This window comes from Megalobrama amblycephala, linkage group LG9, assembly GCF_018812025.1.
Source record: "Megalobrama amblycephala isolate DHTTF-2021 linkage group LG9, ASM1881202v1, whole genome shotgun sequence".
NCBI classification, from domain to species: Eukaryota; Metazoa; Chordata; class Actinopteri; order Cypriniformes; family Xenocyprididae; genus Megalobrama; species Megalobrama amblycephala.
In genome coordinates, this window is record NC_063052.1 from 6,510,963 (window position 1) to 6,626,191 (window position 115,229).

At 37.3% G+C, this 115,229-nt stretch overlaps 5 protein-coding genes across 10 annotated transcripts; 3 read left to right on the plus strand and 2 right to left on the minus strand.

Annotated features, from left to right (window-relative positions):
- Positions 1-8,459: 8,459 nt before the first annotated feature.
- On the minus strand, positions 8,460-28,961 carry klhl38a (kelch-like family member 38a). Of its 6 annotated transcripts, XM_048201397.1 has the most exons (6): positions 25,374-26,625; positions 23,232-24,588; positions 23,043-23,148; positions 11,718-11,752; positions 10,513-10,530; positions 8,460-8,696 (listed from the first exon to the last, which is right to left on the minus strand). In XM_048201397.1, the coding sequence occupies exons 2-6, from the start codon at positions 24,585-24,587 to the stop codon at positions 8,613-8,615; spliced, it is 1,599 nt and encodes a 532-aa protein (XP_048057354.1). In that variant the 5' UTR covers position 24,588; positions 25,374-26,625; the 3' UTR covers positions 8,460-8,612. The 6 variants fall into 6 exon arrangements, with proteins under 6 accessions (XP_048057354.1, XP_048057355.1, XP_048057353.1 ...); XM_048201398.1 differs by lacking the exon at positions 10,513-10,530; XM_048201395.1 differs by lacking the exons at positions 8,460-8,696; positions 10,513-10,530; positions 11,718-11,752 and adding exons at positions 20,594-21,705; positions 28,877-28,961 and having other exon boundaries at positions 25,374-25,858.
- Positions 10,543-16,206, plus strand: LOC125274881 (4-galactosyl-N-acetylglucosaminide 3-alpha-L-fucosyltransferase 9-like). Its single transcript, XM_048201400.1, has 2 exons — positions 10,543-10,964; positions 14,335-16,206. The coding sequence occupies exon 2, from the start codon at positions 14,347-14,349 to the stop codon at positions 15,499-15,501; it is 1,155 nt and encodes a 384-aa protein (XP_048057357.1). The 5' UTR covers positions 10,543-10,964; positions 14,335-14,346; the 3' UTR covers positions 15,502-16,206.
- On the plus strand, positions 28,067-55,260 carry fam91a1 (family with sequence similarity 91 member A1). The gene is made up of 24 exons (XM_048201393.1): positions 28,067-28,810; positions 29,935-30,019; positions 30,239-30,390; positions 35,668-35,725; positions 39,651-39,718; positions 39,943-40,056; positions 40,435-40,525; positions 42,751-42,813; positions 43,090-43,196; positions 43,309-43,347; positions 44,824-44,936; positions 46,499-46,608; positions 46,774-46,883; positions 47,656-47,742; positions 48,063-48,192; positions 49,261-49,409; positions 49,820-49,954; positions 50,426-50,539; positions 50,647-50,719; positions 50,933-51,070; positions 51,347-51,454; positions 51,622-51,745; positions 52,444-52,513; positions 53,735-55,260. The coding sequence occupies exons 1-24, from the start codon at positions 28,739-28,741 to the stop codon at positions 53,918-53,920; spliced, it is 2,496 nt and encodes an 831-aa protein (XP_048057350.1). The 5' UTR covers positions 28,067-28,738; the 3' UTR covers positions 53,921-55,260.
- Positions 55,261-56,767: 1,507 nt separating this feature from the next.
- Positions 56,768-59,240, plus strand: lratd2a (LRAT domain containing 2a). The gene has a single exon (XM_048201401.1). The coding sequence runs from the start codon at positions 57,450-57,452 to the stop codon at positions 58,254-58,256; it is 807 nt and encodes a 268-aa protein (XP_048057358.1). The 5' UTR covers positions 56,768-57,449; the 3' UTR covers positions 58,257-59,240.
- Positions 59,241-90,338: 31,098 nt separating this feature from the next.
- On the minus strand, positions 90,339-99,024 carry trib1 (tribbles pseudokinase 1). The gene is made up of 3 exons (XM_048201402.1): positions 98,410-99,024; positions 97,527-97,819; positions 90,339-92,685 (listed from the first exon to the last, which is right to left on the minus strand). Exons 1-3 carry the CDS (start codon positions 98,692-98,694, stop codon positions 92,220-92,222), a joined length of 1,044 nt encoding a protein of 347 aa, XP_048057359.1. The 5' UTR covers positions 98,695-99,024; the 3' UTR covers positions 90,339-92,219.
- Positions 99,025-115,229: the final 16,205 nt, after the last annotated feature.

Here is a 115,229-nt window from a genome sequence, read left to right on the forward strand (position 1 = left end):
AAACGTCTCCGTTTAGCTTCAAAGGACGTTTTCAAAGATGGTTTTCTTTAAAAATTAAGACTATATTTTTAGCATTCCGATTCCAACATCCAGAGGCACAACAAAACATTTTTCTCTTATTCTGTGGATTTTGCACATTTTCCTCCAATTGCTACCGCTATTTTCTGCAACCACTATGCACGCGCAGCTGCAAGTGACGTAATTGTGACATCTGCTCCAAAGGGTTCTATAGACCTTATGTAGCCCCGCCCCTTTTCAGCATTGCGCTCATTGTCTTTTGACTTCCGGTTTGTATTTCCACAGCGATATTACATTTATGAATGAACTGCTCGTTTTAAACTCTTCCCGATCTACTGACATTTGTTAAGACATCTGCTTTAAACATAACAATGCTCATGATAACTTTCATTAACTCTACAACAAGTAAATCCACTTAACCAACTAATTACTCTTTGACAGCGATGCCATAGAAATGTACAGAGCTACCGCAAAACGGAAGTTCAAAGACAATTTTATAAAGATGGCGGCGCGCTTGTTTCTCTGGTAAATAAGGTCTATAGAAACCGGTGATTCTAACGGCCGCTGAATTGACGCGATGACTTTACCAGTCGGCGATTGGCTCTTATTTAGAAGGCGGGACTTATTCCACCATATTGCGCCTTACACTTTCTCCCATTCAAAACAATATGAGTGACATGTCTTGTGTTATTCTATAGTCTTTGGTCGAACATAATGAATCCACTAACACGACACAGCGAATGCCGGTGGTAAACACTCGTGTTCCAATATTCGTGCACGACTTTTGGGAGGCGTTCCCTCGAAATGAGCTGTGAAGGAGGGGGGTTGTTCTTACGCATGCGCTCATTTCAAAAACTCACTAACAGTCTTTGGTTTCTCAGTCGACGAAAAGATCCTCTTTAGCACCTTTAACTTCAATTTCTAGTATTGCATTAGTATTGCATAACTTTTCATTGGCATTTAATAATTTGACTTTTCAGTCTGAGTTAAATATCTGTAAAAGAAAACGTACCTAATAATTATGCACACCTGAATATAAGTCGTTTTTAATTTCCTGCCTTCCATGAACAATTATATATCACTTATAAATGATTAAATACAAAATTAATAGTAGTTATTAAGATTAATGTGGTTTGGAATTGGTAAGATGTGCCTGGAAAAAAATATGATGAGAAAATCAATGTGTCTAATAATTCTGCACGCACTGTAGTCCAATTCAGTAGAAAAACTGATATTTCTTATTTACCTCTTTTCATCAAAGGTAAGGTCACCACTAGTTTTCTAGCACCATCAGGGTTGGAAATTGGGGGTAACGGAAAGGGAAATTAAGTGATTTCTGTATTTAAGTCTCTCAACAGCCTTCGAAAATGACACGAATTCAGCACAAAAATATATTGCAATAAAATTGCATGAATAATCATTAAAAGATCACGATCTGGATTCAAGCACCTAAGCGATCTTACTCAGTGCTTGAAGTGGGCCGGAGTACGTTACAGTTAATCTGTAACGTACCTTCCCTTTTTCTTGCGAACAGGTGAATTTCAACCCCTTGCCAAATTATTACCCCCCTCACTGAAGTCGCTACCTGATTGCCTAATGTTAACCCCACCCCTAATTCTAACCCCTCCCCCACACCTACTCCTAAACCTACCAATACTAGGGGGGTAATAATCTGGCAGGGGGTCGAAATTTACCTGTCCTTCTCAAATGTTGCTAGTACTGTATCCCCCACACCGAAACATAGGATCAGGCTATTTATTAATTGTATACTTCATGCTAGGGCTGCACAATTAATCGAATTTCTAATTGCGATTACGATTATAGATGCCACGATTTAGTAATCGTTCAAAGGCGCAATTACAAGGAAAATCCACTTACATTATTCTGCGTGTTTAAGAGGTGTGTTTAGAGCATGTTACGTTGCGAGAGATGAATCACGACTACTTTATAATGTAAAATGTCTAACCTAGCACAAAAGGAGCTACCAGTGACGTAAGTGTACGCTGATATGTCGAATGCACGCGAAACACCAGCACCCGCCATTTTTAAAAAGCTATGTATACTCCACGAGCTAACTCTACAAACATGAAAAACAATGATAGGACCTCTCATCCTTATGCTAAGGAGAAATCCAAAATGAATTTGAGCAGACCAAGCAAAACATGATTATGTATTTCTACTAAGCTAGTGACATTGGACATCAACCAACCACACGGCAAAAGCTAATACTGTTTCATATACTGTCTGCTTTCTTTGTATAACAGTTCTATCTAATGGCGTATTAGACAGGGCTGTTAAACAGATCGTAAACTAATGAAGACAGAGAATGCAAGCACTGTATGCTCAGGATCTGTCTGAACCATTCTCAGCACCATCAACATACACTATATTGCCAAAGGTTTTGGGACACCTGCCTTTACGTGCACATGAACATTAATGACATCCCATTTTTGATCCGTAGGGTTTAATATGGAGTTGGCCCACCCTTTACAGCTATAACAGCTTCAACTCTTTGGGAAGACTTTCCACAAGGTTTAGCAGTTTATGGGGATTTTTGACCATTCTTCTAGAAGCGCATTTGTGAGGTCAGGCAGTGATGTTGGACGAGAAGGCCTGGCTCACAGTCTCCACTCTAATTCATCCCAAAGGTGTTCTATCAGGTTGAGGTCAGGACTCTGTGCAGGCCAGTCAAGTTCCTCCACACCAAACTCTCTCATCCATGTCTTTATGGACCTGTGCGCTGGTGCGCAGTGTCGTATTTTTTACTTCCTTCGATTAATAATCAACTAGGAAATAACACATTCCCCAATAAAAGCTGATCAATAAACAGCCCTTACCTGCAGAATGTCCGGGGTAGATGATAAAACCAGCTGATCAGTAATGCCCAAGGAAGGTCCAGCCACACTCAGTTGGGATTCGAAGTTGGAACTCGTAAGGAATCAATATATATTATTGTATATATATCTTATATACGATATATATTTATATTCAGGTTTAAGTTAATAGGTTTATATAAAAATAATTCACTCCGAGACTTGTTTAAAAGAGTTTACAAATTACCAATTATACTGGTATCTTTTAATGACAAAGTTCAGAATAAAAAATCTTCATACAAAACAGAGGAGTGGAGTCTTCACCAATCGGCAAACTTCTGATACAGGTTTCACATTTTATAATCATCAGAAAGAGGAGGACCTTAATCGTCTCCTTATTTGGTAAAACAAGAGAAAACATACATTGTAAAAAGAGAAAACAAAAACTAGGCTATAGTATAAGTACACACCTATGCCCCCCAGTTTCCTGTTAACCTTCAAAATCCTATACTAAGCATAAGCGAGAAGGTATAGATAACACCTTTCAACCGTTGGCGGTTTTCACACCTTCTCAATCTTCAAAGCATGGAATACATATTGGCTGCAACAGGTGCAACGCATAGCATAGCAAAAGCGAGTAACCTTTATTCTACTAAACTAATAACCTTTTTCAACATAAGCATGGCCCCCAATTTCCAAAACCACAACAGGAAAACATTTGTTCACTCAGTCAGACACAGGAGAATTTGCAGGCGCCTTGTTCGTCAAAAGCGTTGCAAGTCCTCCTGTGATGCAAGTTAGATCAGCATGAAAGTTATTCAAAGCAAAAGACTTTTTAATCAATGAAATCAATTTAACATTAATTCTCTGTTGTTGTCTAAGCAACTTAATTATTTCCTTGGCTGTAGGGCTGATACGATGTTGTCCAAGGGTAGCAGCTCTTCGCTTGTGACGCCTTTTTCTCCATCTTGCGGCAGAGCTTGATTTGTTGTCGTTGGATTCCTTGTTGAACCAAAGCATTCATATCAATTCTAAGTTCAGTTGGTCTGCATAAGGGTCTGTCAGCAGAACACACTCTACTCGGATTTGGGCTATCAGGATTTTGATCCTGATAGGCCGAATGCAAAACAGCAGTCATGTTGGAACAGGAAGGGGCCATCCCCAAACTGTTCCCACAAAGTTGGGAGTATGAAATTGTCCAAAATGTATTGGTATGCTAAAGCATTAAGAGTTCCTTTCACTGGAACTAAGGGGCCAAGCCCAACCCCTGAAAAACAACCCCACACCATAGTCCCCCCTCCACCAAACTTTACACATGGCACAATGCAGTCAGGCAAGTACCGTTCTTCTGGCAGCTGCCAAACACAGACTCGTCCATCGGATTGCCAGACAGAGAAATGTGATTCATCACTCCAGAGAACACGTCTCCACTGCTCTAATATAGTCCAGTGGCGGCGTGCTTTACACCACTGCATCCGACGCTTTGCATTGCACCTGGTGATGTAAGGCTTGGATGCAGCTGCTCGGCCATGGAAACCCATTCCATGAAGCTCTCTACGCACTGTTCTTGACCTAATCTGAAGGCCACACAAAGTTTGGAGGTCTGTAGCTATTGACTCCGCAGAAAGTTGGTGACTTCTGTGCACTGTGCGCCACTCTGTGATTTTACGTGGCCTACCATTTCGTGGCTGAGTTGCTGTTATTCCCAATTGCTTCTACTTTATGATACCACTAACAGTTGACCGTTAAATATTTAGTAGTGAGGAAATTTCACAAATGGTCTGCACAGGTGGCAACCTATCACGGTACCACGCTTGAATTCACTGAGCTCCTAAGAGCGACCCATTCTTTCACAAATGTTTGTAGAAGCAGTCTGCATGCCAGGTGCTTGATTTTATACACCTGTGGCCATGGAAGTGACTGGAACCTGAATTCAATGATTTGGAGGGGTGTCCCAATACTTTTGGCAATATATTGTGTGTGTGTGTGTGTGTGTGTATATATATATATATATATATATATATATATATATATATATATATATATATATATATCACTACCAGTCAAAAGTTTGGAATCGGTAAGATTTTTTATGTTTATAAAAAAGTTTCAACATAATGATTTGAAGGATCATGTGACACTGAAGACTGTAGTAATGATGCTGAAAATTCAGCTTTGCCATCACAGGAATAAATTACTTTATAAAATATATTCAAACAGAAAACAGTTATTTTAAATTGTAATAATATTTCACAATATTACTGTTTTTACTGTATTTTAAATTAAATAAATGCAGCCTTGGTGAGCAGATGAAACTTCTTTTAAAAACATTCCAAACTTTTGACTGGTAGTATATATATATATATATATATATATATATATATATAGCACTGTCAAAATAAAAGTAATAAAAACAAGCACAGGCCCTAGGGGAACATTAGTTCTTGGGGAACCACACTGGTGGCTAGTTCCTATATCTATGTTCCAAGAACAACCTGATGCAAAAGACCCTATTATACCATGCGTATGTTGACTTTTTATTATTATTTAAAGAAGAAACCAAACCAATGTATAGTTGACATTTGAGGTTTAATGCTATATATTGCTTAACATTAATATTTAACTGTTTTACGAGAGGAATGTTACGAGAGGAACGTTAATTTACATTTGACTCATGTAACTCATAACTGAAAGAAACGTTTTGTATTTTCAACATAGATATCAGTAAGTGTCAGGGTTATACATGTTTTGGTTTTGTTTTTGATCTGTTTCCATGTTCTGTTCATGTATTAGTTGGTTTGTCTTAAGTCACATGTTCTCTTTTGTTCAGTTTCCCGCCATTCCTAGGTTTCTATGGTTACCATCATTAGTTCAGCCCACTCCAGCCCACAAGCCCGCTAATCCTACCAAAGGGGGGGCATATAATTGTGGCCGACCCGCCATGGTGCCCCGAGGCTCCCGACCTGCCATGGCCCGAACTGCCGGTGCCACCTTGTAGGTCTCAACCTGCCTCGATGAAGTATGTTATAGCCTACCCCAAGTACATTTTTTTGTTGTATTTATGTTTTGTTTGTGTAGTGATTTTGGATTAGCCTCACATGAGGGCACCACAAATTTAGTAATTTTTGGTCTTAAATATTAATATTAATATTTTGTATTAATAGTAATATTGAGTCAGATGATTCCTTCCAATATTTTGGGGCACCAGTCAGGATTCTTACCTTGACAATAAAGAACAATCATGAAAGATTGTTAACTGAATTAATATTTTATAAATTGGAGGAAGTTTATCATCTGACCAATCTGAAGGATTTAGTGAGATTCGTTCGAGCTTGTAGAGCCTCTGATTATCAACACAAGAATGACACAGTTTGCAATAAAATGAATTTATTAACAAAAAGATATACAAGAGTAAAATATCACACTCACTAAATACTACGAAGGAAAATGACTAAACTACTAAGGAAAAATGACTAAACTACTAAGAAAATTTAATCAATAATCAAACAGAAACTACAAACTACAACAGAAATGGATGTTAACAAAACTGAATGCAAAGTAGATGAGCAACGGATTGGACGAAGCAATGAATGGATAATTAGCAGTCTATGAGGGAGTCTTGTGGTCTTTCTGGATGCTGGTATTAAAAATCAGTAAATAAGCATTTACTGAATACAGATAACGTGTCTAATATATATATCTGTGTACGCTGATCCTATAAACAGTCTCTACACAAATAGCAATCTCATTCAGCAACAACCTAATGCCAAGGCTTTTGGAAAAGGTTTGGTTAGCTTATATTTACGTTTCACTTGGTCGGGTGATCAGTCCAGGAATGGGAAACGCTGTCCACTAGTATCCTTCCGTGTGCGGTGGGAGACTGGATTGCTTTCCAACAGCTGCAGAGCTACACTGAGTGCTGGAGGTCTTTTTGTAATCCAGAGAACTGTAGGTCAGATGGTGGTCGGTCCGTAGGATCTTCTGTAGGTTGGAGGTACTTGAGTTATGCAGGTCAGGAGTCAAAGTCCTCTGCAGAAGCACTTTGGCTGCTTGATCCGTGCGGTGAAAGGTTTACTCGCAAGAGTCTCACCTTGGTCGTGCTGTTGTTCTTCCCTCGTCAGGTCAGAAACTCAGAACAAGGGTCTGTTCACTTGGGACAACTTTTATTCCTTCTCGTTGGGGAGGGGATTACTAATCGCCATCTTTCCTGATGTGGTGATGTGATTGGGTCACAGCATTCCAGGTGTCCGTCCCTTAACACGCCCACCTTTCATCCTGTGAAACTTGTTGTATTGTTCCAAAATACACAGTTAAATAAGACAATGTCTTTAGGACCTTGGAAATGCTTTATTTCTTTTTCAAACCTTTCTCAAAGTCCTTGTGGCAGTGTTCTGAACTCGTAGAGTCCAAACTTGATGTGAATTGGTTGAGGTATCACACTTCTGTCTCAGTGGGTGTAGTTGCATTGGCTTTTATTCCAAGTGTGGTTTCTACTGTGTGTGCACAGTTTCCTGAATGAGTACAAGGACACATAGGGCATGTTCCTTACAGTATTCCTGTCCATTTTTTGGTGATTTCAAGCCAATATGTTTAGAAAATGTCTTTTTTTCTGAGCATTTCTTTGTTCTTGCTGTGCTCTAGCCAGAACCGGTTTGGCAGCCCTAGGCATCCATGGTCATGTGAACAAAGGTGAACAAAGGCAACTCATGATGAGATTAGCCTATCGTCAATGGGCCGTTGATGTCACCTTTCCTGTCTTCCACCTTTGGCAGTCCTGATTACAATAGTCATTTACTTGTTGTTGAGGGTCCTATCACATTCTTTTGATTAATCAAAGTGGGACAAAAGAATGTCTGTTGTGAAGCTCTGGTACCATCACGTCTGTTGTTCACTACATTTGTTTTTTTTTATTTCAGTATGCCTAGGTCAGGGGTATCCAAACTCAGTCCTGGAGGGCCACAGTCCAGCAAAGTTTAGCTCCAACTTGCCTCAACACACCTGACTGGAATTTTCTAGTATGTATAGTAGACATTGATGAACTGGTTCAGGCAGGCGGCGGAGAATCGTACACGGGTAACAGACGGGATTGATAACAGACAGGATATAAATGCTCAGAATTGCAACACAGGTTAAACAAGACTTGGCCATGAGGTGGTGTGTGAGTGAGTCTTAAATAGTTCAGATAATAAGCTACAGCTGTATGTGGCAAATGATGATTGGTGTGGAGTGTGCATGTGACTGGCAGGGAGGATTATGGGAAGTGTAGTCCAGGAACTGACAGGAATCGTGACACCTGTAAAACCCAAATATAGAAAAAAATGTGCAAAATTTTTTTTTACTTCTCAGATATTGTTTTAGGAAGCCTCTGATGTAGAAATTAAAGATTTTTCAAATTTTTTACGTTTTAGTAAGTTTTTAGGGAAATGTTTTAATATTGCAACGTTGGGCCTAGTTAGGAGCAGAATTTCTGTATTTGTACTCACTTTGCATGAAAAGATATATAGAGCATTTAAGCATTCATTTGCAGGGTTGATTGCTTACTTAGGCCCATAACAGTATATATCATGAGTAATAATCACACAACAATCATATTTTTTATGACTAAGCATTTATTAATAAAAATATTGAAAATATTTGTATTTATAAAACTTTTTCTTCTATCACTTTCCGTGTGGTTTGAATGAAGTCTGTGTTTTGCAGTAATAGTCCCTAAGACAGATCTTTTCATCTGAGAAGCACAGGCAAACATTGCACTTGCTACATAGTGTATTTGTGTATCCATCATTGCAGTGTCTTTACTGGGAAATGTGCAATCATGTATTTGCATACATCCAGTGGGGGGTGGTCCGATGACATCTTGGCATTCTGAAATGGAAAAAGTAAAAAAATAAATAAGTGAATAATACATATGGGTCTTATATTGTAGATAAACTAAAAGAATAGACAGGGTGGTAGACCATGTGTCGAGGGTAGAGATCTAAGTATTATCCATCAAAGTACAAACCCGATTCCAAAAAAGTTAGGACACTGTACAAATTGTGAATAAAAACCGAATGCAATAATTTACAAATCTCATAAACTTATATTTTATTCACAATAGAATATAGATAACATATCAAATGTTGAAAGTGAGATATTTTTAAATGTCATGCCAAATATTGGCTCATTTTGGATTTCATGAGAGCTACACATTCCTAAAAAGTGGGGACAGGTAGCAATAAGAGGCCGGAAAAGTTAAATGTACATATAAGGAACAGCTGGAGGACCAATTTGCAACTTATTAGGTCAATTGGCAACATGATTGGGTATAAAAAGTGGCAGTGTCTCTCAGAAGTCAAGATGGGCAGAGGATCACCAATTCCCCCAATGCTGCGGTGAAAAATAATGGAGCAATATCAGAAAGGAGTTTCTCAGAGAAAAATTGCAAAGAGTTTGAAGTTATCATCATCTACAGTGCATAATATCATCCAAAGATTCAGAGAATCTGGAACAATCTCTGTGCATAAGGGTCAAGGCCGGAAAACCATACTGGATGCCCGTGATCTTCGGGCCCTTAGACGGCACTGCATCACATACAGGAATGCTACTGTAATATAAATCACAACATGGGCTCAGGAATACTTCCAGAAAACATTGTCGGTGAACACAATCTACCGTGACATTTGCCGTTGCCGGCTAAAACTCTATAGGTCAAAAAAGAAGCCATATCTAAACATGATCCAGAAGCGCATATGTTTTCTCTGGGCCAAAGCTCATTTAAAATGGACTGTGGCAAAGTGGAAAACTGTTCTGTGGTCAGACTAATCAAAATTTGAAGTTCTTTTTGGAAAACTGGGATGCCATGTCATCTGGACTAAAGAGGACAACCCAAGTTGTTATCAGCGCTCAGTTCAGAAGCCTGCATCTCTGATGGTATGGGGTTGCATGAGTGCATGTGGCATGGGCAGCTTACACATCTGGAAAGGCACCATCAATGCTGAAAGGTATATCCAAGTTCTAGAACAACATATGCTCCCATCCAGACGTCGTCTCATTCAGGAAAGACCTTGCATTTTCCAACATGACAATGATGCGATAAAGAAGACCTAAGACAGTTGAGCAACTAGAAGCCTGTATTAGACAAGAATGGGACAACATTCCTGTTCCTAAACTTGAGCAACTTGTCTCCTCATAAAAATAAAAAGAAGAGGGGATGCCACACAGTGGTAAACATTGCCGTGTCCCAACTTTTTTGAGATGTGTTGATGCCATGAAATTTAAAATAAACTTATTTTTCCCTTAAAATGATACATTTTCTCAGTTTAAACATTTGATATGTCATCTATGTTGTTTTCTGAATAAAATATTGAAATTTGAAACTTCTACATCATTGCTATTCACAATTTGTACAGTGTCCCAACTTTTTTGCAATCGGGTTTGTATTATAATTTCAATGCAAATGCAAATCAAAATTCCACTACTACATTCAAACAATACTGTCTGGCTGCAGTGTCCTTATGTAATGTGTAAGGAGCACAGACTATTTTGACTACCACTCTGGCCCAACGTTGTAGAATTACAACATGGACTTAACAAGCTCTAAATCAAATTTGATGAATGTTTTCCAAAATAACTAAATATGTATGTGTTCTAGACATTGTAATAAACACACACAAAAAAATTTGTAAGGAATTTTACTTACTTGAATCTTGATGACATCCTGTCATGCAAAAAAAGGAGATAAGCTCAACACAAAGTTTGCAATTAGAGTGAGTTCATGGCCCGATGACCGGACTTATAAACACTTCTTCTATCCAATAGCATTGTGAGGACAAACAATAGAACCCATTAAGAATGTAAATGTGGTCTTGAGAAAAAAAAAAAAAAACATTTGCAGGCATTTTTTTTTTTTTTTTGAAAGTGATGTTGTAATTCTGCAACAGTGGGCTTTACAGGGTTAATAGCTGACACTTATAACTAGTTTTTATCACATTAATCACAAAAAATGTGGCACATCCAGTTTTTCTGATGTACATCAAGATTTGCAAAAGTTTCATTCACCATCATCATCTCACCTGACTAGTTCGTCAAATTATTCTCAGAGAGAACCTAACATCACAGATCACTTCGATACTCTCGACTTTTTTAATACAGGTAAGTCAACGTATTTTTTCAGCTAATACTGATTTATATATATAATCACTAGCCTACTGTATATAGATAGCCAGAGATGGGCACAAATACATCAAAAAGTATTTAATTACAAATTGCAAATACTTGCTCATCAAATGTGTTTAATTAAAATACAAAATACTGCTGTGAAAAAAATTATTTAATTAAAATACAAGCAATTTGTAATTTGAAAATACAAACAAAATGTACAAGCAATCATTTGAAGTGTGGGAGTAACTGGAGTTAGATACATGTACGAGTAGGGTGAAGTCAGCTAAAAAGAGCCAAATAATTGTGGCCAACGTGTTTTGGAGAAAAACATTTATTTCATAATGTGATTTTCCCCACACTTTCAATTCATTTTCTTCAATGAAAGGTTAGATTTTTGCTAATTTTATGAATTAAAGGATAAACAATGCAGATTTACTTTTATAGTCATCTTTGATCAAATTTATCAAGGGTACCAACAATTTTGTCCACGTCTCTATGTACATGTTTAAATTAGGTTGTGTGAAAAGGGGAAAAATGGACCAACTCTGGGCAATGGTCAATCATCTTGGAAAAGATTTTACAATCGTCAAGGGAGTTTAAAGCCCTTATGCAAATGGATCAGGAGAGGGATGAAGACGTGCGTAAAGACTGTAAAAGATCATGATGATGCAGACTGTAATCCAGACCCTGCAAACAAACACAAACAGGCCAGACACATTCAGCACACCTCACAATTTCACTCACTTCAACTATCCAATCCCTCCTCCCTTCACGCAATCCTGCAAAGATGAAAGAAAAATTACTCTCAGTTGCTGTCCTGTGGCTAAACATGCTGACAATTGCGTTTTAGACCACACGATTTTGAGTAGGATGGATGAGCAACTTTTGGAAAATGCTTCTCAATACTCATATTGATGCTTCCTCGTTTCCTCACTCTGTCCTCCAGCCCATGACCCGGAAACCAATCGAACACAGCCATCTTGAAGGGCATCTCAATCATAGATATTTCACAGATGAGAATGTGTTGAGATGTTTTTTAAATGTATTAACTCAATATTACAGGTTTTAAACTATGATAACCTTTTAGTGTCGTGTTAGCTTCGTCTTGTATTGTGTTAGTTTAGCACAATCATCTGCTGAAATCTATTGCAGATACATGTGTCAAACTATGGTTGCAGACGCACAGTCAACTTGCTCTCAAATGTTCACGGACTGGCTTTGACCATTCCATTATGGCGGATGACTTGCATATCGCGGCCCATCGAAACAGTTGATAATGAGGAATCTACACATATACTGATCTCAAGGTGAGGAGTGAGGAAGCTTCCTAAGGAGACTTGATCGAGGATGCACAGGTGTATCCTTCCCTCGCATCCTAAGGGGATGGAGACGCAAGGAAAGGAAATGAGGATGCACAAATAAGAAATGGGAAGCACCCCTCATTTTTTTATTTGTGCCACCTCGTTTCCTTTCCTCGCTTCCTTTCCTTGCGTGTTAGGCTCTGTCCCAAATGGCACACTTAATATGCACTTTCGGTGGACTTGCAAAGGCTGCGATCTGGGGAATGCTAAAGTTAGCCTGCTAGCATTAAAAGCATACGATTCCACTCTCTCTGCAAATCATCATCCAAAACACATGAAGGCACACAAAGGCTGAATCCCAAATGGCACCCTAAATCCTCACGGTCTTCCTCTGAGTCCGCACTTTCACGACGTAATGCCGGGTAAAGTCCTCTGTGTAGCTCACAGACTTCCGGGCTCAGCTGAAATGCGCATCGAGGGCGCATAGCGGCCGCAAAGGGAGTGCTCACGAGCACCCATCTGAAACCTAAAATGATGAATGTGACACCCTATGGTCTTGGACCGAAAGTGCATAGAAGTGTGCCATTTGGGATTCAGTCTGTAGCACTGCAGCAGACTTCTTCCCGACAGTCAAAGCGGCATTACGTCACGAAAGTGCGGACTGCAAGTGTTTAGGGTGCCATTTGGGACAGGGCCTTAGCTCCACCCCCTTAGGATGTGAGGGAAGAACACGCCTGTGTGTCCTAGCTCATGACTCCTCGCCTCTTCACGGAGCAATTAGAGGCTGCATCCGAAAACTGAAAAATTCTGCCTTCAGAGGACGCATTCCAAGGTAGAAAGGCATCAAGGCACATCCAAATCCAGTGTTACCTTCACTTCTTGTCTCATTAGATGCCTTCATCTGAAGCATAGATGTATCCTTCGCTGCATTTGATATCCCACAATCCTGTGCTTTCCATTCTGTGACAGATGAGATAAAGATGGTGTCTGAAAGTTGCAGTTGGTGGTTTGTGTGTAAATGTACATTTTTTTTTTTTTACCATTTATTATTACCACTAGTAATTTCTAGTGAGAATTTTGCTTAGTTATTACCAAAGCTTGCACTATTTTGCTGTAGATCATTAAACTGTTACACTTCCTCAGAAGTCTGTCCAAAATCAGTTTCGTGAGGTATCTTTGTCTGCAAACGCTGCCTGCTAATTTGCCTGATAAGGCGGCGAAGCAACAAGTCAGCTGCCTGTGAGTTTTCGAATGCAGCCAGAGAATTAAGATGTCCTTCAAGATGGTTAAGTTCGATTGGTTTCTGGGTCATGGGCTGGAGGATAGAGGAGTGAGGAAACAAGGAACCATCAACTTGAGTATTGAGAAGCACCCATGAAGTCAGACACTTTCTGCTTCCTGTGGTGATACTGGTGTTTGCGCACTTTTCACAACAAAGTGAATTACATTTAAAATACCAAGTGGAAACTATGTTTTTCATCAATTAGTGCTCGAAGTGGACACTTCTATATTTTAACCTGTAGCAAACCATCACTTTTTCTTGCGTACTGGCACTTCTCACATGTTGCCGGATTTCTGTTATGTTAAAGTTTCGTAGGGTTACCATAGTTCCTGCGGTTATGGTAAAGAATGGGCATGCAAAACCTAAAGGCTATACTGCATGTTGATTAGCAATGTACGTGCAAGTATATAGTGATAAGCAGCGTCCGAAATCGCGTACTGTTGAGTAGGTACTACATTTGAATTTAAATTTACTTCATGACCGTTGAAAAAGTATGTTCTATATAGTACGATTGCGTGTAGTAGTAGTAACTTAATCTAAATGTTTTAAGGTTATCAGTTTCCACAAACATTGAGTTTTCTGAACAGTGTAGCCCATCATTTAATAAAACACAAGAAGGATCTTACACTTATTTTGTCTTTAAATATACATTGTACTTGCAGACAGACTGGAACATTTTCCCATTCAAATCTAGATGACCATTTATGTATTTTAAAGGCAATTTTATAATATTTTAAGCCAATTATTGATGCATTCTCTTTCTTCTCCCCTGCATTAGTGAAGGATAAAAATGTCAGATTCTTGGAAAACTGCTGTAAAGGCAGTAATTGCCATGTTTTTGTTGGAATGTTTTATACTTTCTGCATACCACCTCCTACCACTTGGATATTTTAACCAACAAGTCCAGATAAAAAACAACAGCAAAGAATCTTGCCTCCATGTTCTTAAGATGCAGAACTACATATGCACTGTGAACAACTCCATGGAGGAACTCCTGATGACAACATCTGTACCAAAGCCCTTGACCTCCACTGAGAAAGAAGAACCAGACACCATTGTGTTGATCTGGATGTGGCCTTTTGGTTCAAGATTTGGCCTTGGACTCTGCAGTTCAGCTTTCAATATCCATGGCTGTCATTTAACAGATGACAGAGGTCTTTTTAATCAAGCACATGGGGTTATGTTTCATCATAGAGATATCAGTTGGGATTTATCTAACATGCCGAAACTTCCACGGCCTGCTTTCCAGAAGTGGATATGGTGGAATATGGAGTCTCCAACTCATTCAGGTCAAAATCCCTTGCTAAAAGATCTGTTCAATCTGACTTCAGGTTACCGCCGGGATTCAGATATTCCAGTACCGTACGGTTGGCTCTCAGATGCCACGGAGGTAGAGAAAAACTATACTATCCCAAAGAAGGAAAAATTAGTTTGCTGGGTTGTAAGTAACTATAATCCAAATCATAAGCGTTCACAGTACTTTAATGAGTTAGTGAAACACATTAACGTGGAAGCCCATGGAAGACACTTCAACAGTCCAATTAACAATAATGAATATTTAAATTTGGTGTCCAGTTGCAAATTCTACCTGTCCTTTGAGAATTCTATTCACAGAGACTACATGACTGAGAAGCTGTTCAACTCTCTAGCACTTGGTACCGTTCCAGTTGTTCTTGGCCCATCGAGAGAAAACTATGAGCAGTTCATACCAAGTGAAGCCTTCATCCATGTGGATGACTTCCCATCCCCAAAAGAACTGGCTGATCATCTAAAACTCTTGGACCAAAACGAGGATCTGTACAGGCAGCACTTTACCTGGAGAAAACATTTTGTTTCAAAGGGAGCAAAATTCGGTCTTGAGCATGCCTGTCGGATTTGTGAACATGTTAGAAAGAATAAGCACTACAGAGTGGTCAAAGATCTCAACAGCTGGTACTGGGGTTAAGGGGGGATTTTAAGACAATGCTGACTGACCAGGGGTGGTAAGTCATGAGTAAATAAAATTTACATCTCATTTAACCACATGTCCTGCTCCAGCTTTGCGCTGCAAGATGGGTCAAGTTATATTCCAAATGGGGTTTGTCGCAAATTCAATGATACATTTTTGTTTAATTCTTCAAAATTAATCTCACATTTGAACAATTACCATTATAAATTTATGGAAAATTATGTTCTTTTATATATTTGGGGCAGGGATTAAAATGGTTCAAAAAACAAACACAACATTTTTGAATGTTTTTTTTTTTTTTGCAGAATGTAATAAATAATATAAATAAATATAAATATGTGATAAATATTATACTACGGTTATCATACCTCAAGACATTGTTTTATTTCAAGACATTTGTCAGGTTTTTGTCCTTAAAATGCTCTTGTGTTGTACAAAAGGACCTCAATGAGTCAAGCATGTATAGTTAAATGGAAAGTGTTACCTATTACGTCCAATAGGTGGCAGTATCCTTGGTCAGATTTGGACTGTTAGCATTGATAGAGGCTAAAGTGAAAGTTGATTTGAAGTTGCCATTTGAAGCTTCTGCCTTTCAAACGTGACACAGACCTAATTTAAAGGGTTAGTTCACCCAAAAATGAAAATAATGTCATTTATTACTCACCCTCATGCCGTTCTACACCCGTAAAACCTTTGTTCATCTTAAAAATGCAAATTAAGATATTTTTGTTGAAATCCGATGGCTCAGTAAGGCCTGCATAGCCAGCAATGACATTTCCTCTCAAGATCCATAAATGTACTAAAAACATATTTAAATCAGTTCATGTGAGTACAGTGGTTCAATATTAATATTATAAAGCGACGAGAATATTTTTGGTCGTTATTTTGTTTTTTTGGTGCACCAAAAATATTCTCGTCGCTTTATAATAGGAAAACGCTATATAGTTGAAATAGTTTTGCATTTCATCTCAGATGATGTCATTTTAAAAATTGAGAATTTAATGGAAATAAGTTAATGCAGCCTCTTATTTACAGTACATGAGGTAAGCATGAAGCTGATTGGTTTATATTTTTAATGTAATTTTATATAATAGGCTACATGTTTTAAAAACTGTATTGCACACCTGTTGCTGCCAGAGTAACTGCCCATTTTTGTTCTTAACATCTTCCCGCCGCTGTGGTGGAACGGTGATGAAATATTGTTCTTGTAAATACTTTCCAACATTTCCGAAATAAACGTATCTTTAAAAGATTAATTCACTTTCAAATTAAAATTTCCTGATAATTTACTCACCCCCATGTCATCCAAGATGTTCATGTCTTTCTTTCTTCAGTCGAAAAGAAATTAAGGTTTTGATGAAAACATTCCAAAACATTTTCTCCTTATAGTGGACTTCAATGGAGCCCAAACGGTTGAGGGTCAAAATGACAGTTTCAGTGCAGCTTCAAAACGTTCTACACGATCCCAGACAAGGAATAAGGGTCTTATCTAGAGAAACCATTGCACATTTTCTAAAAAAAAAAAAAAAAAAATTATATAAGTTTTAACAATAAATGCTCATCTTGAACTAGCTCTCTTCTTCTCTATTAGAATTCTGGCAGTGTAGACACTGCTAAGTGTATTACTGCCCTCCACAGGTTAAAGTTTGAACTAATTGTTATATACTTGCACTAGAATATTGTATATGACAATTTAGTTCTAACTTTGACCTGAGGAGGGCAGTAATACACTTAGCAGTGTCTACACTGCTGGAATTCAAATAGAGAAGAAGAAGAGAGCTAGTTCAAGATGAGCATTTATGGTTAAAATGTATAATTTAAAAAAAATTAGAAAATGAGCAATGGTTTCTCTAGATAAGACCCTTATTTCTCATCTGGGATCACTGTAAACTGTAATTTTGACCTTCAAAATCCTGGAATGTTTTCATCAAAAACCTTATTTTTTTTCAACTGAAGAAAGAAAGACATCTTGGATGACATGGGGGTGAGTAAATTATCAGGAAATTTTAATTTGAAAGTGAACTAATCCTTTAATAATGCGTGCAAAATACAGCAAAGCTCAAAACATATACAGTACTCCGCAGTGGCCAAAAAGGATTTAAATGGTGTATTTTGTATTGATATCTTCTTGTAAAGTCAGAGATGTGGATTCGGATGGCAATTAAATTACCACACGACAAGGACAAGGAAACAAGGACATGGTTTTTACTTTAAACAACATCTTACGAGACGCAACTGCATGCATTGGCTAGCGCTGTCATGGGAATGTCTTAAATGTTAAAAGGACAAAGACAAAGATATCGCTTTCCTCAGCGGACATTCAAACTGATTTTGTTATTATGAATATAAGATTGACCTGAAGAATATCAGATGCAGGTACTAAACTTGCTCAGGTGATCTCTCTCATAATACTCTATGTATTACAATGACTTTCAATGAAGCGACTCAACTTTCCTTCATTATAAGTTCTAAAGTAACGTTTTAGAATTAGAAATGGTTGCTAGGGCTCAACTGTTAAACTGTCAACTTGAGATTTGAATCCATGGCAGAAGGAAGTATTGCCTCACAAAAGAGGGTTTTCAAAGACAATTCGTTCTTGTTTCTTATTCATTTACACACTTGTGCCTTCGACCTGTTGTATAAACACAATATCACACTCGTAGCTGTGTGATATGGCTGTATATCAGCACGCTGTAATTGCCTATGGCCGAATCACAGCCGTGCTGATATATATTACATGGCTACTTGTGTGATATTGCACACACACCACACACACACACACACATATATATATATATATATATATATATATATATATATATATATATATATATATATATATATATATATATATATATATGTGTATATATATATATATATATATATATATATATATATATATATATATATATATATATATATATACAGTGGGTACGGAAAGTATTCAGACCCCCTTAAATTTTTTACTCTTTGTTATATTGCAGCCATTTGTTAAAATCATTTAAGTTCATTTTTTCCCCTCATTAATGTACACACAGCACCCCATATTGACAGAAAAACACAGAATGGTTGACATTTTTGCAGATTTATTAAAAAAGAAAAACTGAAATAACACACGGTCCTAAGTATTCAGACCCTTTGCTCAGTATTTAGTAGAAGCACCCTTTTGATCTAATACAGCCATGAGTCTTTTTGGGAAAGATGCAACAAGTTTTTCACACCTGGATTTGGGGATCCTCTGCCATTCCTTCTTGCAGATCCTCTCCAGTTCTGTCAGGTTGGATGGTAAACGTTGGTGGACAGCCATTTTTAGGTCTCTCCAGAGATGCTCAATTGGGTTTAAGTCAGGGCTCTGGCTGGGCCATTCAAGAACAGTCACAGAGTTGTTGTGAAGCCACTCCTTCGTTATTTTAGCTGTGTGCCTAGGGTCATTGTCTTGTTGGAAGGTAAACCTTTGGCCCAGTCTGAGGTCCTGAGCACTCTGGAGAAGGTTTTCATCCAGGATATCCCTGTACTTGGCCGCATTCATCTTTCCCTCGATTGCAACCAGTCGTCCTGTCCCTGCAGCTGAAAAACACCCCCACAGCATGATGCTGCCACCACCATGCTTCACTGTTGGGACTGTATTGGACAGGTGATGAGCAGTGCCTGGTTTTCTCCACACATACCACTTAGAATTAAGGCCAAAAAGTTCTATCTTGGTCTCATCAGACCAGAGAATCTTATTTCTCACCATCTTGGAGTCCTTCAGGTGTTTTTTAGCAAACTCCATGTGGGCTTTCATGTGTCTTGCACTGAGGAGAGGCTTCCGTCGGGCCACTCTGCCATAAAGCCCCGACTGGTGGAGGGCTGCAGTGATGGATGACTTTCTACAACTTTCTCCCATCTCCCGACTGCATCTCTGGAGCTCAGCCACAGTGATCTTTGGGTTCTTCTTTACCTCTCTCACCAAGGCTCTTCTCCCCCGATAGCTCAGTTTGGCCGGACGGCCAGCTCTAGGAAGGGCTCTGGTCATCCCAAACGTCTTTCATTTAAGGATTATGGAGGCCACTGTGCTCTTAGGAACCTTAAGTGCAGCAGAAATTTTTTTGTAACCTTGGCCAGATCTGTGCCTTGCCACAATTCTGTCTCTGAGCTCTTCAGGCAGTTCCTTTGACCTCATGATTCTCATTTGCTCTGACATGCACTGTGAGCTGTAAGGTCTTATATAGACAGGTGTGTGGCTTTCCTAATCAAGTCCAATCAGTATAATCAAACACAGCTGGACTCAAATGAAGGTGCAGAACCATCTCAAGGATGATCAGAAGAAATGGACAGCACCCGAGTTAAATATGTGTGTCACAGCAAATTGCTTAGTACCATGTGGTCCATGTGATATTTCAGTTTTTCTTTATTAATAAATCTCCAAAAATGTTCAACAATTCTGTGTTTTTCTGTCAATATGGGGTGCAGTGTGTACATTAATGAGGGAAAAAATGAACTTAAATGATTTTAGCAAATGGCTGAAATATAACAAAGAGTGAAAAATTTAAGGGGGTCTGAATACTTTCCGTACCCACTGTATATATATATATTTATATATACATACATATACATACATACATATATGGTCACACTTTAGATTAGGGTCCAATTCTCACTATCTCATGGCACGCTAGTTCTCCTTGATGCAAATTTTGTACATATAGACCTTTTTGTCATCAGAAGAAAATTTAATTAGGTCTAAATCAAGAAATATATTCAGGTCACGGAAATGGTTCAGGATAGCAAATGACAACTAGCATCAGCTAAAAATCTAATCTTAATTATTTCCCTTAAACCTAACATATTAAAGTCTTATTTCAATGGATTTATTATTCATAATAAATTAATTTACTAATTCAAAATACTGCTATTTTTGTGATGCACATAATTGGATCGCATGGATTTTCAGTTTGAAAGTTGTTGAAATGCAGTGGTTACCCAGAAGAGCCTGGGCAAACTTCCATGGCCCCCCTTCCCCCCAATAAGTATTAAAATTATTTATATTTGGTTAGATCAAATTAACCAATTAAAATGCTAAAAAAAAACATACAAACTTAAGATGTTATTAATTAAAATGACATCATATTTTTTAATTTAGTTGATTCATTACAACAGGTAAGGTGCTGTCACTGTCACATTATCCTGCTGGAAAAGAAACAGGCCCCATGCTGAAAATGTTCATCTTAGCAGATTGCATGGCTGTATACTTGATTTTATGCTTCTATTAATAATGTGTGTAGCAGAAACAGTAAACTCTGTTAATTACAAGCAGGTGTCCACATACTTTTAGCGTACATGGTACATCAAGCATTTCATGATCCATTAGGTTTGTTTTTGGCCTTTGTTAATTACATAGAACTGACCACACACCATAGCTCTGAGGGAATGTTCTCTTCACTTCACCAATTACTTCATCACAGGCATGTCCTTATGCTTGTAGATTTTACACTAGCTAAAAAGATCATCACATCTCCTGCATTCCAATTAAATTCAGGCTAACAAGGCACTATTGACTAAAATTTGGCTGCCCAAGCTGTTCTGATGAGAAACATCTGTCTGAAGATTTTTTGGGTCACAGTTCTGCAGGGACAGCTGTGCATTGCATAAGTCTGCCGTTTTGCTCTGAGGTCCTGGGCTCACTCCCTGAGGTCCACTGTGACACTTGCAATTGCCAGCTCAAATCTCTTTTGATTTAAGACGGCACAGATGCTGGCGAGCACCAGCAGCATACCATCAAAGCCACAGCTGAGATCTACTCAATCCACAAACGAATGCATCCTTCCTCAGATGGTTTCCAGTCTCAGCTGTGGCCCCATATTTTCATTTCCCTTAATGAGCAGGGGAGCGAACTGGACGCCCAAGCAGAGATGTTGCACCCTCTAAGCAATCATGGTGGGTTGGGGCGGTTGGAGACGCAGATCAGCGATAGTGAACCGTGATCAAACAGCTTGTACGGTAAAGATCCTTTAGAAGTCCACACGTCTGTTTTAGGGTCATAGCACTCAAAGCAGTCGGAGTCCTCGATGACATCATGAGTGTTGAGGAAGCGTCCTCCGGTCACGTAGAGTTTGTTATTGATGACTGTGGCTGCATGGTGCATCCTTCTCTCCTTCATGTTCGCACACTTCACAAACTTATTAGCTTTGGTGTCGTAGGCAATCACTCTTCTTGTGTATCCTAAAATGATTGTCAACACACAGCAGTTTAATTAATGCCTAAACTCATCAAATGATGCATAATGTTTCAAGGTTGGAATATTGTATGATCCTAGGAAGGGGCAAGAATTTTCATCTTGACTGATTTCATCTCAACATTTATTGAATGTTGCTCTATTAATTATGACATGAGTTCAGTTTTGAGGCTAAATTATACAAGTTTTGTCATTGTATAATAGTAATCTGTGAATTTATTTTATGTTCTATAGACTATTAAAAGGTTTTTATGACTATTTGTTAATGCCATTTAGATTTGTAGGGTAAAAATTTAGATTTTTTTTTTTTTGACATAATTGTTCTATTATTATTATAACAATTATATAGTGTAATTCAGATATATGTCCATGATTCTGTTGTATGTTTTGCCTGTCATTGTTCAGTTATTCAACTAAATCAGTGGTTCTCAACCAAGGGTCTCGGGCCCACTAGGGGGCCTCAAGATCATTTAAAAATCAAAATATTTCTTATTTTAAAACAGTTCATGTGACTACAGCGGTTCAACCTTAATGTTATGAAGAGAAGAGAATACTTATTGTGCACCAAAAAAAAAAAAAAAATAGCGACTTCATTCAACAATATCTAGTGAAGGGCGATTTCAAAACAATGCTTTATGAGGTTTTGAAGCTTTACGAATCTTTTGTTTCGAATCAGTGGTTCGGAGCACGTATCAAACTGCCAAAGTCACGCCCCCCAGTGGTGAAACATTGAAATTTCAAAACACTTATCACGTAATAAAGCCTCGTTTACTGAAATCACGTGACTTTGGCAGTTTGATACATGCTCCGAACCACTGATTCGAAACAAAAGATTCGTAAAGCTTCGAAGCTTCATTAAGCAGTGTTTTGAAATTGTCCATCACTAGATATTGTTGCATAAAGTTATTTTGCTTTTGTGGTGCACAAAAAGTATTCTCATTGCTTCATAACATTAAGGTTGAACCATTGTAATCAGATGATCTGTTTTAAATACGTCTTTAGTAGCGTTCTGGGCATCTGAAAGTGTTAATTGTCTTGCTGGCAATGCAGACCTCACTGAGCCATCGGATTTTATGAAAAATATCTTAATTTGTGTTCCGAAGATGAACGAAGGTCTTACGGGTGTGGAACGACATGAGGGTGAGTAATTAATGACAGAATTTTCATTTTTGGGTGAACTAACCCTTTAAATATTGTTGTGAGCAATGGGAGGTCAAAGTCAAAAATTTTGAGAATCCCTGAACTAAATTGTCTTTTTTATATATATAAATGACAAAAATTGATATTTGTATTTTACATATTTTTTCTTACAATATTTACTCACCTCCAACAATATAAATCTTGTCTTCTATCACAGCAGCAGGTGCGCAGACGTTCTTCACTGTCCTCGTTTCCAGTCTAGACCACAAGTTGCGGGAGATGTGATAAACCTTGGAAAGATGAGTGGCGTTTGTCATGAGGGATCACACCTTGAGCGAAGCACAGATTATCTTTTCTGAATGACTTTTGTTACCTGTATTAGTCTCACTGGGTTCTGCAAGGCATCCTCGCCTCCAAACACATAAATCCTCTGGTCGTTGGCCGCCACTGCAGGGTGCAAGACTGCTGTGGGCATAGGTGCCATGGCCTCCCATTGATTGAACATGCTGTTGTAGCGCTCTACCATATTTGAGATCTGCTTATTCGGCCCTATTCCACCAAGAGCAAAGATAAAGTGAAGGTAGGAGACGCATTGATGGGCGTACCGTGGCACCAGCATGGGTTCGGCGGTCCTCCACTGGTTTGTCTTCAATGAGAGAGTGTACACTGTGGCACTAACCGCACTGTCTCCAGATACCAGACTAAGACTGAGGCCACCCACCACATACAGAATGCTGTGAATACAGACATACGCCGCCTTGTAGAGCCGCAAAGGTAGTTTAGCGAGCCACTGCCAACGCTGTGTCCTTTCGTCGTAGAGAAGTGCCTCCCGAGATGTCTGTTCGTTGTTTTTGCGGCCTCCAACCACCACCAGAGTCTCCCGGCACGTGTAGCGACGCGGTGTGGTCCAGAGAGGCTTCAGCTCTCGAGTGCATTTGGCGCTTACGGAAAACATCAGACGTCGCACAGACTCGATGATCTCCGTGCACAGCGTAGATGACTGGACGAGCGGATCATTGGCGATAAACTGGAAGAGGTACGTCGGATGGATGTACCGCAACCGGACCTTCTTGAAGAGGTCGTGAATGGCTCCTCGACGGGAGAAGGGGTCATGGTGGATCCAAGCAAGTAACGTCTCAAAAACCTGCTCCTCCTCCGCGCACAGTCGGTCGTCCTCCAGGTAGCACATTAGCTCGGGAAGGGAAAGTTCGCAGAAGTCCTCAGAAGCAGCTACATCCGAGAAACACCGCACGGCCATCTCTTTGGCTCTCTCCTTGAGGCTTTCACAGTGAAGGATCTCTGAGAGCCGGATCATGCTCAGGCAGTTTTCCGGATTGAGCTGTTCCTGTAGGAAGGTGGAGCAGGCCTCAAAGAGCCTCCCGTACTGCAGCATGGAGGCCGCCTGCATCAGGGGCAGCACAAGCTCCATGGTGATGGTGATGGTACCAGTATAGATGTAATCCACGACACATTCAATGACTTCCGATGTGATCCCTTTCAGGTCCACTCTAGCCTGGCTACTCTCCCGAAAGCTGCTGCAGAACATGGCTCGGAAGTATGGGCTGCTGGAAACCAAGACGTTCCTGTGGCACGGGATCTCCTTGTCTTCGGTGCACAAGATCACATCGGTAAAGATCTGCTCCTGTCTCAGTATGTTCAACTGAAACAGGAGGTGAGCAGGGAGCTCTTGGTCCTTGAACGGAAAGACCTCTGTTGATGTACTAGCCATGCTGCAGAGGGGAAGGATTGAGAGTTTAATGGCAAATAAACATTACCGTTCAGTCACAGTGAGTAAGAAGTTACGGGTTGCTGTTGTCATGAGCATCACACAACCCATCCTCCCTCCCTTTAAGCTCTCTTTCTCTGTTACTTTATCACCCAGGATGTTCCGCTCCACTGTGTTCTATTCCAGTGTCCCTTAAATCATTTTAATGCATTCATGTGTAGCGCTTGGCTACATTTCCCTATCAAAGCTAAGTTTATCAACGTCGTTGTATCACTTGCCAGCTGTTTCTGATCCCCTTGGTAGGTTTGCCCTTGACAGCCTAACCTATTTAGACGAGGACATTTCATGGGGCTATTATCAACACTAAGTCGTCTAATCACCCCAGAGACAGCTACTGATTTTATTTCACTCCAGATCACATGGGCCTGTCTGACCTCTATTTTGGGATGCTAATTGTTTTTTTCTTCTTATTAATCACCATTCTGAGACACCACAACAAGGCTGAAAGTATTCCCCAAAGAAAAAAAGATACCATATCATATTTCAGTGGCACTCGTTTAAAAAGACAGCTTCAAAATAGACAGTAAACTATCGGTTGTGAAAATGGGTGAGTGACAATAACTACCGTAAGAGAACCTTAATAAATAAGGATTCAAACTAGAGACTTGAACTATTTAACATTATAAACGAGCAGGACAATTCTGGAAAAGCAAATGCCCTATATCAGAATCTGCAATTTGTACATTAATTCAATCTTGTTTATATTTTTAAAGTAGCTCTTGAACTCACCTGTTAGTTCTTCACACTCAAGTTCCAATGAGAATCAGACAGTTCAGCGGGATAAAAGCAAATACATTTCTCCCAAATTTCTCTCTCAAAGACGACAGTCAAAAGTGTCATGGAGAAAGACATGAGGTCTCAAGTTTGGAGTTTGCCATGAGGTCGCTGTGTACATTCCAGTTACCTAGAATAGTCTAGAGGGCTGCTGTCCTCGGGGTCTCACATGTGACCCTCCCCTTGTTTGTTCCCACAGTGGTGGGCCGTGCACCATGCTTTTTGAGTGTTTACTATGGCAGTGACAGAGAACTCGGCTTATCCGGAGGACAGAGGAAGGGGTCGAGGGCTTGTGCACACCCCTTGGCAGGCTTGTGTAACCCAGGAAGCTGGTAAATATAGTGCAGTGCTGATGGCTAGGATGAATGCGGTGAACAGCTGAACCGTTACCTTGATTTGCCTCTTCTTTGAGAAGACCACAACAGGTGGCTATTTACCTGCTTGTTAAGACGGACATTCATATAAGCCTTTTGGCATTTCCAACATGCTCTTTATCTTGTTTTTATGTTCATGTCTTTTTATTTTGATATGACAATTTTGTATTTTATTTTGAAGTATCCTGGGGGTCTTGTTTCATCATTGGGTCTTGTTAAGTTAATCAGTGTATTTTAACCCCTCATGTTTGCTGTTTCTTGTTGTATATCAGATGTTTTCAAGACAGATTATTGTAAAGCTTGCATTATTTTGTTCAAGTCAAGTTCATGGTTTTTGGTTTCTTGGATATATAGTTTTATTGTTTGTTACTTATTTTGGTTATCAGTATATCTAGTTTCACAGGCTTTCCCCCGGTTTCACAGACAAGGCTTAAGCAAGTCCCAGACTAAAATGCATGTTTGAGCTGTCTTAACCGAAAGCAACTTGCACTAACATATCTTAAAATATGTCAGTTCCATTGTTTTGTCTCAAGATGCACACCAGTAATGTTTTTTTTTTCTAGTGGACATTTTATAAATGCTACATAAATGTCCTAATTGAACTATAAGGCCTAATTCTGGCTTAAGCTAAGCCCTGTCTGTGAAATTGGGCATAATGTAACAGTCAAGGAGACCTACGAAAACATCAAAATTAAATATGCAGAGGGAATTGCATATCTCAACCTGTTTTTTATATTCTGTAAGTTGCATACATCTAACTGGAAGTGCTATACTGACAGATTAAAGGATTAGTTCACTTTCAATTAAAAATTAGCCCAAGCTTTACTCACCCTCAAGCCATCCTAGGTGTATATTACTTTCTTCTTTCTGATGAACACAATCAGAGAAATATTAATAAATATCCTGACACATCCGAGCTTTATAATTGCAGTGAACAGGGGTCACGAGTATGAGCTGAAAAAAGTACTTCCTTCCACATCCAACCATCATAAACGTACTCCACACAGCTTCGGGTGGTTAGTAAAGGCCTTCTGAAGTAAAGCGATGCATTTATGTAAAAAAAAAAAATCTTTATTTAACAAGTTATGAAGTAAAATATCTAGCTTCCGCCAGACTCCCTTCTGTATTCAAGTTGCAAAGAAAGTGTAAACTGGCGTCACGTCAGTTAAACCTTTTCTGTAAATTGAATAGGGAAGGCGTAGGACGTAGCGTAAGACTGCAAAGTTTTACACTTTCTTCACACGTTGAATACGGAAGGGAGTCTGGCGGAAGCTAGATATTTTACTTCATAACTTGTTAAATATGGATATTTTTTTTACACAAATGCATCGATTTGCTTTAGAAGGCCTTTATTAATCCCCCGGAGCCGTGTGGAGTACGTTCATGATGGATGGATGTGGATAGAAGCACTTTCATCAGCTCATACTCGTGAAACCTGTTAACTGCCATTATAAAGCTCGGATGCATCAGGATATTTATTAATCTCCGATTGTGTTCATCAGAATGAGGAAAGTCATATACACCTAGGATGGCTTGAGGGTGAGTAAAGCTTGGGCTAATTTTCATTTGAAAGTGAACTAATCCTTTTGCAAATAATTACTTTTTATGAAATTGAATAAAATCAGTATACAAGCAAATTATAAAGACGACAAAGAAAGCAAATTAAAAAAATACATCTCAGATGAACTGAATGCTAGATACTGGTGCGGATACTCCTTATAGCCCTATCATCGTGTTGGGAGAAGATGAATTACTGTCATGTTTAGATTGCTGGAGAGGGAAAGAAAAACAAACATGCATCTAGGCAGATTATATGACAGTCCTTGAATGCCATGGATTCTGGAATGTCAGCGAGGGAGCAGCATCTTTAGCAATGCCACCTCTTCCCTGGAATGAACACAGCTGTGTTTGCTTTGCCTACTGCATGTTTTCTAACCTAGTGGCATTACCATGCTGCTCATAGGTGCAGTTAATACATTTGTCAACACAAACAGTCCCATTGAAGATATCTCTAGTTTTTAGGGAACATTTTGTCTTTAAAGATGAATAATATGAATTCAGAAATTTGCAGTTCTTCTTACAACCAGTAAAAGACAAAGTTTGAACCTGCCCTGACAGCAACATAGTGACGGCACAGATCTGGCCCACATCTGATCCGCGTATAAACCACATGTACCAGATGTGGGCCGGATCTGGGCCAGACTATGTTGCTGTCTGGGTGTGAACATCAAAAACTTTAAAGATTTAGTGTAATGTGTTTCATTTTAAGCTATCGGATTTTATTTTGGTCACACCCCTACTACATTTCATGTAATGAGTATTAATGTTTGTTCTGCAATGATGTCTGATTTGTGGAAGAATTGTTGATTTGAGTCGGATCTTTTCCATGAATCAGTTGAACCCACTTAAAAAACGGTCTAACAATTATTTCACGAATCGGACTAAATAAGTCCCAGCAGTCCGAACGTATAGCCTATTTAGGTTCTGAAAGACTATAAACCGAATCATGACTGCAATAACTGAACTGGCATACATAAAATTACAGTAGAACCCTGATTATTAAAACATAACATGACACCCGCCGGGATGTCAGAGAGATCACGCAAAGAACCGCCGAATTAGTTTGTCGAACTGAAAAGAACCGTTTGAAAGAAAGATACGCAAAAATGAGTCAGACTTCACATCACTACCGCACTTCCAACTAACCCCCTTTCGTCACGCGCTGAGCGGAAGTGACGTACATAGCCAGAAGCGTGACGAAGGCTCGCTTAGAAATACAACAAGGAAGTAGACGTTCACTGTCAAGGCTAAAATAACATTCGCAAAGGAGATATTTAATAGCTCAACGGTGACTTATCACTGAATAAGTACCGGGAGGGTATAGTCATCTCGGACTTACCCGAAAGCCCGTAAGTATCTGAATAACCGTGGAGCTCGAGTCCAGCAATGAACACGGACGTTGAATTTCACATCAGGCAGAATTACCCGTGGAACAAACTGCCAGCAAATGTCAAACAGGTACAGTAACACACAGCTCACATGTCTTTGTCACACACGAACATTTGCCATCACTGCCTGCCCTACCTGCATAATAATTCACAGCATCAGCATGTTTCCGGATATTCTGTCATTCGTCTCATTCATTCATCCGTAATTACACACACACACACACACACACACACACACACACACACCACCACCATCATCATCATCATCATCATCATCATCATCATCATCATCATCATCATTGTCGTCACTGTCATCAGATTCCTCTGCATGACACCAGTCCATGAGTATCAGATCAATAGATATAGGTAGGCTAATGATAGACAATTGAACAGGTTTTTGTTTTAAATACAGCTGGAATTGCCCTTTTTGAATACATAAATTATTACATGAAATGTGTGCGTGTCAACTTTGTATCAGATGTTTATTGTAAAATTCCTTTTGAGACAGTAATGCTCTGATGATTATTTTGTTAAATAATGTTTTTTTTTTTTTTCAAATACAAAATGAATTTGTTTTATGACCCATAATTCTTATTTTTTTTTGCAGTAAACAAGTATATATATATATATATATATATATATATATATATATAATATACACACACACACACACACACACACATTTTATTTTATTTATTCGTTGTTTTATTTATTTATATTTATTTATGTTTCATTGTTTTTTTATTATCATTAAATTTAAAGCAGTTTGATGAAAAATTATATATTTTGAGAGTTATCCACTGTCCACTGCAATAGAAACTAGAATAGAAAAATTATGGGTATTGGAAACCATGCATCAAAGAGTTAAAATAGAAACAAAATGAGACAAATGTTGACATGCAGTAGGAATATTGGGTTATACAATACATGTTTATAATATAGAAAATGTGGCTGGAATTCTTTATAAAATGTTGAAATATATTTTTCATGTGGAAATGTCTTTTGACTTGGTAATTGATTTCTCTTTCACATTCATTTCAGATTCACAGTCAAATTCACATTCTCATAAATAGTGTCACACATTATGTGTTTACTGTTCATGCATTGTGTTACTGAATCTGTTGGGATTAAATGTTTTTACGCTTTCTCTTGTACCTGCTTTGCCTTTTAATTGTGATCTTGCTTTATTCATAGAGTCTTGGAAACTCGCAACGTGAATATGACAAGCAGGTTCTTCTGTACAGTATCCGAAACCAGCTACGCTTCCGCAATAACCTAGGTAAGTGTTAGATCAACTCAGAAAATCTATTGTTTTTCTCTTCCATAACTCCTATTTTTCATTCTGACAATGTGCCAATGTATTTCTCACTCCACTCTGGCAGACCAAAGAGCTCATTGTAGCTTCTGTTAGTAGATGTAATTACATTGAAATAATGACCGAATCATTGCCCTGATTTAGTGTCCCACAACACTGTCAAAAACCTCTTTTTTTTAACAGTCAGGCATGTGAAGAAGGATGAACGCAAGTATTACGAGGAGCTGTTGAAGTACAGCCGAGAGCATCTGATGCTCTACCCCTACCACCTGTCTGACATCATGGTCAAGGGTCTGCGGGTCACCCCCTTCTCCTACTACATCAGCATCATGGAGGTTCGCTCTTAAACTCTTAAAGTTAAAACTAAACTAAAAAGTTAAAGTCTTGAAATGTTTGGAAAGTGTTTATTTAAGGGTTTTTTTTGTACTTTTTAATTGTTTTTAATTGTTTATTAAAGGATTAGTTCACTTTATAATTAAAATTTCCTGATAATTTACTCACCCCCATGTCATCCAAGATGTCCATGTCCACGGCTGTGATTCAGCCATAGGCAATTACAGCGTGCTGATATACAGCCATATCACACAGCTACGAGTGTGATATTGTGTTTATACAACAGGTCTAAGGCACAAGTGTCTAAATAAATAAGAAACAAGAACCAATTTCACTTTGAAAACCCTCTTTTGTGAGGCAATACTTCCTTCTGCCATGGATTCAAATCTCAAGTTGACAGTTTAACAGTTGAGCCCTAGCAACCATTTCTAATTCTAAAACGTTACTTTAGAACTTATAATGAAGGAAAGTTGAGTCGCTTCATTGAAAGTCATTGTAATACATAGAGTGTTATGAGAGAGATCACCTGAGCAAGTTTAGTACCTGCATCTGATATTCTTCAGGTCAATCTTATATTCATAATAACAAAATCAGTTTGAATGTCCGCTGAGGAAAGCGATATCTTTGTCTTTGTCCTTTTAACATTTAAGACATTCCCATGACAGCGCTAGCCAATGCATGCAGTTGCGTCTCGTAAGATGTTGTTTAAAGTAAAAACCATGTCCTTGTTTCCTTGTCCTTGTCATGTGGTAATTTAATTGCCGTCTGAATCCATATCTCTGACTTTACAAGAAGATATCAATACAAAATACACCGTTTAAATCCTTTTTGGCCACTGCGGAGTACTGTATAAGTGTTGAGCTTCACTGTATTTTGCACGCATTATTAAAGGATTAGTTCACTTTCAAATTAAAATTTCCTGATAATTTACTCACCCCCATGTCATCCAAGATGTCCATGTCCTTCTTTCTTCAGTCGAAAAGAAATGAAGGTTTTTGGTGAAAACATTCCAGGATTTTTCTCCATATAGTGGACTTCAATGGCCTCCAAACGGTTGAAGTTTCAGAAATTCAAAATTGCAGTTTCAGTGCAGCTTCAAAGCGTTCTATGAGATCCCAGACGAGAAATAAGAGAAACCATCACTCATTTTCTAAAAAAAAAAAAAAAATTAAAAATGTATATGTTTTAACCATAAATGCTCATCTTGAACTAGCTCTCTTCTTCTTCTTCTTCTTCTCTATTTGAATTCCAGCAGTGTAGATGCTGCTAAGTGTATTACTGCCCTCCACAGGTCAAAGTTTGAATTAAATTGTCACATACAATATGCCAGTGCAAGAATATAACATTTAGTTCAAACTTTGACCTGTGGAGGGCAGTAATACACTTAGCAGTGTCTACACTGCCAGAATTCTAATAGAGAAGAAGAAGAGAGCTAGTTCAAGATGAGCATTTATGGTTAAAACGTATATAATTATAAATTTTTTTTTTTTTTTTTTTTTTTTTTTAGAAAATGAGCAATGGTTTCTCTAGATAAGACCCTTATTCCTCATCTGGGATCGTGTAGAACGTTTTGAAGCTGCACTGAAACTGTCATTTTGACCTTCAACCATTTGGACTCCATTGAAGTCCACTATATGGAGAAAAATCCTGGAATGTTTTCATCAAAAACCTTAATTTCTTTTCGACTGAAGAGAGAAGGATATGAACATCTTGGATGACATGGGGGTGAGTAAATTATCAGGAAATTTAAATTTGAAAGTGAACTAATCCTTTAAGAGAGGATAAACAGGAGAGAATAGGGAGGAGTGGCAAATGATGCTGAACTCAAACCTGCATTGCCCACCTAAGCACCACAGCACAATGTGTAAGCCACATCTCTAAAGAATTAATCTAATTTTCTCAAACAGCCCTTCCAAATTATTTGGTCTGCAGTTACCATTGATGCTGTGAAAACTGTTGCAACATATGGTAGACGTGGGCTGGCATCCAAGCGTTTAGTGTTTTACTAATCTAGTATGCAATTGTTTTTCTTCCTCTAACGATAGAGAAGTATTAACTGTTAACCATTTTATTGTCCCTCTTGTTAATGATCATTACAGTATAAGTTCTGCATTCTGACAATTCTCCAGATGGGTATTTGTTGTTTGAGCTTATGAAGATTACTGTAGATAACTCATGCAATGTGTCAGCTTACCATATTTAATTGTACAAAACAACAGTGTCTGCTTTCTGTCTGTGTGACTTAAACAAATTCATTTACCAGCAGTACGTTTTAGTCTTAGTACATTTTGAAATGTATATTCTGATGTTCTGAGAGCATAAAGGGAAAGTTCACTCTCATTATTTACTCACTCTCATGTCATTTCAAACATGTATGACTTTTTTTCTTCTGAGAAACACAAAAGAAAGAAAAGGTTTTAATGCTGCTCTTTTCCATACAATGAAAGTGTCAGGGTTATGTTTGGTTTGTCTGTGTTTGACGGGCCAATTATGCGACTCTCAACTAAAAATGTAAAACTTTTTATGCCTTTTTGACCATTCATTTACATGGTAACAGCGTTTTGGAAGCCTGAAAATGCAAACTTTTGAAAACAACATTCAAAGTTTTTGAAAATGATACTGTTATCATCTCAATGTAAGCTACAAAAACACAAATTTGTGAAAACAGTGACGTCATGTGCATTCATATTACATGTTCAGTCTTTAGGCATGTAGTGTTTCTATACAAAGTGACCTCGCCAACTACTGGCCTGGCAGCATAATACAGCATTTTTAGTCGTATTCACAGATCCGTGTGAACAGAAATCGTTTTGTCAACCAGTGTTGGGGGTAACGCATTACAAGTAATGCGAGTTACGTAATCAGATTACTTTTTTTAAGTAACTAGTAAAGGGTCTGCGGGTCACCCCCTTCTCCTACTACATCAGCATCACAGAGGTTCGCTCTTAAACTCTTAAAGTTAAAGGTGCCCTAGATTCAAAATTTGAATTTACCTTGGCATAGTTGAATAACAAGAGTTCAGTACATGGAAAAGACATACATTGAGTTTCAAACTCCATTGCTTTCTCTTTCTTATGTAAATTTCATTTGTTTAAAAGACTTCCGGAAAACACGCGGATCTCAACATAACACCGACTGTTACGTAACAGTTGGGGTGTACGCCCCAATATTTGCATATGCCAGCCCATGTTCCCAACATTATGAAAGGCATTAGACAAGGGCAGCCAGTAATGTCTGGATCTGCACAGGTGAATCATCAGACTAGGTAAGCAAGAACAACCGCGAAAATGGCAGATGGAGCAATAATAACTGACATGATCCATGATAGCATGATATTTTTAGTGATATTTGTAAATTGTCTATCTAAATGTTTCGTTAGCATGTTGCTAATGTACTGTTAAATGAGGTTAAAGTTACCATCGTTTCTTACTGAATTCACGGAGACAAGAGCTGTCGCTATTTTCATTTTTAAACACTTGCAGTCTGTATAATTCATAAACACAACTTCATTCTTTATAAATCTCTCCAACAGTGTAACATTAGCCGTTAGCCACGGAGCACAGCCTCAAACTCATAGAGAATCAAATATAAACATCAAAATAAATACTTTACTCACATAATTCGAAGCATGCATACAGCATGCATGACGAACATCTTGTAAAGATCCATTTGAGGGTTATATTAGCTGTGTGAACTTTGTAAATGTGCTGTAATATAATCGAGAGCTCGTGTGGCAGGGAGCACGTGAATTAAAGGGGCGGCGCGCTGAAAAAATCAGTGCATAGTTAATGATGCCCCATAATAGGCAGTTAAAAAAATTAATTTAAAAAAATCTATGGGGTATTTTGAGCTGAAACTTCACAGACACATTCAGGGGACACCTTAGACTTATATTACATCTTGTGAAAAAGCATTCTTGGGCACCTTTAAAACTAAACTAAAAAGTTAAAGTCTTGAAATATTTGGAAAGTGTTTAAGTTTTTTTTTTGTACTTTTTAATTGTTTTTAATTGTTTGTTAAAGGATTAGTTCACTTTCAAATTAAAATTTCCTGATAATTCACTCACCCCCATGTCATCCAAGATGTCCATGTCCTTCTTTCTTCAGTCGAAAAGAAATTAAGGTTTTTGATGAAAACATTCCAGAACTAGTAAAGTAACGCTTTACTTTTAAATTTACAATAAAATATCTAAGTTACTTTTTCAAAGAAGTAACGCAAGTTACTTTGTTTTCCAATTTATTGACTGACAGTTGTCCTGTCCCCATGTTGAGAGAAATTGGGAGTGCAGAGGCGTTGTGTGCGCTGTGTAAATGGTTACACATTACTGTGCTGTGATGGTTATTCTAGACTAGTTCAGCTGAAAGGCTTGTTTGTTTGTGCTGCGCCCTCTACTCTACAGGCGTGAATTTTCATTTCCTTCAGTCCGAGGCTTGTTCATGTCACTTTTGGTGTGAAAGGGCCTTTACATTTGACAAAAAATAGAGATTTTTTGTTGTTTATAAAAATAAACAGCCCAGCCCACATTAGAAAATGTAACGCAAAAGTAACATAACACATTACTTTCCATAAAAAGTAACTAAGTAACACAATTAGTTACTTTTTTAGAGAGTAATGCAATATTGTAATGCATTACTTTTTATAAGTAATGTTCCCCAACGTTGTTGTCTGTACGTGAAAAACACAAAGGAAAAACTTCTCAGTTTTTAGTACATCGTTGTCATGTAAACGTACCATTAGTTTTGGTTTTTGCTTTCCTGCTTGTCTGATCTCCTTGTTAGTTGCCTTTGTTTACTGATTTGAGTTACACACCTGTTTGTAGTTGAGCTTCCTTCCTTTGTTCTCTAGTGTATATATAGTCCTCTGTATCCTTGGTGGTTCGTTCTTGTCATTATATAGAGGTTGTTCTGTTTGTGTGTCAAATGTTTAAAGTTACCTGACTATTTTGTTATTTTTGTATTTTTTCATTAAACATCTTACTGCTGCAAGTAGATCATTTTTTGTTCATTCTCTGCGTCAACTCAGCATGACAGAAAGTGGATGGGAACCAGAGTTTCAACCAGGTTGTATTTTACATCATCTGAAGCCCTATGATGCTTTGTGTGACAAAGATTAGCCATGGTCATCATTCACTTGTATTATATGGGAAAGAGCAGCTGGACATTCTGCTGTAAACATTTCATAACACAATGAAATGACAATCATAACTCTTAGGTGAACGATTGTTTTGAAACTTCATTTCATTTGAAGTACACAACCTAATCTCTTTCCCCTTCATTCAGGACATCATGAATTGTGAGAAGAGTTATGATTCCCTGCCCAACTTCACTGCTGCTGACTGTAAGTTGTTTTCTCTCTCTCTGAACTAGGAATCATTATTTGTTACCATTGCTGACTGCTCATGCGCAGTAACGAGGCCACAAGCCACTAGAGATGGCTGAACATTGGCCACTCACTTCAAAATGAAGTAGCACAGAGATAGAAAGTACGGAAAATATTTTAATTCATGTGTTTAGCTATTGCTTTGGAAGTAATTTAGCAATGCCATCTTTACACTGCAAATTTGCCATATATATACCACAAAGGTTTCAGATACATTTACTGTTTAAAGCTGCTCAGAGGCAGCATAAATGCATTTACTCAGAAATTATGATTAGTGAAATAATATTTAAAAATGTCAAATATATGAATTTAGGAACATGGTTAACATTTTACAATAAGGCTACATTTGTTAACATTAGTTAATGCTTTAGGTATCATAAATTAAAAATGAGCATTTTTACAGTATTTTTTATAGCACTAGCTTAATATTAATTTATGAATGTACTTCTGTTCATTGTTAATTCATGTTCTTTTATAGTACATTAACTAATGTTAATTTATATTGTAACTGAAATGTTAAATATATATTCCTATATGTAGAAATTAACATTTTCCAAAAATAATAAATGCTGTACATATTGTTCATTTTTAATTTATGATTCCTAATGCATTAACAAATGTTAACAAATTACACAATTGAAACAGTTTGTAAAACGACACATTATCAAAAAATGAAATATGAATTATGTTTATAAAATTTTGAAAATATATATTTTTTAAATGCATGTTCTGTCCAATGTTAAAGTAACATTTAAAATTACTTTAGGTGATGTTAAAATTACATGAAATAGTGTTGATTTAAGTTGAATCTGTTCAAGCTATAGAGTGGTAAAACTCAAAAATTAGTCCTTCAAATGATTCAGCCAGCAATCAATATAATTTCTTAAGTTATGGTTTTTTTTTTCATGATAAATATCAAATATCAAATATCAAATATCAAGCAAGACCCATAAAATGAAATGATAAATGTAGTTTAGAAGCACAGTATGCCCTGTATTCCGCAAACACAGAATTTATAGCTCTGAAATCAATATTTCCATAAGTTCAAGTGTAAAATACTGTGTAAGTAGTCAGACATTGACATAAAATGAATTCAGACTTTGGACTATGGTATTTCCTACAGCTAGTTGGATTATGCATTTATGAACACAAGTTCTGAAATCACCACGAAGGAGCAATATAATAGTCTACAAACACTATTATATTTTAGAGTATTTTACGAAACTCTTCCATTTACCCATATGTCTTATCATTATTCAAATGAAAGATGTGTTTGCATATCCAATGGGAATGGAAGTCCTCACTTTTATGTGAATTGCAGGCATAGATTAAAGTGAATTGTGTAGAAGGCATAACCATGAGTGTAACCACTCATACATACATTTGCACTCCAAAGCATCTGGGTACAAAATCATTGGCATAATAGCACAACATTAAACTATTTTATGAAACAAATAATTGTATTTGGCCCACCATAGCTGGCTGGGCTGTGCAGTGTGCATGCTCGGAGATCTCAGAGAACATGGTCTTTAGGTTGGGTAGACAGAAGGTAGCCAGCAGGCTATGCATGGGTCTCTCGCTCTAATCTGTTTGTCTGAAGTGAGACTGCTCTCCTGCCCTTCACAGCTCACCCTACAGCCTTTGGCATCATGCCTGGCATGTCTCAGTCAGGCCTGGCCTTCTCTAATGATCCTAGACCCCTGTGTCCTATGCATGGGGAGGGACAGGCTGCTGAGGCCCCAGGAAAGCAGGATCTGGGGCATAGAGGAATATGTTGAAGTCACAGAGGTTCCTCTGCACACTAACGGACATCCATGATGTCCTACCAATTACAAGCAAAACACATTTGTAGGTTGTCGAAAACACATGTAAACCACATTGCATTTGTAGTGTAAACTAAGCTTTTTGAAAATTTGAATTAACTGAACCAATTGCTTCGCAAAATGATTCACTGTTTCGAAGCATCGAGACACCACACGCTGGTGACGCCTGCTGGTCAAAACGGTGTAAATGAAACAAAAACTCTAAATGAACAATTAACGAATCATCTTATACCATTAAATATGAAGTGCCTACATAATGTTATTTTATTACTTATTATTTTATTCATATTAAATTGTAGGGCTTGTTTTATGGAGAGTTTGAGTCCAGTAAGAGACTACTAACTAAAACGCTTCCTTTTTATTATACAAATGTGTCATTAAAAATGTCTATAAATTTATAAACTTTAAAATAAAAGATAGACAAGACACTGGTTTATGGGTTCTCAGAGATTATCACCCACTAGTGGCGAACCATTGAAGTTTCAAAACATTTCGAAACGATGTAATGAAGCCTTGTTTACTGAAATAACGTGACTTTGGCAGTTTGATACGCACACTGAATCACTGGTACGAAACAAATGATTCACAAAGTTTTTGAAGCGTGTTTTGAAAGCGCCACTCACTAGTGTAAATGCAGCTAATGCATCCTGGACAAAATTAAAGGGCCGCCTGCTCACTTGTCTATCCTCCATTGTGCTTTAAATGTACATATATGTAAGCAAGACTTCACTGAAGGTCCTCAGTTTGCCTGACGTCAACATGCCTAAGCACAGTTCATATGAAGCACAAACATCCAAAGTTCAAGTAATGATTTGGCTCAGAATTTCATATTTATGGAGAGAGAATTGATTTCCTGGGGACATTTCTCACCTTTGTATGGGCAATTTTTATAATTGCCTTATTAATTGTATCTGTCTTGTCTTTAATGTCAAATACTTACATTTAACCAATTGTGATTGGTTATAATGCTTAACACTGCAAAAACGTGTAAAAAGAAATCTGATCTAAATGTAATGCTGCAATTAACACTCATTTAACTTTAATCGCGGCAGCCATAATAAATTTAATTTAATTGTGCTTGGGCATTTTTTGCCCCTTTATCTTGACCCCCCCATCGTTAATTTTCGACCCTGGTGTAAACGGGGCCATAGATTGCAGATTAGGTGTCCACAGGGCATGACATTAACTTTTTTTGCTCACCAGCCTCTGTGGCTAGTGGTTTTAAAAAATTACTAGCCACTCATTATTTTCACTGGCCACAATTTTGACATCGAAAATCAGCCATATAGATATTTTTAATATTATCTCATAATTTGGCAGCGGGTATATTAGGCTGCTGTCACTTTAAGACCTGACGATTCATTATATACTGTTACACATGCGTTTTCTTTCTCAACTGTTTACGTTCACTTAAAACATAACTGACTGTGTTTAAATGAATACTCGCCAAGGCCGTCATTTTGACATTTGGATTATTTTGTGTGTATTTGACTGTTTAAGTGCAATAAGCAGTAGAAAAGAACTCAATTTATACTGAGAGGCAGCTTTATGTGCATGCACTTTGCGTGTGAGCACAAAATCTGCAGGAATGAGTAAAATTATGCACAATCCCACACTAAAATTAAAGCCCTGTAACACCAACAATATTTATCCGCAGCAAATGAAACAAGTGAGTGAGGGGAGGCGGGTTTGTGTGTCAACTTGCTGTCGAAGAGATGAGAGATTGACAAAGTGCAGCTGGTATCGTGTATCTATTCTGCGGAAAATGAGTATTGGAAGTGTTTCAAATATTTCAGTATCGAAAAACTGATATTTTTGACAACACTACATTGCACTTAATTTATTATTTCAGATGCCTTTTTAAAAGACTGCTATTGAAAAATGTATATATACAATTCAACCCGCCAAAGCGACTTGTAGCAGTGACTGCATTACATACCACTGCTGAAATCCACCCTCATTTGGTGGGTGTTAATGTCAAGCCCTGGGTGTCCACACATAAAGCATTTGATAATTAGCATCCATTAGCATATTAACTGATTTCACTATTGACCTTTCAGGTCTGAGGCTACTTGGGATCGGCAGGAACCAGTACATTGACCTAATGAACCAGTGCAGGTCTTCCAAAGTAAGTCGTTCTTGGTTTTACACTGTAGATCAATCAGGATCTTGTGGTTAACTTCCATGGAAGCTCTCCTGGGATTTCAACATGATGTTCATTAGATGGTTCTCAAATCTGGATGGTTTCATGGGTCCCTTTGAAGATGAAAGATATAATCCATAGAGAGCAGTGCTTTGTACACACAGTGATAACCTCACACTGTTGCCTAAGCAGCATCTGTCTGTGGCTAGAAATTCTTCCGGAGGAAAACGGCTCGGGATCTTCTGCCAGCAAAACCTGTGGAGATCACAGTAGAGCCCTGGTGGGTGGTACAGACCGGATATATCACAGAGGATGACATCAGGGTAAGACGGATTAATTTAACTATGTATATTTAGTCTTATTTATAAAATTAAAACGAGCCTTTTGGAAATAGAAAAAAAAGAATATTACTTCAAAGAAATGGAATGATTAAGAATAGAACTTAATTATTAATTTAATATTTCTGATATGATGCAACTTAGTCTCTGTTTTCTCTAACACACCATTAACAGTTACATAATTTAAAAAAAAGAAAGAAAGAAAAAAGATCAGAACAAAGAACCAAATTTTTCTCAACGGCTACATTTTCTGTCATATTTCCTGCATGAAACTGTCAGAGGACAAAGTCTCTCCTAGTTGTTCAGTTGAAGGTTTGTAACTGGATTGAAATACCTGTGGCCTTTTGTGCTGGATGATTCCAGATCTGCTCTGCGGCGGAGAAGGCAGCCATTGATAAGCTGATAGATTCTGGACCCCAGCTGGCTGGATCAATGGAGTACAACGTGGTTCTGAGTGAGTGTCACTGAGACAGTTTAAGTCGTCTATGAGGCCAACGTAAAGGAAAAACCACTGAAATAATATTGAATCAGGATATGATCCATGCATGAATTCAAGTCGGTGTACCAATTAATCTAGATGTTATTAATTTTATAATGCAATGTAGTGATGATGACTTTGATTGTCTTCGTTTTTCAGTACCGCAGATGTTGAAACTGATTTGGTAGCACTGGTAGCCATTAAAACGAAAAATTAAAGACAAATAAATTATAGCAAATAACAAATAATAGTTGTGACCAATAAATGCAAAATATTGCATATTTTGTCCATTAAAATTACATATTTGGCACTAAAGCATTGATGTATTTGGGACACTGATAAAAAGGTACACACAGTACCAGTTAAAAGTTTGGACACATTACTATTTTTAATGTTTTTGAAAGAAGATTCTTATGCTCAACAAGCCTGCATTTATTTGATCAAAAATATAGAAAAAAAAGGAATATTGTAAAATATTATTACAATTTAAAATAATGATTTTCTATTTTAATATACTTTAAAATATAATTTTTTTCTGAGATGCAATGCTGAATTTTCATCAGCCATTACTCCAGTCTTCAGTGCCACATGATCCTCTAGGGCCGGTTGTTCAAAAGTAATCTGATCGGATTTCGGCTATCTGATTGGATCACATCTTGAAAATGGGTTGTTAAAAAGGAGAAAAGGATTCTGAAATCCGATTAGATCACAAAATTCAATCTTGGTTTTGATCTGGATAAAATCATCAGTTTGTGTTGTTCAAAACTTTTTAGTAAGATTGGGATACCTTTGATCCAAAAAATCTGGATTATACTGATCTCATCAGAAGAGTGGATTTCAGGGACAAAAATGTAATTTATATGTAATGTAACTTTAAAACTGGTCAAAAAATACAAGATTTTTATCATGTAATATACACACACATATTTTTTTGTTTTGCTTAGTTCACTTTTAAAGTAATAAATTAGAAATAGACATTAGGCTACATATTTAGCCTTTCGGTAACCTAACCTAAAGTAAAAAAAAAAGTAAAAAAAAGTAGTATAAAATTTTGGTGCCATAAAATAATCCCTAAACAGCTGTAAATATGAAAATATAATATTTTTGTTTATATTTGATTCCAAGTCTTTGTATCACTGTTTGTAAACTACATTGGCACAAACATAAGAGATGAACCAGTCAAAATTTCTTTGTCAAAAGTTTCTCGGGTGAAAGCTACGTGGAATTTTTCTGAGAGAATGCAAAAGCATTGAAATGTGTTTTTTCCCATCTCGTATTCTTTCTATCACCATGTTCCTTTAGGGGCTCCGTAGTAATCCAGATTTGGTAATCTGAAAAAGTGTGTATCTGGATCAGGGAGATCCAATCCAATTTTGCTTTGAAAAACCAGCACAAAAGTAAGATAGATTACCTGATCCTGGATAGCAAAACATGGGATTTCCAAACCCAGATAATTCTGATCCATATTAAACTTTTTGAACAACTGACCCTTAGAAATCATTCTAATATGCTGATTTGATACTCAGTTATTATCAATGCTGGAAACAGTCGTGCTACTTAATATTTTTTTTGGAACCTGTGATACTTGGAGCTTTCTATTTTAAAAAAAAATGCTGTTCTCTCTTGTTCATCAAAGAATCTCAAAGTATCACAATATTAAGCATCACAACTGTTTCCAACATAGATAATAAATCAGCATACAGTATTCGAATGATTTCTGAAGGATCATGAGACTCTGAAGACTATTATAAGAAAACGATCTATATATATATATATATATATATATATATATATATATATATATGGAATACAGAATGTAATCAAATGTAAATTATATTTATATTGTCACTCCACTAAAGTATTACATAATTATTACATAAAAACAACCTAATATTTAACATTTCAGCCAAATTACCATAGTTACTACAGTAATGTCTGGTCTGTACTGGTCTGCACAGAGCTGTCCATTGGCCTGTGCAGATGATTGGTTTCCAAGCTAGCAGATAATGGCAGCACACAATCAAAAGTGTGCAGCTAGTAACAGTACGACCTCTAACAAAAATGTAGTCACACATGTAGAAAAAGTGGTAGCAAAATGCCACCATTTGGTCGCAGTCTGGAGACATGTGTTCTTATGGATGGTACATTCAGTACAAGAAATTTCTATCTATTCATTTTCAATTTTTTTTTTCTTTTTCCAGGTTTGTACAACCGGGGCTATATATATCTTGATGTGCCCATATCAGATGACAGCTGTATATCAGGTATGCACTGCAGTTTATCAAATAGGCTTTATTTATAAGTCCTCTGGTGAGTTTGTATAAATCCCAAAGGCTGTTTGCTTTGAATGACCCTTTTGAAAGGATTTTGCTTATCCATCCCGAGTTTCGCTTAGGTATAGATTGTACGCAAGAGCAGATGGGAGAATCGTTGAGTGAAAGGGGATGATGGGAATCATAAATCCATTTGGAATAATAGCAGAGAAAATATTTAGGGTACATAGCTCACCCACACAACCTCTTCTTGGTTCTCATTTTCAGTGCCTCCGCTTGAGGGGTTTGTCATGAACAGAGTCCAGGGTGATTATTTCGAAACGCTTCTCTACAAAATCTTCGTATCCATCGATGAGCAGACTAATGTGTCGGAGGTACATATTCAGTTTTCTCTTTGCAGTGCACTTGAAATGCCATCTCGTTTCTTTTCAGGGATTCTTCTTCTTTTTTGAGCCTCTCATACCACTTTTCTGTTTGTCATTTCAGCTGGCTAATGTACTGGAGATCGACTTGGGCTTGGTGAAGGTACGTGTCTTGCAGGGATGAAAATGGAAGGCCATTTACATGGAATGTTTGATATGAAATGATGCCTTTATAGCTGACTGGGAGGGCGGTGAATCCAGGATGCACCGGTGCTGGAATTACTGCCACTGCAAAAAAAAAAAAAAAAAAAAAAAAACAAACAAAAAAAAAACCTGAAAGGCAATTTTCCAAATCCTTTGGCCTTTTGATGGCTTGTGAAATGAGTCCTTCTTTGAATGTATGATGCAGACTGAGGAGAATGAAGACTGAACCATTGTGTTCACACATTTCCTTTGTAGCTGTTCAGCTCCATTTCAGTATCTGGCAGAGTGGAAAACAAGCTTATTCATGAGATCCGATCCGTCATGAAAACCCATAACTCCTTATTAGAAAAGCCAGCACTGACGTGACTCAAAGGACACGATCTTTACCAATGAATTTATTTTTACACAGGATAGGTAGTATTCATTTTCATTATCTCTTTGACATTTTGCTAAGACAATAGAATGAAACGTTTCCTGCAGTCATCCTATTAGTGAAAACCTATTCATTTAGTAAATGATGATGACATAGAATATGATTGGATAGATCCATTGCTGGATCATTGATGGTCCCTTTTGGCAGGGATGTGCCTGAAGACAAATGCCTTAATTGGAAAAGCTTGAATATTGGACCTCATTTATGAAACATGAACACATTTTTTTGGTGTAAATCATAAAACCAGTCAATGCATCAATTTATGTAAGAATGATTTTATGAACGTTATTCTTTAATGATTTACACAGAATTTCTTTCTGCTCTTGAATTATGAATGACTTTAAATGAATAACGAATACTTTTACATAAAATAAAAATATTCAATAATATCAGTGTAGAGTAAGAATTCTAATCAACACATCTAAAAATAGAGTGCAGTGATATTCAAATTCTCATTCTTATCATAATTTATAGCACAATGAGGGAATATATTATCTGGCTGTATGGAGCCCAAATCCTGACCTACTTTCTCCAGCACCATTCAATCTTTCTCAGACCCAATAGTGTTATCTTCATATGTGACAGTACTGCAATTTTCTTTTCTGTTCCACTTCACCTAGAACCATTCTGAGTTGTGTTTATAGCCATGTAGAGAATAACCTTTGGAAAAATAAGGGAATATGTATTCATAACCTTAGCTTGGTTGACCTAGCCGCAAAATGAGTCGGATGCAACAGATTTTATGTTTCTTGTTGTCAGGTGAAAAGGGCAGATGGAAATTGTGTTTTGGCAGGATGCTGCTTTGATAATGTTTGTTATTAGTAAGCTGTTTCTGATATTGCTATGGATTATTCATGAAGATGCGTGGATGCTTTCCAAACATAATTCAGAGACTGAACGAATTGCTCATAATGGTGTTAACATGCAATTATAGTCAGTAATCATAGTTGGTTTGTGTATGAATGCTGAATGAATATTGGACTTTTCTCTGTTGTTTTCTAGAATGCAGTGTCCATGTATTGTCGCCTGGGGTTCGCTATCAAAAAGGGTCAGGTGATCAGCCCGGACCAGCTGCACCTCTCATGGAAGAGTGCCCCTTCGGTCAATAGACTCAAGTATGAGAAGACATACCTGACACTGATGAATAGGCTTTTAGTGCTGGCTCATGCCTGAAAACAAACAAAACTGTTGTGGAAACCTCAAACTCAGCCAAATGGACCATTCACACATACAGAGATTTTATCTGTATGGTTGGTCTTAGTGGCCATTGCCCTATTATTATTGGTGGGCTACACATGTGGCCATATCTTTGGATAATATGATCAAAAAGGGCCGGTTAAAAATATCCATTTTGCGATTAATTCCTTCCGATGAATGAAAATGAAAATTGATTATTAAAATCCAAAGATTTTGATGCATTTTTAGAGTTGATGCATAAACATTTCTACCAAACATAATTTGTCTAGATGTCTGTGAAATTCATTACTGCACACAGATGCATTTTCTGCCTCTATCCTACCTCTATTTATCATTTTATTTATGTATTTATAAAATTATTTATTTGTTAATTTGTATATTTTAATTTTTTTATTTATAATAATCTATTCATAATGCTATTTATTTTTAAATAATTTTAAACAATTTTGAAAAAGAATATAATAAAAAATAAATAAAAAGATAGTTAAATAATACTTTTAATAATTATTTTTAATAATGCAATAGTATAAATAATAATGCATACTTAACAATTAATGCATAATAATAATAATAATAATAATAATACAAAAATGTTTTTTATTTATTTATTTTTTAAATTAATTTCCCATGAAGGAAAGCATTTGATTATTCATAGTGAAATCCAAATCTAAAAAAAATTCGAATCTCCTTCGCTGTATTATTGTGTTGTGTTAGCTTTGTATCACAATCTGTAATGGCTTAAATATTTGGAAATCTGTAGTGTGACAGTCACAATGCATGTTATCATTAAGACACGTCATTTCACTCGGCGGCCATCTTTAAAATGCCTCTCGGGTATGCAAGTGCAGCTCCTATCTCTTTGAATGAGGAAACATCAAATACTCAAAAGGTGTTTGCCAAGCTTTCGCTTAAATTTCATATTTGAAATCACCAATGAAATCTGACAACTGTCTGTCGAACTGTCGAATCATGACAAAAAACTGTATTTTTCTGGCTGGATCAAGCTCACGCGCAGTCCTAAGTGTGCATCTCTTGTGTCTCATTTTAGAGGCGCTGACTGTTTCTGTAGGAACCGGAGCTTCTAACGGCCACTGTAGTGACGTGATGACTTTACCAATCGGCGATTGGCTCTTATTTAGAAGGCGGGACTTATTTAGCCATATTACGCGTTGCACTTTTTCCCATTCAAAACAATATGAGTGACACATCTTGTGTTATTCTGTAGTTTTTGATGTTATGCAGTTAGGTCATTTGTAAAACTCTCCTGGCATTTTTACTCAAAATTTACACTAACAAATTGAAATCAGAAATCTTGAAATCTTGTGATTCAGAGTCAAATTGAATCAGGAAATCTGTATTGATACCCAGCCCTAATCACAAATGGAATTTTTTTTTTTACTGGCTTGTTCTAATGTGACAAGCGTCCTTTTAGTCTGGTGTTTTAACATGAGAATGTTTGTCTCATGTGTCAACTTGACAGAGGCACTATGGACCCCCAAAAGATGCTGCTATCATGGGAGGGTGGCAGTCCAGTGATGGAGGCAGGTTCCTCAGCCACTGATACAGACACCACCAGCCTAGAGGACCAGGGTGAGAGCACAACAGCATTCATTAAATTATAAACAGCTTTCCACTCATCCGTTAGACACTAACTCACTCTACTGCAGTGTATTATTAAACATTAGTCTGGCTCCAATCAGTACATAAATCATAATAATGTGGATTAAATGACTGTGATTTTTCTCTATCCTCCAGACACGGCAAGTGTGAGCAGTTTAAGTATTCCAGCGGCCCCGACTAAGAGGATCGCCTTCCTGTTTGACTCCACCCTCACCGCCTTCCTCATGATGGGCAATCTCTCCCCCGTTAGTGTCTCACTCACAGATTTTAGTATTTCTGTTGACGGTTTACAGATTTATAGTGTATTTTTAAGGTGCTTGATGTTATCAAACAGTGGTTCGGTTAGTGGGTTGTGACCAAAAACAGGTCACATGCCTGTTCTCACAATTAAATGCAACTGACAAGGGTTGTACTAATACTAAAATTATCACCGATATAGTAGTATTTAAAGAGGCGGTATTGACTATCGAATATCAAATATTTAAAACTCTAATATCGGCAGATATCTGATTTTGTACTGATCATATAATTATCCTCTATGGTATTTTGACAGAAATTCATGTCACTTGATAGAAGCAGCCAAATAAGGCAGATGCCAGTATGTATAGGTTGTGTGTCTTGCCCTTTATCCTCAAAAACCATGAACAAAACTACTCAAGATAAAGAAAAACACCCAGAATACGTTAAATATTAGTTTACTTGCAACAAGGGCAAAACACGATTTGTGTCCTCCGCAATGTGTTTAGTGTGGTGAATTATTGCCTGCCGAGAGCGTGAAACCATCGAAATTCAATTTTGTACACTAAACAATTTTAGTCCTGTTATGTCACCACTTGAACTCAGTTTAAAAGCTTGACCCTGAAGCTAAACCATTTGAGAACCGCTGATTTAGTTCACTTAGAGGAGCATTCATACTCAAGGATTTTTAAAATGTTCTAACAATTTTTAACAATTATCAAAGATTTTTTATATTTCATCTTTAAATACCGGGATGTCATGTGGTTCTTTTCATCTCAGAACTTGAAGAGCCACGCCGTGACGATGTTTGAGGTGGGGAAATTGTCTGATGAGACCCTGGACAGTTTTCTCATGGAATTGGAGAAGGTAATACCCTTATTATAGGACACAAAAGAGGCTGAGGGACACACAGTGGACAGACAATCTCCGTCTCTGTGCCTGTATTGAAATAGAAAGGGGCCACCGCCAGGGGCTGATTATACAACACACACACTCACATTTTTCACTTTGGCACTGCTTTCACATCTCTTGCACACACAAAAGCATAAAGGCTGTTGCATCTCTCCCTTAATATCTCTTCAACCTTTAGTTATTCTTTTCTTGTTTGCACATGTTCTCACACTCACAAACATGTAATGACTTTCTTTGTGTTGTTGAGCTTGATAAGGATGCTTTTATGTTATAAGGTGGAGAGCACCGCTGAAGGAGAGGCTCAGAGATATTTTGACCATGCGCTGACCCTCAGGAACACAATACTTTTTCTGCGCTACAACAAAGATCTCACGCCTGATCAGGGCCCTGATGTACCAAATATAGGTATGGGTCAGTATCTGAGGGCTTGAATGTGCTAAACCTAGGTGATAAATGAAATAATCATGTTTCAAATATTATATTGTCACTGACAAAAAAGAAATAATTTCCATGAATCAGGCATTCTAAATTGTTCAAGAAATCATTTGAAGGGTTAGTTCACCCAAAAATGAAATTTCTGTCATTAATTACTAACCCTCATGTCGTTCCACATCCATAAGACCTTCGTTCATCTTTAGAACACAAATTAAGATCTTTTTGATGAAGTCTGAGAGGTTTCTGTCCCTCCATTGACAGTCCACGCAACTACCACATTCACCGTTGCAGATCAATATTTTCGTAAGTAAAGTGGTAAATTATGTTTTTTTTGCGCAAACAAAGCACTCGTGTCGCTTCATAAAATTGAGGTTGAACCACTGGTATCGCATGGATTACTTTTATGATATCTTTCCTACCTTTCTGGAACTTGAAAATGGTAGTTGCGTTGGATCTCTATGGAGGGACAGAAACCTCTCAGACTTCATCAAAAATATCTTAATTTATGTTCCGAAGATGAATGAATGTCTTACAGATTTGGAACGACATGAGGTTGAGTAATTAATGACAGAATTTAAATTTTTGGGTAAACTAACCCTTTAATGTTCACAGATTTTTAACTATGAATGAATGAATCAATAAATATCTATATCTATATCATATATATATATATATATATATATATATATATATATATATATATATATATATATATATATATATATATACACAGCACAAAAATATTGGTATGTATAATATATATTCTATTAATGCAATTAAATAAAATGATTAAAAAATAATTGTTCCTTTTGTTCATTTAGTTAAAATCACTGAGTGAAACATGCCTTGATTAATTCTAGCTTCATTACTGGCTTGTAGTTTTATTCTGACAGGTAATCATTATCATTGTCCTTATTTAAACTGTATCACTGTATGATCATTATTGAATTAAATTTTCTTTCAATTATGGAGTGGTACAAGTACATGCATGTTCACACATTCTGGTTGGCACTAATGCATGTTTGCGTATCTCATCAGGCCTGCCTCTGGACCTCCTCCGCTGTGAGAGCCTGCTGGGATTGGACCCTGCCACCTGCAGCCGTGTTTTGAACAAGAACTACAAACTGCTAGTTTCCATGGCGCCACTCAGCAACGAGATCCGGCCAATCAGCAGCTGCACGCCTCAGGTAGCCCCAGCTCACCCAGGAGACTGTAGTCAGACCCGTAGAGAGGGATGTGCGATCACTGGGACTTACAAGACTGTGCTCAGTGAGCAGTCAGATCCCTGTCCTCTTGAGAGTATGATTCAAGCTAAATAGGTCTTTCTTTGCCTCTGGGTTTCTTTACAAAAGTTGCACGTTGTATAAAACACTACCCACTGACTACATGTCTACATTTCCATAATGTTCTTTGCTGTTTGGATGGCTTTCATTTTGAAAAGCACAAATAAGGTCAGTATTTGGCCTGGGGGATAAGTTACGGTGTGCATTTGGAATAACTTCACTTTGCATTACATGTTTTGTCACTAGGAGCTGTTGCTTGGATGTTGGCCATGTATGTTAGAGTATCTTTATTTTGTCTAATGTGTTTCTTTCAGCACATCGGTCCAGCCATTCCTGAGGTCAGCTCCATCTGGTTCAAGCTGTATTTGTATTCTGTCACTGGTCAAGGCCCTCCTTCACTGCTGCTGTCTAAGGGCTCCAGACTCCGAAAGCTGCCAGATATCTTCCAGGTCAGTCTCAGTATTAAAATATTTCTTTCTTTGCTTTTTTTTTTTTTTTTTGTACTTTATTGTGCATTCTAATTTAATAAAATTCTTATTACATTCAGCATTCCTTTTAAATATTTAAATACATTTATTTGATATTTTAATGCAATTAAAAACTCATTAATGTTTGTGGAAAATTTGACATTTTTTTAGGATTCTTTGACAAATAGAAAATTGAAAAAAATGCATTTATTTGAAAGAACCTTTGTATAGATGTCTTTACTGTCACTTTTTATTAATTAAATGTTTCCTTGCTGAATAAAAGTAATAATTTCTTTCAAAAAAGAAAGATAGTGTGGACTGTACATTTAAAGACATTTTATATTCAGTTATTGTTATATTATTTTATATAAATGTAATTCCAAGTAAAAACAAAAATACGTACATCTTTTAAAGTGAAATAATGCTTACATTTTCATTTGGCATGTTACTCAGACCTATGATCGGCTGCTTATTACATCATGGGGTCATGACCCCGGGGTTGTCCCAACATCCAACGTGCTAACAATGTTGAATGATGCCCTCACCCACTCTGCTGTGCTCATTCAGGTAATGGAAGGACACCCAGAACACCCAAGAGTTACATATTCATATACCTAAGTACTATATAACATTTCTCATTTCTAAGTTATACCAAAATGTATCACTCTGTTCAGGGTCATGGAATGCACGGACATGGTGAGACTGTCCATGTCCCCTTCCCATTTGATGACGAAGACCTTAAAGCAGGTAAAATCTCTGTTTTCTATACATACAGTGGCCTGAAACAGTATTTGGATACACAAATGTCTAAATGCCATTAGTTAAACCTACAAAAAGTATGATATTTTGTGTTCAAATACTATTTAGGGTCTCTATAGATGTGTCTTTCTGCCTCATTTTAGCACTCTGAATAGCCCAGCCATTCTAACTGGCCGCTCTGATTTGTGTTGCCTCTCCCAGAGTTCTCATATTCCAATATGTGTGCGCACAAAGCCCTTAAGATCCTGCGGGACAAAGTGGATCTGGAGCACCAGTGTGGCTACATCACCATGCTCAACCACAACAACAGACATCGCAGACGACCTAGTGACGCCGACGGTGGGTCTAAGAGCCTCTTCTGAATACACACTGTCCAATCTGTGAAAGGTCTGATAAGGACGACCCCTACACTGATCATTAGCCACTCTGGGCTGTATCGATAAGTGCTGCAATTAGATTAGAATGAGAAACCAGTGTGTTTTATTAGAGCAGGTCTCTAATTCAATTAATGTTTTAATTGCAGTCCACATGTTTGATTGCATCACAAATCAGAATGAAACTAGAGAGCTAATTTCAGGGTCTCAATGAGATTCACTCTCTTTGTTTTCCTCACAGGAGACCCTGATCTTAGCGGAGTGCTTGATGCCAGTGGAAGCAATGAATCTTTCGAGTTGGTTACAGAGGAGAATAACGGAGATTGCAGCAAGAAACAGGGAACAGAAGGTAGGTGTTCTTTGACTGGTAGCCAGAACTGCAGATTTTTTGTTTTTGAGAAAACATGCGGAATGCATTTCAGCATGCCAGAATTTGTTAAACCGAGCTGAGAGTACTAGAGGGTAATGCTAATCAATATGAGGTGCTTTGAAAATCATGTTTGCTCACTCTCCCAGGATCGTCCAGTGAGGATGAATGGGTTCCTCTGGAGCTTTGCTTTGGGATGCCTCTTTTTAGCTCTGAGCTAAACCGCAAAGTGTGTCAGAGGATCGTCTCCCACAAACTTTGCAGCAAAGACAGGTGACAACCAAATCTTGTTTACTGTGAATAAAGGTGTTTAAAAATACTGTGTTTGCATGTCTGCAAACATTTCTGGCTAAGCACATTTGAATCTAGCCCATTACTTTCCCGATCCCAGCAGTCTCACCTCTTTATCCCTTTATCCATGGAAATGTATATATTATAATATTTTAAATATTTGTTTAATGTATGATAACTATACAAATATAGTTATTGCACTGTAGAGCTGCACATTGTATATTTTGTATATTGTATAATCTTCTCATTCATGTTAGTACAAATGAGGGCTTGTTGAGCTTCGATTATAATTAAGCATGCTAAGTATAACATGCTATAAAATAAACATGATTTTTTGGAATACCAATTCAATGTGTGTATTCCAGAAAAAAAAAAAATCACCTTTTCCATGTTTAATTATCATTTCTACCTTTTTTCGATTATCGTCCCAGCTACACTGACAGATAACACTAAAACAGGTGGTGTGAGAAATCACACCTGGTCTCTTTGACAGTCTGCAGTTGACCTGTGCTTTTTTTGTTCTGCTTGATGTCATATTGAATAAATAGTGTTAAGAAAAAAATGAGCATATTTAAGCAGCATTAAGCATATTTAATCCTGTTAGTTTTGGCAGCCTTAATTACTACAGATATGATAAAGTTGGACTACAGAATAAGGAACATACTCTGTTTCTTTTGCAGTCTTCAAGAGCTACTACATTCCAGTCGAAAACTGGCATTAAAGGTTCTCAGTTTTGTTCATTCATTCCAGGTAAATCTTCACTGATTTTATTTTATTATTGTTCCTAATATAATGTGGATTTAGTTCACAGTAGCAGTGCTACTGATTTCATTCATATTAAGCCTGTTCACACCAAGAACGATAACTATAATGATAACTATATTTGTGTCCACACCGACGAACGATAACCTGTTTATTCTAAGCAACATGTTGCTGCTGTTCTTGTTGCATTTACACAGCTTTAACTACCAGATGTCCTCTGCATACTATATTTCGAGAGAATAGCTAGTAGTGTAATCAATCTAATCTAACCAAATAGGGCTTGCAGTGAATTTAGCTGACGAAGTCAATATAATGGAATAAAAAAAACAACGCCTAGTCTTTTTCACTGCAATTTCAAAGGAAGCAAGACAATGTTGTTGAAACTAGTGCTGGATATTTGAGGTAATTTTATGTTGTTTTCCGTATATACATTTTCTTTAAAGTATCATTTAAAGGGGGGTTTGACTTTGTCAGTGGTGTTTTTTTTTATACCTTGAGGATTAACTTCTTCGCAATGTCGTCTGCCATTTTAAATGCGCAAACCCTTAAATTAGAATGGATTCTGATTGGCTGTCAGTGTTTTATCGTTCAACAGCTGGAAACACTTCTGAAAGTGATCCCAATGATATTGTTTCTCTATATCGTTATCATTATAGCTATGGTGTGGACAGTGCTATATATATTTAGAATGATTTTTAGAACTATTTTTGTATCGTTATCTTCGTTCTTTATAATAATCGTTCTAGGTGTGAATGGGTCTTAACACAATCATACAGTCTTCAACAGGAACTGTCATTCAATACTGTCATGAAATTTCTATAGTGAATATAAATTATTCTAGTTACACTGCTGAAAAATCCAGCATTGCTGGTCACCAGCATTGGAAGCTGGAGTGCTGGTAGACCAACTACATCAGCTCAGTTTTGCTTGAGAACAGCTTTACTATGCTGGTCCACCAGGTAGACCAGAATGATACCATCTCTATCCGGCATAAACAAGCCTGGACCGACATGAAATTCATGATGCTTTATGCTGGATTTTTTTAGCAGGGTATGCTCTGCTGTAAAATATTTCATCAGCTAGAAATTGCTCTTTGAGAGTGCAATCTCTATAAAAATGGGCAAGAAGTGTGAGACTCCAGGTATTTTTTCACTGTCAGATGTTCTTTGTATGTGTGGTGAGTTTACTATTTTTCACCATCCCTCACAGGACGGAAAACAGCCCGCGGACCCTGACAGTGGGGTCTCGGGTCCCCTGAGTCAGCCCCCGGCAGAGTCTGGCGTCCCCCTCCCTGCGATCAACCTGCTCTTCAAGGACGGCGAGCTGAAGGAATGGAGCGGTCGAGCGCCGCCCTCCCTACACATCTCTGCCCCACAGAGAGATCAGCCCACATAAAGTACCACCCTCAAAATAACCCTGTTCAGTTCCACACCATACTCCACTCACTTATGTCATGAGTTACCATGTTACCTGTGGCACTCAATCACACACAGCCATCAAGCGCTGCCGCCACCCGTCACGTCTGGATGCGAGCGTCCAGAGAGTCCAGAGTAACTCTAAAATCCCAACGGTTTCAGTCACACGCCTCATTTACTCAACGCCACACAGTTACGAAATAGAAAAGCTATTTACAAATGATCCTATATTGACCTTTTAATGTGTATATAGACTTTGCTTGGAAAACATAGGACCAATCCAGAGGTTGGATAAAGTCACCCTACTCGTATTGTCATGTTTTGTGACCTGATGCATGATATCACTGCACAAAATCTCAAAAACTACTTGACTAAGAGTTTGAAAACATGAAGTTGAGGTTTACTTTTTGCACAAAGCTTGTGGATGATTTTCAGGTTTATTCTTTTTTTTTTTTTTTTTTTTGTAAATCAAGACCTCTATTCGGTTGTTGAGTCATATTCCAGCTGGAAACCTTGTCTCTCAATTCTGCTTAGCAGAGAAGCGTTTCTGCTTCACCGAGACCAAAGACCAACTTGTTTTATGTTGATTTTTACTATTATTTTACTTTCCTGCTGCCTTATTTGCTTTGTGCCCGGTAGACTGCTGTATCACCAAATGCATTTATTCCACTAGGCCAGTTTGAACACTTTCCCATTTGGGCTAACGATTTGATTTAGTCTTGCTCGGGCACACAAACCTGCAATTAATGACAACAAGGTCATCAAATATCCATCAGAACCTAGATGTGTTGAATATCAGTATAGGTTTAGTTTATTGTGCGAATATGCAGTTATCCAGCATTAAATTCTCCCTCAGTGGCCTGACCTTTTCCCTCATGCCATGACTGAGGGTGCTGCCAGTGTTTCCCCGATCAAACCTTATAGTGGTGTATGATGATGAAGACTGATTAGAGATCTTGGTGCTGCATGATGAGTGTATAGAGTCGTTGTGTGTATTGTGCGCCGTTCTCTCATCTCTTTATTTCCCCTGTCCATTCCTTCCTGCATCGATATGATCCAAAACAACACCGGCCCCGTGCCTGACCCTGTCACAGTGTTAGGGAAAACAATAACCGATAGTTTTATAAAGTCACCCTGCATTTTAGGAACTCTTTGTTGTAGTGTACTTGATGGGACTGTGAACATGCTCTTGTAATTAAATGGGTGCAGAAGTTACATTTCCCCTCTCACGCCCATCCCATTCTCCAAAATATATGTCATAACAAATGAATATGTAAAAAGTATATGAAAGTACTAATAAATATGTTACAAAAACACCCATTCCAAGTGTTAGCATGCGGTTTGTCATTTAGAAAGCTGTTTTCTTCAGGTTGTTGATGGCTCGGCTACAGGCAGGCCGGCTCCCTGGTGACTGTAATTACTATAGCAACACAAATTCAGGGTGTCACCAGGGGGCAGTGAGGCCATGAAATGGAGCATATCATCATAGCAAGAAGAAAAGAAGAAAAAAAAAAAGCATCTGATGATGCCCGTCAACAATTTGTGTTGAGCTGTTCTGTATTTTCCATCCTACAGTACTTGCAAGGCCAGCGTATGTAATGGTTTTACTTTGTCATTAATTTTATAATTAATCTTCTTGTAGCTTAAGAATTGAAATTGGTTTTATCTGGAGACTTGCTCTTTAAAACTAGGTCAGTAACTGAAGTCAGAAACTTTCAATATTTCAAGAAATGTGTGTATGGGAGGAAATTTGATACAGCAGGTGGCTATCCATTTTTACTGTAGATGTGCTTGCAGCCTATGAAAGTTTTACACAGAAATACAGAATACAAAAGGAATATAACCATCTACTTAAGTCTAGCCTGTCATGTTTCTAAGCAGTGCATGAAAAACGAAACCGGCACTATCCACATTAATAACTATATCTTGATATAATTTGTCACTTATTTGAAAAGAGGTTAAATACTTTTATTAACAGTTGAAAAGACTCTTGTGAGGCTCACTATAAAATTCATAGACCTCATTCGGGAACAGAGGCGTTTCTAGATTTCCATTCCAACCCAGTATGGATATAAATTGCCTATATCTGTAGTACAGAGTCATTCACAACCTGCACACGCAATAAAGGTGTGTTCGCACCAAGGACGACAACTATAATATTACTACGATACTGATAACTATATCACTACCACACCAACAGATAATAACGCTCTGTTTATTATAAGTACCGTACTACTATGCTTTAAATGAGCAAGCTCAGTTGGATTCTGATTGGCTGTCAATGTTTTTATCGTTCATTATTGGAAAATGTTTTTCAAATGGTCATTCATATATATATATATATATATATATATATATATATATATATATATATATATATACAGTATATATACACGCACACACAATTCACTGATTCGATTCGTAAAGCTCCGAAGCAGTGTTTTGAAATCGGCCCATATAGATATTGTTGAAAAGTCTTTTTTTTGTTTTGTTTGGCGCACAAAAAGTATTCTTGTCTTATAATATTAAGATATAACCACTGAATTCACATGAACTTATTTAAATATGTTTTTAGTACATTTATGGACCTTGAGAGTTTGAATTGCTCTCAATAGAGCCCTCACTAGCCATCGGATTTCATCAACAATATCTTAATTTGTGTTCTGAAGATGAACGAGTAGAACGACATGAGGGTAATAAATGACATTATTTTCATTTTTGGGTGAACTAACCCTTTAAGCAGCCTACATTATTTCATGTTACATAAGTTAATAGCCTGCTATGTTTGTATGTGTTTAAGACAGCAGAAAGCAGTTTCGGTGGGTCCTGATATTCAGTAGCCTACAAGAGCACAAATGAAGCTGTTTTATCATATTAATGATGGTTCTTGACGGTGTCTGTCTAAACTGCTTTTAATTGTGTTATGCTTTTCCAGTAATGTCTCTTTAAATGAGGAAGCGCGTGTAAGTGTGACTGTGGCTGGTTTTTTCTTCAGCTCTGCCTGTTAGTTCGCATTTCTGATGGACCCGAGCAACACGCAGCAGCAGGTGCAGTTCAAAACATCGGGAACATTTTGATATGCGCTGCACAAGAGACAACAAACCTCTTTACGCTGCTGTAAGGACGCGAAGAACGTGTTTGTCTTTCCCTATTCGGATACCGATACGTTTTATTCGTTTATCAATGAAGCTTTGAAGAACTTTCTGCTTGGAAACATCAGGTGTGACAGGACTGCTAAGTAACTAACTAACTGCGTGGAACAACAACAACGCGAATCATTGGATGTACACACTGGATGTTATAGGCTACCAAACAATAACACGCAACTCTTCTTATATAAAGTACTTTATTTTGGTCTGTAATTGTGATGCGCGCGGATCTAGCAAATGCAGCTCTAGCTCTGCGCAGACGGAGCATCGCAGCGAATCTACTTCCAGATGTCCATCTCTCTCTGCTCGTAACAGGTGGAGCTCATTTCACTCCATCTGTCCGCTGCTGAAGTGGCATATATGGGCAACCAGGTTGACAAACTGTCACACCTAAGTTACGCCGAAGTTCCCACGACCGACCCTAACGGACTGGACGCGGAGGAAGACGGCCCGCGGATCGGGGTCTCGTACATTTTCGCGACCGACGACGACGAACTGGATGATAATCATCATCAGCATGTCGATGGAACGGAGCAGAAGGAGGAAGAGAAGCACTACAACGAGCTGGACTGCGCGGTTTACCACCGAGACGAGTGCATTTATGAGAAGAGTAACACTAGGGAACTTGAGACGTTTAGCCCGGAGAATTTATTGAACAAATGTAAGCCCGGAGACCTTCTGGAGTTCGTGTCCGCCGGCCAGTACCCGCACTGGGCTGTGTACGTCGGGGACTTCCAGGTGGTGCACCTGCACCGGGCGGAGGTCAAGAACAGTTTTCTGACCGATGCTAGTCAGGGCAGGAGGGGCAGGATTGTAAATGAGCTGTACAAATTCAAACCCCTGAGTCCTGACATGGTGGTGCAGAACGCTATGGAGCAGGTGGGCGCGAAAGACAGAGAATTAAGTTGGAGAAATTCGGAGTGTTTCGCCGCTTGGTGCAAATTCGGTAAACGGGAGTTCAAGATGGGAGTGGAGATACGGATAGGAAAACAGCCGTACAGATTAAAGCTCCTCTTGCCTGACAAACAGTTTCATGTGCTGGAGTTTCAGAGTTTGGAGGATTTGATCATGGAAAAGAGGAGAAATGATCAGATCGGTAAAGCGGCTGTTATACAGGAGTTGGCGCATCATTTAAGCAATAGCGGAAGTGAAGCGAACGTTCATTGACATGCAACAGGTAGCCGAGAGAAATTTATCCCAAAATAACATATGCGTGATTCTCATGAAACCCATCCAGAGCAGAGAAATGTATGAGAAGTTATTTTTTTTCTTAAAGAACTGTTTTAAGAGCACAGATTGTGATCTGTCAGTACAGCGCACCAGTGATACAGTGCTCTTCATCATATCACTGCGCCGCTCCCATAGATGTTCTGTCATGTCAGGGACTATATCTTCTAGCGGAAGGATGTCACTTAAAGAATTTGACGTTTTAATAAAAAATGTCTTATTAATATATTTAATTAACTTTTTTTTTTCTTTAACAGTAAAGCACTAGGCCGTGCTGCACTGTGAATGGCTAAATGGATCATCTGTAGTGTCCCTAAATTGACAATATAGCACAGGTTTGCGTGCTTTATTGGATAAGATGTCTTGCTTTGTGACATATTGTGATGCATTGTTTTCGTGCCAATTAAGCACATTTTCTCCTCAAATTCTCACTGGTGTGATGCAAAAATGCATTCTTTGACAGACTCATATTAGCGTAATGTGATAAAACGATTCTTTATGTTGATTTGAAAATAATGGAGCTTAAAAGTAAAGCAGGCTGAATTGTGGTGAGAATTGGAGGGTTAAACTTGCTGAATTGTCTTAAAAATAATGTTACAATGCAAAACATCGTATTGTTCCCAAATTCTTCTTTTACTTTCAGGCAAAAAAATTTTTTTTCTTAATTTTGAGGCTTCTTGAGATTCATGACATTGCATATTGTAATGACAAATTATGTTAGAAAATTTCACAATCAGTTATTAAATATTCCAGGTCAGATGGTATTGTTTTTCAAATGGCTCTCAAGTTGTAAGCTGTTCTTTATAATGTATAATCAGGCTCTCTGTGAGTTGCAAAATAGCCATAAATCATCATATGTGGACCTTGCTTTCTAAAAGTTTTGGCGCAGATGAAATTGCCGCAAGTAAACAATGACTAAATCCATCTATTTACCTTCTGTCTCAGTTATTCCTGTTTTTCTAATTACACATGACCTCACTAGCTATTTAGTGAGGTCAGTATGGTGCATTTCTTATGTAAATGAACATTTATTTTCCCTTTGACATTATTATACAGGTCACATTTTTCCATCTGTTTATATTTTTGGACTTTTTTTTTATTGCCAGAGGCCACTTACCGGTAATATGGTGGAGTTGGAAGGCTGCAAGTGTAAACAAGAGATTGTTTTTAAAAATCTGATAGAAATCATTTGATGTAGTGTTTTAATATTCAGCAAATGCTTTAATCCTGAGCCTCTTCAATACCCTGCAAACTCTCCATGACTTTCATTTGTAAGGCTGCCAAAGTTGGCTTACCTTCTAATTGTCCTCCCACTTGTAAAGTTTAATACAATTTTTTCTGAGTGTGTGAATTGAATTGATGATGTGAGGCTGTAGTAAAGAAGCTGAAAGCAACAGTTTTCCCAAGACTGGGCTAAATAAATAGAGCAAAGAACAAGACATAAAATGCCACATCTCGGCTTCAACACTCAGTAATAACAAAATGCCACAGGCAGTAGTTCATAGCAGTAAGCCGTTCAGTTGTGAGATTGTGCGATGTTGAATTGTTACGTCCAAACTGGACTTTGACCTCATGGGAAAACATCAGGTGGTCAAACTTGAAATGCATGGGCAATCTGAAGGGTCAAACACTCAGTGTGACTTAAACAATTGCTGTGCCTTTGAGATACGCCATAGATGACGTGTTTTGTTAGAGGAGGTAAGGGTGTTTTATGATTTGCACCCAATCGCACTGCCACAGGTCCACTCTGAGTAAACACGAGATGCTGGGAAACAGGGAAGTAATTACAACTGCCATACTGTGAGTGAGTAATGGCTGCCCACAAAGGCAACAAGACAGTCTTTGTGAATCATTGGAAAGCCAACACTATTGCCAGCTTGAGACAACGGCCCCCTAATGAGCACTTAGTCTGTGATGTTTTGAATGTGATCTGACTCAGTGACACTGCTCTTTGTGCTGTGAGTACAGGTTTCTGCCTAGTCCCTTCAGCTCTTCTGTGTATAGTTAAGGTTTCAAGTTGTTTCGGTTTGTCATGCTAAATCCCAGAATAGAAATAATGTTAGAAATTCCAGAGGGAACCCATGGCAACCTCCCGAGCTGGCCAACACATTTACCTCATGACTGAACAGCTCTATTGGTTTGGACTATGAAAGTATAATATTAGGCCATGGATACTGTAGGACACTACAATGCGTCGACAGACAAGACAGAGTAGGTTACTTTTGATATGAAACAAAGTCTCAAATTTCAAATTTTGTAATTTCTGAACCGAAAATACATACATTTGAACCGAGCATCTCTTCCTAATAATTTATTGCATCAAATAAACATGAATGAACATCAGAAGGAATGTTGTTTCAACCACAGAAAGACGTCAGTACACCGCATTTTTCAAGTTTAAGTCCACCGATGGTTATCTACTCCTACTCCAGTGTTGCCACTTGCTTTCAGTTGAAAGCAGATAAAACTGGTCACTAAATGTCACTAGATGACGTCATACTGGTGAGTCCTCTGATCTATATTAATATAAAAATATAGATCAGTGGGCGAGTCAAGGAATCTAGATAAAGTTTGTCCAAGAAGTCGCTATTTTAAAAAAAAAAGTCTCAAAAAGGGGCGGGGAAGTCACTAAATCTAGCGACAAAATCGCAAAAATGTCAACACTGGCCTGCTAACTCCCCTGACTGCTTTGTCGGACATAACGGCAGATTTGCCGTTATGATTGGTTAGATCACCTGTCAAATCAAACTCCTGGCAAAGGGTCAATTGGGGTTGGAGCTAAACTCTGCAGGACACTGGCCCTCCAGGACCAAGTTTAGAGACCCCTGCTGTAGGCCTTTCAAGTTTCACTGAGATCTTTTACCCCCCGGTTTCACAGACAAGGCTTAAGCTAGTCCTAGACTAAAATGCATGTTTGAGCTGTTTCAACTGAAAGCAACTTGGACTGACATATCTTAAAATATGTCAGTGCCATTGTTTTTTCTCAAGATGCACACTAGTAATGTTATTTTCTAGTCTATGTTTATAAAAGAAACTTAAATGTCCTAATTGAACTAAGGCCTAATCCTGGCTTAGGCTAAGCCCTGTGAAACCAGGCCTAAAATAATTAAAAATGAAAGCAATTTTAAGTAGTAACCAGTGACATTCATCAAATTTCAGTATTATGTGTTATAGCTGCATAGATCATCTTATTTAAAAAAAAATTATAATAATTAAAAATAAATTGAAAATAATTAAAAATTAAAACAGTTTAAAAAGTATGCCAGTGACCAGTGTCCTGCAGTGCTGCATATTCTCTAATAAAAATTATATTAAATTATTAAATTATAATTTAAAAATTACTTTAATAATTAAAAAAAGAAAGAATAAGCTACATTCATCAAATCCCAGTGTCCTTATTATAGATGCATAGATTCAGATTATTAATAAGTAAATAAACAAGTGAAATATCAAACTATATAAAAAGAGTAGTCTAGTGACATTTGAGTCTTTTTTTGGCTGCATAGATTCTCTAATTTAAAAAATAAATAAATGAAACCATTTTAATAATTTGACAAGTGACATTCATCAAATCACAGTGTACTTATTGTAAATAGATTCTGTAAGTTAATTTGAAAAAAACTAATAATAAAGAAAAATGAAGAAAAATCTAATTAAAGAGTAGTCAAACAACATTCATCAAATTACAGTGTTCTTATTGTAGCTGCATGGATTCACAAACAAACAAATAAATAAATTCACAAAAATAAAATTAGAAATATTTAAAAATAGTTATTTCAAATGAGCAAAGTGACATTCATCCGATCACAGTGTTCTTATTGTAGCTGAGCAGATTCACTAATAAAAAAAAAAAAAAAAAAAAAATCGAAATAATTTAAGTATTCAAGCGACATTCATCAAATCCCAGTGTTCTTATTAACTGCATATATTCACTAATAAATAAATAAATATAAATATATTGTGACACATCGGATCCATTGTCCTTATCATCACACACCTTTACATCACATGACGGGGTTGAGGTGAACTTGTGAAGCTCATTTGTCAACGCATAAATAGCTTATCAACTTTGTCAAACATGCCTATTTAACCACAGCAAAAACCTTTTCCTTGCTTCTCATTATCTCATTATTGTAGACTCGTCACACCTGAGTCATTATGTAAATCTACTTCATGGTGTAATGTCTGAAGCATTCAATAGACTTTCATAATAATATTTAATTAATATTATAAATGTAGTCACAGTTTTCTTGCAAATTACCATGCAAGTTAAAAGCGTGTCCTTTAATGATATACCTTTGATATCCCGAGGGCTTAAAATCATGTTTAAATTATGCTAATATTTTAGTATTGGAGATTAAGCCTTAACCGCCCTTTTTAACACCTGCAGTAACACTATAGCCTCTCCTTCACAGTCATGATAGACTACAGTGAATTCAGTTTTGACACCTATAACAAGCAGGAAGGAAGTTACTTGCTGTCAATTTGCTTTCTCACTTCTTGTGCTTATGAATCTTCCTGTTGCAAAGAAGCAAACATGAAACGGCTGCAGTGTGTTGAAATGTGTGTGTGTGGGGTGGGGGGGTAAGTGCAAGATTATAAAACAAATGTTTAAAAAATATACAAAAATACAATGTCTTGACAGAATATTCTCCACCATTGTGTTTCCAATCTGTAAATTTCCTCTCTCAACAACACATTTACGGACCAAAACATTTATTTCTTTGAAATTAAAAACATATTACTCGCTTACAAAAGTACCTTTCCACTCCCAGTTAATTCTTTGTACATAGTCTAAAACGGCCGTGGATCTTCTTGGGTCTGTCTGTTTGAGCGTCACACATTTACATTTGGAATTTTTTACCCGTTCTTCAATGCAAATTTGTTCTGCTAGATTAGGCATAAGCGTCGGTGGACAGCAATTGTCGAGTCACACCAAATATTTTCGATTGGATTCAAGCCTGTCTCTAACCGCAGCAATTCCAGTACGCAAACCTTTTTTTCCCAAGCCATCCTTTTATCCTTTTTGTAGTGAGCTTTGTGTCATTGTCCTGATGGAAAATCAATCTTCACCCTAGACGCAGATCTCTGACTAACTGAAACAGGTTCTCCACAGCATGATACTTTGAGGAGGATTTGGTTTGTTCCAAATATAATGCTTCACTCTCAGGCCAAAGAGCTCAATTTTAGTCTCATCAGTCCACAAATTTGGCTTCAAAAGTTTTGAGACATTCTCAAACTCCAGGCATGATATATAACTGGTTTCAAAAGTGTCTTCCTTCTAGCCACTCAGAGATTTGTGATCTGTGAAGTGCCGTAGTGAGTGTTGACATCTTGGCTGTTTCTCTATTTCTAAGACCTGCAGCTCTTCTGGTGTTGTAACCTGCCTCTCGTCATTTCTCTGAAAGCTTCCTTTGTTCTGAGTTTGATAGGACAGTCTGATTGTTGTATCATCCAACTTCAACTCAAAATTTCAATGGAACACATCCACTCACACAGTCAGCAGCATTAGCCGCTTCTCCACAAAATACCTGGAACAATTTGTCCCAGGAACTTTCCATCGCGGTCTAAAGATTAAGACACGGTCTAAAGGTGAAGATTAAGTCTGGTGATGTAGGACTGTCCGTGACTTTCCAGTTCCAGCTGGATTTCGTCCTCTGCATATAAGCTTAATAAAGCCTGAACCTTGTCGTCAGTCCGTCGGTCTTATTTTTTAAACTCCATTGTTGATTCAAATAGCAAACAACTCTTACTGCACTCACCACATGCTGTGTGGAGTCAACCAATCAAAATGCAGCGTGAACTCAACCAATCAGCATGTTCAGCGCCCAAGTCCCACCCCCGAAAGTTCCGGAACTTTGAAAAACTACTACCTCTAGAGCAGGGACTTTCTGAGGGGGGAACTTTTTACCCGGAACTTCATTTAGACCCTGGTTCCTGCAGTCGAAACACACAGAGTACCACCCCAAAGTCCCTAGTTCCTGGGGAAAGTTCCTGCATTTTGAAATGAACATTGTGTAATTTTGCAACAGGAGACAATACACTGTTTACAGGAGAAAAATATGTAATGGTGGGGATTCTGATTCATCCCAGTGAGTCAAATTGAATCTGATTTCGAGGTTCATTCAGATCCTTTGAGTGACTTTTTGACTCTGGTTGCGTCTGAAACCGCATACTCTCTTGAGTAGGTACTTATTTTGAATAATTACTTTGTGACCGCTAAAAAAAAGTATGTTATATAGGCCTAGTATGAATGTGTGTAGAATGTAATTCGGGTGTACTACATTCACCATGTTGTCATTATAATTTAAAAATAGTAGAGTGCACATCATATTATGCACACTTCAGAATCTCTGCCTCTTGCCTACTTGAGTACTGGGAATTCAGACATACTTCTTTTGTCACATACTGTTTTTCGCCTACCATATAGGGAAATATCTGATTTCGAATGCAGCCTCTATTTATAAGGGTTCGTTTACACAATAACAATATGCTTAAAACAGAGAAGTTTTTTCCATTTTTATTTTCCGCATTCAGACGACACCATTGTCAAAACGATCCCCATTCATACAAATTCGTGAAAATGCAATAGGGGCTGGCTGCAGCCTGAGGGGGCGAGTGGAGCTCTACTCAAGGGCGGAAATATGTCACCTCCACTAGTGGAGCTAGCTATGGCCGCATTATTGTAAGGGTAGGTTTAGGGTTGGGGTAGGTGTAGACGTTAATAAAAAACAAATCAATATTGCGTCATTTAATTACCGTATTTGCATTATTGTAAGGGTAGGTTTAGGGTTGGGGTAGGTGTAGTCGTTAATAAAACACAAATCAATATTGCGTCATTTAATTACAGTATTTGCATTATTGTAAGGGTAGGTTTAGGGTTGGGGTAGGTGTAGACGTTAATAAAACACAAATCAATATTGCGTCATTTAATTACCGTATTTGCATTATTGTAAGGGTGGGTTTATGGTTGGGGTAGGTGTAGACGTTAATAAAACACAAATCAATATTGCGTCATTTAATTACCGTATTTGCATTATTGTAAGGGTAGGTTTAGGGTTGGGGTAGGTGTAGACGTAAATAAAACACAAATCAATATTGCGTCATTTAATTACCGTATTTGCATTATTGTAAGGGTGGGTTTAGGGTTGGGGTAGGTGTAGACGTTAATAAAACACAAATCAATATTGCGTCATTTAATTACCGTATTTGCATTATTGTAAGGGTGGGTTTATGGTTGGGGTAGGTGTAGACGTTAATAAAACACAAATCAATATTGCGTCATTTAATTACCGTATTTGCATTATTGTAAGGGTGGGTTTATGGTTGGGGTAGGTGTAGACGTTAATAAAACACAAATCAATATTGCGTCATTTAATTACCGTATTTGCATTATTGTAAGGGTGGGTTTATGGTTGGGGTAGGTGTAGACGTTAATAAAACACAAATCAATATTGCGTCATTTAATTACCGTGTTTGCATTATTGTAAGGGTGGGTTTATGGTTGGGGTAGGTGTAGACGTTAATAAAACACAAATCAATATTGCGTCATTTAATTACCGTATTTGCATTATTGTAAGGGTAGGTTTAGAGTTGGGGTAGGTGTAGACGTTAATAAAACACAAATCAATATTGCGTCATTTAATTATCGTATTTGCATTATTGTAAGGGTGGGTTTATGGTTGGGGTAGGTGTAGACGTTAATAAAACACAAATCAATATTGCGTCATTTAATTACCGTATTTGCATTATTGTAAGGGTAGGTTTAGGGTTGGGGTAGGTGTAGACGTTAATAAAACACAAATCAATATTGCGTCATTTAATTACCGTATTTGCATTATTGTAAGGGTGGGTTTATGGTTGGGGTAGGTGTAGACGTTAATAAAACACAAATCAATATTGCGTCATTTAATTACCGTATTTGCATTATTGTAAGGGTGGGTTTATGGTTGGGGTAGGTGTAGACGTTAATAAAACACAAATCAATATTGCGTCATTTAATTACCGTATTTGCATTATTGTAAGGGTGGGTTTATGGTTGGGGTAGGTGTAGACGTTAATAAAACACAAATCAATATTGCGTCATTTAATTATCGTATTTGCATTATTGTAAGGGTGGGTTTAGGGTTGGGGTAGGTGTAGACGTTAATAAAACACAAATCAATATTGCGTCATTTAATTACCGTATTTGCATTATTGTAAGGGTGGGTTTATGGTTGGGGTAGGTGTAGACGTTAATAAAACACAAATCAATATTGCGTCATTTAATTACCGTATTTGCATTATTGTAAGGGTGGGTTTAGGGTTGGGGTAGGTGTAGACGTTAATAAAACACAAATCAATATTGCGTCATTTAATTACCGTATTTGCATTATTGTAAGGGTGGGTTTAGGGTTGGGGTAGGTTTAGACATTAGTAAAACACAAGTGGAAGTGACGTATTTCCTGTTCGAGAGTGTTTTCAGGCCACCAAAATGCCGTTGTCGTGTAAACGAATGGCCAAAACGCATAAATAAAATACTGATTCATTCAGGAAAGAAACAAGTGACTGTTTTTATGTGTAACATTCAATAATGTCCTACGACATTGCTTTGTGTACGGTTATCAGTCATTTTTACACATTCGTGAATCATCACATGACAACAAGTCCCCCTTGTTCAGTGAAGGGAGTCATTGGAAGTGAAAGAGAAAAATGTATTCACTTAATAGATTATTCATGAACGAAACACCACTAAACAGAAGATGTATTATCTTTAAAACAATGACACTTTTGCCGAAGTACAGTAACGTTGTATTATTAAAGGTGCACAGTTTTTTCCTCATTTAAAAGGCTTTGCTGTATTTTTGAAAAATGACTTGCATCAGAAAGATAAAGCAAGACTTCTTTAATTCTTCCTCACTTTGCCTTAAAAAAGACTTTCTGAATGAAACCTCTGTTGGATCTAAAGGCTAGTGGCCTTGAAATAGACGCATCTTATATATCAACCCATTCAGCTTTTCTATTAACTAGTTATTGCAGCAAATAGATAGAGATATTCTGTGTAAAAATAGACACTGACTGGCTATTTAAAATGTGTCAGTTTTGTGTGAATGAAAATATTTTATTTAAACTAATTTCAATATGCGTTATGTGTTGCAAGACTCCATTCTGTCGCGAAATAAATAAACCTTATAATATATAATAAACATTTAGTCACTATTTTACATTTTATAATACTAGTATAGTATTATTAATAAAAAACTGAATATTAATTATAATAAACTTTTATTTTAAAAAAGTGGTAAACTATTTTAGTTAATTTAGTGCTTATTTGATCTATTTAATTACTATTTATTGTTCCACATGAAAGACAAACATGTCATGAAACAATTTTGTCAGCCTATGTAGTAAAATTAACTTTTACCCACTGTCTGTGTTTTGCTTTGAACATCCTAGAAAGGGGAAGGCCTGTTTGATTATTTATCTTATTTCTCCAGAAGAAAAACCTATTTGATCGGCAACATGAAAGCTATCATTGAGGAACATGGAAACCACCGCTGGACTCATGAAATATTGTTTTTCCCTGTCTTAGAAAAAACACATCAATCCATTTTTTATAAAGGTAGATTGAATTCAGGCCTTTTCCTGCATGGTAGACATATGACAGAGTGCCGATATGTTCTTGAAAGCTTTTAAAGGTTTTAGAGTTTGTCCTTCAGAACTGCGTTTAAACAGCGTAATGACACTGAATTTAAAGGATTAAATTACTTCTAAAGCTGGTGATAATTAACAAAGGGCCTGAAGCTTAATAAGGTGACATAAAAAAGTGCCAAACTCACCTGTCAATCATCCAGACTAGATGTATTTGGATCACTTTTAGTTTGAATACCTGCTGGTTCAATCAAAGCAATGGAAATTCCAGGGCTTCAAGAGGCCTCATTGTGATGCCGGGCACCATCGAAACACTGGGCGCACAATAAAAAGTCACTGCATGTGGTGCTGATAGATGGAGCTCCTTATTCTAATTTGATTCATGTTGATTTTTCTCTTTTTTATGAGATAAACGTGATGTGTCTGAAAATACAAGACATTAGCATATCAGTCATATCAGATGCCTTTGTCAGCATTCTGATCGGATGCATTGAATACTTCATGATGATGTGTAGATAACAGTTTAGAATTGGGATAATGTGAGAAGATAATGTCAGAATATCTCATTCAGATATTTGTTAAATTATTGTTAGCGGTACTTCATTTAAAGGGGTGGTTCATTATGATTTCACTTTTTTAACTTTAGTTAGTGTGTGATGTTGCTGTTAGAGCATAAACAACGTCTGCAAAGTTACGACGCTCAAAGTTCAAAGCAAGATATTTTCTTTTAAAAAATTCTCTGTTTAAGGACTACAACAAACAGCTGGTAGAGACTACAGTGAGCTTCTTCCCGGGTTGGTGACATCTCTAACTCTAAAATTTACATAAACCCTGCCCCCGAGAACACGCAACAAAGGGGAGAGTCCATGTTATTGCAATACTGTACGTAACACACATGCAATAGCATGTCATAAAAGCAAGATGCCAACATGACAAATTATAACCATAATTAAACTTAACTGTACCTGTTCTTGTCTTCATTGCAGCATATTCTTTGGCTCTGTAGACATCTTACAACAGTTCCCACACGAGCAAATTATAGATTATCATGACAGAATATGCAATCAATAACTTTAAGATAGTTAACTCCACATCAGCTACATAAATTCATCAACTAACCATTCAGAAACGTCCTGTTGCACGTTGTCACTTCTTCTTGAGTCTCTCCATCATTGTCCGACTCCAGTTTGAACATAAAAGCCTGAACAGATTCTGACATTTTCAGTGAATCTTCATGAGGTAATTGGAGCTACTAACACAAGCTCTTGAAACTCCGCCCTCTTCGTAGGAGCAGCAGCTCATTCGCATTTAAAGGGACACACACAAAAATGGAGCATTTTTGCTCACCCTCAAAAAGTGACAAATTTAACATGCTATAAAAAATGATCTGTGGGGTATTTTGTGCTAAAACTTCACATACACACCCAGAGTGGACATCCGAGACTTGTTTTACATCTTGTATATGTGGCATTATATCACCCCTTTAAAGGTGCCCTTGATTCAAAAATTTAATTTACCTCGGCATAGTTGAATAACAAGAGTTCAGTACATGGAAAAGACATACAGTGAGTCTCAAACTCCATTGTTTCCTCCTTCTTATATAAATCTCATTTGTTTAAAAGACCTCCGAAGAACAGGTGAATCTCAACATAACACCGACTGTTACATAACAGTCGGGGTGTACGCCCCCAATATTTGCATATGCCAGCCCATGTTCCCAACATTATGAAAGGCATTAGACAAGGGCAGCCAGTATTAACGTCTGGATGTGCACAGCCGAATCAACAGACTAGGTAAGCAATAACAACAGCGAAAAATGGCAGATGGAGCAATAATAACTGACATGATTCATGATAACATGATATTTTTAGTGATATTTGTAAATTGTCTTTCTACATGTTTCGTTAGCATGTTGCTAATGTACTGTTAAATGTGGTTAAAGTTACCATCGTTTATTACTGTATTCACGGAGACAAGACTGTCGTTATTTTCATTATTAAACACTTGCAGTCTGTATAATGCATAAACACATCTTCATTCTTTATAAATCTCTCCAACAGTGTGTAATGTTAGCTTTAGCCACGGAGCACTATCAAACTCATTCATAACCAAATGTAAACATTCAAATAAACACTGTACTTACGCGATTAGACATGCTGCATGATGAACACTTTGTAAAGATCCATTTTGAGGGTTATATTAGCTCTTTGAACTTTTTTTATGTTGTTTAAGGCAAGCGCGAGCTCCGTGGGCGGAGAGCACGAGCAATTAAAGGGCCAGCTGCCCTGAATCGGCTCATTTATAATGATACCCCAAAATAGGCAGTTAAAAAATCTATGGGGTATTTTGAGCTGAAACTTCACAGACATATTCAGGGGACACCTTAGACTTATATTACATCTTTAAAAAAAGTTCTAGGGCACCTTTAATCGTTTTTATGCATTTATAAGGGACATTGGGACATGAATCAAGAGTCAAATGACTAGTCTAAATTCATACAGTGTTGTTCAAAAGTTTGGGGGCAGAAGTTAATACTTTCAAAACTGACAGTAAAGACTGCTTCATATAAATGCTGTTGTCTTGAACTTTCTATTCATCAAATAATTTTGAAAAAAAAAAAAGTATCAGTTTCCACAAAAATATTACATGTATATTTCGTTTTCAACATTGATAATAATAATAAATGTTTCTTGAAAACCAAATCAGCATATTATAATGATGTCTGAAGGATCATGTGACACTGAAGATGGAGTAATGATGCTGAAAATTCAGCTATTGTTTCACAACATTTCATTCATTCGATCTATTTTTGATGTTAGCGCTACTTCCTACAGCTGGACAAATAGATTTTGAACATTTAAAATTATGTGTTCAGTGTAGACATGGTGTTAAAGGATTAGTTTACTTTGAAATGAAAATTAGCCCAAGCTTTACTCAACCTTAAGCCATCCTTATTATTAGTTCACTTTGGTTCACTTTGAAATGAATACACTGTGTATTCTGATACCTTTCTCAGAACCAGCATTAACTTCTTGAGCAATTTGAGCTACAGTAGCTTGTCTGTCGGATCAGACCACACGGGCCAGCCTTCGCTCCCTACGTGCATCAATGAGCCTTGGCTGCCTTTGACCCTGTCGCAGGTTCATCACTGTTCCTTCCTTGGACCACTTTTGATAGATACTGACCACTGCAGGCCAGGAACACCCACAAGAGCTGCAGTTTTGGAGATGCTCTGATCCAGTCGTCTAGCCAACACAATTTGGCCCTTGTCAAACTCACTCAAATCCTAACACTTGCCCATTTTTCCTGCTTCTAACACATTACCTTTGAGGACAAAATGTTCACTTGATGCCTAATATATCCCACCCACTAACAGGTGCCGTGATGAAGAGAGAATGTGTTATACATGTATGGATCTGTCTCTTAGCTGATGACCTGGAATTTGGCTATTAAATAATTTTTTAAAAATTAAATTGAAATGACACTGAATGATGGCTCCAAATGAAGCATATTTCATCAATTATTAACCTTGGATCTCATAGTAAGTCAGTTTGAAAGGTTTAATCACAATTGTTTTAAAATCAGTTTCTCTATGGCCAAAATGAATGGAATTTTGTGCTCTACTTCCTTGATTATACAAAGCTTACTTAAGACCTATTTGTAATTGTTCAGGAAACCCACTGATGTGTCAATTGTGAAAATATGTAGTTTTGCACATCCCTAGCTATTACACATTACTTTCTGATCAATTGACTGCTTTTGAACAACAGCCTAATGTATTTGTGAAAGCGCTTAAATGCCTTGGGAATCAACACTTCTTTCTGTGTGTTGAGACAGGAATTGATTATGCATTAATACATTTAAGAGAAGAGGGCGTCTTGAGGTCTGCGTCATGCAGATAAGTGCTGTGGAGGATGGCCTTATCTTTCATTAGAGCACTCTCACTTCTCCTGTCTGACTCATAAAAGCTCCTCCAACCCAAACCTCCATCATTCATAATAGTACACCTTTACTGCTAAGAAGACCCAATGGTGGGTGAGTTAAAAGTTTTATGACAGAGAAGTAAATGACTCGAGGAAGGTAAGTGGTAGTGAATGTGTTCTGCTTAACTTCAGAGAACCTGCTGTGCATGGAGGACTGTGAACATGAGTACATTTAAACAAGGGCAATGGAGGCCACTAAGTGGGTGCGAAAGACGCCTAGAAATGCAAAAGAAACTCATGCATAACAGAAAATGGGAACAGCGTCCGTCCTAGTCCTACAACACTGTAGGCATCATCTTGTATTCATAGCAATAGACTGGAGGAAAAACAATCACAGCACTCACAGACAATAAGAAATTTCCTTAAGTTATGTAACCACTTTTTCTGTTACAAATACATGATATTAAAGGGGACATGACATGAGAAATCAAATTTTCCTTTATCTATTGACATACGAAGAGGTCATTGTACTATTAAAACATCCTGCAAGTTTCATATTAAAAACATAAAATTTAAATTTAAGCCATTTTTCATTGAAAATCTTAAAAATTATGGCCACTGTCGTATCTTGTAAATCAATACATATTCAAACTTGGCAAATTAGTGATGATGATGACAGAATTTTCATGTTTGGAGAACTATCCCTTTAACTTGAAGTTGAAAAATTGTTTTCATTGTTTTTGGATGTTTACACACACACATACACACGCACACACTCCTGACATTACTGATGCTGAAAAACCATGACAACATTTGACCTGCCAATACCTTTGAGTAGTTTGCTGGGAAACGAGGCCCATTTAGACACCACCATGTTTAAGGGGAGATTAAATGGTTGCCAAGATACAAAAACCTGTCTGACACCAAACATCTGAGAATGTAAGTGAAAAAGCTTTATTTTGGCAATAGAGAAAAGCCAATAGTCACATACTCCAGGCTCTAATCAAGCCTTCACTGATGTATGAATTCACTGGGTAATCTGCTTTGCATTTAATTACATGGTTCCAATAAATTGGAGCATATTTCCTTCCACAGCTTGTTTCTTAGTCACTTGTTTCACACTTGCCTCAGTAACAGAATGAATGGAAGAACAACGTCTGAGGCTTGAGTTAAATCAGCCATTGAGTGAGTTTTTTTCCATTGTGCCCCAATATAATTTCAAATTTAGTTGTTCAATTAAGCCTAAGCAATATGACAAGAATGCTGCTAGTCTGAATATCAGCCCAGCTGTGGATCGTAATCACAGTCCTGCTGATCATTCAAACATACAGCACAGTGTGATATTGCTTTTAGAGGCAACAGTTCAATAAACAAGACGTTATTATTGAGTAACTATATTTAAGCACAATATTGACAGTTACTACAATTATTGTTTGCTGCTTTTAAAGTTAGGTGGATTCTAATTTAGCTGTCAGTTGCTGTCTCTATCCAAAGTTGGAAATTTAGCAAAATTAGAATATCGCATAAAACATTTGCAAATAAAGCACCATCTCTGTCACGTGTTCAAGAAAACAAAATCGTCACTTCCTCTGAAATTGGCGCAAAATATCTGTAATAAAAATTGAAGGTGCTGTGGCTCTTTTATCCTTCATCATAAATGGCTTGCACCTCAGACGAAATGCAAAAAACGCTGTAATGTTGAATTATGTTGTGTTGTGGGGATACCTAAAATTCAACAATATTACAGAGATGAATATATATAGTTGAAATGCACTAAATTAATAACTGATGATTTTTACAATGGAACTAATTCAGCACTGAACTGACTCAAGCTAAACAATAACTCTATTTTCTTCTAGAGCTGCTGTACAGCCGAAACAAACTTTGTTGCATAATTTTCCAGTTATCACTGTAAAGCTGCTTTGAACAATCTGTATTGTAAAAAGCGCTATATAAATAAAGGTGACTTGACTTGACTATATCAAAATCGCATAATAGAATCATTTCTATATTTTGATGTCAGATTCTGATGTCGGTTCTGGCATTTCAGAATAACTAAAACAACATTTAAGATGTTGTATAATAATAGGCCCAAAACTGATCTGCTGGTTAGTCCAGTTATCCAATCCCATCCTCTGTTGAGTTTCTTTTTTCATTTTTGCTAATCAAGGGATTTATTCGATAAATGTGTTTCTGTTGTAGTTTATGAGCATGTCTTTTTATCGGATAAAAAATGATCCAACTCAACTTTTTCATGCAATTTCCCAAAACTTCCCAAATGTTTTTATCATTCATCAGCTAGAAAAAATAGATCAGAAAGTGATTTCGATTATATGATTGTGTTCTGTATCATTATAGCTGTGGTGTGTACTTCCATATTGTTATAGAATTATTATGATTATTAAAACTTTATAGTTATTGTTATAGTTATAGTTATCACCTTTGGTGTGAACTGCCCTTAAAGGATTAGTTTACTTTGAAATGACAAGCTTTACTCACCCTCAAGTCATCCTAGGTGTATAAGACTGTCTTCTTTCTGATGAACATAATCGCAGAAATATTAATAAATATTTAATTTCTGCGTAAGTTGTATACGGAAGGCGGTCTGGCGGAAGGTGTTTTATTTCATAACTTGTTATTTTTTTACACAAACGCATCGCTTCACTTCAGAAGGCCTTTATTGAATGAATGAATTCATAGAATGAATAAAATGTTTACTATCGACGGTGCGACGTGTAGACAGCATCACTAATTATAATAGGTTCTCTTTGCTCTTGATTTGGAACGCTGGCAATTTGGAACATACTGAAGGTCTACATCCACTGCAGACAGCATCACTGATTATGATGTGTTCTATTATCTTCTGAGTGTGATGTGACAAGAAATCAATGGATTCAATTACTCGTTCATAAAGACAATCACTTGTTTACATGGTGTAATTATGTAACCTGCAGAAAGAGTTGTACAAAAAGCAGTTATACAAACAGTAAAAATAAATATACAGTATTTTAAAATGATCTGTTTGGCCACTTTCTAATTTAAAAAAGTGGGTTCTGTCCATAGTTAATCTAATGAACTACGCCTGTGTTTACTTTCTAAGACACCTTATAGGGAAACTGACTTCATCCACTAAAATGACCCTAGGATTAGATGGTTAAAAGTAATTAGAATATGTTTGGTTCTGATAAATGGTCTAGCTAGCATTATTAATTTGCATATGCCACTTGGTTTATCAAATGCAATGAAATCAGTGTCTAAATCCATTCTGGGACTGTATTATTTCCCTTAGCAAACAAGGCACTTAATATCAAGTCTAATACCAAGCAATGTGCAAGCTACCTTCTCTGTGTTTATCCAGTCTGACTGTGTTTTGATAGCTATCATGTTACTTCTGAGTACTCAGTATTCAAGAGCTGGTACTGCAGACTACCTGCAGGGCAGGAGCCACTGTGACGAACACCAAATGCTGAATCATACATTCCTCAGTTATACCAAATGTAAAATCTCCGTCAATTTACAGATTTTATTCGTTGCTGGTTCTGCAGGTAAGGCCTGAATGATCCGATCATTGCTCCTGTTCACTTTCCCATGGGCCGCCTGAATGATTCATTCACAGCACCTCACTGGTGCCCAGCGGTGATTGCCTCGGACGCATTTTAAGTACATCAATATTTGGAGCACTGAATACAGCAAGCTCAGGGTCAGAACTATCAGAGCGGAACGTTAATTTCACATCCCAACCTCCTCCTTATGCCCAATCATGTCAAGAGAAACTCATGTGGGGGAAACCATAAAGCTTCATATCTAATATCAAGTCTAATATCAACTAGCAAAACACTCTGTCCAAAGAAACAGAATGATACCGGGGGGTTTTAAAAAGCTATTTAGCTTTGTTGAAAGAACAGACTGTTTGATATTACTGTCAGGAGTGATACGGAAGGCATCTGTTCAAGATTTTTAGTATCAATGTAGACATGTAATGGTCCCAAAGAGTATTTGGACTCTTAAGCGACACAAACAAATATATAAGGGGGTTTCTTTAGTTCAGAAACAGGTTGATTTCTATTAACGTTAAAGTCCCCTTGTGGTGAAAATCAAGTTTTTAATGTTGTATATGTCTATGTGGTGTTTTTAAGACAAACTACCCTGTAACCAATCACGTCAACTTGCCAGCGGCAAGGGAGTCATGTAACATTAGCAACACATTATTAGCTGTTTGATAACGTAGTCAAGCAAAAAGGGTAATCACATTAATTAGTCATGTGTCCAACGTTATAACAAGCGATACCATTGTGCAGCGTTTACCTCAGTAAGTTGACCGAGTGGATCTCTGAGCTTGTGCGAGTGGGTGGAGGCGGGGCTACTTAGCATATTCATAGATCCGTGTATACTAAATGAAGCAAGGGTGTAGAGTTACATTCATGCTATTTAAGGCATGAAGAATTTTTTTTACTCGGGAAAAAAACATTTAAATAGCCTATGTCACTTTGGTGATCAAAGATGAGTTTTAAGGGATAAAATTATTGACTACGGGGGACTTTCAACTTTTTTCTTTTTGTTATATAAAGATATAAAGGCCTTCATATTTCTTCTACTTTTCAAATGCCCTTTAGATATAGATTTATTTTAATCGTGCACCATTCACAATCAAGCTATAATTTTGTCAAATTATTATGTAAAAAAGCGTGAAAATATTGTATTTAGGATAATGAAATTAGCTTTAGCAAGACAGCCTTTTTTTTCAAAAATGTTAAAAATGTCATTTCCACAACCAATATTTTCACTACAGAAAGATATTAAACACAATACATCATTTCAGATACATGTATGTCCACTGCTGAACATTGATACAGGGCAAATTAGTCCACAGGACCAAAAGTTGAATAAACACACCTCACGCACCGGATGCCATGCGCATGCTCGAGGCAGTTGGACATAGTGGTGTATTAGAGGTAAAAAATGATATAAATACTGTTCGGTTTCTCGCACAAACCGATCATTTCGTGTCTTAGGACATCAATGTGTCGTCACGAGCCGCAGGGTTTAATTTGGATTTGTCTGTGCATGTTTTTTGACTCTCATAGATTTTGTTGCCATTGACATGCATTATACGACTGACAGACTGCAACGGTTGGAGTTAAAAATCATCATCTGTGTTCCACTGAAGAAACAAAGTCACCTACATCTTGGATGCCCTGGGGGTAAGCAGATGAACATCAAATTTTCATTTTTGGGTGAACTATCCCTTTAAAGTCCATAACAATTTTTGCCTTGAGAGTACATCTCTCTTAGGAGATGGCGAGCATGAAGTACCTCTCAGTTTGATGCCAACTTGGAGACAGAGATGAGAGTGATCCACTCAAAGCTCTGCAGCAGCTGTTTGAAGCCTCCTGTTCACTCAAAGGGTGAAGGACCTTCAGTCGACACAGGTGAAGGGAATTGTGGGATACAGAGCTTTGGACACTGTTGGATATCAATGGACACCTGCTGCGTGCTGTGGTCCAGTTGAAAGATATTGTGGGACATGAGAGGGTAAGATGAGCAAGAACTGGCACAAGCACTGCAACAGATCATAATTTATAGATATATATAAATAACAAATAACTAACCACAGAAAGTCTCATGTTCCATAAGATTGGTTGATTTGAGATATTTCTTTAATACACTGAGATAAATGAAAAAGATTTATTTATTTCATGGCTTCATGGCAGTATCTTTGCTTGTGATAAGCCTTTTTTTGTTGCTGTTTTTATAGCTACTTCTGACTGAAAGGATGATTCAAATTAAGAAGTTCTCACTCCCATTCTCTGAACGGCTCCTTTTATCTTTGACCGCAATGATTCCAATCCACTTTTGAGTCTAACCAACTTTCCATAGTTCACTCAAATAAAAAGATTCTGTCATTATTTATTTTCAAGATGTTAAAAGCCATGAACTCTATGTATGACAGAAAGTCTAAGCTGTTCTTTGACATACGTGGCTTTCACACCAGGAACCCAGTTATAGGAACTAGCCACCAAGCAGGTCCCCCGAGAACTAAATGTTCCATTTTCCTGGTTGCATTCGCACCACCAGTATTAACTCTGAAGTGACTTAAGCCAACAGACAGCGACATCACTTAAGTGCAGCATTCAACAACGTCAACTACTGGAGGATGGAGAACACAGTGATTGGATCTGTGTTTTTGTTGTGGGTTTCGTGATATCAGAGATGGAATGTAGATGTATAACTTATGCGATTGAAAGAGCAAAAAATAAGGCTAAGAGTGAAAATCTCCTATGACATCTTGCAGCATACAAGAGTGCTACAGTTGGTTCTGGAAGTAAAAACTCCATTCATTTTCACCATAAGAAAATTATAAGAAAACCATAAGAAAATCGATTTTGACTTATAAACCTTTAAAGACAGACCTACTGTGAGCCATGAGGTTGTTCATCCATGGTATTTGCTTCTGCTGAAGCTGTCAGCCTGCATTATTTCAGCTTATTTTTAAAAGAATCGTGTTTAATAGTGGCATTCCTGGTGAAAAACTACATTACCCATGATGCTGTACAGAAAATTGCACCAATCATAGAGTCAAAAAAGGCAACATTCTCCAATAGAGTACCTCAGGGATGACGCATTTTTGTAGGCAAAACCCGGAAGCGAGTTAGCATTTTAGGGCTTCCGGTTCCAACGCCGTAAAGTCAATGGGTTTTTTGAATGGGTTTTTGCTAAATCGCCTGAAATAAGGTCTGTGGTTAACAAAGCCTCTAAATATTTTCACGTTTTGATCTATGACATAAAACACACCAGTTATAACCCGCTTGTGATTTTTTAAACCTTTACTATGTCTTAAAAACGGCGGTTGCTAACAAATTGCTAAAGGGACTACTTCCTTTGGCGGGGACTTTAGACGTCATCTTGACAAACAGGACATTTGGACTGCATTTCTCATGAAAAAGTGGATAAGCATTCATACACAGCACAGATCATAATCAGCGAGCATGTTTTTAAATAACGTTGTTTTTTAAATACAGTTTGAGGAAGCTTGGTGGTGACGACGTTGATCCGCGACCATGGTGTGCTGTAGCCTACTGTTGGCTTTTTATATCTGACCACTTTATTTAGGCTTATATTTAACTTGTAAAAATTATCTTGATAGACAAAACGTGTAAGTGTCATAACCCTTTGTTAAACACAGAGCTTATTTTCTGCGATTTTCCAAAAGTCTATGGGAAAATTTCAACCGAGGGAACCCGTGCGCCGCTAACTTCCGGGTTGGCCTACAAAAACGCGTCATCCCTGAGGTACTCTATATACCTCATTAGCTCCACCCACTCCCATGAATCACTGCAAATAACGTAATCGAGTCGATCCAAAATGTTTGTATCTATATGCATATTTTGCAATAAACTTATACATATAATCAACATTTGTAAATGCATAGTTTTCTATTCCTCCATTGTTTTTAATTTGAGCATGCTGTTCGCAATGCTTCATGGGATTGTAGTTCTTCACAAAACGGTTAAGTACACCGTCTTGTACCTTTGTCTTTTTGTCCGAATTTCAAAAACTTTGTTGCGTCAAATCAAAGTTTGTTGTGATTCACCTCGTAGCTGACTGGCTTGGTTCATGGCTATTACTCTTTAACGAAGACTATTTTAAAATCCCTATGGGGAAAATGAATTTAAAAAATACTTACTGAACCATCACTGTTGAAAAGGGGGGCGGGCATTGTTGCACTCTATAAATTTCATCGAGGCTGAGAAATGAACACAACACCACAGACAAAGGTGACAGGTAAATACTATCTATCGCTGTTTTCCATGTTCGTGTAGTAAGTGTATGTAAACTGTATGTTTACACAGCTTTTTAAAAATGGTGAGTGCCGGCGTTTCGTATGGCATGCATTGAAGTAGGAGCTAATTTAGTCCCCCGAAAGGCATGCCTATAACTAGAATACTTACCAGTTCCTGCGGTGCGAACACACCAAAAAGTAAAAAATTATTTTCATGATTTGTTTTTTCAACAGTTTTTCTTTTGTCAAATCAACTTAGATAATTAATGTGGTTCAGATAATATTTTGAGCTTCTGTTGATTAAACCAATCGCCTTCATTGTCTTAACTCAAATTTATAACTTCAATGAGCTCAAAATTTTAAGGCAACCAGGTAACTTACTTTTTTAAATTAAACCAACAATTCTTTTTTACAGTGTAGTTCCAATAGTAGGAACTATGAAAATGTTCCAGTGCAAAAGCCCCTATACAATAAGTGAACTGGGGACCTGTCAAGCACCAACAATTAAAAACATACTTAATCCATACTACTCATGCGCTGTATTCCTCACATCTTTTTCATGTATGCATATTTTATTCTCATAGCTATCGCATGACTTCAGAAGACTTGGAATATAGCATATGGACTACTTCTATGATACATTAGTTTTTGTTATTTTTGGAGCTTGACAGCCACTGGTTCGCGGCAAGGTTTTTTTCTTCTCCCTATGCTAGCATATTCTCCAGATCTGCTCTGTGTAAGGCATTGACATGTAAAAAGCTATCTGAGCTTCTTATAATTACAGCCTGACAGCACACAGAGTCTCCACAAAGGTCTAATAATCAGAAGGAGATGATCAGAACCATGGTCTATGCCTCTGAAAAGCAGCACTGCTGAAATGTAATTAAACTAGCCCAGCTTCTCTTGCAGGAGGTCACGCATACCATTCTCCTTCACCAGTTGACATGTGAATATCACGTTGTTACACATCTGTATGGGTCACAGCTTTTAATGCAGCCTCTAAACATTTTGTTCAGCTTTATCCACTGCACTACTGCAATGACAGTTTATGGTTTCTGTGATGGGTGGAGGGGGGTGTGCACGACCTTACACCCTTCCATCGACCACAAGAATGGGTAGCTAACGTTAAAAAAGTGCAATCACTTCCCAAAGGCCTTATAAGGATAGATTGCGTAGGCTTGTGCACTTTAGAACATAAGTGCATGACACATCAACATAAAGTTGAAACAAAAATTTAGTAAGTCTTTTGTGCTCCTTTGAGAGAATTTACAAGACCCTATAATTTGAAAGAGCAACAATAAAAAAAAAAAAGCAAATGCAAGGTTTTTATGTGTGGGTGTAGAAGTTAATCTAAGGTTTTGCATTCTCCCTGGCATAATAATGGAACAAACCTTTTTTTCCCCACATCATTAAAATAATGCAATGAGTCACTTCTGCGGTCTTTGTAAATTGCTTTGGTAGGAAAGCATCTGCCAAATGCATGAGTGTAAATATAAACACAGCTTACAGGTATAGTTGACATAAAATAATTTTTGAAGGTTGACATATTCTGTGGTGTTAAATGCTATACTCAGTCTGAAGCAATTCTATTCAATGTTCCTGCTTATTTTATCATTGTTATGCATTCAGCATTTATAACCTTGGGAAACAACATGGAAACTTTGCATATTTAGAACATCATGACAGTCCACTTTAGACATTGTACTAACTATAACTTTGCAACTACATGTCAACTATCAGAGTATTACAAGACTCTGCTGAACACCTGCTAAGACTTTGTTTCAATGTAAAGGGAGATATTTTCTTTTAAAGGTGCCGAAGAACATGTTTTTAAAAGATGTAATATAAGTCTAAGGTGTCCCCTGAATGTGTCTGTGAAGTTTCAGCTCAAAATACCCCATAGTTTTTTTTAATTAATTTTTTTAACTGCCTATTTTGGGGCATCATTATAAATGCGCCGATTCAGGGTGTGCGGCCCCTTTAATTCTCGTGCTTCATGCCCCAAGAGCTCGCGCTTGCCTTAACATAAAAAAAAGTTTACACAGCTAATATAACCCTCAAAATGGATCTTTACAAAGTGTTCGTCATGCAACATGTGTAATCGCGTAAGTATAGTATTTATTTGGATGTTTACATTTGATTCTGAATGAGTTTGATGGTGCTCCGTGGCTAAAGCTAACATTACACACTGTTGGAGAGATTTATAAAGAATGAAGTTGTGTTTATGAATTATACAAACTGCAAGTGTTTAATAATGAAAATAGCGATAGAATACAGTAAGAAACGATGGTAACTTTAACCACATTTAACAGTACATTAGCAACATGCTAACGAAACATTTAGAAAGACAATTTACAAATATCACTAAAAATATCATGATATCATGGATCATGTCAGTTATTATCGCTCCATCTGCCATTTTTTGCTGTTGTCCTTGCTTGCTTACCTAGTCTGATGATTCAGCTGTGCACAGATCCAGACGTTAATACTGGCTGCCCTTGTGTAATGCCTCGATCATGGGCTGGCATATGCAAATATTGTGGGCGTACACCCCGACTGTTACGTAACAGTCGGTGTTATGTTGAGATTCGCCTGTTCTTCGGAGGTCTTTTAAACAAATGAGATTTACATAAGAAGGAGGAAACAATGGAGTTTGAAACTCAATGTATGTCATTTCCATGTACTGAACTCTTGTTTTTAACTATGCCGAGGTAAATTCAATTTTTGAATCTAGGGCACCTTTAAAGAATTCTCTGTTTAAGGACTACAAACAGCTGGTAGGGACTACAACAAGCATCTTCCTGGGTTAGTGACTTCACTAACCCTAAAATTTACATAAACCCTGCCCCTGGGAACACGCAACAAAAGGGGGTGAGGCCATGTTGGATTGCTTTAGAGAAAAGAAAGACTGGTTGTAGTAGACTGTTGTTGCCATGCTGTCATTTACGCCAGACTGCTTCACAAACGAGGGTCACTTCAATGCTGGATTTTCACAAAAGATTAACATGATGGCACATGCTAGTCGAGGAGTTGAATGAACTGCAAAGCAACAACATAAATTTATCCATAAACCATTCAGAAACTTCCAGTTGTATTCTAAAAGTTGTAACTTCACCCTGAGTCTCTCCATTAGTGTCCAACTTGTCCTTGTTGAGCAACTGAAGCACAAGTTGTTAAAGCTCCGCCCTCTTTTAGAAAGTGGGCCGGGAGCATCAGCTCATTTGTATTTAAAGGGACACACACAAAAACGGCGTGTTTTTGCTCACACCCAAATAGGGGCAAATTTGACAAGCTATAATAAATGATCTGTGGGGTATTTTGAGCTGAAACTTCACAGACACATTCTGGAGACACCACAGACTTATATTACATCTTGTAAAAGGGGCATAAGGTCCCCTTTAATGAAAGTCATTGAATAAGAATAATTTAAAATGAAGGCAAAATAAGTCCAAGACATATTATGTTTTAAACAACCATACAGCAATATTACTATTGATCAAATATATTGATTTTTTGATAGCTATAGAATTTACGTTCACAGAGGGAATATATTCATAACGTCAATCCGACTTTCTCAGATTTAATTCATATCCCCATAGTTTCTAGTTACTTTTTTTTCAGCCACAGATTATTTATATTCTTGTTAACACATCACATTCCCGTAGTCGTATGGGGAGAACAACCTCCAAGGCTGCCAATGAGATGGCTGATCTGTGGGATTTGAAGCGAACACAATAGGTGTTATGTGCTGAGAATCTAATCTTGTTGCTCAAGCCAGGATTTTCTCTTCTGTGGCTTTACAGAAGGCTGGGCGTTAACTAATTTTTACAACAAAAAATGCACAGCTTCCTTACCAAAGCAGCCTGTGCGCTTGGATATAATGGTCAATTTTTGGAAAGTACAGCTAAGCCTCTCACAATGTGGTGTAAGACTGATTAGAATTAATCTTTCTGTCATTTTTTTTTTCTTCTTTCAAAAATGCTGATTGGGTATTTGCTGATGGAGCCTGGATCTAAAATAAGCTACTTAGGCCTCTTGCTCCACTGTGTCACATTCAATACATCCAACATGTCCAATTTACCCTTGATAAACAGAACATAATTTGAATAAAACAGCAATATTTTCTTAAGTTATTACTGCCTGAAAAGGAAAAAAAAAATGTGTTTTATATATTTATGCTACAATCTGTTTCAGCTTTAGTGCTCCTTTTGCACCTCTTTAAATATGAAAAACAGCTTTTTGCCATTCTGTTCGGCAGTATAACAAGTCAGGACTGTTTTCTTGCTTATAAAACTATATAATTTCACTCTTTTAAGGTCTAGTGGCATATAACCCTGAGATTAACATCTCTTTAAACAGTTTCCCAACATTTATTCATGGAAAAAGTGGTTTTAAAATCATGTGCACTGGTTACACATAAAGCAATTAAGTTACATCAACAATTTCAGCAACAAAAGTTATTTTTTCAGTGTTGCCTTATCAGTCCCATTACAAACATCCAGACTCCATCATCAACACCAAACCAGAAATATGTTTCTTTTAACTCATATTATTAATATTATTAAACTTGCTTTTATTCTATTTATTCACTTTTAAACTAAAATCAGTCGATGTTGTGAGGAAAAACAGGCTTAACAAGTAGGTTCCCTGTTCAGTTTTACCATCCCAATGGTGTTCAAATTGCATGATTTCCAGAGCAGACTTCCAGCAGGTCTATTAACAGATGTGATGGCTGATGAATGAGCGAGCAGAAATGAACATGACATTTAGAGAGAGCGGTAATAAAATGATGAGTGTGACTCAAACATCATCTGTCTGAGCAGTATCAAAATTATGGCTCCTCTGAAAGTTTCACTTCCATCAGGAGGGGTAATGATATAACCCAGCCAACAGCTTTGACAAACCCGTGATCTCTTGAGGGAGAACAAGCGTACTGCAGCTTGCATTCGGAGCACCATAGTATAAGATTATTAAAAGATTAGCTCTCTCTGAGATTTGTTGCAACATTCCCCATGTTATTTGTCACTTGCAGGATACAAAAAACCTTTTGAAATGTTAAGAGAGCTGGTTCAAACCTGAATCATAATCTGTGGAGCAGAAATGGATAAAAATCCTGAGGAAACACTACAAGGACATAAAAATAGATTTTTACATGAGCTTGCCTCTATAAAACTTGCTGCCATTAGGTTGGAGTTGGCCTGACAACTTACCCAGAATTTAATAATTGACAGCTAAAGCATTCCAAGTGGTTTTAGGGTGTTTCTAGGGTGTTCTAAGACATCACTAGGGCCCCATTAACACCTATTAAAGGTGCTAAAGAGGATGTTTTGTTTTATACATTTTTGCAATATTACTTGAAACTGTCTTTACTAACTGATAAAAGACTATTTATTAGGTGCACTGAAAGGAATAATATTAATATACATCATCTGTGCACGAGGTAAGGCCTTAAAAACATCAGCCAATCATTTACGCGATCATCGCGTAAACGATTGGCCCTCTGGCTTGTCAATCACTGTCATGACGTTCCTTGTGCGAGACGTGCGCGGCTGCGCGCTCCAGTAACTTTCCACACTCTACAGGCGCCGCATGCAATGTTTTTGTCAGGAGACAGGAGTAACAACTGCAGATTATGAGTTACCTGCGGTGAGTCCGACATTAACACTAACACGACACAGCGAATGCCGGTGGTAAACACTCGTGTTCCGATACTCGTGCACAAGTTTTGGGAGGCGTTCCGTCGAAATGAGCTGTGAAGGAGGGGGGTTGTTCTTACGCATGCGCTCATTTCAAAAACTCACTAACAGTCTTTGGTTTTTCAGTCGACGAAAAGATCCTCTTTAGCACCTTTAATTAAGATGTGCTTTTGTCGATCCAATCCCAATAATGTTAAATAGGGGTGTAAACGGGGTTCAAAAAGTTTTGAGCTTGTCTACTTTCAGTCACATTCGGAAAACACATGAGACCACATTGCATTCGTATAAAACTTGTGGTCAATGTGTTCAGAATTGTCAATCAACCACTAAACAATGCTTTCAACTTTGGTGGTTATGTGATGCTTTGGGTTGCAAGGTTTTCACAAAAAAACCTGCCCAATTGCTACTCATAACTAGGCCAATTGCATTTCAGGGGGGTCCCCGGTAAAAAATCACGTTCCGCATTTTTGGTGGGGTATTGCTGTGATCTCATGTGATTGACAGGTTGCCCCGCCCTTGAGCCAATCTCTGACATCATCAGAGATGTTGCTGCAAGAGGGAGGAGAAGTTATTTTGATTACAAGGGCACATTAATAATAATAATAATAAAAATATGTGCACTGATAAATCATTTATAATAAATACTGCAATATTCCATGAATGATTTTGATTTCATGGTGACTTTAAGCGTCCAATTAAAATAACAAGAGATCTCTTCGAAGCACGTACACATTCAGGCACGATTTTTTTTTTATTCATTTTTTAACTGCCTATTTTGAGGCATCATTATTATAGATGAGCCGATTGAGGGCTACTGGCCCTTTAATTCTCGTGCTCCACGCCCACGGAGCTCGCGCTTGCCTTGAACAGTGTATAAACAAAGTTTACACAGCTAATATAGCCCTCAAATGGATCATTACAACATGCGGCATGCATGCGTCGGATTATGTGAGTATTGTGTACTGTTATATTGTTTACATTTGATTCTGAATGAATTTGAGGCTGTGCTCGGTGGCTAACGGCTAATGCTACACTGTTGGAGAGATTTATAAAGAATGAAGTTGTGTTTATGCATTATACAGACTGCAAGTGTTTAATAATGAAAATAGCGACGGCTCTTGTCTCCGTGAATACAGTAAGAAACGATGGTAACTTTAACCACATTTAACAGTACATTAGCAACATGCTAACGAAACATTTAGAAAGACAATTTACAAATATCACTAAAAATATCATGTTATCATGAATCATGTCAGTTATTATTGCTCCATCTGCCATTTTTCGCTATTGTTCTTACTTGCTTACCTAGTCTGATGATTCACCTGTGCAGATCCAGACGTTACTGGCTGCCCTTGTCTAATGCCTTTCATAATGTTGGGAACATGGGCTGGCATATGCAAATATTGGGGGTGTACACCCCGACTGTTACGTAACAGTCGGTGTTATGTTGAGATTCGCCTGTTCTTCGGAGGTCTTTTAAACAAATGAGATTTATATAAGAAGGAGGAAACAATGGAGTTTGAGACTCACTGTATGTCATTTCCATGTACTGAACTCTTGTTATTTGACTATGCCAAGATAAATTCAATTTTTCATTCGAGGGCACCTTTAAAATTCTGCTCATAACGTCACATTTATGCTAAAATCCAAGTGTGTTTGAGAGAGACTGGTCGCTTTCAGATCTGTTTTGTAAGTAGCACAGTGGCAGTATTAGTTTAAATCCCATGTTTTGTTCAGATCTATAACCGCCGTAATATCTTTGCCTAGCAAGCACTAATTAAAACTGACAGGAGATCCAAAGACTTTCATTTGATGGCAGTTTACAGGGTAAAGCATCTCTATTTTGTGTGGGTGAATGGCAGAATGTTTTGGGCTTGGATGTGAATACTGAAACAGACCGTGAAACAGATGCTTGCACTTAGCATGGTGAACCATCAAACCATCTGTTCAACAGGCCTGACAACTACTTTTTCCGCTTTTGCTGAAATACTGACCCCTGGTGGTTTACTGTTGCCATGTGTACTATGAACAAAAGGATTTTTAAAAAAAATGTTTTGCACATTTAAAAATGTCTAATCTGAAACCTACTTTGTTTATTCTTTGAACTTCTATGAACTATAGCGATTTTTCTTCCTTTCTCCAATTTAATTCTAATCCAATTTGTTTCACAAGAATAAATGATTGTTTTGGAAAAAGTAATTGTTGCAGTACCTAACCTCTCCACAAGGGTGTGACATAACACCGATAATCAAATATGAATGGTTGCCCTCAATGAATTTATAAAGTCTAATGTACATTGTTTAATCTCCCCCTTTACTTTTGCTTTATTATGTTGGATGTGTGCATAAACCATGGTCGAGAGTGTTGTTATTGTTAACTAAAACTGTTAAAAATCATTTTGGTTAATTAAATAAGATGAAATAAAATATAAATAATAGATGTAAAACTTTAAAAATATAAATTAAACCAAAAAATAAATGTTTTAAAAACAAAAACTAATAAAAATGACAAAAGCACATACCAAATTACTAAAATTAAATTAAAATTTAAATGAAAACTGAAAATATAAACATAAAAGCTTGTTCAAAATATAATAATATATAATAAATACTGCAATTGTATACAAATAATACTAAAATAACACTTGCAAATAAATTACGGTAACAATGCAAAAATGATAACATCCATAACAGATGTACTTTACCTTTGACTGATATTGTGAAGTTTTTCAATTGGTAATTAGCCAATCAAATTAGTTCTAATTTGGTAGAATTAATGTGATGTTGTAAAGTTGTTTTGCATGGAAAATCTACAAAAATGATACAATAAGAAAAAAATAGCTTTAATTAGTTGCACTATATGATCACCAGAGTGAATCTCTTCTTTTTATTTACGTGTGGAAACGTAGAATCTGCAATGTAACTGTCATTAATACCAGCAAATGTGGTTTAGTATTTGTGTTTAAATGGTACTGTCAGATTAAATGCTCAACAACTGTAATATGGAATGCATCATAATGGCTCCTTGAGTGCTCTTGCTCTTGTAAATCTTGAAATCAAGTCTCTAGAGACTTTAGTTCATGGCTGACGGCATTACCATCACTTGAAGCAGATTAATAGTCTGTGCAGTTGACAAGTTGTGACGCAAGTTGCTTACAGAGCCACTTTACACCCCTTTATCTATCACCACGTCTAAAGGCTGACTGCATATCACAACTAAGCTGCTAACAGGCCCTTAAATTTGACCTTATCCCATCACATCATCTTTTGATTTGGAGACAACTTCATACACTTGGTAGTGACTCATAACGTCACTCAGAGAGACTAGTGTCAAGATAATAAAAGTAGTGCAAGAACAGTGGCACTTTTTATCAGAGCGTCACCCAAGGCCGGCTCCGACATGTTTGGCAATTGCATCCATGGCGTGCAATGCTTCTTGGCAGCCGCCCAACAACCGAGACGCTCCAGCTACTCTGTTGATACCCAATCAGCCGCTTACGCAAGCCTCTGTGAAGTCATAACAGAGGGGCGGAGTTACCTGACTCTCAGGTCAAACTGCACATTGAGTTTTCTCTTTCAGTCTGCCTTGAATTTAGCACAAAAGGACATTTTATTGCTGCCAGTTGCTTAAGTTCCCTTGTGAAAAAGAGGTACATTTTAGCATAAGGACTCAAAATGTTTTTTAACCACTTGAGCAGAATTTTAAGTACTTGTATGCCATGTATTTAAATAATTTTTAAATTACACATTTGTAATAATGAAGTTGCCATTTTTAGTAGGCTACATTTAAAATATGTTAAAGACCCCTGTGGTGAAAATCAAGTTTTTAATGTTGTTTAAGTCTATGTGGTGTTTTTAATATGCTTTAAGACAAATCATGTGCAAATTCATAGCCTAAGTCAACATCATTGCAGAGTATTTTCTCTTTAAAACTGCAGCAAACCAAAGATAGTCTCAAAAACGCGGTTTGAATCGCTGGTGTTTCTGACGTCACAAACTACCTTGTAACCAATCACGTCAACGTGCCGGCAGACTTCAGCATATCATTAACTATGACCGATCAAGGGAGTCTCAAGAGAAGGTTATCCCGGTATATTTTTCTGTTGATATAAAAAATCGGGTAGATTTAGCAGTATAGCGGATGTATGACGTATATTTCGATGCTATGATGAAAATGTCTTTCTCCACTGGCTTTCTAAGGTGTTTAAAGCGTTTCTAAGGATCCCGTCTTGACTCGCGAACGGTAACAAGGTTTGTGTAACATTAGCAACACATTATTAGCTGTTTGATAACATAGTCAAGCAAAAGAATAATCATATTAAATGCGATACCATTGTGCAGTGTTTACCTCAGTAAGTTGACCTAGTCGATCTCTGTCGAGCTCGTGCGAGAGATTGGAGGCGGGGCTAATTAGCATATTCATAGATCAGCGTATACTAAATGAAGCAAGAGTGTAGAGTTACATTCAAGCTATTTTCATTATTCATGAAAAACGTTTAAATATGTAATTTTGTTGTTCAACGATAGTTTAAGGGATACAATTATTTACTACAGGGGCCTATATTGAATTAGCCTACACACTACAATTAAAATTACATTCATGGACTTTATGTGTGTTAGTCAACTCAGCAAAATAAGCGTTCTTCCTTAAAACATGACAAAAGTGTACTTAAGAGTGTTAAGAACGTGTACTCTCTTTAAGTACACTTAAAGGGATAGTTCATCCCAAAATTAAAGTGGCATTTTTTTTCATTAATATATTATCTTCAAGTACAGGTTTAGTATTCTTTTAAGATTTGAAGTGCACTACAAGTGCACATTCAATACAATTAAGCACACTTCTTTTTCATAAGGCTTTAAGAACATTTTTAGAAATGTTTGATCATATAGATATTGAAAAATAACTCACAAGGAATAAAATACAATTTTGCTTAATACAAAAGTTATGCATCTTTCATTTAGAAAGATGTTTTTCACAGAATGCGCCACAGATGTAAATAAGAGAGTAATCTTTATTCAATTTTTTTCACAATTTTTTTCACACACTTAAGATGTACATATTTACACATGCTCATTTGTACAATGAATTTTAACTGTTAAACCCTCATGGTCAAGCCTTGGGGTTTGTGTCACAAATACATAATTCACAGTGCAATAGAACTCCGTGCACTCGTGTCAGCTTTCCCCATGTGCTGCATGCATGAGACAGACATTTTGCATACCCTCCAGCCTTTGCTTATAAAGAGCCTTTCAGAAACCATAAACGTCGCATATCTCCATTATGCTTGGATTCAGAGGTAACATACAACCCCCAACAAGAGGGAAGTAAAAAAACAGAGCTAGGACACTCTACTCTTACAGTAGTGCTTGTTATAGTACTGTTCTCTTTTCTTTACAGTGAGAGTGAAGATACGCATACGTAGTCACACTGAGGTTCATAGCCCTTTCCTCTTCATTACACCAACGCCCAGCTGTTGAGTCATCTTATATCTTACCCGCAGTATGAACTGGCCTGCCATACTGAAGTCTTATGCTTTTATGAGGATCATTTGGATTCAAGTAAGGAAACTGTGACTAGAAAGCTTAGAGATCAGGATACAGCAGGATGAATGAACACTTTGTATCTGTCTGTGTGTTTCTGTCCTGAGGCTCATCCTGAACATTTATTGGAAATTCACTGAATTTAATAATCTGTATGAAACAGAGTATTAAGGGTCAATAACTGACATTTAACGTTTGAACGATCCTTCTGTACAGTTTGACATTTCTGAGAGATGTATAGGTTAGGCTAACGTATCGCATATAAGAGAAAGTGCCACCTAAAAGAAAATGAAGAAATCAATTATCAGTTTTTTAATTCGAAAATAAAAATGCATTTAAATAAACCACATAATTATAAATAAATAATAATAAAATATTAATTATAATTATTCTAGTATTATTAATGAAATAAATAATTTTAAATGAAAATATGCATTGACCTGTTGATTTTCTAAAAATATTTGCCAAATGTTTTTTAATCCATTTGTCAGTTGAGTTCGAAAATATCATTGGACAGTGCATACATGGGAGCAACCAATGAATTTTCAAATGAATTTTAAGACACACCCCTTTTATGTACAATGGCTGCCAATGGGAAAAGAAAAATATAAAAAATAAAAGCAATTTATTGTTGTTTTTTTAAATACTTTTTAAAACATTTTTTTAAACATTAATTAAATAAACATGTTAAAATATGTCTATTTATTTTGTCAATTTGATTTTTTTTTTTATTAATACACTGATAATTGTTCCTTCGTTATATTTTTAGGTGGCACTTTTAGTCCTCCATATGTATGTGAGTGATTCCATTCTCCTTCTATCAAAGGAGACTTGTACCTTTGGTGCTGCAGTATTCAGTGGGTGAGTCAACCAGAGGAGCATTTCCCAAAAGCATCGTTAGCCAACTATGGTCACAAGTTCCATTGAATTCTATTGGTAACGACGGAACTTGCGATGATGGTTGGCTTTGGGAAACGCACCCCGGCACGGTTCGTTTTGTCAGTATAAGAGTGAAGCCACAGGTTTGGCCCATAGGCCGAGGTTAGTCACCATGCTGACATTCTCACTTCTCACATTCTCTCTTTATCAGGTGACCCATAATGCCCAGTCTCATTCACGTCATACAGCACAAGAATGGTTCACTAGCACCAAACAACTTCAAAACACACTGGCTGCTGTGCACACTGTCCTTAAAGCTGACATAGATGATACAGTACTTTGAGTGAGTGTATACTTCTGAATCTATTACAAAATCTGTATAAGAAACCAACTAATAAAAAAACCCACCAAGATAACAAACAGTTTTGGTCCATATTCAAGCTATACTGGTTTCCTCAGGAGAAAAGATCCTCACCCTGCTCCATTTCTATCTGGGGCACTGTCTGTTCTCTGAGGTTGACTTCCTGTTCTGCATTTCCTGTGTCCAGCGTGTTGCCATAGAACCACGGGTGAATGAGCACCTCTGCGGTGGTCAGTCTCTCGCTGGGGTCCTTTCTGAGCAGACTGCGAAGTAGGCAGCGTGCCCTTAAAGACAGCCCATCAGGAAGGCAATATGTGCCCCGTCGAATCTTAGAGAACAGGGTTGCGGGGTCCGGGTCGTGGAAAGGGTAACGGCCCACCAAAATTGTGTACAGCATGACGCCGAGGCTCCACGCATCCGCCTGCTTGCCTGAGTAACACCCTCCGCCGTTCAAAATCTCCGGACTCACGTACGCAGGGCAGCCGTGCGTGTCGAACATCGAGTCGTCCTCTCCGCACAGAATATGGCAGTCCTCCAGACCCTCTAATTTCAAATGGCTCCTAAAACAAACACATCATGGTTAGTACAACCAATCACATACTGTAAGAGTTATTGTGACTGTGAAGAATATCATATGACTGTTTTATACAGTCCATTTAGAAACAGTAACATTTGACTAATGTTTAGGTCAACTCTACAGATGTTTTTCACATTTTCTACATTGATTTTGGTGTTAAACATGTGGAGTTTTGCAGAATAGACGGGGGTGGTTTCACCCAAGTTCTAAGTTGGTGTTAAAGTGGTTTGCCACTTTACATGGAGGTTTTGAGCAGAGCTGGTATTAATGCAATCTGTCTTAACCTGTGGAAATGAATCACATGTAATTTGCATGCTCCTGATCACACTAGTTATACTACTGTATAATGCAGAGGGTTTCAAACTGGAATTCAGGAACCCTCAGGAAGCCACAAAGGTGTCTGTGTAGCTTTTGAAAGAGAGAGAGAGAGAGAGAGAAAAAAAAAAAAAAATAGTACCGTTCAAATGTTTGGGGTGGGTATGATTTTTTAATCCTTTTGAAAAAAGTCTCTTTTTTGGATCAAAAATACAGTAAAAACAGTAATATTGTGAAATATTATTACATTTTAAAAGTATAGCTACAAGCAGCCATTAAGGTGCCAAGCACAAAGAAGTAAGCAAGAAGTAAAATCAACAATAAAATATTAAATTTTATTTCATATACTTTATTGTAGTTTGTGGGAGTTTAATACTTTGTTTATAGCGCCACCAACAGGCGCAATTCCACCACTTTTTTATGTGTCCTATGTTTCTGAATTTCATGGTGGTTTCGTCTCCATTGGACTAAAGGTTTCAAAGATATTTGCGAATGTTGTTTTAACGCTTCACCACTAGGTGGTGCTGTTTTGAAACTTCTCAGGCTCCTTCAGGGCATCGTGCTGATGACCCATACCGAGTTTTGCAATGATATGCTAATGCATTAAAAAAAAATACAGTATTTTGCTACAAAATGTAAAATGGCTGACACCCAAAATGGCCGATATGGTAAAATTGGATATCATTCGACCGGCATGCTAAATCTAACAAGACCAGTTTTATCATTTTTGGCCAAACCGTTCAGAAGTTATAAGCAAAAATACCCATATTTGCTATCTCCGGACCCGTAAGGTGGTGCTGTGTTATTAGCGTAAACATGAGTGAAAGTTTGGACAAGTGGTGGCGCTAAAGAGTTTGATCTAGAGACACCAAATTTGCTGTAGTTAATGTTCAAACTGTCCTCTATCAGTGTGCCAAATTTCACAACTTTCCTGCAAGGGGTTCTATGGGCTGCCATAGACTCCCAGAGCGGAATAATAATGCGAACACCAACGAATACAATACGCTTGGCCCCTAATAACCATTTTCTATTTCAATATATTTTAAAATTAAAATGTATTCCTGTGATGTCAAAGCTGAATATTCAGCATCATTACTCAGTGTCACATGATCCTTCAGAAATCATTCATATATGCTGATTTGCTTCTCAAGAAAAAAATTCTTATTATTATCAATGTTAAAATCACTTGTGCTTCTTCGTGATACATTTTCTTTTCTTTTAGGATTCTTTGTTGAATAAAAAGTTCAGTATTTATTTGAAATAGAAATCTTTTGACATAATAAATGTCTTGCTAAATAAACCTTGTGTTACACTCTTAACAATAGCTGAAAGCATAATCAAATTAGACAAAATATCACACAAGGGGTGGAGTATGTTTATAATTCTGTAAACAACAAGCAATCCAGTTCTGCGGAAATCTACGTCGTTTTCTGCAGAGCTCTGTGGGCACAGATTCCACGTATGCCTGCCGATGATGGATTTAGTATCTTAAATAAATTTGCTCTTCCATTGCTAAACAAAGTGATGTATTGAAGCCTTCCTTCATTGTGCATCGAGCTGAAATAACTCTCTGTCACTTTTGTTGAGCTCACAGATTGCAGTGCATGTAAATCACAGAAAAGACAGCCGCACTAAGTGGACTGACCCTCAAACGGGCGCTACTACAACAAATAAAGGACGGAGCCTCATCTAATTACGACCTTAGTTTAAACAAAAGCGCGCACGAGAGTTTCCACAATGCACGCACATAAAATAAACACACTTCCTCTCTCTGAAGCGCTCTGTAATGTATTCTTGTAAACTCTGGGCTAAGTTTAGCTCAATTTCCAAAAGGAAACAAATCCCCTACTACTCTAGGAATATCCCTGTGGACATTAACAGAAGAGCTGATGACCCATGAGTCTGTGGTATCCCTGTCAGTAAAACATGAGCTGCTCTGCATGCTATTGTGTTTCATCACTGGCTATCAGCCTCGGTTTGGGGGGTTTGTAGATGACACAACAGCATTCTGCCAGAGAGGTGGAGAGAATGAGTCATAGTCCTGTGTGTGTGTGTGTGTGTGTGTGTGTGTGTGTGTGTGTGTGTGTGACAGACAGAGAGACTGAGGACAAATGAGTGCACTGCGCTGTGCTGCAGGTCTACTGTGTTCTTCCTGCACCTGTGCCGTACGCTCATGGCATCTGGCAGTGCCTTATTACCCACGAACAGCACTGTTACATCAGTGACGCACAAACGGCCCCTGCCCAGCCAGCCTGTGCGTGTCTGTGTGTGTGTTTCACAATCTAACTACAGACGCATTCCAGGTCAGTGAGCGTCTTTGTGTATGCGATCACACACTGTATCTCTGCGTTATCGCAGTTTCGACCTTTTTGTTGCTTATCCATCACTCATCATTACCGCATTTCGCAAAAGCTATTCCAGCTATGGAAATTGCATTCGTCCTGCGGAAAGACAGAGTGTCTCTGTGTAAGAACAGCAGGTTTGCATAACCTGTCACTATGCTGATTGTGCCAAACAAAGTGAAAGAGAAAATGTTTCTTTGCACTTTAAATGTCCGCATGCCCTGGTTACGTCTGTGCTAGACACGTGTGCCAGGCCAGACTGCCAGTCTGCCAGTGTCGCAATGGCCACAGCCGGCACTCCTCACCTACGAGCCGCGCTGTATTCAGGAGTGGAGCACGGAGCGTGGGGGTATGATCCTGAATGGCGAGTTTCCCCTCTGTATGCATTGCTATGACTCATCTTGCTGCACCCGTTGGCTGCTATGAGAGAAGGGTGACTACGTCCTCTTACACTTACTTGTCTACTTCCATTCACTCAAATGAAAACCAATGCCCAAAGGTCAGGCGTAAAATGTTACCTCAGAAATAACAAATCTACTATGTACTGAGGGGATGAGAAAAACAACATATTTGCTAAATCAGCTAGTTGGTGGGTTGCTTGATAGACTAGTTGACTAATTGGTTTTAAGGTAGCCTTTTATAATTAGGTGAGTTTTGAGTTCACCTGACCCCAAATGGATGCATTTCTTAGGGGGCATTTACACACACAGACGCGATGTAATATAGCAGAATGCAGGAAACCAAAGTATAAACTGGATTATTTTGACACACACTATCTTAAAAGCATAACTTTTCCAAGAGATTTTTACTGTGCAAAACCGTCTAACAGTAAAAGTGCAGCATGCTAATTAAAGGATCTCCGTTAAAATATAAAAAGTCATATTTTATATTTAAAAGTTTTATATTTATTTTTTATATTTATCGATTTTTAAGTCATATTTTATAAAAATAAATAGATTATATAAAATAATATTTAATAAAATATATATAAAAATATAAACAGAAATATTTTATATATAAAACTTTTGTTTATTTTTTATTTTACATTTTTTTATGACTAATATTTTATATAAAATAATATTTAATAAAATATATAAAAAGAAATATGTTTATATAAAGAGGTTTATTTATTTAATTTGTTTAAAAATTATTATTATTTATATACAATATATAGTAAAATAAGATATATACTGTATATATTTATATATGTATATATATTTTATTTAATTTTATATATATATTTTTATTTTTTATTCATATATATTTTATGTATATATAAAGTAATATTTTATATATGTTTTTATTTTTATATAATTGATATATAAAATAGAATTATATATATAATATATATTATTATATTATAATTATATATATATATATATATATAAATTATATAATTTATATAATTGTATTTTTTATAAGAAATATTTTATATAATATTTAATAAAATATATAAAAAGAAATGTTTATATAAAAAAGGTTTATTTATATAATTTGTTTTTAAATTATTATTTATATACAATATATAGTCAAATAAGATATATACTGTGTGTATATATATCAAAATAATAATAATATTTTATATGTTTTTATTTTTATATAATTTCTATATATATATAATTTTATTTTTTATAAGAAATATTTTATATAAAAGGTATAATAAAGTTATATGTAATAAAAATATAAAAAGAAATATCAAAAGTAATATAGATTGATAAACAGACAGACAGACATACAGATAGGCACTGTAGGTAGGTTAGCCAGCTCCAGCATGTTCCCTTCACTGGGGACCATGGATAAAACTGTATGGATTTAGGTCATTTGCTTTTTATTTATAATTCACATACATAATTCAGAGAACTCTCATTTTCAACAGAAAAATGACATAGGTCTAGAGGTCTGATTACAGAGAAACATGAGTAAGTGAGTGTTAATAGGTTTGTTCCATTGAATCTTTAGGGAAGCAGCACTAATCACCTGCAATGTGTCACATTGCTGTGAGGAAGCGAAAACTGAATGAAAGTAGAACTGACACTATTCACCCAGTATAACACTGCTGCTGTCACAGCATTGATATATGAGATACAGTATTGCACCTGGCTTGCCCAAAAAAACTCCTGCTTTCACACACACACACACACACACACTCACAAACTGTAACTCTCACCTTTTCTCGTCTGAGAACACAAACTTGCGAAGCTTGAGGTCCCCCAAAACGACGCCAACCTGGTGGCAGTGGTTCACTGCAGACACCACCTGGTAGAAAAGCTTGGAAGCCAGATCTTCAGGAAGCCTCTTGCTGCTTTTTACAAAGGTGTGCATGTCGCCAAAATCCTTCTCCTGGAATACATAGGCTTTGCATTCCCCAAGAACTATGTCTTTGATCTGTGCAATGTTCTTATGACTTGACAGCATGCTGTAGGCTCTTATTTTCTCCTGATATTGGCCCATATCAAACACCTGCAGATGGTAATAAAAAACAAGTTCAGTTATATCATAAGACAACTACAACTGTGACCTGATAAAGTCAGTTCACTGGAGGTAAACAGAGGTTATACTGTAAGATTCAAACACAAACATGCTATAAAAACTTGAATGTCTTGTGAAGTTTGTGGCAGCGATAATCATGCACATTCTTTTTGAGTGTCATGTCAGCCCCATACGTCTGACTCAGATGCTGGTGCATTTGCAAAAACTTGATAAAGATCCACAAGACATATCAAAAATTCGATAGCATCCCTGTAACCTGCACAGAGATTCTGACAGCCCTTCCCCACTGAAAGTGTGCAATTATTTATATGCTTCAACATTTTTAATGTATAAAAAACACATTTGATCATACATGCAATTGTTGTATATATATATATATATATATATATATATATACTTTATTTTGGTTATGTATTGGTTATGTATTATTATTGTTGAAACGTTTAAAAAAATCAATTTATTTATTATTTTTTAAACTAAAACTTGGTCTCAGGGGGATAAAGACGTGATAAAGAAAAGACTTATATGGGTCATTTACATTACAGTATGCAGTGGTTTACCTTGCAGAGCAGTTCCTCTCCTGTGTCCATGTCTAAAGCGCTGTGCACCCCCGGTCGGTCGGTCAGTGGCACTAGCAGGAACTGGCCGATGCGAGCGGGACCCTGATGGGCTGAGGTGACGCTCAGAGGCGCTCCGCTTACCGGAGATCCCGGCGAGGAACCCAGGAGACCAGCATCAGCCGAAGGCTCGCTGAGACGCGGACATCTGGTCACGGGCTCGTCTGTGTCAAAGCGCTTGTGTCCGTGTCTTCCCGGTACCGGATTATGAATCCACTGCACACTCATTCTTGCAAACTACAGTAGCCTAGTTGAAACTGATATTAGCTACCGGACTGATCCGACGGATTTCACGAAAGCATATTCCAGAAAAGGATCTGTGCACTGCGCTGCAAAAGCAAAAAAGATCCTATTTACTCGTCAATTAATGTGAAATGCAAAAAAAGATGTTTGTATCATAGGTTTGCAGTTTCGCTTATCCATTGTTTTTCAGTTTTTTTTTGCATTAGTCCGCTGAAGCTTTTTGGACAACATTGAAGCCCAAGAGAGGAGATACTGTATGAAGCTGTGTGGTGTGAAATATTCCCGGTGAGTAGATCTGAGCCCGAGAGAAGGGCTGTCTGACTCACTGAACTACTGATGCTGTTTTCTGAGCTCTACTTTCAGCTGATGTCCGATTCGAGAGAATCGGCTCTTTTGAACGATTCATTTGAATCGACAAGATTCTTTTAATCATTTCACTGAATGGGAGAAGCTCGGCAGTAGAACTGTGAGGTGGGTGACATGTTACATTCATAAACAACACGATAAAACCGCGATAACATCGACAATTAGCTTAACTAAAATGTGTTTCTCTTCATAAATAGCATATAATGTCGCGCATGATAGCCTTCTTGAGCGGACAAGAAGTATTGAATCGTTTTATTCAGTACGAAACGATTCATTTCAAATGAATCGGACTTCTCAATGCTGGAACTCCGCCCGGTTCAGACTCTCTCTAGTGACACATTCATTGCAGTCTCGACGATTGAGCAATCGCCACATGCCATTCTCCTTCCATATGAATAGTAAAGCGCTAGTTTAATCAACTTTCCATTCCTCTCAGCAGTCAAAGTTGCATGCAAAGCGTTTTAAATAACACTTATGCAAAACTGATTCCTTGTATTCTTTCCAAATGTGTTTACACCAAATGTTTGGCATTGTGAAATCCAAGGAAGTTGCATTCATATTTTTCATTCTTCATCAAAACACATGGCTAGGCAATGATTAACTTATTTCGACATTCAGGGCCCAGGGGGGGATATGTTGTGCTCATTAGTGTACTGCACTATTCATGTGCTTATTTTTTACCAGTATGTTTAAGATGTATCATCTTCCTGCAAATAGGTTATGTCAACCATAATGACATTTATCGTGCTTAGCTAAAAAAAGCCTGTGTGTGAGGAATCGGTGGGTTTGTACTCTATATTTGCAGTTCATATTTGTTAATGCGCTGATGAGTCATCGCCATAAAGAGACAGACAAGGGAGTGGTGGTGGTGCCCTTTGTAGAATAACCATAGATTTTCTAAGAAGGAGATGTTTGTTTAAATTAAATGCACAAAGAGCAGGAAAGCATATGTCTATGACGCACAAAATAAATGTGTGTCTCTACCATGCCATTCGGCATATTAGCATATCACAGCAAATAGTTTACTAGCCTTCAGGGCACACAAGACAGCAACTCCCACACTGCGTTTGAAACAAAATAAAATCTGATGCAGTTCTTAATCGGCCGCATATGGCTGTATGTCCCACACAGACTATTGAGTAAGACACTATTGGAACCTTTGTCCCCGTTGCATTGGTTGTGACCGCTCTTAATTTGGAAGGGTGTAATTGAACGAGCACCTGTTTCAGACAGAAAAAGAAAGCCCTGTTTAGAATAGACTCAAGGGAATGTGGACTGTTTTTGATGCTTAAAATACCAGATTGTAATTTTTCAGTGTTAATGAGAAAGATAAACGAGTGTTTTGTGGGCTAATGATCAAAGTCTGAAATAAAAGACAAATAAAAGTATTCAGAGGTGATGCAGAGTATTTTGGGTTCCTGCAGTTCCAAAAAAGAAGTGTGGAATATTTCAGTACGCATTGTTCCTGTCCTGGTTGCCTGAATTCGTGACAGCATATAATAGATGGTTCAGCTGCGGCCTGCAGGTTTGGAGTTCAAACATGGTCGGATTGAGGATTTAACATTAAAGACGGATTATTTTTAGCAAACATGTTTTCTTTGACTGTAAAATATCTCTCTGATGACTCAGTATCTGATGTGTGCATTTGTCATGCTGTTAAGCAGGAACAGAACAGGTTTTCTGCGCTTCCTCTCCCTTTAGAGTAAAACACCCTCTCCATGGGAAATATCTACTTCTCCTTTGTTATGACATAAACAGGTGTCACTGAGACCACACTGGATGGTATTTGTGTTATGTTTGCATGTGATTCAGAGAACATGGCTATTTGAGGTCATTCTCGCTTGAGAGCCCTAACAGGACTCTTTTCCACTGTAATTAGCTGACTCATTGCCTGTAGCAAAGACAAAGCAAACTGATCATCTGCGCACTGCACATCTCATCCAGGAACAGGTGTACATTTGCACACACATCGGCTGGTTTAGGAAGAAAAAAAGGTGAATCTGGCCTTGACGGGAAAGCTACATCATAATTGTGACTGAACTTTAACCATGCATATATGACTGTCAAAAGCAATCAAGAAATAGGGAAGTTCTTAGTACTACACATGGTCCAAAAGGTGTAAAGTCAGTAATAGTTTACCGCACAAGAAAAACATTTCAGTCATTTCAGATAAGGCTATCTGTGGAAGCCCATTTTAGCCTCCGTGTAAAAAATAAAACATGCAGATGTGAGATAAGGTTTAAAATAAGAAATAAAGTTGCATTTGTGAGATTTAAAGGGATACCCTTGTGAAAACGAAGTGCACTTATTTGTATTGAATGTGAGCTTGTAGTGTATTTCATATCTTTAAAGGCATATATATATTAAAAAAGCTATTCTTGCAGATAGCATAATAAAAGGCCACTTTCATGACTATATTTCTTAACACATAAAAAAGTAACATCAAATTAGTTTTATCATAAAGTATAAAGTTTTAAATCTGTTTTGATAATATTTTGTCATGCTTTAAAGGAATACACTTATTTAGATGTGTTGAAAAACATAGGCCTACTTGATTATAATTTAAACTGTAGTGTTATTCAGTTATTGCATTGATGAAAATTGAAAATTCTGTCATCATTTACTCCCCCTCAAGTTGTTCCAAACCTCAATGAGTTTCTTTTTTCTGCTGAACACAAAGAAAGATATTTAGAAGAATGTCAGTAATCAAACAGATCTCGCCCCCCATTGGCTACCATAGTATTTTTTCCCTACTGAGGGTGCGAGATCTGTTTGGTTACTGACATTCTTCCAAATATCTTCCAGATATAACATTTTTTCTTTTGTCAAACCAACTTAAATAATTAATGTGGTTCAGATAACATAATATTTTGAGTTTCTGTTGATTAAACCAGTCACCTTCATTGTATTAACTCAAATTTTTCATTTCAATGAACTCAAAATTATAAGGCAACCATGTAAATTATTTTTTTTTAAGTTAAACCAACGATTCTTTTTTTGACAGCGTACAGCAGAACAAAGAAATTCATACAGGTTTGGATGAGGGGAGTAAATGATGAAAAATGTTTCATTTTTGGGTGAAATTTACAATCCCTTTAAATTTAATTTTAAATGTACTAAACTGCAACTTTATTATTACAAATGTGAAATTACAAATATATTTAATAATATATCATGCAAGTTTCAATAGAAATGTCATTAAAGTGTATTTTCGTTTACCATAAATGCTCCTTTATCAGCACACTTGAAAAATATTGCAAAGAAAATTATGTAATTAAAAGTAATTATGCATTATGAAATTGCACATAAGGATGTATTTACATGCATGGGTCAACTAATTGCATTTAATATAAATTTAAAATATAGTATGTTTAATTGCGAATAACATACAGTTAAGTGTCCGTAAACATTATATTCGGTTTGAACTTAAGTATATTTCTGTAATAAGTATACTTTTCACAAGTATGCTAAAGTGTACTTCATTTTCAGAAAGTTATTCCACCCATCATGTACTCACCTTCATGTAGTTCCAAACCTGTAACTCTTTCTTTATTCTGCGGAACACAAAAGAAGAGATTTTGAAAAAGGTTGGTAACCAAACAGTTTTGGTTACCATTGACTTCAATTGTGTGGACAAAAAAAAAAAAAACACTGATACATTTCTCAAAACAAGTCAAGTCATACAGATTCGGAACAACATGAGGGTGACAGATTTTTTTTTTTAAATGTCACGCTTATAATAAAATTAAGAAATAAAATTGCAATTGTAAGATATAGTTGCAATGACTTTTTATTTTGTAATGTGGTTACAGGCTTCCGTAGAAATCAGAAATGTCATGTGTCGATTTACATGCATTATTTCAGAGCAATCAAGGGTGAATTAATGCTATTAAAAAATTATGAGTAATTATTATGAAAAATATCAGATGGCATGATTGTAATTGTGTAGTGCGACTGACAGACATTTTAACACATATATATATATATTTAGTCGAGATATCATTTCATTTTTTACAGGAGCTGTCATAGTGTGTTTTCCTACAGCTGGGGGTCAGAAGGTCAGGAAGATCAGGGGCTACCGTGAGCAGATTGTGAAACAAACAGCACCACGGTAATTCAATCACGAGTCTTTCCTCTTCAGCGGCTTTGGTTTGGTCACAGCTGTGTGCAGGGACTTTTGAAGTGTTGCCTAGACATCTACTGCAAGGCTCATAAAATCTTAAGTGGCAAGATTTTGAAATCCTCATGGTTTACAAGACATAATACATTCAGCCACGTTGGCTCACATTCAGCACCACTAAAACGCTCTTGTAAACATTCCATGGTTGAACCAGCATCAAATTTCAAACAGGCCAAGTTGGACCATTATTAAGTTTCCACACAGCTTCTGTATTCCTACTGAACTTTTCCCATGTGCTGTTGTGTTTTTTTACACCATGTTCTTCAGAATCCAGTTACACAAGAGAATGTTCAAGTGTTTGTTGTGGTAAGTGTTATCATCAACAATCAACTGTGATGAGTAAGAGCTCATCCTGTCAGCCTAGGAAATAAAGTGTTATGTGGTGGCTAAGGGCAGTTCCCCACACCACACTGACGCCAGGCTTCAACTTCAGTCAAGAAAATAAAAGTACAGTCATTCTGAGAGGCAGGGCATCTCTTACAACCGTATGACCTTAAGACAGAGGTTTGGAATGTGGAGCTGTGTTGAGATTCTCATAAGATGCCTAAGTGAGAGGTTAAATGGTGAGGGCGGCGTCTGCGAGGTCTGCCATAATATCATGTTGAGTTCTGCTGATAGTTTTTTGCAGGTTCAAAAAGCATGGAGTTGCTGGGTTTAATTCCATTTAGAAAAGAAATAGAAGAGGAGAACCTCTTAAAAACGCATTAAGACACTCGTCTTGAGTCCGTTATAGCGTGAATCCTTCTAAACCTTTCAGTCATCAACAGTGAGTCAACTGTTCTGAAATTATCAAAAGGAGAGGGAGCTTAGCATTTCAAAAAGAATTTAATTGCAGCACATTAACAGGATTTCAATGGCCTTCAGCATTGTACTGCAACAGAGGAGATTTACACCAATAATACCATGAAAGGATAAAGCAATAATTTCATAGGCATTATGGCAGGATGCCAGGGAAGACCAGGAGGAAAGTGTTGTAGTATATTTGGAGAATAATGTAAGCGTCTATAAACTGTTTTTAGTCATGTTATCCTTAGAAGGAATGATCAATGCAGGGTTAGAAATGAACCAAGTATGCCATAGAAAGTGATTAAAAACACACATATTTAAAATCAGGGGGCCAAAAAGCTCACATAGTGAATTCATCTAACATAAGAACCAAGCAATTATTTAAAATTGATTTTAGCAAACTATAGATACATAATGAATGCATTAAAGTGCTGTAAAGTGACAGTAAATACATTTATAATTGTATAAAAGAGTTCTATTTCAAATAAATGCTGTTCTGTCATGACAACTCTCGGAGTGTTTGGCATGGGTATGACAATGTTGTATGTTTGGTCTTGGCAGAATAGATCTGCTACTGCCAATACATACACGTGAGCAAATAAGAGATGCTGCTGCTGTACAATATACGTACATGAATTACCTGTAGCGGATCTATACAGGTGGAGCTGGGGAAGGTGGAGGGTTTCTGAAGCGCGCTGCACTGCTAACACAAATGTTACCCAAGTATTTTGAAGGTTGAGCAAGCAAGCTCATTGGCTACTGATACAGCAGGAACCAATCAGCTGTGCCCTATAGATAACGATGTGATTACGAGCAGGTTGTGTTATAGGACCTATTAGCCTGTGCCATCTAGAATTTCATGACAGAACTTTGTATTTATTTTGAACTCTCTAAACATCATAGAATCCTGAAACAAAGCTTCATGGTAATATTAAGTTTCACAAAAATATTAAGCAGCACAACTGTTTTCAAAATCAATAATAATAATAAGAGTTTCTTCCTTAAGCAGCAACTTAGAATATTAGAATGATTTTCGAAGGATCAGGTGACATTGAAGACTGGAACACTGAAGAACACCAGACAGAATTGACTTTATATGTAACAACCATAATGTTTCCGATTTAGAATTTCTTTCAGATAAATAAATTCAATTAAAGCATTTAAAGGTATAGTTCACCCAAAAATAAAAAATAAAAATTATCCCATGATTTATTCAAGCCATCCTAGGTGTATATGACTATCTTCTTTCAGACAAACACAGTCGGAGATATTTTTTAAAATATCCTGGCTCTTTATAATATAAATCCAAGCTTTATAATAGTAGTGAAAGGGGGGGTACAATTTTGAAGCCCAAAAAAATGCATCCATCCATCATAAATATAATCCATACGGCTCCGGGGGTTAATAAAGGCCTTCTGAACCCTTTGTGAATCGATGGGTTTTTGTAAAAAAACAACATACACATTTAAAACTTTATTAACTATAATAACTAGCTTCTGGCAGACGGGCGTACGCATCAATTTGCGTCAGAAGAGTGACCTCTGACCCGAAGCATGACCGCGGAAGAGCAGAGGATAGAGCAAAAGAAAACACTGGTCGAGAATTGGAAGTCTAAAATGTTGGAGGATTTCGATATAAGAGAAGGGGAGCTTGTAAGGTTCATTGCGTACACCAGAAGCTAGTTATTTTAGTTTTTTTTAAAGTTTTAAATATGGATATTTTTCTTACAAAAACCCATCGCTTTGCTTCAGAAGGCCTTTATTAACCCCCTGGAGCAGTGTGGATTATTTTTATAATGAACGGATGCATTTTTTGGACTTCAAAATCATGCCCCCCATTCACTACCATAATAAAGCATGGAAGAATCAGGATATTTTTAAATATATCTCCAACTGTGTTTGTCTGAAAGAAGAGTCATATACACCTAGGATGGCTTGAGCTTGAGTAAATCATGGGATAATTTTCATTTTTGGGTGAACTAACCCTTTAACACAAATAGATGAGATTCTTTGTTAGCGATATGCCCTTATAAAGGTAAAATGCACTGGAAAATCTTATCCAGTGGGCAAATTCTGCCCCTTAAACATTCATTTCGGACACTGGATCAGCGTTAAGAGATTTCCAGCAGACCCTGGTGTCGAGTGTAATTTTAGTGAAAACTTGTTAACATCAGTTCTAAAGTGCATTTAGCCCAGCAGCACTTGCTCAACTCGAGTAGAAAAGAAGTGCCCCTGTCAGCTTTGTTCAGAGGTGTGCAGGGGTTATGCAACCGCTGTTTCCATAAACTCGTGGACTCGTGAGAGCTCTGTTCAGGGTCAGTGACTGGTTCGTACTTGTCGAGGTAGTGTGGATTAAGCGAGTGCTGAGAGGAAGGTGTTAGTATGGAGGCGGAGGTAATTAAGAGAAGGAAACATGCATTATTAATGCTCATGAGTTATAATAATAGACTGCAGCGTGATCTGTCGTGCCCACCACCCTGGATCGTTGGCATGTTGATGTACCCGCTGTTGTTCCCTGGACCTGTCAGAACTCTCACTCGCCAAATCGAGAGCTCTTGAGCTCGGCTGAGTCGTGATACGCTCAGGACACAAAGCTGTACGTGCCATATGAGGAGTAAAGACCAAAACTAGCCGTATTTGCTTTGTCTGTCGTACCCAAAGCTGATGATGAGATTAGTTTTACTATAAACAGGATGACGAAAGCTTTCCGACGGCTCTTGCTGACACCAAAAACAAACTCATTATGTAAATTGCCTCTCTGACTGCAACACGCTCGATACACAGTGCCAAATTTCCCACAATGAGGGAAATGATATGAAATGAGGCTGTGAATCATATCTTCATGGGAAATGAACGAGCGGGGACAAAGGCGAGCGTAGTCCTATATATATGGATAATGAGACTCCATCTCTTCATGCTGAGAGGAACAAAGCAAACTAGATTGAATATCAGCTGCTGTGCAGTCCAAAGTAGAATTGGCATACAGTATGTGCAGTCTGGAGATGGGAAGAGGCCTGCGTGTTTTTGGACACACTGTACTTGATAGATGGGAACAGAGAAAAGGCTCATCACGAGCGTCTGTGCGCCAGCCCGTTTAGCAAGTTACTGAACTCAGTATAAACTCCATATTTCTACTGTGTTCTTGATGACTCAATATGCCAGTGCAATTAATTTTGCGAGTTCTAGGCAACCCAGCGCCTTTTATGAACATCTCACGGTGCTTATATTATTATATCCAGAGTAAGCAAACAGTGATGACTCAGTGTCACGATGGGTCATTCTGGGTTCAGGAGTGAAGTGTGCAGACATTCCTCAGGTTTTGTCTTCACACTCCGTTTGTTCCCACCTCAAAAGCTCTTAACACAGTCCAGATGCCTTTGGAACACAGTCAGAGAAGGAAAATTATCCTCTTGGTTTTCAGGAGTAAATATTTTCATCAGTTTGGAAGGTAAATGGAAACAGCCGGAGCTGGCCGAGGAGGAGAGACATTCCCCTGCTGCTTCTTTGACACTTGCTTGGTGAGAGAAGAAGGCAATTCAACATGCCAGCTCCTGCAACACTCGTGATGGAAGAAATTGAGTTAACGTAATAGACCACCATGCTTGGTCTGTCTGAGTAACAGCAACCTTTTGGATCACATTCAACATTTAGAGATTTAGTTCTGCCAAAACTCTGTTATTAGACTTTTTACTATTGATTTCACAATTAAACTAACCATAGTGACGCTACTCACGAGCTTGATAGTAGTTCAGCTGTTTTATTCAGTGTAGACTGCTACTTTTTGTTAGTAGCTTCCCATACTGAAAAATCTGGCCAAAATATATTTTTTAAATATATGCTAAATATATGTGGTACACAGTATAGCTCAATGAAATTGAAAGTATATTTAGTTTCAACCTTCATATACCAAAATATTTTTCAAAATGGGCAAAGAAAATACATTTCCATTCGTACAGTAGCCTGCATTTAGGCTAAATGCAAATGTGGATAGAAGAGCCTAATAGAGATCAAAACTGTATTTTGTATCCACCATTTAAAATTCAGCCACAAAATTAGGTAGCACTTTATTTTACAGTTCTGTTCCCCATGTATATACTATGTACTTATTATCGTAATTGCAATAACTGGGTAATAACTACTAACACTGAACCTACCCCTAAACCTAACCTTAACCCATGTAATATAATACCCAGTACTTTCTTAGGTAAGTATACAGTAAGTACATGTAAATGCACGTAGTGTAAAATAAAGTGCAACCCAAAATTAAAACCACCTGCTTAAGCAACACCTTGAAATTATTCATGTTCCTCAAACTATTCCTGAACAGATGAAGACTTCAGATGCAAAAGCATCTAAGTCCATCTGATGCTTTTTTTAAAAAATGAGCATTTTTATCTGGCTCCTATGTATTGGTTCTATCTAAGTACCGGTGGTCCGGTACTTCTGAATGGGCTGACATTGGGATTTAGCAGGTTTGAAGAGAAAGAATTTGATGAATGTATATGTGTGGAGAGCATTCACTCAGTATTGTTATCTCATTTTTCACTGAGGTGGCATTTAGAGGTTTTTGCAACGAAAGTCTTCAGTTTTTGCACTGTGGCAGGTTTTTTTTTTTTTTTGGAACATTGTAAAGTATTTATTGCTGTTATATGTTCATGTATTATAGACAAAGTTTTTCTTTAAATGTGAAATATGTAAATATATTTTCTTGGTTTAAAATATATGGAGGGCAAAATATATTTTTAAATGCTTTTGAAAAATATGTATTCATATTTTTATATATTTTCTGAAACATAAAAACGGCCAGAAAATGTATTGGTAGAAAATATATTTACATAAATATATTTTCAAATAAAAAAACAAAAGATCCGCCCTCAATTGTATGTTAATGAATTACAAATTTTTTATTATGCAGCAAAAGCACAAATCATGATTCAATGAAGAAGGCTGATTACCGATTGATTGATCTACAGATTGATTGGCTGATTACCGTTTGATTGATCTTGATCTAAATGTGCTTTGTTGCATGATAAAAAATTAATAATTCATTAAGACAGAGTGCGGATCTTTCAATTTTTATTTGAAAGTATTTCAATTTTTACTGATCTATGCACCAACCCCCCCCCCAAAAAAAATGGTTGAGCACAGTGATTTTATCGTTTTTGATTCATAAATATATTTTGAAATACATTTTACCAAATATATTTTTTGCCCATTTTTTTGTAAATTTTGAAATATGTTTAAAAACAATTTTTTTTTTTTTTTTTTTTGCCTTATGGGAATTGAACCAAATATCTTGTCGCTTGGCAAGCTACATTTTAAAAACAGAAACATTTCTGTATACATCTGTATATCTGACACTTTATTAGGTACACCTTGCTTGTACTGGGTTGAATACCCTTTTGCCTTCAGAACTGCCTTAATTCTTCGTGGCATAGATTCAAAAAGGTGCTATAAACATTCCTTAGAGATTTTGGTCCATGTTGACATGAAAACATCACGCATCCATGATGTGAATCTCCCATTCCACCACATCCCAAAGGTGCTCTGTATGGTCAGAGATGGCATAAATACATTTATACTGCAATTATGGTTGCACAGATGATACATTAATAGGAAACTAAAACCAACAGCAGGTGGTGTAATTGACTGTCTTAATGAGTGAGTCATTGAGTCATTCATTCAACCGATTCATTCTAAGTGCCTGATTAATTCAGGAACAGCCTTTTTGAATGAGTCGTTGAATCAGTGACTCGACTGATTCATCCAAAAAATGCAGGTTCATTCAGTAACAAGATGCACAAAGTTTCTGCTGTGGCATTGTTTGGTACTATTTTTTATTTTTTGACAATGTGTATATATATATATATATATATATATATATATATATATATATATATATATATAAACCCTCATAACTTTTTAAAGTGTTGGTGGCATATTAGCCCTAAGCTTTTAAGCCTCCTCTTCATTTTAAAAGTGTTTGACCTATATCATTGGTAAACATGTAAACATTATCTATTTGACATCTGGGTCATGTACAACAGTTTCCAAGACTGATATTACCTAGATTGGGCATATGTAGATCATGAGCATCACAATGATGGTGTCCTCTCCATGACCATGCACAAGAAATCCTCAAAAGTCCCGGAAATGGGTAGCAAACACTGGATTGATTTCCACCAGATGTACTGCTACATCCTGTCCTGCCCAAACAAACACTCAGCATAAAGGCAGAGGGACACAAAGCAGGGATCCTTCATGTGTTCCATTACACTGTGTATCCTCCCTGTTCTCTTGTGTTCTTTAGGTCTGATGCCAAGCACACTCAGTTATCTGTTACTAGACGTCTCCTGTTTGTGGGATATGTTTTTGCTCAAATGTATGGCCAAAAAATGATTTGGCTAAAGGTAATTCAGTTGGACAGTGGACAGTGGTTCACACATTGGAAATTTTTTTGTGTCATTAAATTAAACAGTGAACTCAAATTTGAGGGATATGCTTTAAAATTAGACATGGCAAACAAACCCAACTGAATCTCTTTCAGGCAGTAAAGTAACAATCGGTGTTGGAAGTAATGCATTACAAGTAACTTGGGTTACGTAATCAGATTACTTTTTCAAGTAACTAGTGGTGAAATATTTTTTCAGTTTACAGCAAAGTATCTAAGTTACTTTCACAAATAAGTAACGCAAGTTACTTTTTCACATTTATTGACTGACAGCTCTCCTGTCCCCATGTTGAGAGAAATAAAGTGCAGAGGTGTTGTGTGCGCTGTTTGAACATGATGGTTATTGTAGTTCTAAACGTGAACATGCATTTACTCCTCTCACTTGCACAAAAACATTCAGCATTCCTTAAAAATTAATAAAAACTGTGAAATGCAATCTTAGAATTTTACGCAAACATAATAATTTACTATATTAAATAACTCAAATATACTTTTTGTATTTAATCTCACTTTATTAATCAATCAGGGTTGCCAGATTTTCACAACAAAACCTGCCCAATTGCTACTCAAAACTCGCGTTTCGGGGGGGAGGGGATGGGGGTCCCCCAGTAAAAATCGCGCTCTGGGGGGTGAAATCTGCATTTTTGGTGGCATTCTCCTGGTAAAATTCGCTTTCCAGGGGCTAAATATCATGTTATTAGGGGTCGCTTCAACCCGCGGACATGAAAAACAACCCGCGGCAACAGTGTTAAAGTAGCCCAATTCCACGGAAAAACAGCGGACTTGTCAACACTGTAACCAATGTCTTTGCTGCTGACCTTCAATGATCTAATTCAATCATACTAATAAGCAAAAAATACATTAGATTAGATTTAGAAATAAGAGTGTTGAACTTCCTTCTCCTGTATCCTATTCTTCTTTAATCCAGAATGGCAGCACAGCTGAAAGATTTGTTTGAGCTGCGCCCTCTACTGTACTTTTTGCCAAAAATCGAACTTTTTTTGTTGTTATTAAAAAAACAAACAAGCAAGCCCAGCCCAGGTGACAAAAAGTAAAACAAAAGTAATGTAACACATTACTTTTCATAAAAAGTAACTAAGTAACACAATTAGTTACTTTTGTAGGGAGTAATGCAGTATATAGTAATTCATTACTTTTAAAAGTAACTTTCTAACATTGGTAACAATAGCACAAATTAGCATACAAAATGTAATGTAAAAAGAAAGTTAAGCAAGAAAAGTAACCATGGTGTTGGCACTTGGCAGGAAGCACAAGAAAGAGGAGACATTTGTTCAGTAATTGCTCTTTGATTAAAGCATAGTTTTTCATGCACAAAAGCCTGTCCTCAAAGTAGCACAAGCTCCACTCTTCACCACAACATACAGAAGCTTGTCTAAATCCCAGCATAATAGAACACTATTCAGTGTCAACCTCTTCTCCTTTTTCAAAAACACAAAATAACAATTAATTTCAACATGTACTCTCCTCATACAGTTCCATGCAAAGCGTTCTGGGAACTGGAAATCCCCTACCCAGCTTCAGCAACATTAATGCCAAAGATAATTATTAATGTAGTCCCAAAGTAAATGGTTTGGGAAAACTTTTAATTTGCAAATTTATACAGATCCTTGCAGTGAGATCTGACAAAAGAATTGCGATGGATTAGTTGGGCAGGGGGGGGGGGGGGGGGGTGTTGTGTTTACGTCATTAAGTTTGATTGACAATCAATCTAACCCATCATAAATCTGCCATTTTGTCCGACAAAGCAGTCAGGGAGTTAGCAGATTAACATAGGTGGATTTGAACTTGAAAAATGGTGTGTACTGACGTCTTTCCGCGATTAAAACAACATTCCTAATGATGTTAATTCATGTTTATTTGATGCTATAAATAAACTAATAGGAAGAGATGATGGGTTCATGAGCCACTTGAGCTGAGGTGCTACAGCGCTCTATCACGACACATCAAAGAGCCACAAAACTGTATTTAATGTTTAAATTTCTATAAAATGACAACATTTGAGATTTGAGATTTTATTTTGTTTCATATCAAAAGTAACCTGATCTGTCTTGTCTGACGACGCGTTGTCAATGTCCTCTTTCAGGGAGGTGCACAGGGGGTTGCTCAGGTTGCCCGGGCAACTGCCCATATGCCCTTCTCGACTCACGTTGCCCTTCCGAGGTGGAAAAAAAATAAATTAAAAAATCGTACAATGGATGCAGAATTTCACGTAGGCCTAGATAAAAAAAAAAAAAAAAAATCGCAAAGCCTTATTCACTTCCATATTCGGGCACCCGTCTGAAAGTGAAAGTCAGTAGGGGAAGGGCAAACTCTGTTTACGTGGCTGCAGCGCTGCACGCGACCGGCACCTGAGCTGAGTCTGCATGAGCGGCACTAGAAGGAGATTGTCGCGGTTGTCGGGTGAGACGACTTAACGTTGTCGGAAAAGTGAGTAAGGTTATAATTGTTAACGAAAACGAACGAAAAAAATGAAAACTAGATGGGAAAAAACATCGTCGTTAACTGAAATAAAAATAAAAACGAGGCATTACAAAAAAACGATAACTAACCAAAACTGTAATGTGTGTTTGGCAAAACTAACTAAAATAAAATAATAGATTAAATGTCCTTAGTTTTCGTTTTTGTCAATGTCTTTCATAAAGCCTATTTCCCTGCGTCTCTCACTCACGTGTCTCTCTCACATACTCGCGCGCGCACAGCCCCTCCCCTCCGTGCACACCGCGCCTCCATGAGAACGAGTGTTGAAAGCAAGTTCGCGAAAGGTTGGTGTCTCGTGAAAACCTTTACACAATCACACATTAAAAAGTGGTATAAAAATATTTTTAATTCTGAATATAATTTTGTCAGTGTGTTAATGTCGACCCGAGAAGCGATTGCTACTTTAGAAAGTTAACTAGACGCAAGTTTGAAGTAAAATGCACTTGGGTTGTCGATGTCAAAAAACTATTTAAGCTGTGATTCAAGTAAGGAATAATTGACGACGGGCCGTTGAATTATTAGAAAAATAATGCACACCTGAGCAGGGGCGGAGCCAGGGGGTGGCCAGGGGTGGCCGTGGCCACCCTTGGCCTAAGCTTGGCCACCCCGCTCACAATTGCTGTTTCTGTCTACTTTTTTTGTTGACAAGAATTGCGTTTATTTAAACGCAGAACCGTCTCTTTAAGACCACAAAAAACGGGAGACTTTTCAGACGCGCACCCCAACTTCGCCTCAGCGCCAGGCGCAAGTCAAACGCGCGCGATACAGGTGCCGAACGAGCTTCAGCAGAACAACAGTGAACGGCGAACATTATATATAGCTATAATAGCTTACGTAAATGTTTCTCAGCTGGTGGGTTGCAAGACCGTGAACTTTTCAATCACGCGCAAATATGGCGCGCTGTATATTACTCACTATAAATGCAACGTCGTATAGTTCTGTCGTCTATTAAGTCATGAAATAACCAAAAAGGGCCATTAAAGCTGCGTTAAAACTGCATGCATGTAGGCCTATATATGCGTCACATGTCTCTGGACTAAAATATTCTGCAATGTGAGATCACAAAATAAGGCACAAGGCTTATATGTAATTTTTAATGCATAAATAAATGTGAGAACTGTGCATTTGTACTAGAAGATGCTAATATGCGTTAATTTATAAAGTACAAATAAAAATGTATTACATTTAAATGCATAATTAATTTTACATTCTGGCATTTATGTGCTGTTGACTTCCATATCAGCAAATGGGAATTCAAAAGAGAACATAGGCTTATTTTTTTTTTTTTTTTTTGTAGGCCTACTGAGTTTAATTTTAAGTATGAAAGAACTGTTGCAATTATTTATTTTGACAATATAGAAAGTTAAACATTTAGTGTTTACTTTTTTGGTTACTTTTTGATACAGACAAACTCAGAATTGTTGAAGAGTTCATTGATTATACATAAAATTCAATGAAGGTTGAATAATCTTTGAAGTACAGTATGTCGTTATCTGTCTCATCCATGGAGATGCAACAATGAAGAACAAGCTATTGGGGGTTCTGAGAGCCAGAAGTGACTGAACAAGTTGAAATTTAGTTATAGTATGAGCCCCTTTATTCATATGCCTGCAAGTGAGGAATGATTAAAAAAAAGAAGAAAAAAAGGGTCAAATTCACTCAGCATTCCATGATCTCAGTTACAATTAAGTAGGCTAAAAACGAACTGTATTCAGTTGTGTTGTAGGCACAGTCCAGTAGCTACATTATAATCAGACTAATTTTTATGTTTAAATAATGAAGATTTCTGTGCCACCCCAGACTGGTTACTGGCCCCTGCCTGGCCACCCCTATGAAAAAATCCTGGCTCCGCCACTGCACCTGAGGTGGTGATTCGGTCACGACTCGAAGCGGAGTCAATTATTCCGCTTATACCACGGTTATTCTCAGTCCTTCATATAGCCCGTAAGTTTTTTTTTTGGGGGGGGGTTGGTAGGGGATTGCCCTTTTTTAGGTCAGAGCAACTGCCCCTCAAAATTCCTGTGCACGTCCCTGTCCTCTTTGCTCCGCGATGTATTTTTCACTGTGTGAGAGATTGGCATGGCTTGTCGGACATAGCAACAGTAGGCTAACTAAAGGGGGCAGGTCTTTGCGAATGGTCAATTTGCTTAGCAAGTAGTGTCTGTCTCTACAATCTTAAAAATAAAGTTTCTTTATTGGCATCTGTGGTCCCAGGAACAACCGCATGAACATCCATGGA

What these genes read in the sequence shown, in the direction of transcription:
- trib1 (XM_048201402.1), bottom strand. Translation starts at nt 98,694, where the DNA reads ATGAGTGTGCAGTGGATTCATAATCCGGTACCGGGAAGACACGGACAC. An exon ending in GAGAGGAACTGCTCTGCAAG is followed by an intron (nt 97,820 to 98,409) that starts GTAAACCACTGC and finishes TACCATCTGCAG; the next exon opens with GTGTTTGATATGGGCCAATA. An exon ending in GTGTTCTCAGACGAGAAAAG is followed by an intron (nt 92,686 to 97,526) that starts GTGAGAGTTACA and finishes TGTTTGTTTTAG; the next exon opens with GAGCCATTTGAAATTAGAGG.
- LOC125274881 (XM_048201400.1), top strand. Translation starts at nt 14,347, where the DNA reads ATGTCAGATTCTTGGAAAACTGCTGTAAAGGCAGTAATTGCCATGTTT.
- klhl38a (XM_048201395.1), bottom strand. Translation starts at nt 24,587, where the DNA reads ATGGCTAGTACATCAACAGAGGTCTTTCCGTTCAAGGACCAAGAGCTC. An exon ending in ACCCAGTGAGACTAATACAG is followed by an intron (nt 23,149 to 23,231) that starts GTAACAAAAGTC and finishes CATCTTTCCAAG; the next exon opens with GTTTATCACATCTCCCGCAA. An exon ending in CAAGATTTATATTGTTGGAG is followed by an intron (nt 21,706 to 23,042) that starts GTGAGTAAATAT and finishes CAATCATTTTAG; the next exon opens with GATACACAAGAAGAGTGATT.
- fam91a1 (XM_048201393.1), top strand. Translation starts at nt 28,739, where the DNA reads ATGAACACGGACGTTGAATTTCACATCAGGCAGAATTACCCGTGGAAC. An exon ending in ACCAGTGCAGGTCTTCCAAA is followed by an intron (nt 39,719 to 39,942) that starts GTAAGTCGTTCT and finishes GTCTGTGGCTAG; the next exon opens with AAATTCTTCCGGAGGAAAAC. An exon ending in CACCAGCCTAGAGGACCAGG is followed by an intron (nt 46,609 to 46,773) that starts GTGAGAGCACAA and finishes TCTATCCTCCAG; the next exon opens with ACACGGCAAGTGTGAGCAGT.
- lratd2a (XM_048201401.1), top strand. Translation starts at nt 57,450, where the DNA reads ATGGGCAACCAGGTTGACAAACTGTCACACCTAAGTTACGCCGAAGTT.